The 143,176-nt window shown below is 39.9% G+C and overlaps 5 protein-coding genes across 11 annotated transcripts; 1 reads left to right on the top strand and 4 right to left on the bottom strand.

Moving 5' to 3' along the window:
* On the bottom strand, window positions 15,292–24,066 carry DUT (deoxyuridine triphosphatase). 3 transcript variants are annotated; one of them, XM_021407314.1, is made up of 7 exons: window positions 23,910–24,066; window positions 23,328–23,490; window positions 22,892–22,983; window positions 21,894–21,938; window positions 17,653–17,727; window positions 16,696–16,766; window positions 15,292–15,831 (listed from the first exon to the last, which is right to left on the bottom strand). In XM_021407314.1, exons 1-7 carry the CDS (start codon window positions 23,914–23,916, stop codon window positions 15,775–15,777), a joined length of 510 nt encoding a protein of 169 aa, XP_021262989.1. In that variant the 5' UTR covers window positions 23,917–24,066; the 3' UTR covers window positions 15,292–15,774. The 3 variants fall into 3 exon arrangements, with proteins under 3 accessions (XP_021262989.1, XP_021262988.1, XP_021262990.1); XM_021407313.1 differs by lacking the exon at window positions 23,910–24,066 and adding an exon at window positions 23,733–23,877; XM_021407315.1 differs by lacking the exon at window positions 23,910–24,066 and adding an exon at window positions 23,611–23,750.
* On the bottom strand, window positions 29,545–82,191 carry SLC12A1 (solute carrier family 12 member 1). Of its 2 annotated transcripts, none has more exons than XM_021407318.1 (26): window positions 80,808–82,191; window positions 75,258–75,392; window positions 74,974–75,049; window positions 70,411–70,506; window positions 66,629–66,768; window positions 66,112–66,222; window positions 65,061–65,172; window positions 64,444–64,571; window positions 61,258–61,342; window positions 59,425–59,576; window positions 57,807–57,914; window positions 56,947–57,070; window positions 56,060–56,161; window positions 54,054–54,209; window positions 52,319–52,418; window positions 52,124–52,235; window positions 48,349–48,489; window positions 45,992–46,098; window positions 45,034–45,116; window positions 42,365–42,508; window positions 39,900–40,031; window positions 39,577–39,688; window positions 38,036–38,122; window positions 36,071–36,206; window positions 33,430–33,497; window positions 29,545–32,406 (listed from the first exon to the last, which is right to left on the bottom strand). In XM_021407318.1, the coding sequence occupies exons 1-26, from the start codon at window positions 81,216–81,218 to the stop codon at window positions 32,271–32,273; spliced, it is 3,294 nt and encodes a 1,097-aa protein (XP_021262993.1). In that variant the 5' UTR covers window positions 81,219–82,191; the 3' UTR covers window positions 29,545–32,270. The 2 variants fall into 2 exon arrangements, with proteins under 2 accessions (XP_021262993.1, XP_021262994.1); XM_021407319.1 differs by lacking the exon at window positions 70,411–70,506 and adding an exon at window positions 69,657–69,752.
* CTXN2 (cortexin 2) lies at window positions 86,263–93,660 on the bottom strand. Its single transcript, XM_021407316.1, has 2 exons — window positions 91,901–93,660; window positions 86,263–87,251 (listed from the first exon to the last, which is right to left on the bottom strand). Exon 2 carries the CDS (start codon window positions 87,195–87,197, stop codon window positions 86,949–86,951), a length of 249 nt encoding a protein of 82 aa, XP_021262991.1. The 5' UTR covers window positions 87,198–87,251; window positions 91,901–93,660; the 3' UTR covers window positions 86,263–86,948.
* Window positions 97,752–123,163, top strand: MYEF2 (myelin expression factor 2). 4 transcript variants are annotated; one of them, XR_002441797.1, is made up of 18 exons: window positions 97,869–98,068; window positions 102,200–102,429; window positions 103,627–103,679; window positions 104,938–104,945; window positions 105,056–105,149; window positions 106,095–106,286; window positions 106,969–107,122; window positions 107,536–107,585; window positions 107,673–107,736; window positions 108,416–108,517; window positions 108,710–108,760; window positions 108,839–108,907; window positions 109,170–109,268; window positions 112,317–112,388; window positions 113,527–113,729; window positions 113,839–113,890; window positions 116,189–116,404; window positions 117,192–123,163. XR_002441797.1 is itself a non-coding variant. In XM_021407293.1 (17 exons), the coding sequence occupies exons 1-17, from the start codon at window positions 97,869–97,871 to the stop codon at window positions 116,350–116,352; spliced, it is 1,791 nt and encodes a 596-aa protein (XP_021262968.1). In that variant the 5' UTR covers window positions 97,753–97,868. The 4 variants fall into 4 exon arrangements, 3 of the variants coding, with proteins under 3 accessions (XP_021262969.1, XP_021262968.1, XP_021262967.1); XM_021407293.1 differs by lacking the exon at window positions 117,192–123,163 and having other exon boundaries at window positions 97,753–98,068; window positions 108,416–108,451; window positions 116,189–116,352; XM_021407292.1 differs by having other exon boundaries at window positions 116,189–123,163.
* SLC24A5 (solute carrier family 24 member 5) lies at window positions 117,068–125,203 on the bottom strand. The gene is made up of 9 exons (XM_021407307.1): window positions 125,046–125,203; window positions 124,778–124,954; window positions 123,439–123,522; window positions 123,246–123,349; window positions 122,822–122,922; window positions 121,771–122,054; window positions 120,873–121,079; window positions 117,934–118,035; window positions 117,068–117,390 (listed from the first exon to the last, which is right to left on the bottom strand). The coding sequence occupies exons 1-9, from the start codon at window positions 125,167–125,169 to the stop codon at window positions 117,068–117,070; spliced, it is 1,506 nt and encodes a 501-aa protein (XP_021262982.1). The 5' UTR covers window positions 125,170–125,203.

Below are 143,176 nucleotides of genomic sequence, written 5' to 3'. Positions count from 1 at the left end.
TCCACTTGCAGAAGGACAATGGAGCAGGAATCCCTTTCTCTCCCTCTTTTTAAACCCTGCCAGGGCAGTACACATGACAGGCAGCACTCAGACCACAGTCCTCTCTGCAGCTGCAGCACAGGGTCAGTGCTGGCTGCTGCAGCAGTTCCCTGCCTGTAACAGGCCAGACTCCATCCCTTTACTCGCTCTGATGCTGGCTCAGACAGCGGCTCATGCCTCCTCTGAGCCGAGGTTGCTGAAGGCCATCTTGGCTATGGTGCAAACCGGGGAAATCCGCCCTTGCTGCTGTTCCTCGAGGGACTGGCTTGCTGCAATGCAGAACCACCAGGGCCACACCTCCATGGGGTTTTGGCTTTTCCCAGAGCTGGCCGGTGTGCCAGTACAAGCCTGTCCTCCCGTGGTGGAGGTGGAAGTCAGCTCCGGAGGCTCCGGGCTCGCTGTGGAGTACTGGGTGGTAGGTTTCCCGGATAAAGAGCTTGGCCCAGGGAAGCTGGTCTCTGCAGACCTCTGCCTGAGCCAGGGGATTCATTTCTAGAAGCAAGAGTGCTAAATCTATTACTCTTCTTGCAGGAGCTGCCTGCAGGGCTGGTAAATCTATTATAACAGTCAACACTTTATGAATGAAGTCAGGCCCCACCAAAGTCAATAGCAAAACTGATTTCACTGGAATAAGGTTTTACCCCCACCCTCAAAGTGCCCGTGGGAGCTCACCCATGCTCAGCACAGCCATCCACAGTTCCAGAGGGAGAAAGGAAACAGCAGAGAAGGGTCCTGGTGCTTCCTCAGCTGAGCCTGGGTCCTGCTCAAACAGATGTGCTGAGAATACCACTTGGGCAACGCCGGCAGGGCTGGCTGTGAGATAGGTGTGCATCTGAAGTGGCTGACGGAGATACCTTGGCACAGAAGCAGAATTTCATAGGTTATTGGAGTATTGCCCTGAGCTCTCAGGGCCAGAGCATAAGTAACAAACAAATAAAATTTTCTATGCATGGAGAGATATCACACCCTCGACTCAGTGCCAGTAACCCAGCCTCTCTAGTGACTGCGTTGTGTGCATTTAACTGCACAGCTACTTGATATCATCCAGGACAGCTTATAAAATTAAATGTTATTAAACATAACAGCAGACATATAATCCTTGCCAACGCTTATTTCAGTAATGATACTACGCTTGCCACTTCACAGATCTGACCTGTCACTTGAGAACTCAGATGACCCACAGCTGAAGCTGTTTCATCCACCTATAAGCTTAGGCTGGGCCGTTAGCTGGACACGGCGCGTTATGTCCCATTGCGTCCAACTTTTTTACAGACACTGAACTGCTTCCTGCTCAGACATTTTCCCATCACTCCAGTACATATGACCCCTGGTGACAATATTTTTCCACCTGCCTGAGTAAACGAGCAAGCAAGGTCAGCACCTTATTCCAGAAAATGGAGCTAAGGAAGTTAATTGCTGTTATGTAAGCTGTGTCACTGGTTTCTTCTTGTTTTGCTGACTTTTCCATACCTCTTCATTTGCTAAGCTGACCATAACGTTTTCTCCACTTTGAATTCAGGCAGCTTTTCTTCTTTGACACTTTAGAGTTGTCCTCCCACTGATCACAGGTGAGCTCATTTCTAAACTATGCTGCGGGATTTCTGATACATGGAGCTCTTTCAACATCAATATTGGGTGGAGAGTTCAAATCCGAAATAAAAGCAGCCCGTTACTGTAAAGGCATGAGTTACATGTGGATTTTTTTATGTCTTGTAAGACCCAAAGTTCAGCTGGGTTCAGACACTGCAGAGACAGAGCATCAGTAGCAGACCTCTCCCAGTCGCTGTGGTCTAATAAGGGTGAAGCTCATGTCCCATCCTTTCACTGGGGTGGTAACTAACCTGCCTCCTGTCTGCTTTCCTAGAAGGCTATGTAAGCACAGCTGCTGCCAGACATTTACCACTTGGTTCTGCTTGGCTGAAGTTGACCAGTGGCTTTGCACTGTTACAAGGAGATGTTTAGGCACTAACACAGAGAAAGCAACACTGAGAACTGAAGTTAGCTCGTGGCTTATAATCTCCACGAAAAAGTTCAAACGTGCAGTATTTGCCACAGTTTCAATCAGTATCATAGAAGAGATTCCTTTCCACTCCTCTCTCTCTCTCTCATTATAGAGGTTAATTACAAAAGTGCTTCTTAATTTTTCTTTGAATCTGAAGTTTTGTGAACATCTTCTGTTTTGTTTTGTTTTTGGGGAGGTGGGCTGGAAATAGTCCTTATGCTGAGATGGCACAGAGGTTTTTACTTACCGCCAAATACATCTCGGGTTGGACTCTGAAAATCCTTCCATTATTTTTATTTCCCTTTTGCTCCTTGGAATGCACAGTTCCTTTCTGCTTTTCATGGTCATTTCAAAGATCATTTCCCAGTGTTTCACGGCTTCAGAATCATTGCTCAGGGAAGGGAATGGTGTTCAAAAGAACAACCAGTCTAAGACAAGAACTCCTTCACCTTTTTCAATGGAATCTATGGTTGTTTGGTCCCTTAAGGTCAGAAGAAGCAGGTGGTATAAAGCCAGATTTCTTTTTAGGAAGAATAGAAAGAGAAATATAAACAGATTTTTTTGACAGCTCTCAGTACAGCATGGTCTATATGAGCACCAAACAAGAGGCATCTGCTTCCTTTACAAAAACAGTCAGGAAAAGAACCCATGTATGCAGTTTGCTCTGGGACCCGATTTGACTTCTTTGTTCCACCTGATCTTTGGGATATTAAGACAGAAAACAGTCAGCACCTGTGGATGCCACAAAGGTGGGTGGATAACAGCTGTTCTCCCTGCACCTGGAGTCTAAGGAGTTCAAGTAACTACACAGTGTATTTTAAGCAGCTGTATAAAATAGCTCCTGCTGATAGCTCTGATGTCTAGAGGTAATTAACTGTAAGGTAGGAGACTGTGAGGGGTTTAACAGAAGGAGACATTCTATGTAGGCCATAGGAAGCACACGAAGCTCATGTAATCTGGTCATCTACGCCTGATCTGGGAAACGGAATGTGTTTGTTTGTCCATCTTGAGCAAGGGAATTCCCTTTGTCCTGTAGAGTGAAGTCCAGTAGTATCAAAAAATTGGCTTTTCCAGAAATAATTCATTTCCTTACCAATGACACTACAGCGAGTTGGAGAGCAAATAAATTCCAGAAGGAAGCGTGATAACCCTTTTCCAACAAATAAGGGAAAATAATGCAGTGAACGTAAGAGCTAACAGAAGATGTAAGAGTGCTAGGGTTAAATCCTCCATTGATTAATCTGTTAATGAAATGCTAAGGAAGACTTGCTGGTATTCCTCTTTATCCACAGAAGGATGAGCTACTCTAAAATAGCTTCCCAGCTCAGATTTTAGTTTCAGAAAACATATTGTTACAAAGATTAGTAGCCCTAGAACAGGTAAGCACACTTGTAACGAGCCTTCCCTGCAAGTTCTCATTCAAAGAGTTCAGATGATCTTTTGCTTTGCAGCAGTTTGTCTAGTCTCTTCAGTGTGATATCTAAGGGTTGTGGGTGTTTTTAAATGTTGTAATGTGAATCTGTCCTTCTTTGTACAAAAAAAAAATCTTTATATAACCTTTGGAAGTTGCATAAGCAAGAAATGGCTGCTAACAGCTGCAAATATTTATGTAGCTCTCCTGTGCTGGAGAATGCTGCCAATTAAAGGTAGGTAGCAGGAGACTGGCTGGGGGTAAACAGCTGCAGCCAATAATTATACCCTGTTCTTATACACCTACTTTCTGGACTGGTTGGTCTGCTGAACTGATCTGGTGAAGAAAGCAGTATCAATGTGTTCAGGATTTTGAGCTGTTGGAGATGGAAGTAAGTTCTGTTTTTCCAAATCTAAGCTGTTGTTATAGCTGGAACAAAATCTCTCCTTGCAGGTTGTGAACCAGTTCAGTTGCCAAGAGACTTTTAGAAACACACAATGAATGATGTGAAGGAGCACTTCAGAATGCCTTTCTAGCTTAGAAAAAGCTTTTCTGATTTTCTCTGAAGACTGAAATTCTTTCTAACACAAAGCTTTTCTTTTTGGTGAGGCATGTGGGGGATGAGAAACTGCTCTTCATGGCTGCTGCTGTCTAGTTTGTGGGCTGAAAACATGAAGGGAGAGGGAAGGATGTCCAACCTGAGAATGGTCTTCCTTGATTGCAGTAAGGCAAGCAATGCTCTGCACTACTGAGTATCAGCTGCTCTCCTCTCCTCGGCCTGTACCCGGCAACCAGAGCTGCACTGGTGGTACAAATTTTGCTGACAGGCTTCAGAAGACCCTGAATGTCTAGGTACATCACAGGTCTTGGATCCCCACTAGCGTGGATTCTCTTTTCTGTTTTGTATTGTGTCTGGTTGCCAGATAGAGATGTAGTATTAATGTGTGTGTTGATAATTAAAATGTTTATGATATTAAAGGACAAATCGCCCTCTCCTGGAAATTAAAGACTCATGCTATGATCTCCAGATCCTCGGTGAGTATTGCATTAGTCAGTTTGTGGGCAGTCCAGTAACTCAATAGCAGCAAATTATGTAGTTATGCGGGAATTCTGGTTTTTGGAACAGGCTGAGGTTCCCAAGCTAAGGCCCAACGCTGCTAGGGTGTGTCATTTGCATGAGGTACTTAGTGGAAAGAAAAAGCTGTGATGCCACAGTCCCTGGTGTTTTTTGGAGAACAAAATATAGCAGCAATATTACACCGAGGTAAAAATGAGAATGATCTACTTACCCACTAAGAACTTTTCTCTACAGTGAGGGACCAACTTGCTAAACAGGCTTCCAGCTGATAATATGTTCAGTTACCTGCTTTACTGATGACTATTTTAGGCTTAGAGGTGATGAGTCTGAGATTGCATTTGTGGTGATTGAATGTCCTGTCTGTGCCTTCAACGCATGCTTAAAAGTTTTACAGGTATCAGTATAGGTCCCTTGTGGCAGAAGCAAGTCTTACTCCTGGTGTCTGCTTATATTTGTGCTGTCTTTAATCTACAGCTGGACTGAGAGTAACAGAATTTTAGCCCAATATCCACATGTCGGTCCAACCTGAAGGAAGAAGGATGATAACAGCTGAGAGCTTAAGACTCAAAATATTTCTCTCTGTTCATTCAATTTAAAAATAGTTCTGTTGTTAAATCCCAGTCTGAATGTGACTGATTTCAGCAAAGCTGGGATTTATCCCACTGCCCTTCTGGAAAAAAAAATTACAGCTACCATCAGTACTGACATCACAACCTAGTCCTTCTTCATACTTTCTAATGCGCTTCAAATTCATTCTGCCATTAGCAGGAAGTAAGAGAGAAAAGTGGATTGTGATAAGCCAAGCAATAATCCACTGAAGTCATAAAACATTTAAAAAGATACAGCATTTAAAATGGCAACTTTTTCATTGCTAGGTGACAGATTCTGCTCTCCCTCCCACACCTGCCCAGTTTGCTCTGCTAAATATCAGAATGCTGGCCTGTGTGGACCCCCTACAGCCTGCTTTAGAGTCTGGAGAAGGCTTCTCCACACAGCTGTTCTGCAGCAGATGTAAAGGTGTAGAATCTAAGGTACCTTCCTAAATCACACAGTGGGTGCATTTGGGTGGCTGGGGAACTGCAAGAGATATAACCCCTGAACTCTAAGAGATATGCCAGTGCTGGTTTTTATAATTTTTTTTATGCTACACAATAGCATAAAAGAAACAGCTTTCATTTTATGCTTAATGATTTAAGTAAACAAATACAATATTTCAAACATTTCTTACAAAAGAACAGTATGGCTGTGTCCAAAGCTGTCATAACAAACGTATTTTGTAGCCAATAAGAACCCACCCAAAATTTACTGTATGAGGTATGAAGCAATAACGGGACACACTGATTCATCAACTGATGAAACCAGAAGTGCCCAGTGTTGCCCAACAGAAGGTTACTCAGGGTTCTAATGAAGTGTTTCTCTTGCATAAAAGGGAACAGATGTAGCCAACCTCATAAGAAACAGAGCTATGACCTGCTGTGAGCTCCCATTGGGCAAAGTTTCTTTCAGATCTGAGAAATTGTTCCAGCTGAGTCAGAATATTCCTCTGGTACCACCGTAATTCTGCAGGCTACATTTCCAGATTCAGATCTGGGTTGTGGTAGGCTGTGTTCTACCATTTTTCATCTGGTTGCTGTATTGGTAAAATACCTTTAGGCCTTGTAAGCTATTGGAAAGCTGACCGCTAGTTGAGGAGCTCTGTTCTATGGACCAACAGACACAAAGTTGTTTTGCCCTTGAGATTAGTGGTGTATTTCACACTGAGAATCAAGCCTTGTCACCTTCCCAAGTTCTTGGCAACAAGAGAGGTCACAAATCTTCCTGCTGCGCTTTGAGGTGTAACTAGTTGTGCTGGCTGCAGAATTAACTCCTGGCAATGGGGTAAATTAGAAACTCTTGTCCTTCAAGTGAAGAACAAATGTGATGAAGGGGCTTTTGTGAGCTTGTACCAGTCTTTTACATAAGAATATGTTGTAGTGAAGAAAGAGTAAGGCTTCTGTTAACTTAGATGGGTGGAGAATAGGGAAGAAATGCTGACACTGTGGCTGTCTGAGGATTTCTAGATGAATTCCTGCATCCCTTAAGTCTTCAGTTCACGCTAGATGTGCTTATAAATTCAAACACCTCGGTTAAATAGTACAGTAGGTGGTTGCATACTGCTTAACTTCTGCACTGAAGTAAGCAGAACACTGACATCCACTGCACTTACTATGTACTGACGCAAGTGTTTCAGGGTACCTTGGTCTTAGGCCCAGGATAAACCTAACTGCCATGATGGGGCATGTTCCCACTGGCGTTCTTGTTGCCTGTCACCTCATAAGTAGAGTTACTTGTTCAGTGGTGTTAGATTCCAAGTTCAAAACCAGATCTTTAATAAAGCTTCCAGGAAAGCAATAGCATTGCGGATGTCAACAGGGCCTTCAGCATCAAAGGCGCAGAATAAAATTATAGATGGAAAAGACCTGTTAGGTCATCTGCTCAGCCCGTCTGCCAATGCAGAGAACAATCCTGCAGTCTGCCTTTTCCCTTCTTTGTCTGTATCAAGCCAAAGGGGTTTCCACTGCTTCCCTTGGGAAACTATGACATAGCAGACTAGCTCTTGCCCTTAGGAGCAACTTTGAGTTTGTGAAATAACAGAGGCTTTCTAAGTCTCATTTTGATGGAGGAAAGGAACTCTGAGAGAAGGACTCTTAGTATTATGACTATACTGTATTTCAGATATAATTCTCGATTAATCATTTTTTGTGTACAGATCATATGAGGATAAGTGTCCCACCCTACAGCTGTCTCGTTCAGTAATTATTCCTTAGACAGAATTTGTCATCTTTAAGTAGTGCACAAATCCTGAACAATTCCATTTCACTTGGCAAAACTTCAGAATTTGCCATAACTAATACTGGAAGTATTCTGCCTGACTCTCACACCTTTTAATTGTGCTGAAGTTCTTTGGAAATTAGTAATCTGATGTCCCAGAAGCCCATAAAAACTAATTCCAAAATATCTTCTTGAAAAACACTCAACAGATGTTTACTGAAACCAACTACATCTATAGACAGATGACTTCTGACAGTTATTGATTTAAGACTTGCAGGGAATTTGAGTGAAAACACTTCTGCTTCCACTGTTGATAAGTCATAACTTTCTGATGTCTTTATCTCTTGCTAGGAAGTGCTTCTGGCCAAAGGTGTGAAGTCCTTTTTTACCTCAGGTATTGGGCATAAAATGACAAGAACCAACTCTTTTTCAAAGGGGAAAAAAAATACTTCTCCAGCTATTAAAACAAGTAACCCTCTGACTTTTCTTGAAAATCTATGCATTTATAAACTGTTGAAGTTAACTGTGGAGATAGTGCTGAAGGACTACTGGTACCCTTAGCATTTTGATGAGGGCTGTATTTGTTTGGCAGTCTGCAACCACCGAAAATCATATTCAGTTTGTAGGATAACATTAAAATACAGTTGTAGAGCTGTGGGAGGCTATGATTAGTATCTTTTTGTGACTGTTTGAGCTGTACTCTGCAAAATGAGCAAGGATTCAGAAAAAGCCTTTGTCTGATTGTCACTTTGGCTGTGGGGATGGGGGGGATTTGAATACACTAAATGTCTTTGTTAGCAGTTGGATATAATTTCCTTTTGTTTAGCATTTGCAGAGGGCTCTGTGTAATGCAGTAGTATAATAAGAAAGCTTTGCCAACAGTAGAATTCAGGAACATGCACAGGCCACTGAGGCTATGTAATGTACTTAATTATGGGTCAGCATTAGAACAGGCAACTATGATGCAGCTGTAACAAAGGTTTTCCCTGGGCTGTTGGCACATCATTTAAAGTATTAAACAAGAAGTTTTGCTTTTAGGTCTAATTTTTGTTTTGAGTGATTAATTTGTAAGCATTCTTTCTTTATGTTGGTTACACAGAGCTTTATCTACTGTTCTTCACTGTTCATTAGAAGTGATTTTTCGCATGAATATTTCAAGTAGCTACTAAAACATTGCTAATGCTGCTTGCTAGCTGATGGTGCACCTGGAAAATGAAAGTGCGGCAAACCAGAAAGTAAAGATCAATGACCAATGGCATGAGGGGGAAGCTATTATCCAGGGAGACCCAAAGAATCATGTCACAGCCAGGTAGTCCTAGTTTCAGTACTACACTGATCTGTGGCTCTTGTGGCACTTGATGCTGACAGTTCAAATGTAGTGGAGGTTGGTGGAATAGCCCATTTGCTGGGCAGATGTTGCTAGCATACAGCTTTATCAGTGCACATTTGTTGTGTGCCACACCAATACTGGGATAAAGGTGACAGACAACTAAGACTGTGGCTTTGCATGAATTTCTGAATGCCAGCTTCAATAGACCCTATTCCTCTTTTCATCCAGCTGTTCTACTCTTTTGGCATCTCCTCAAAATCTGGATTAATTGCAGATGAGTAATCATTTTTCATTGTATGTGATCCTGGCACCACTGATCATCTAAACACATTCTTAATGTATGTGTAGATATGCCATCAATATATGTTCTGAGCTTTTGAATGGTACCCTTTAGGAGTAAAGGGTCACAGGTGGTGTCCAGTGCATTATTATTGTTATTGATGTGGGCCAACAAATTTAAAAATCATGTTTATTAGCAGGAAATAATGATGTAAAAATAAATAGGCAGGTCCTACTGTTAAGCAGGTGCCCAGGAGCAAATAGGAATGAGGAAAAAAATCCTAATCTTCTTATAGGAGTCAAAAAAGTGCCTGAGTTGTGTTTTTCTGCTTGGTCTAGGCTGTTCTATAAAAGCTAAGCATCTCAAAGGCCGTCCAAATAAAAAACAAATGCCAACAGGGGCACCTCTCCCAAGCAGCAGACTTCCAGCCTGCTCAGAATACAATGGTGAAAGGTTGCCCAGGTTTGCTTCTTCTATTGGTCAGTCTCACTCAGCTGTCATTTGGGAAAATGGAGCTTGGAAGCTCTGTGCACGTGGCCTGGAGTGGGACACAATCTAGGTTACGCTTCCAGAAATAACAGAAACGTGAAGTCCTCTTTACAGCTTCTCTTAGCTAGGAAACGATAAAACGATGTAGAGTGCTGCACTTGGGTGAGGAACAATGTTCTGACAAAAATACTTGCTGCCTCTCCAGGGCAGCAGGTTGGCTTTTCATTTGGGAGCACTCCTCCAGGCAGTAAGTTTTACCCTCTATTACTAGTGGAATTGATATGGTTAATATTAGAACAAAGAAAACCTCACCATGGTGATGAGTGGGAGTCTTCACTCCATTTTATGCACAGCTCTGTCTTCCCCTCCATGTCAAGAGAGCCTTCAATTCCCTGTGGCTGGCTCCATGATTTCCTGGCTTTGTCACAATTCCTTTTTCAGTTTTCCCACATTGTCAATGCTTTAAAGGAAGTTGAGAAGAAAGGTAAGAATATAATTGAAATTTCGTATCTTCCCCCCCCCAAACATCTCCTTTTCTTTGACTGTTGCCAGCCTATATGTTGCTATAATGGAGAAAATAAAAGCTGTACTCTTGCAGAATGTGAATGGCCTGAATTACCTATGATGGTCCTGACGGTTTAGCTCAGAGGTAACTTCTACCTGGAAGTGAAACTATAGGAAACTAAGGTCTGCATTTTGTCCGCTACTATGAAAACCTGTCAGGGAAGTACAAGCTGGCACAAGCAGGAAGATTATGGTCAGGAGTAAGGTGTTTCAGCAAGGCAGTAGTGGGTACTACATGCTCTCTAGGCTCAGCACACACAGTCATCTTAGTTGCAAAGGAAGGGGAGAAGTTTTCTTCCAACTAGGACACGCAGTTATTTTGTCTTGGCCACTTGGAGACAACCTCTGGGACTAGCTAGGAATCTGTAAACCACAGAACACTCATGCTAAAAGAATCTGGCTACAGATACTACTTTTGTGACTGGTTTTTTTTTCCTTTTACAAAACAAACAAATTCCTTTCCAGTAATCAATAGTAATCAAAAGATAACTTTCTTCAGTTCAAGGATATCACCTTTAAATGTTAAGGCTACAAACAATATTAGTCCAAAACTCCTATTTCTGTTAAAAAAAATGTACTATCTAAATGTTTTGTAAAAAGATGATGATTAATAGTAATATTTTGTGATATAATGAAGAAAAGCAACCTCTATGGACAAACAAGGAAGTGTACATTAACAGCTCACATTTGTTTAATTGAGCATGTTTTTTCATATTAAAAGCAGTAGTTACTTTCTGGATGGTGGCTCTCAAATTATAAAATTAATTTGTCAAGTTCTCAGACCTGACAGGGCAAAGGGTTTTCTTGCTGCTTTGTAACAGAAGGGGAAAAGCATAACTTCTTTAGTAAAGAGCTAAACAACCACATAGTTAATGGAGAGCAAATGTAGGAAAATAATTATGTTAATTCACTTCAGACCTGATCCTGCAACCTTTAACCATGCAATGACAGACATTCTTTGCCCAGCAGCAGATCCAAATTTACACTTTGCAGAATAACATCCTTACTGAGCTACAGATTGCCAAGGAGCTGTTAGTGAGGGAAGTGCCCCGTGTGCCAATTCCAGAAATCAGGAAGGCAGTACAGTCTGCCCTATATTTCCAGACTTTTGGTACCTTACATAACTAGGTACAAAATACGCAGCTTTATTTCTGATTCTTTTCTTTGGAAGTGCAGTCATGTGCAATCAGGTGGAATAAGTGTGCCGATAATTTTCCTTCAGAAACTGTAATGATTAGCGATGTGGACACTTTTCTCTTTAGGCAGAAACCAAGAGGCACTGAAGCAAGCATTCACTTTTCTTGCACTTGAGGTCACAAATTTATGCAAGTCAAAAATGTTGAGCCTGCCAAAAACATCATGCTACACTCCACCAAATAAAAGGACACTGTTATTCTTACAAGGAAAGGTTTGACAGGACAGGAAATAGGCAGGGTCATAGAAGTTTACTTAATACTGAAACTTATTTAACCATCTTTAAGCCAAAATACAATATTATTTTTTTCATATATATCTATATATATAAATATATATATGGGGGGAGATAAATACTAGAAGTAACCTATTACAAGAGTAACAGCCAATACAGAAGCTAGGGAGCTGTAACAAAAATCCATGCAATTCAGGTTACTATACATCACCTGTCTTTACTGGGTTAACATGCATTAAGTAAGTTTTAACTTGTGTCCTGAAATTGCAGCAAGAGGAATCCGATTTAGAGAACCCAATGCAGTTTACCAAGCTATACGCTATTTCCATTACAATTCAATCTTTAAGTAAACTACATTCCTCCTAAAGGAATAGAGGAAGGGGGAGGAAGAACAGAATGAATATGAAAGATAGGAAAAATGTTGCTGTTCATTACAATTTTCCATTTTTGTTGAAACACAGCAGGAGAGCAAAGCCACAGGCTTCTCTACTGCTCTTGCATGCCAGGAGGGATTATGCAAACACTGCAACCACCCAAATCTTATTTAAATTATAGTCATTGTTCCCCCTTTAATGGTTATACTTTTGCCTGCTTTCACTCAAATATTGCTGCATCTTGCTTTCCGCCAACTTAGTCCCAGTGGGAGTCATCAACTCTTAATTACAGATGAACAGATCTCTGAAAAATACCTCTGGAAAAAAAAGTAGAAAAGAAAGCAAAGCTTAAGTGCCATCTAGTGGCTGATTATTAAAGCACATTAGATAAAAAAAAAAAAAAAATTCTGAACATGCCACAGAGTAATATAACTAGCTGAAATGTAGAAGCAGCACTTGAATTCACAACCAGCAAAGATCTCGTTAATAACTGGGGAACCAGGAAAAGGACTAAAGATAAATAGCATCTTTACGGTAACATTTAAGATCTTTGGCCTTAATTGGAGAACTTAAACGGTAGGAGTTTGTAGAGTGATCACCTGCTCCTCCATGACCCTTAGCAGAATCTGTGTCCTTCCCAGTCGTCACATCTATTTCAGTTAAAACCAGAAAACAGAACCTTTTCACAGCTCAGAATGGAAGCCAAATCATAGGGGTGAATCTAGACCCAGGTATCTGAATTCAAAAGTTAGCCCTCTCCACCCAAACCATTTGGAGCTGAAGGCCAGGTTTATCTCCACCCCTATTTGTAACGAGTCAAATTCATTTCTAAAAGAAGGCAGACTGTTAGCCAGTCATGCCCTTTTCCTTTCCCTGCAGTAAAGAGCCATTTTCTCCTGCAATGGGAATTCCTCCCCAAATATTTTCCAATATAAAAGCTCCACATTCCAAGGAGACAGCTGTATCATTCCTCAAATTTTAGACAACTCTTCGTGGTGATGTGTCCCTTCTACAAATAACCAGTAATAAAGGTATAAACTTAAATAGCTCTGTTTGAACCTGTTTAGTGGTAATGGAGAGCAGCCCAACAGCATATTTATTTTATATATATAAGATATATATATCTTTTGTATAGCATTAAGTTGCTTCAGAGCTTTCAGTTTTCTTCAGTCTCATACATGCAGTGAGCCTTGCGAATCACTCCTCAGTGAGATTCATTCTGGAGAAAAGAACCTGTATAGATAGATATCTTCAGTGTAAGACTTGATGCATGTTAGTTTCTACCTTCTTGTGGAATGACTTGGTCTACCATTCCATCCAGTCAATAACATAGCAAGCCAGCTTTATGCTGAATCACAAAACTAGTTCACAACTATTTAATTTAGATAGGCTAGATCTCAGATAAAGTAATGAACAACATCAAGGTATCTATGAGGCCTTTCTTCTTTCTGCTAATATAAAAATTCTTAAACATATCGAATTCTTAATTATAATGGGATCAAATGTGCTAAGTGAAGCATACAACTATAAAGAGGGGAAAAAACACCCATCTATCTTCTCTCTGCTCACAGGATGAGGGTAAGTTATATAAGAGTCAGAGGAAAAAAAAAAATCAACCAAATTCTTCTTTAGCACATACAGTTGCATGCCTCCTGTTTGCCAGATAGGAAGATGAAATACTTTCATGGTAAAAATGAAACATTAAAATAATTTGGAAGGCTTTCCATGTTGATGATAATGAAAGTCTGTGCAAGCAGCATTTGAACCAGGAAGTAGCAAATATTCTTGTAAGCATGCCTCTCTCACTGCTGATACAGGAAAAAAAAATTACAGGTTTTGATACAGGTTCTGGTCCATGATAGCAAATAACAACTTCAGAGCATTCAATATACGGCTGTGTAACTCTTGTTGCCTTCTAAGAAGTATTTATCTTCAGTAGCTTTGCTACTCATACTGGAGCAAGACTTCAACTCTACTGAAGGAATTACCAGAATTTATTAATAGTGCAGTGGTTTGATGCATACAGGGAGTTCAGTGTAGAGGTGAGCTTGAAAGCATTTCCACTATTTAGATAGGGGTGTGTGTGTGTGTTTGTTTTCCAAGACTCTTACTGGCAAGAACCTTGCACTCTTAAAACACTTCTAAATAAAAATACTTTTCAAAAAAAGCTAGACATTTGTCATAAAGATACTTATCAGCCTCTATGTTGACAAAACACAGCAAGCATAGATCAATACATCTACTGTTGTTTCTTCCTCGTGCATTCTAGCTTCTCAGCTTGGTATTTGCTAGAAAAAGCATGTTTCTCCTTATCTCAGAATCTAGAGTATCATTATTATTCAAATATGTAAATTAATTTCCTAACAGTTAGAGCAAACAACAGCAAGCATAATATCAATAAAACTAAATTTTATTCTTGTAGGTTGCTGCCTCAGGTGAGATCATCCTATATCTTTTAAGGACTTAAGCCAGTGTATCCCCTGCTTTTATACATATATATTTTTTTTGGTAGGAGAGAAGAGGAGCAGCAAAACTTGCCCTCAAACTTCAGCAAGAAGAAATGGGTTTACAGAAAAGGTTTTATTCTTGTTTTAAGACATTAAAATAGTCTTTTGATAATCAAAGATCCTTTCTGGCAGATTATACAAGGGAAGATGCTTAGTGTCAAGATTCTTCCAACAGATTTAGAACTTTATTGCTATGATGTGCTTCTTGCTTACAACAGCCTTTGGCACGGTAAGCCTGTGTATACAGACAGAACAATGCTGTGGGAAGGCCTTAAGGGAAAAGAAGCACTGCTTAGCAGGTAATGCACATAAAGGGAAAGGTTTTTGCCCTGGTCAAAAACAGAAGTACTTGCAGTTTCACCACTGCCAAGTCAAAGTAATGACTATTCTATCCTTACAGGAATCAGAATGCTGTCATACTGCTCTTTATTTTCCAGCTCTTTCGGGTAGTGGGGCAATATATATAATGTGCCAAATTTTGGAAATGGCTAGTACTAGACAAGGACAAAAAACTATAACCCAAGACTACCAAGGAGAAAGTTCTGTGAACATCTGGGTCTACAAAAACCCTTCTACTTCGCCACTGCTGAAACACTACATGAAGCATAATACTTTATACCTGTGGCCTTTCAGCTAAGAAAATTTAACAGCAAGATTCAGAAGCTGCAAGAAAAATTCCTGCTTGAGAGCCTCACGGCCTTTCCTAATTCCATTGTGTAAGGCAGTGGAATACTCAGGATTCTCTCCTTTTTGTCCTTCCTCTTGTCTGCGTGCTCTTTCATCTGAAAGCTTCCAAATCACTTAAGATTCCACAAGTTAAGGAAACAATCATGTTTGGGATTTGTCCCAGAAGAGCTTTTTGTTAACTGGTCAAAATGGAACAAGTACGCCGACTGGAGAAAAAAGGTTTGATTCTGAATCATCAAAGCAGTGTGTTCTTCCACGCACCACCTTATTCAAGAATGTTAAACAGCAGCACATTTCATAGCATTTATTTACTATATTGAAGTGACTTCCAGATGAGTTGTAATATTTACTTTACACACCATATTCCCTGCTCTTTATGTAGTGAGCTGAAAAGATGGCTATTTGAGAACCAGATAAGGATCAAAGTTAGAACATTACCTTTGAGAAGAAACAACCATTTCTGACAGGTCATAGAAGATGCAATATTGAATATCTTCACCTTATTCTGGCTTAGGGGTCACAGTAGGAAGTCATATTGATACATATATTATTGCTAACTCTGTACAAAGTAAGCTCTCAGTATAAAATACTGATACACATGAAAGACTGCTTTCAGAAGATTAACACAAACAAATATCATTAATGAGGAGAAAATATATATATTAAAAAAAAAAGCAAACTGACCAAGTCTTTCAAAATATTTCATCTAATTCAAATGGAAGTTCAGAAGTAGAACAATAAAAAAAGCAATAGAAAGCACATTCAAATCATTTTCAGTTCTTTCCAGTAGAACCAAAGCCACCTTCGCCACGTTCCGTATCATCTAGAGCCTGAAAGACATCAATTATAAAAAGCTTGTTTAGAGTTTTAACTTGCCTTTGATTCCTATATAACAGATATCATTTATCATAGAGGATAATGCATTTACAAGGGCTGCCCTGAAAGTTATGCCTGCTATTATGTTGGCTCATGACCTCAGAGGTGGATGTTGGTGGTATGGCAGTAAAGGTTGAACCTTCCCACCAATGTGCTGTTACATTCTGTTGCTGTGTGACAGATGGCAGCAGACTGGCAGCCTGACAAAGACTGGCACACTGAGGCAGTGGTGACAGCGAGTCATTCTGCTGGTACAGATTTTTATAAGTGTGGCATACAGGGTCTTATTCATCGCTGGCAAAAATGAGTAGCAAAGGGTGGTGACTGTTGAAAAATAGTGTTTTGTAGCTGAGAATTTGCTCTATCAAACAGTCTTATCGTGCTCTCTGTATCTGTTGTAGTTTCCATGGAAATAAATAGGAGGCATTACTTTCAGAGCGACCTACGTACTTGGCTTCTCACAGTAGGTCAGAACTCTCAGTAACTCAAACTAAACCAAAACATTTTAGGAGTCAGTTTTCAGTGCCTTTTGTAAAAGTTTAAACAAATCCCACACTGAGAGGCAACTATTTCTAGCATCTACTGAGGCATTTCTTATCTGCTTGTTACCTCCAAAAACTTTGAAATAATAAAAAAGATTCAGATAATGCATGCAAAGCATAAAAGGTTTTACACAAAACATAACAGAATTACTGCTTAATAGTTAAAACAGTTTTAAAGCAAAGTATTTACCTAAAGCAGAGATTTCATCTTATATATAACTATCTTAAACTACTAATTCTTGAAAACAGCAGAAATATTTCCCTCTGACAACTTACTTGGACTTCTTCTAGCTCAGGATAGAAAATGCGTTCACAGATGAGCTGGGCAATTCTATCTCCTTTCTTAACTACAAAGAACATAAATTATTATTATTTACTTAAAAAAAAAAAACAATCCATACGAAGTTTAGATAATCCCTTTACAAGAGTTTCAGAATGTAATAAATACTTATTTGAAACTTAGTTAAACAAACATTAGAAGTCCCAGAAAAATACAGGCTATGATAAACTTGTGCTCAGCCCTGTAAAAAGAAGTTCCAGCAGCAATACCAGCCCAAGGGACCTCCCCTCATTCCTGCTGCTATACTGTGGCATCCTAAGCATTGTTATGCACAAATACTGCAGAGACTTAGACAGTTGCTTGCACGATGTAGCCCCCTTGTGGATTTGATCCCAAAATTTATTTCCCTGGGGCAAAAAAAAAAAAAAAAAATTGAACTGTTAAAAGGAAAACAAAATCTCTGATTCGTACCCAATTTGATTCATAGAACTTCTCTAAGAAGCTTGTGCTGTGAAGTTGCAGAAAAGGTTGTAAAAACATTGGCAATGTTATAACTGGGTCCGGAGGCTTAAACCTGTGTCTTTGGGACGGGAGAGCACGATTAAGGGAAAATCGTTATCTTTATTATTCACATTTCTCAGAATCACAGAGAAGTTTTTATCTCAAAATTGTTTATTGTTGAGAAGGAAAGAATGCTAACACAAAGTTGCACACCAGTCAAGGTCATGAATGTAAAGGTTAGCTAAGTAGTTCTTTTCTGCACACCGCCTCATTTACTAGGAATACAAACTTTTCAGATTTCCTTAATAGGACATTGTTAAGTTGCCAAGATTTTGTTAACTGTAAAAAATGTTCTGAGATAAAATTGCCATTTCACAGATTTTTAAAGAAAAATTAAATTCTCACTCCCCATCAGATGTCTAACAACAGGCTTTGCTTAGCTGAACGCTTACCTTCAAAAGTCTCCTTGCCAAAGTTGAAGAGTACCACACCAATGTTTCCCCTGTAATCTTCATCAATAACACCAGCTGATATATGGAAGAATTAAAAGGGATATCCAATTAATAAACGTTGTCAGTATTTTAAATAATGCAGGTTTGGATTGGTAACGACTGCAGTATCTCATGCTGGTATACTTTATACTGCTCATGCACAATTAAGCAATATATATGAAAACGTCATATCTAAAACTACTAATTAGTTTTGCAAAAAGAAATGAGAAATGCCATCGTATATCAAAAAGTGTTTTTCCATTGTACTACTAATTTTAGATGCAGTACCCCGCGTGAAATCCAGACAGCTGTACCAAATTCAGGCTCCATTTGTTCTGCTAACTTCAGCTTTTTCGAGTATCACGCACAAACGTGTTCCTAACTCCAACATTTTTTTGAGAACTATGGCTCTGCACAAATCCCAATTCATACCTCAGGCAAGCTAACAGGACTAAAGCTCTAAGGAACCATGGGTTAAAAGCTGGTCCCATGGCAAAGCACAAAGCCCATGTTAATTACATGAAGATCTTGCTGCAAATGCTGAAGTGCGCTGAAGACGATTGTTGAGCATCCCTCTCCATCCTTTCATGTCCAGTATGCAGGGTTAACAGATAGGTTATATGTAAGAAGAGCATGAGCACCACTGAATCTTGCTGAATGACTTCAGTAAAACATGGCTCCTCAGGCAGTATATCTTTTCTTGCCAGCAAAGAAAGATGCAAGTAAAAGCTAGTTTTTATATTTAGCAGCAGCATCTACAAGAAGTTCTAGACCTTAGCACTGTTCTCTGAAAAAGCCGTGGCCACTTCTACTTCCTTTCATTTGAGAAATCTTGAAATTACTTTGTAAATGTCACTTAGAATTCAGGCTTCCCTCTTCGTTTCAGCAAGCTTACCACTGGGGAGGATGATCTAGCCCCCCAAAAATGAAATGACATGTAAAAAGAAAGATAGGTTAGCTCTCTAGGAATTGAAAACGATGTGATACTCAAGACGGAAAAGACTGATGAATATTTTAGTGGCTAAACTGAAGTCAGCAGCATTAAGTCACTTGTATTATTCACTGGAGGGAGAAAAACTTTCACTAAGCATTCAAATTTTGTAAGCTTAGCTATGAAGTAAACTACGCTTGTAATGAATCTACAGATTGCTTCAGACTTGTTTTCTAGTAGACGAGAACTGCACTTCCCACGCACTTCTGAGGATGAAAGCTTTCCAGAGGATAGAGAGAAAGGATAATCTTCCTCAACGGTATATCTAATATAAACAGAACTTGCAATCAGACTTGAAACTATGTATTAAGAAATAATTAAAAAAAATACTTTGTGGCCAAAACCACTAGTCTAAATGCTGTGCAGAATGGCTGAAATACTTACAAAGTTGTGATAATTTCAAATTCTGGTAGAGATTTTCTGAAATTAATTGCCTTTCAAACATTTTCTCTTTACATATATTATATTCACATGGTCTTACTGAGTTTAGCCACCACCTAGATTCTGAGTTCAAACTACAGTGTTTTTATTACAGAATACATGATCCAGGAGGACCTGACCAGAAATTCAACATATTGGGCACACTGGCAAAATGTGGTAACAGGAAGTTTTCTTTCTTGGTATTCTGTTACTCCAGAACAGCAAGTTGCAATACCTATACACACTGCTGAGCACCAAGACTCTTTTCTAAATTACGTGTACTGGGTGGAAATCATCTAAGTCATTTTTGGAAAAATTGTGCATTAGAACTGGCAATCTGACATATGGTCTTACTCTGTCAGAAGTTTGGCGTGTCATTTGTTGGGAAAGCATCCACACCTAACAGATGTGAATTCAGAATGTGCTCTTGCACGACCCTATGATCCACAGGACTTCCACAGTGTATTCTTCCTTGAATGGATAATGGCTTTCACTGTGACAGAAGTACTTGGGCAGGACAACAAAAGTCCTCTCCTGTCAGTAACAATTTTACTCATGATTTTTACGCATTTTTGTTGTTGTTGTTGTTACAAATTGAACATAAGTCATCCTGCTAAGCACTGTTTATTTCCTTCGAGTACTTCCTAGTCTAACTTTCAGATTGAAAAAATTGTTACACAGGTATAGCAGAAATGCTGAGTCACTGCTTGAACCAGTGATTGAGCACCTGGTGGGAGGGCAGGGCCAACCCAGGGGAGCTCAGGTGCATGCAGTGCAATGCACCTGAGTGACAGGATGGGGGTGGAGCCAGGATCCACCCCTTCCCAGACCTCATTTAAGGGTTGGCAGGGGATGCAAGGGTATCTTGCTAGAGATCCCTACCTACCTGAGGCCTTTTAAGGGTAAGCAGGTTTTTTTCCTTTGTTTCTGTGTCCATGGCTGCTGCATTTGTGCTTATCCTCACTTGCTGCAGCCTAGGACTTTGCTACCTTGCTATTATTGCTGTGCTTTCTATTGCATTACAAGAGAATATGTATTTTCTTCATAAAAATTAAAAAAGTTTTAGAAGTGTCACCTTTTAAGAATCACACTATAGTAGACCATGTAAGCTATAATGTTTTGGGTAAAGAACAGAGAAGTTTTGATTCCCATCTTAGTGTGTTGGTTTTTTTTTTTTGTTAACTAGGAAAATCTGAGAAAACCCTAGTGCTATAGACCTAAAATAATCAATTCTGATATAACATAAAGCCTGAATGACATAAAGCTGGTGTAGATGCTCCCCTTTAACCTCTGATATCACAAGCATATTGCAGATGCAGCCAGACTTTCTTATGCCACAAAGCAGACCCAATAAAGCACTTCTGCAGCAGCTCTAAATTTACTTGGAACTGCCTTTGCTTTATAGCTAGCTTGGCATCAGAGAGAAGGATGCCCACAGTTACCATCCCTAATATTCAGAGTCCTGCCTGTAAGCAAATACAGGCTGAATATCATTCCTGTACTAGTCTGTGCTTGTAAGTCATTCAGTACTTAGACCTGGGCTGTGTCAACCTCCCACTATCAATACAAGCTGTGTGACAGAAGTATTGAGTGCAGCCCTGCTGAAAAAGACGTGGGGGACTAGTGGAAGGCAAGCTGGATGTAAGCCAGCGATGTGTTCCCACAGCCCTAAATGCCAACTGTATCCTGGGCTGCATTGAAAGAAGTGTGTCCAGCAGGCCAAGGGAGGTGATTCTGCCCCTCTACTCCACACTGGTGAGGTCTCACCTGGAGTACTGTGTCCAGATGTGGAGTTCTCAGTACAGGAGAGATGTGCAACTGTTGGAGTCTGTCCAGAGGGCCACAAAAATGATGCAAGAAATGGAACACCTCCCCTGTGAGGACAGGTTGAGATGCATGGGGCTGTTCAGACTGGAAAAAGGAAGACTCTGGGGAGACCTGAGAGTGACCTTTCAGTATCTAAAGGGAGGCTACAAGAAAGAAGGGAACAGACTCCTTAGTGGGCTCTGCTGTGAAAGGACAAGGGGAAATGTTTTCAAACTATAAGAGGGGAGATTTAGATTGGATATAAGGAAAAAGTTACTTTACAATACGGGTGGTGAAGCACTGGAACAAGTTGCTCAGAGAGGTGGTGAATGCCTCATTGCTGGAGACACACAAGGTCAGGACTGGGCTCTGAGCAAACTGCTCTAGCTGTAGATGTCCCTGTTCATTGATGACTTTTAAAGGTGCCTTCCAACTCAAAGAGTTCTATGGTTCTATGATTCTGATTGCATATATGCATACAATAGTTGTTTTTGGAGAGAATTGTGAATTTCTAATCAAGTTTAATGAAAAGCTCAAAGTATATTAAACATCATATTCAAAACAACTGTTGCTAGTAGCAAGAAAAGAACAGACTGCTAGAAAGTGGGTTTTTAGTTTTACTTTCAGCCTTTAATGTAAAAAAAAAAAAGTTAGAGTTGGAATTCTATATGCCTTGATTTAATTAATTCATATCTTACACCAGACTGAAAAGAATCACGCATAGCTTTTTACTGAAAATTGAGAAAAACAGACTGTAAAAATCTTTAAAGGTTACTATAAGAAAATCAGTAAAAGTAATTTATAATTCATCAAGTTTTAAACTAATTGTGATTTGCTGAGTGTCTGGGGTATTAATCAATTATCTCCTTTTGCCAGACAACTAGTGAAGCTAGCATTATTACAACATGAAATTAAGGTAAATAAATAGGTGTATTTTACAATCAAGATTTTCAAAGTTATAGTAAAAATAACAAAAAAATCTTACCACCAACATCTATGAAGTGCTTTGCAGCTAAACCAGAACGTGGTGCTAGAAAGCAAGAATTTGTATTGTAAGTGCAATACTCTTAAACAATATTTACAGATGAGTGTGCTGGTACAAAGTTGTGATAGCAAGAACTGTTCCTATGGTCTATCTAAAATAAATGTGATTTTACAAGAACAGCCATAAATGTTATTGTATATACAAACAAAACCAGCTGCTAGAGCCTACAACAAAATTGGCATCTTTAGGTGATATAAATTCATCCTTGATTAGAACACCAAATGCAGAACAGGTTTCTTCAAAGAATGCTGGAGTAGGATGTTATTCCACTGTTCTGGACTAGTCTCAAAAGATTACTCTGGCAATCCATTCTAGTTATGATAGAAAACAATATTTGACAATTTACAAATGCTGCATACAGATAAATTACGCACAGGTTTTTTATATTCCTTGGCCTACTTTGATGAGATGCTTAAATGTTACTCCCTTCAGAATTCGTTTTGTTTAGGATAAAATAAATGCATAGACACTCTCTTTTTAAATGAAAAAACACAGCAAACTCTTGAGTACGTTCCTTCACTGGGGGAGAATATCTGGTACAGGTTCTCTCCATTACTGTCACTAAAAGTAGCCTATTATATGAGTTCTTCTACTTCAGGACTAATTTTTAAACAATCGGGTGCATTTTCCGTATGTCCCTTACCTATTGGTCTTTGCAGTTTTAGAATTAAAACGGTAGGGAAATAACCAACGATCACATCACCTATAAAGCTGTATGCAGGCTAAGAAATATGTACTAGCTAATCAAATTTTTAATTTGACATAGACCAAATTCCAGTATTTTTTGAAGAGTTGTCTAGTATGAGGCTTAATAAATCACGTAAGCACATGAACTTCTGTGTGTTCAGAATAATTCTGAAAGCAAAATCTAAATGTAAAAGGAATTTCAAACCTCTCTGCTATGACTTCACAGCTTCTTTTATAACCTCTTTGCTTACCTACTCGGCCATAGCATCCAGAAGGAAGCGCAATCTGAATGTCTGTTTTCACTACAGCCTTTTCCATGGGTGGAATCACGTAGTCATAGGCACTGCATTGTAGGAAGGAACGCTGGTTTATACAGAATACTTGAAAAACAATAACAAATTCTGTATCTAATGGTACAAAGTTACTCAGAATTGCTCCTGCTGGGATGTGAGAGCGTGACCTACCGCGGAGCTTATCATACGAGAAACGTTTACAGAGCGACAATACCTAATGCAGGTCCTTACAGACAAGATGTTCCCATTTTGATAGCGCTAACTTTCCGCAGCGTCGTTTGGATAGCGTAATCGTGAGATTGCTACTCCTATCTGCTTTTAATTGTTAAGAGAGATAAAGCACGCAAGTTTAACTTGCGATTAACGCGGGCGCGCGGCGCGGCTCCTCCCTCACCTGTACAAGTCGTAGCCCGCGGCCCGCGCAGAGCCCTTGGATGGAGCGCAGGCGTTCTCGGACAGCTTGGTGAAGCGGAGCCGCGCGGAGGGCTCCCCGGCCGCCGAGCCCTTCTGCTTCTTGCTGGGGGACGGCTGCAGGGCGACCTCGGAGCAGGGCATGGCTGTACCGGGGGAGAAGGCGGGAAACGAGCGCTGTGAAACCGAAAAGCGCGCGAAAAAGCGGCGCCGCCCACTGCGGGCGGCGTAGGAAGGGCCTCGCCCGACCCCTCCCCAGAGCCCACCTCCCCGAGGGGCCCTCCCGGTGTCGGTTCCCGCCCAACAGCACTGCCCGCCGCCTCAGGGCAGAGCAACGGGTGGGGCGGTGCGCGGCGCTTTCTCGCCCTCCCCACCCTCACGCCCTTACTGCGCCCGCGGGGCCGCAGCTGCTGTCCGAGGCGCCGGGCGAGCCTCGTGGTGGCCGCCATGCGCACAGCGGAACGCGTCAGGGCGGCTGTGCTACCCGCCGCCGTCCGGCGGTAACAGCCTCCCGGGGCGCAGCGTGGGTGGCCGCAGCCCCGTTGTCCCTGCGTCCGAGCTGTACCTGCCATGAGGCACGGCGCGGGCCCCGGCAGCGACACAGCGGCGCGGGGCTCCCCGGGATGAGGGACAGCAGCGCCGCGCAGGGCCGGGCGGACCCCGCGGGGCTCGCAGCGTTGCCGGGGGAAGCGATGGCGGCTGCACGGCGGGAGGAGCCAGCGAGCAGGGCCGGGGGGGGAGCGCGGCGCGGGGCTGCCTGCGCGGGGCGGGAGCGAGCTGCGGTCGAGGCCGCCTGAGCTCTGCAGGGGGGAAGCGCTGCCCTCCCTGAGGAGGCTGTAGATAGGGAAACCCGCTTGCTATCAGCACTGCGCATACGTCTCAGCCTAGGCAGTGCTCTTGTCAGGTTTAGTGCCATTTGGTTGTGATAATCACTGCACTCGTACCATCCTTTCTAAAGGACTTGCCTAAATTCACACATAGAATCAAAGAATGGCTTAGATTGGAGGGGACCCTGAAGTCCCCCCCAACCCCATCGCTGCCATGGACTGGCTGCCTCCCAGGGTGGCCCAGGGCCCACCCAGCCTGGCCTTGGGCGCCTTCAGGGATGGGGCACCCACAGTTCTGCTGCACCTCACCGCCCTCTGAGTAAAGAGCTTCTTCCTGACATTGAACCTCAGTCTCCTCTATTTTAGTTTAAAACCGTTCCCCTTTGCCCTGTTGCTATCTAGAAAAAGTTGCTTCCTTTCCTGCTTATAAGCTCCCCTCAAGTACTGGAAGGCCACAGTGAGACCTCCCCCGGAGCTTTCTTTAAACTTTCCTGATGTAGAAATGGTTCCTGCTAGATTTGTGGCTACAATACCCTTGCTTGGTCACTTTGGATGTATTCTCTCTGCATGAGATCAAGTGTATGTGATTGTTCTTGCTCTGTTACAGTTCCTAAATGCAGCCAGATGGCAGTGAGACCATTGCTACACGCTGCAGTTCGGTTGTGAAAAACCGTATTTAGAAAAACATGCCAGTGTGGGGTTTCTTCATTGCCCTTCAGCACTTTTAGTCTTTATAACATTCACCATTTGAAGGAGAATGCATGTGTGTGATAGATGTGTGTGAAAAAAGTTTAGCATGTTTGACTTCTGATATAATCAACAAATTGAAAGTTTACCAGATTTTTAATTTCTAAGAAATGAATACCTAATTATAAGTGGTTATTCATGAGAGCAAAACTTCATAATGATTACAACTGCATCCTGCGTTACAGTGAAGGCAAAACCTGGTTTTGAGTGGCTGACTCCATGGGGCAGGCTCAGTTCTGGCTGCAGCTGAGGTAGCCTGAAGCTCTGTGCATAACGTGGAGGAGGTCCTGTCGTCATCAGGAGAAAGTTCTCAACTGACCAACACTTTTCTCCTCCTGGATCTGTGCTTAAAGTATGACAAGATTGCCTTGGTACCAGGAATGTGCTGTTTGCTCTGGAGATAAGCTGTCATCTGGTCAACATTTCTGCATTCTTGACTGCTGACTTGTGCTGTTCTGTTAGGCATGTCCTACTGACTTTGAAGAGTAATACGGAGATAAAGAGAAATTATCTGCCTTATACGTAAAAGAGTGGAGGCCGCTTTCTTGTACACTGAAAGAGATGCCAGCTTCTTTTATGGATTCTAATCCCTAAAATTCCCTGCACTGAAGTTTTGGTGTTAGAATGAGCATTTTTATTAGGAGAAAAATGTGCCTTTTAAAACAGAGATTTCCTCGCAGTCTTACTTAGAACAGCTGCTTCTCTCTCAGTGATGAAGATGCGTAATTTAAAAGGCTGCCATGGGGGAGTTTATTTGCAATTAAGTTTATTTTTGATCTTGTGTTTTGCTGTACTGTGTGGAGGGCTGTAGAACTTTGTCATTGCTGTTCCAGAACAACCTTAATGCTTTGTTTTGTTTGAAACTAAATTTCCTCTGATGAAATGCCAGCAATGTTGTGGATTATTGCTTTAATTATTTGTGGAGAATGTGAGCTAAAATCTGTTGCGTTTGGTTGTTGTTGCACTGGCACAGCTCTGTATTCTGCGTTTCCCAGCAGCCGAGGTTGCATGGGGTGTTCCTGCAGCTGTGCTGGCTGCAGGCTGCCATGCACTGCACCTCTGCTACGCGGCTACACCAGGCACCTGCTGGAAGGAATGGGTGGTTAAGCAGTGCTGGGTACGTGCCGAACCACGCTGTTAAAAACCCTTGATCTTCCTCATGTGTACTTGTAGCTTGAGGGTTGAGTTATCTTCGTTTGGTTTATTGCCCCTCTGACAAAAGTTGAGGTCAGTAGCAGGGGAAGAGAGCAGGACGTGGGAATCCTAGGTCATTTTTCTGTAGTCCAAAACAGCCTGGGGACCTGCAGCAGCTCAAGTGGAGCCTCCAAGCTGAAGTGGCTGAGGACTGCTCGAGTTCTGTTCTTGCAGCTTTGCTGGTGATTGGAGATCTCAGCCAGAGGGGAGGTGACAGGCAGGTACTGGGAGTTAGAGGAGTACATGTTAGCTAAAATTGTGTAGCTGTTTGTACCATCTCTGGAATTTCAGAGTTAATTCATGCTACCTGTTGCCATGTCTGTTACTTGCAGGCTACCAAACAATTGCCAAAATTGCTTTTGCCTTAAAGGTGAATTTTTGAAGTACCATGCAGAATTGTACAAAAAGAGAGAAGGGATGAGGGAAGCCCATACTTTCTGAGAGCGAAGGATAACTGTCGTACCTTGTCTAGCCAGAAAGATAGAATGAAAATAGTGTTGTCAGTAAGAACTAACCTTTGTACAAATCTTGGTATGTGTATCCTTAGATATAGCAAATGTGTTCTTTTATCTAAGTCAGGATGACAATCCTTGAAACTGCTGAAGTGATTAAGTAGAGGAGCTCTTAATCACAATGAGATGGCTAAACTTGGCTTTGAAGGTAGGAACATCTTCAGAACATATGTAGGTAATTAGGATGTCTAGTTAGCCTGCAGGTAGGGAGATGAGCCCTATCTTTAATTGACCCATTGTAGGCTGGAGGCTGTATCAGGGTAGTGGTTGAGTAATAAGAACACATATAAGGAAATGCTGCAAAAATTCCAGGGTGTGCTGGCTTTGTGGCAGATCAGCTGGCACCCAAACTTGCACAACTTTGCAGTAAGTCAGTATCTCATCTGTGTGTGAGATTGGCTTACTGGGACCTTTTGGACAACAGTTTTCTGGAGACCCAGATGGGGCAGCTGAGAGGCCTTGCCCGTACTGACTTGTTGCAGCCAGCGCAGAGTGGGGGACTGATCAGACTTCACAGCACACAGTACACAGTAGTGTATGTAGTCTTGGATAAAAAATAATAATAATTTGGAAGTGTGGAAACTGATCTCAGAAAGATGAGCCTTTGACTGACAAGTGGAAAGGACCTCATCTGGTACTCCTAACAACAAACACTGCAGTAAAAGTAAAAGGGATTCACTCTTGGGTTCATTACAGAAGGAAATGGCAGATCCACAGGAGAAATGGGGAGCTGAGGAAATTGATTCCTGAAGCTAAAAATCAGAAAAAATAAGTAAGCTGCACTTGGAACAGTTTGAATACCTATTTAGGAGTGGACTTTACTCAGGCAAGATTAGTTTTGCTTTTATAACTCTGATTGTACTCCTTCTAAATTTTACTTATTTCTGTAGTTATGCAGTTTCATTTAAAGAAATAAATGAAGGAACTAATGGGGTAATGCTCCTCTGTTGCCTTTGGGTGATAAAGGAAACTAAGGGAAATGTATGGGAACCAGGAAACCCATGGGATCAGAAGCTGTTTCATAAAATAATCCAAAAGACCATTCAGATTGTTAATAAGACCAATTGCTGGGCTTGTGTTCATATTCCAGAACATGCTGAGCAGGGAATTTCGTTAGCTAATATATCTTGGAGAAACTTGTGGGTTGGGACAAATTTTACGGTTGGTGGTGACAAAGGAGAGGGAATCTTTTAATTGATAGGCCCTCTGCGTTCCACTCCTTTGCTCTGTGGTTTATTCCTTGGTTAGGGGTGAGTCAATTGGAAAAGGCAATCATGAATATGTCAGCCACCTTAGAAGTAATTGAAAAGAAATAATGGATGCTATACATGCATTAGAAAAAGAAATGTCTCAAGCAGGAATGATGGCCCTGTGAAATAAAATGGCCCTAGTTATGTTGTTAGCCCCAAAAGGAGGGAGTTGTACAGTAATTAACACTAATTGTTGTTGCTTATATGTAGACCAAAGAGGTAGGATTTCTACAGATTTGGACGAAGTTTGGAAGCAGGCAAAAATATTGCATGAGGTTCAAAAAGACAGAACTTAGAGGTTTGAAAAGTATTCACGTGGTTGGCTTTCTGCTTCCCTGATTTAAACGTATGGATTAAGAAAATCATAGCAGCTGCCTTTCTAGTGAAGTTAGCTTTTGTCTGTTTATATGTTGTATTGAAGTGTGTATCTTAAGTGTTGCTTGATGTTAATTAACTAAAATTCAGAGAATATGAGACTGATCTAACCTACACTGTTAGCTAAGTCTCAAAGAGAGGAACTCTTATCAGTAAGGACTAACCTTCCCACGAGTTTTTGTCTACGTATCCTTAGATACAGTAAATATGTACTTTTGTCTCCTTGAATCTGCTGAAGTGATTAAGTAGTGGAACTCTTAATCACAATTAGATGACTAAACTTGGCTTTGAAGTTAGGAACACCTTCAGAACACGTGTAGTTAATTAGCCTGTCCAGTAAGGCTGCAGGTAGGGAGATGAGCCCTATCTTTAATTGACCCATTGTAGGCTGGAGGCTGTATAAGGGTAGTGGCCAAGTGATAAGAACACATATAAAGAAATGCTGCAAAAATTCCAGGGTGTGCTGGCTTTGTGGCAGATCAGCTGGTACCCAAACTTGCACAACTTTGCAGTAAGTCAGTATCTCATCTGTGTGTGAGTTTGGCTTACTGCATACCAGGTAACAAATTTGCCTTTCAGACGGGAGTACCACAGTAGATTTCCCCATTCTTAAACTTCCGTGAGTGTTTGGAGCCATATACTTAAGCACTTTAGCTCTGGTTTAGCTGTTTGAAGTATTGGATATCCAGGCTTTTGAAGAAATTTCAAAGTATTTTTGTTTTTGCTTCACAGAAAGGTATTTTCCATCTTGCATATCTTTGAATCATAGAACGGCTTGGTTTGGGAGGGACCTCAAGGATCACTAAGCTCCAGTCCTACTGCCACAGGCAGGGCTGTCAACCTCCACATCGAATACTAGACCAGGTTGCACAGGGCCACATCCAGCCTGGCCTTCAACACCTCCAGGGACGAGGCATCCACAGCCTCTCTGGGCAACCTGTTCCAGCATCTCACCTCTCTCTTGGTAAAGAACTTCCCATTGACATCAAACCTAAATCTTCCCTCCTTCAACTTAAAACCATTTCCCTTTGTCCTGCCATTATCTACCCTTGTAAAGAGCTGACTCCCCTCCTGTTTGTAGGCTCCCTTTAGGTACTGGAGGGCTGCAGTGAGGTCACCCCGCAGCCTTCTCTTCTCCAGGCTGAACAAGCCCAGCTCCCTCAGCCTGTCTTTGTAGTGGAGGTGCTCCAGCGCTCTGCTCATCTTTGTGGCCCTCCTCTGGACCCTCTCTAACAGCTCCCTGTCTTTCTTGCATTGGGGGCCCCAGACCTGGACGCAGTACTCCAGATGGGGCCTCGTGAGAGCGCAGTAGAGAGGGACAATCACCTCCCTGTCCCTGCTGGCCACCCCTCTTCTGATGGAGCCCAGGGTGCAATTTGCTTTGGTCACCTTATCAATGCTTGCTTTTGTTGTATCTGATCAAATCAACACTAGGTTATAAAAACGTGTAGAGTTGGTAGTGTGATATATGCTCAAAATGTGCTAGACATTTTAGAGCCACTTTTTTTTCTAGAGTTGTCAAATGTGTAATTAGAATTCAGTTACTGACATGGTGATTAAAATTCAGCAGTTTTATGCATAATGTATGTAAAAAAAAAAAAAAGGAAGTATCTGTTTCAGAGTGGGAAGGGAGGCGGACTGATAAAATTTTGCAAGTTGCAATTCAAGAGTTCATAATTAGCACGCTCTCCAAATTAGTTGTGCAAATGTGTTAAAACTTATGGTGAGGGTGATGTAGTAGAGGCTCCTTGGGAACTGCTGTGTTGAAATTGTCAATTTGTGGAAATAATGCTTCACTTTAAGATGGTTAAGCGCTGTTATAGGTAGTTTGTGTTGATGGTTATAAATTCCACAGTGTTGTGGTGTGGATACATCTTTATCTCTGCAGTCTGAGCAAGGAGTTTTACCTTGACATGTGTGGTAGTACTTACTTTTTGACTGCTGCTCATTTAGAAATGAACCTCTTGGGATTCATTTTTGCATTGCCCACAGTGATAGTTGTGAAGGAGGTGCGTGCAGTGCTGAAAGCGCCATTGCTAATGCGTATTGTGCTTTTTCTCTTTTTAGATCTTCTTAGGTCCCTAGTATCGCTTTGAGGCAATGTTCTCAACTCCTGTAAATTCTCAGTCAATGGGGAATATTTAGGAAGGTATCCTCACTTGGGTACATGATTGAAGGGCTTAGTGCAGTTGCATACTTGCCCCTAGTCCTCCCCTATCTTGCGATAAGAGACTCTTGCAGAAGGTCTAATAAGAGCCCCACTAAAAACTTGTTTTTAGATTACATCTGCTTATTGTCTGCAGTGAGAGATGGAAAGGGTGGTGGCCATTACAATTCTCCAAAGGCAGAAGGACCTGACAGCATGTAACAAGCTCCTTTAGTATTGCTAACATCAGTGTGAAGATGGGAATAATTTCCATGTTTTGCAAGTGCAGAATTCAAGGTTTGGTTTGCTCAGAGCTGTGAAGAAGTCTTATTGTATCCAGGAACCTCGTATATCTGTGTCCTGCAGTTAAACTGCAAAGTGATCTTTCACCCTGGTTGTAAATGTGTAAGAAGGAGCAATGGAAGAGCGTTAGGAGAAAATATCCGTATTTCATACTATGCCTTCAGTAGATGGAGAAAATAAAACATGGATTATTGGACTGCATTACCATGTTCTGCTGAATTGCTGCTGCTAAACTTGAAAAATATGAATATCAAACACTTGGTGTTTTTGGAGATGAAGTGCTAGGTCCTCCACAAGTTATGTTCTCATAATTCAAGCAAAGATGGAATCTGAGGCCTGCTTTGTAATAAGCATTTAGTGAAAATCAGGGTCCGCTGGCTTTCTTGGGGCTTAGATTTCCGTTAATCTCTCCCAAGGAGCTGTACTCCTTAATGGCCTTTAATTTAAATAATGCTTACACATTGGATATAGCTTTCCCCATGAAAAAGAGAATCTACTTTTATTGACAGCTGAAATGATGAAGTGCTGTAATGTTGCAGAATAGAAAGTAGAAAAACGCTCAGCTTAATGGATTTATTTTATTTCAAGTTGATATGTAATGAGTATTATTTAGAAAGTCTAGGAAATATATAGCTACATAAAACTTTATATAAATAAAGAATAAGGCGTTCAACTCAGCTAATCAAGTTTATTTTGTTCTCTAATCACTTGCAAAAATCACTGTATATATTACCCAAAAGTATAATCTCAGATTATTTTAACTCATAACATTCATAGCAAAAATTGTCTGAATATTTAGTATCTCACTAATTTCTTTTTGAAATTTGCATACCACCTTTAGTTATTGCAATCATACATTCCAGTCCATGTCAGAGCTCGAAAATTCATTATCAGCTCTTGTCATATAGAATCATTATCTATGCAACTTTTTTTGTTTGCAAGTTAATTAGAAGCATTTGAATTAACATTGCATTAAATTAGCATTACAATTTAGGTAAAGGCATCTGCTCTAGGCGTAGGTTTTAATTTGGCAATATTATAATTAAACGGCATTGCGGGTATTCTGCTTGTTTTATGTCAGTGCATGGCTCTGACCTGATGGATGCCATAGTTCTTGTTTTTCCTCTCTTCCAAGTCGGTGCATTTGATTTTCATTTTCCTTTGTGTCTACTAGCAACTATGACCGTGCAATTTGAAGGAAGTATTTATTTATAGGTGTAATACTTGTTGCATTTAGCTGTTCATTTTGGTTTCTAGGATAAATGTCAAAAGCATTTTAGATACTGTATTAAATTAGTGGAGTTTCTTCCTTGTGTTTTTAAAATACTGGCTGTCTCTCGTTATACATAAGTGTATTTTTCTTTTTACCTTTGCTGGAGTGTAATGCCACCAGGCACCAGTCACATTTTCTTGTCTCGCTCTCCACTGTGTTGCCTTAAGTTTTTGAGAAATTTTCTGTTGGTAAGTGAGGCTTTAGATCTCTATTAGATAAGTGTGTCCTTACTAAAGCACTGCCATTAAAAATGTGGGTGCTGAAATCAAACACGGGGTCCTCTAGGCACTGAAGGTTTTCTAAGAATAGAAAGTCAGTACGTTCTTGTGGTTGCCTCTGACCATTAGGATTGGAGGAAGGTTCTTTGAGAGAATTTCTAGCCAAGCCATATACAGGTAATCGGACACTACTCCTTTTCTTGCCACTGGGAGACTCCTGTTCAGATAGACAGAAAATCAACATTAACGTTATTAAGAAAAAGGGAGACATGCATCTCACTAAATATTAAGCAGAAAATGTTGGCTGTTCATATGCAACTCTGAATGTTCATAATTAGTCTGCATGATTATTTTCATCTTACAAAGCACAAAGCTAACACCGGGTCTTAATCTTGCAAACTCTTGGTCACCTGGTTAATGCCATTAACATGGTTACTTGTAGTGAATATGAACTGCTTGAGAATACCTTTCTCCTGAATAGGTAAAGAAGCATTTTCAGCACCATAAAGCTCCACACACAATGAAATGGAAAAAAAAATAAAAAGGTCCAGTACATGCACATTTTTGCAGTCCATCAGTATCTCCATTTATATTTTATTATATATTATATAATATATATTATATATTACCATTTATGGTAAATATTACACGGTCACTCCTATTTTGAGACCCAGGTAAGAGGACTAAAGAGGTTTATCTCTGCATTAGAAATACTAATGTACTGACTATGTTTAGGAAACTGTCTAAACTTTCTGAGAACTGGTCTGAAAATGAGTTTTTGTATCTTTATTGGTGAGATTTTTCTTTATGCAATTCATCATCTTATTCGGTTTCACATAGCTTGAAGTCAGTCTTGGCTAACAACTCTATTGAGAAAAGAATCTTTTCTCAAACTTTGTGTTCTTAATAGCTTGAAGGAGAACAGGGGAACGGAAGCATAATGAGTATTTCCTGCAGGTGGATAAGCAGGTGTAATACTGCAACATATAGAGTGGGATGTGAAGATTACATTTTTGACACATTTTCAGAGATTTACTTTAAGCTATGAAGAAGTATGAGGAAAGATTCGTATTTAGTGTAGTCCCAGAGAACTGTCAGCCTGGATTTAAGCTCTTCAGAACATGCTTAAGTAGTAACTTTGCCCTCAAGGAGTTAATACAAGTATTTCTGTTGATCTAGTCCAGAATCCCTACTCACATCAAATTATTCTCCAAGTTAAAGATAAAATTGTGCAACTCACAGGACAATGAGGTTAGCTGCCCTCGAATGCTCTTGTAAGAGTTCATTCAAACGAACTTGGCGATAACTCTGTTTAAAACAAAACATGTGTTAAAGAAAAAGATTCAGGTAGTGATGTGCAGTCCTACCCATTGCCCACAAGGTTTTCTGTTTCTGCATTGACAGCTCTGGAAGCCAGGTCTGCTCCGTGATCTAAAGTGACAGAGATGGCAAAATATGAGCCTGTCTAGGATATTCTTCTTGATTTGTCTTGTTACCCAGGGGCGAGAGTCATTCACATCTGTTGAAGATTTCCTGGGAATGGAGGTTGTTTTTGTACTGGCACAGTACCATAGCTGGATCAGACATAGTTTTTAAGTATTTGTTTGGGAAGTGTTCAGAGACTCTTGTACTATTGTTTGATGGTGGATAATATATTGATTCTTCTATCTGTCAGTGTTGAGCTGCAAATGGATGAGGCCAGGCTCTTGTCGGTGGTGTGTAGTGAACAGGACAAGAAGAATGGCCTACAACTTGAACATAGGAAGTGCCATACAAACATGTGGAAGAACTTCTTTACAGTAAGGGTGACAGAGCACTATAACAGGCTGCCCAGGGAGGTGGTGGAGTCTCCTTCTATGGAGATATTCAACACCTGTCTGGCTGCCAACCTGTGCAACCTGCTGTAGGGAAGCTGCTCTAGCAGGGGGTGGGATTCCATGATCTCATGAGGTCCCTGCAAATTCTGTGATTCTGTAATCACATTGACACCTGCAGAAATTGTTCTCCAAAAGACCAGGAGGCTGAAGTAAGACTGTTAGCTACTTTATGCATTATGTATCTGTATGGATGTTTTTTACATTGCATAAATGGCTGTTATTCTGGGATTCAGCTAAGGTTACTTCAGTTAGGCTCAGACCCTCAAAGTTTTTAAAACGTAATGGAAGCAATAGAGAACAAGGGAGCAGAGCAGAGAGATTGCAGTGTGGGATGTACATGCACCTTAACTGATGTCATAAATTTACCTTTTTCTTTCAGTGGAGAAGGTAAAAAGACCTCTTTTTCTCCATTCAGACCTTACATTTTCCTTCTCTAAAGAAATTTAGCTCATTTTACCTGTGTTATGTAAGTAAGAATACTCATAGTTTAGTCAGCTGTTATCTGAACAGAGTAATCCTATGACATCACCCTTTATCTGTAGTGCTGCCAGGCTTTCCCTTTTTTTTTCTTTCTTGAATCTTGAATTTTAAGTGTGTTCTAATGTCCTCCATAGCATTCCCAGAACTGCCTTACTGCTGAAGATAAGAGGTGTGTCCTTCTGGGTTTGTAAGCTAAACTGTTTTTGTTGCTGTTACTTTATAGAGACATTTAGCCTTTATCGTATTGCTGACTGCTTTAAACATGGAGGTTTTTGTCTTGGTTCTTTAGTCAGTGCCCGGACGGGACCAAGTTTAACTGCTATATAAACGTGTGTGTGTTGATATTTATTTTTCCTCCTGTTGCATTGTCATTGTTTCTGCATACAAATGCTTACATCTGGGAGTCTTTTTTTTATGGAGGTGTTTTAAGGACTCAGACTCTCAGGCTTTGATTTATGCCAAGAGTGTTTTTGAAAGTTTTCCGCAGGCAGCTGGCTACCGTAACTTTATGCTGGCTATCAAATCTATGAAAAGGGTAAAACAGTGAGCAGCCAGTCTGCTTCCCAGCTGCTGCAGTCAGTAGTATGGTGTGTAATCTTACATTGCTATTGATTTCAGCTTATGTTAATATGTCAGGCTGTGACCCTTGACAGCTCTGAGCTCTGACTCACAATCCTTGCTCCACTTGAGGAAGTTACCAGCACCATAAAGTGGAGATAACTAAAGTCCAAGTGCACTCAGGTTAATCCAGCAGGAACCATAAATGAGACTGCTGGATTCCTTCTCTGAGAGTTGCAGCAGAACTTGTCTCTTAAGAATGAACACTTCTCAATAACCTGTCGGCACTGGCCTGATGAAACCAGGCAGATCACTGCTAAAAAGGTGCATTCCAACAATATTAAAGTGCATCCCAGTCACCAGTTTACCCAGTGGATCAGCCACTAAAATATATCAGCCTTAAAATATCTCCAAACTGTGGGAGAGTTCCTACTCTGTAGGCAGGTTTAAACTTAGCTCTGCCATTGAAGTCAGAATCCGTGTTAATTCTTGCCTTTTGGGCAAATTCCTGGAGCTGGTTGTAGGGTCTGGATGCAACTCTAAATTTCCCAAAGTGGTTAATGCTTGGAACTGTTCTCTTTTTAAGACATTCAAACTCTAAACAGTGGAACTGTCTGACGAACCTCTCAGCAGATCTTATTAGCTCAGGCTTAGTGCAGTTAGTGCAGGCCTCTGGTTTAGAAGTGGCTTTCATCTGGCTGGCTCTGAATGTGGGCAGAGCTTCTCACTGGCCTGGAAAATACTTTGTAAACATGCTGAGGTCTTACAGAGTGCTGAATAATGCAGTCATAACGCACCTCCAGTGTTCACAGCATAAATCCAATTTGTAAATATCAAATACAAGTTATTGCATGTCGTGTTTCTAATTCCATATCTGGTATTTCCCATTTTCTTACTAGTAACTTGTAAGATCTGGTCTAGAGCATAAGAATAGGCACAAGAGTAGGAAGGTAGGCAAGGCTTTACCTTTTCTTTGAATGCTTCCAGCTCTGCATCTGTAATTTTCCACGGAGCCTCTCGCTTTAATTTCTCAGCAGTTGTTATATCTTTGCAGCTTTCACGGAGACGAAATGGTTCAATCATCTCTTCAAAGAATTTCCAGCTGAAACAGGAGTTACAAAGGAGGCCTTGCTTCAGGATATGCACTCACTAACTTGTTTTGTAGACACCGTGTATGGCAGGCCCCTCTAAATGCAGCTTAAAAACATACAAAAACTTCAACTGTTCTTTGCTGCATTATGCCCAAGGTTTTATCTATACTGCTTCAATATGTTGAGGTAATTTGAGGATGACTAAAAGGTTATTTGAGGATAATGAAATGCTGTGTTTAGCCTGTTACAGTTGCAGAGAATTTGCTACATTTTCCTGGTTATACAGTTTTCCTGTCACAGACATAGTGAAATAGAAAAACAGATGATATAAATCTCTTGTAGCAAGGGGTTGAGGGAAATGCTGCAGGTTTTTTTTTTTTCTTTTCCTTTTTTTTTCTGTATGGAGATCAGATTTGTATTCATTTTCCACCTTTTCTACAATTTCTCTCTCTTAATTTGTTCTTGAAGCTTTTGACTTTCATTATCAGGCGAAGCTTATCATCCTGCCATACTTCCCTGCTTGTTCATTTGTTGGAAATTTTTATAATCCCACAGAGACCCCAGGAAGTTTATGTTATGCTAATGCAAATGCGTTTCTATTTTTATTAATGTAAGTGTGTTTCATATTCTGTGCTATGTGTGGGGAAAACCGGTGCCTAAAGAATTAAGAGACTAACCTTAGGTTGCACCTGAGCTTGGTGGAAGGCTTTGGGAGGAGAAGAGGAGCCCTCTGACTGTGAAGTATCTATGGACTATTAAGTAAGGGGCAGGTTGGAAGAGAGGATAGTAAGGAGAGAGCGTTTTCAGAGGTTCTTTAGGGTCAAGAGCAATATTATAAATTAGGATTCAGCTGTTCCCTCAGCAAAGTACTATATACTTCTGTATACACAAAATAGAAGAAATAGGCTATTTCTGTAGAGAGATGCTTTAGAAAGCAGGGACTCTTGAAGATCTTGGATGATCTTTAGTGCATGGAAGGAGAAATCCATATGTAACGTGAGTGAGTGAAGCACCCCTGAGCAAAAGAGAGAAGGTGCATTTACCCTTTGCACTGGGCTTTTCTACAACAGATTATGAAAGAAGGGCATCGCTATATAAAGTGCCAGAATACAAGCCTAGAAAACCAGGAGACATCTGTGAAGGTCAGATTATTATTATTATTATTTATAATTTACTGTGGAGAGCAAAATGATTAGTAATGGCATGGACCTGAAAATAAGCATAGCTAATACAGTTGGAGGTGGGGTTTCCTGAGCACTATCTTACCAACTTCCTAACTCTTACCTGAGAATATTAATTCCATAGATCAAATGCATTTTTTTAATGTTATTTAACTTCATTATATTTGAGTGATGGGGGCTTATTATAATATTATCCTCATGGGAAAAAGAAAAAGTATGCTTATTTTTGACCAGAAAATTATTAAGTTTAAGAACGCATGGTAAAACCCAGAAAAGTGAGTTAGCAGAGAAAAGAACTGTGGCTGGCTGGATAATATGATTAAGTGTATCGCAAACTAATGGATATGAAAAGCCATTATTAAAATACCTGTTAAATGTAGTGGCTCTTAAATATAGTGTCTAGTTAGTCTTCATTAAAATTGTGTCTTATCATAGCAACATGAAGAAAAAGGCTGTCTGCAGTTTTGACACTTTGGATTGTGATTGTTAAAACGTTATTCTCTTTTTTTTCCTGCTCTAGGTACTTGGGAAATTATTGCAATAAAGTGACTGTTATTTCTTCTTCTTCTTTTTTTTTTTTTTTTGAAGCTTAACGTACAAGAAACAAGCTCCTGATAAATGCCTGCTGCTAAATAATGCATTTTGGTAATGTTTCTTACCTCTCTTTGTTGGGTTTCATATTGATATCACAAATGATATTAATGTCGGCAAATTTTATTCTAAATTTGCTTAGAAGTGAAGCCATCCTGAAAACAAAAGAGATAATATTTTATCACTGTGTTTCTGGGTGCCTCGCATCAAAGAGCACTCATAAATGAGTTAAGATATCAAATGCACTTGTCTCATTATCTTTAACTATATGACAAAGTACTTTAAATGCCCTAGTTAGTGTTTCAGTTTCCAATTACAGAACTGGATTGATGTGATCGCTTTAGTATAATTTATTTAAATGATGATCTATGAAAATAACAAAAACTGAAGAGTGTTTACATTTTGGAAAAATGCATGGAGTAAGTACAATACTGGTAGTGTATGTTTTAATGAAAACGTGGTCCAGAATGTTGATGTGAAATACTTAAAATATTTTTATGTATGAGTTTATATGATCTACTTAAATGTTGCATTTACATATTTTCATAAAAGAAATTCCAGTGCTCTTCAGCACCAACTGACAGTAGGAATGGTTCACAGATTTGTGTGCTCATGCTGAGTTTAGGGAGTAGGTTAAGTCAGTTTTGCCTTTGGTGTAAGTATGGATGAGAACTCCTATACTTTTTTTTCTTATCTACAAACACGTACATATCTGTTCTACTTAATACGTTAACTTTAGGGTAGTCCTTACAACTGACAGTACCAGAGCAGTGAGGAGGAACTCTCCTCCGTAAAGTCTTCCTTTATGTGAAAGCAAAACCTGTGGCAGCTGTCTTGATGGGGCACAGTGTTGTAATCCTAGTGATGTTGGCTAAATTCGTACTCCCGTTCTTGGATCTACTTGCCTGCTTTCCATTGGAGTTTTAAATGAAGATAACTAACTAAACAGTGCTAATATTTCCTTGAGAAGCAGCATCCATCCCAGATTTTCATCCTAAATTGTTGACTTCACCTGGTAGTGAAATGGCTGTGCTACTTTTGTGTGAAGTGCTTCAGAAGGAAAGGTCCTACATACAGTGATGACTATAATAAGCTTGTATTATACCTTTCATTTGCTTGAAGGCAAATGATTATGAAATCTAGACTTTTTTAAAAAGTTAACTAACTTGGTCTTAAGTTGATTAACTTCATCTTTACCTTCCTTACATTTTGCTGTGTTTAAGTATATTCATATGGGCTATGATATTTGCATTTGAGAAGCATCATGTGCAATTTCACTCACTGTTAACTAGATAATCTCATGTAAATCCCATAAAACAAACGATAATCTCATTACAGTGTGCAGAGTGCTCTTCTTGGAGAAGGGAATATGAGCTGTTAATGGGAAGATATCTGGATGTGAGTTTTCTTTGGTAATCACCGTTTACACTGAGCCTTAAGGGCCATGCCATAAACTCAGCTCCTTTCTGTAAGGTACTTCGTTTTTCTTTTAGAACTGCCCACAGTACAGCAAACCAGTTGTTCTGAGTAATTCCAGCTTCCTGCTGTATATGCAATATATTCATCAATTCAAACTCTCTAAACAGGGAGGCAAAATACATATATTTACACCAGTTTTTCTTCTTCAATCCTATTGACTTTTCCTCCAGTGAAGATCCTTAATTTGCAATTTTTCCACTTCTTCCTGATAGTTAGAATGTAAGGAATTAGGATTGTTAGACCTAGACGAGGTAGAAAATTGCAGGAAGACAAAATTAGTGCATTGTATGGTAAAAATGCCATCCTTAACACTGCCAGCGTCGGAGATGCTTTTTGTCAGTTTAAAGTATTTCAAGATAAACTTAACTACATAATTTTAAAACAATGTTGTGGAAATTTTTGTGTGGCAACATAGAAATCTCTCTTCCTGTGGTTCTTATATTAATCCCTTACCTCCATCATCGAACAGCCACCAAATGTCAATTGTGCCTTTTCCTTGTTTCTTTTTAAACTGAGTGCTGGCTTCTAGAAGCTTCTGATTGAATTCTCCCACATGCATTGACTGTATTGTGTTAATGGTGCTCTCTGAAATGAGAAAGAGAAGATGCAGCAGGATTTCTGAGAAGTTAGGCCCTGAATAGCTGTAGGGAGCCAACAGGAATAAAAACATCAGGACATTTTTTTTGGTCATGTTCACTGTAATTCTTTCAATTCGTTTGTACAAAAATGAAGGAGAAAAAAGATTTGTGAAATTTTGTCTAACCTTGCTCTAGTTTGCCTTTTACTTAGGAACAAGTTATTTGGGTTTATGCAAACTCAAACAATCAGTTGCTTCTTAGAGAAGCATGTTTGTATGATGTTCGCCATCAGATTTTAAAGGTATTAAACTAACTAATATCTCAGATCTGTGAGTGCTTCTATATGTGTTTAAACTTACATAAGTAGAACTGGCTGTTGTCCTCATAAGGAACAAGAACTCAGCTCCTAGAAATGGGTGGTGGTTTTCTGTTGCCTGAATCAAGGTGAGGAACTAAAAAAAACCCTGTTGGCTGTCACATGGATTTGCTTTCTTTCATTAGATTGTCTTGTTAAAAATTCAACAGATGTGAAATATTTGTTTAAAGGCCTGACTTGCGTCTGCTATAATTCCTGTGCTCTAAAACTACAGAAATTGACAGCACAGGCAGAGTGGACTCCTAATATACCAGTACATGCAGGAAACAAAGCTTTTGTAATAATGTGTCACTAGATTGTAATGTCTTCAAAAGGTTTGTCTGATTATTTGTTCTCTGGATCTTGTTAGCTATCCTGGATTTCACTGGCACTTTCAAAAGCAATTAATAAATACCTGATAGATTTTGGAAATAAATGGCATTGTTTACAAGCTAATCTTTCTGTTGTAATGTCTAGAACTTCATAAAATGAACAGTAAAGACAAAGAGCTAACTGGTTATAGCAAGAACACAGGTTAGACTAAGACTGGAAGGCAGAAAATGTAGGGATGGATGGCAACTTGTTTGTGCTTGAGAGAGTTGTTATTAACTGCAAATAAACTTTGCTTCTTGCTCTTTGCTTGGCTGCTGTTACAAGGTATGGTCCTATCTATGCACTAACAGCACCTTTAATTCCATCTTTTGAAGCCTGTGGCTTTATTACTGCTTCTCTTCTGATGACTTAAAAAAAGACAATGTCAGAACAGTGTTATAAATGGAGCAGACAGACTTCTTTAGAGATTTTACTCTGCCGTGTTGCTTTGTTTTCTGTATTTCTGGAGCATGTACACAATAGTTCTAAAGAAGCTGTGGGCTTTCCTCTACAGTTGTAACATCTATGCTGGAATATGCAACAACTTTGGGGATAATGAGAGTTTAAGGAGAATGGAGACACAGGGATATTAACATCATTTATCTCAAATATAGTGCCAAAGCGCATTACGTATTTTATGCCTTTCTGAACTAAATAAACAGGGTATTTGAAGCAAGGGTGCACATTTCTTGGTATTTTTAAAATAAAAATATATTCTACTGTGCCTGCAAAATGAACTGAAGTCTGCGAAGTAAAGAATAACAACATTTTGTGTTTTCAGTCTGTAGATCTTCTTGATACCTCCGGGAGTTGCGTGCACAGCCAGATGTAATAGACTCTGCAGGTGAAAATTCTGAAAATACTTATCTGCATACAAGCATAGCTTCAGGTGGGTCATTATCATTGCAGCCTAGCAATTCTGAAATGAGACCTTTAATTTTGTCTGTACTTCTGTGTCATTTTACTATATCTAAAATGTAATTTTGATTTCATAAGCTGTACATTTATGTTGTGTTAATTAGTTATTTTACCACATGCTGTATGTGTACTTTCAGTATTTTTACCACTTTCATTTGTACATTTTTGTGAAAATATGCTTAGAATATAGAGCAGTAGTGCTGTTTTTATCTGTTTTCCAGCTGGATAGTGGGTTTTTGTGTGTGTGTGTGTTAATGTTGAATAAAGTGAGATTGCTTCATTGCTGAGTATTTTGCTTTTGTTCCTGTTTTCTTTAGTGGGGGAAGAAAGCGTCTTTGTTTAAAAACAGAAAATACCCTTTAAAATATAAGACTTGATCTGTGTTCCTCAAACATTAATCACATACTATTTTTGAGAGATGGACTTTTCAACTCAGAGCTTGTTTTGAAATCTGTGTAGCAAATGGGGCCAGGCAGGAGTTGTGTTGTACAAGGTAGAGTCTTCTGCCTCAGAAGGATGCTCTATTCTGGACTAGAGTGTGACCCCCAAGGCATGTTTGCACAGGAGAGGCCTCATTCCAGGAGCTTCTGTGTGGCTCAGGAGCTTTGGCCTCGGAGTTGAAGTCCAGTTTTTGCATATTGGTGAGACTGTGATGAATTAAGGTGTCAGGGAGAAGTTCTCGTTTTGAAACGTACCGTTTTTTGTTTCATGTTGTGTGATATTGAGCTTTCTGGCTTTTCTGAAGAATCCACAGATGCCACTTTTTTCTTCTTCAAATTCATTTTCTTTAATTGTAGCTTCCAGTGCCAATCTCTCCTGCTCCAGCTTCTCTAATTCCTCTGTATATTGGAAAACATAAGGGAACTGTGAACACACCATTTTCTATTTCAACTAAAATCAGTTATTGAAATAATAGTGATGTTGTAATTGCTGTTGTAGTTCTCAGCACACAGTGTAATGCTGCTGGGAGAGAAGCCTTTAAATACTTTGTTCTTGCATACCAATAGGGAAGAGAAGCTGAATTTACCTCTGGAATCCTTAACACAGAGTGCCCACGCCTTTTGCAGCAGTTGTGTGTACTAAAGTGCTAGTTAACTCTTCTCAGATTTCCTTCTCTGGATCAAATTCAGTATTATTGTATTTAGTTATGTTTGTGGGTTGTTTTTCTTCTTAAGAATTTGAAAACACTTCAGGAAATTTGTTTTCCTAAAGTGAGAAAGCTGATGTATTCAGTTTAAGCCCTTGGGCCTCTGGTCTAAGAACAAGGCCACATCACTTTGGACTCGAGATTCATGGAAAAATGTAAGGATACTGAATATTTGATCAGTTTCTATACTGAAATATTTCTTATTTATTTTCTTTAGTATTTGCTGCAAACAGATGAGATTTAGCTAAACAATTCTGTAAATTCAATAATGTAAAAGATCAATTCCATCTTAGTGATGTTAGACTTCTGCTGAGGAAAAAGTACCATGTGTTATTGTGGAGTATATTATGGTGAGGTGCTAATTAATATGATACAAACATTTACCTGCAGAAGGCTTTTTCAAGAGGAAAAGACTTCTGTTTGAGTTATACGTGGACTAAGAGTGAGGTAAATTTTAAGATTTTTGTTAGTTTCTAAAACAAAGAGAAAACCTCATCAGCTAGACATCATAAGTGCTGCTGGAACTCTCAATTACCAACATACATGAATATAATTTCTTTTACTTTAGAATCCATGACAACCATATGCTTCTAAATATTAGAGCTGATGATAACCACTAACTTAATGGTTATTCAAAAATAGAATTTCAGTTTCTCTCATGAACAGAATTTCATAGCAAATAGAATATAATCACTTTTTTCCATTTCAGAGACTGCATCTGCTTCAAAACACTTCTGTATATCTGAGGATTTTCTTTTTTCCTCATTGCTTCTAATTCTTTCTCATTCCTAGTGTCTTGACACTTGGTACCTGCTATAGTTTCACTGGTGTTCTAATTAATTAATGTATTTTTTTTTAATCAGTCAGTTTCTGACTTACAGCATGCAAACAGGGTAGGCAGTTCTGCTGGAGGTATCAGTGGGGTGGGGGAAGCATAGATCTATTTGGAATATTTTCTTAAGGTCTTGTTTTGTACTGCAGCTCTCCATGCACATCAGGCTGCCAGGGAGCAGGTGAATATTCGCATACCCATTTTTTACTTTTTTTTTTTTTTAGGGTGTTTCTGGAGCCTTTTAATTCTTAGGTGATTTGCTTTTGAGGGCTGCCTTATCCTAGAATCCGTCCTCTAGAGATTTAGTTTTATTTAGCTGAGTTAGGATTCTTGTGTCCTTTCCAGGTGGGAGTGCTTCTTTCAGCAGCTGGGAGCGCGGTCTGTCAGCAGCTCAGAGATGCTGTGGGGAGAAGCTGGAGGCAATCTGCAGCAGGCGGCAGCAGAGAGTCGCCATTCTCCTTTCCTATGAGCACCTCTGTTCTTGTCTGTAGATTTCATCCAAATAGTAACACAAAAACTTTCTCTGGTGAGGAGAACATGGGACGCTGGGAGTAATCTCCAGGTTTAGGTTGTATCTGTCTGCTCAAGTAGACAAACTTACAGAAACTGGGAAAGTTATCATACTGAAAACATAATTATTCTAATGGGGTGCTTAAATGGAGCATGGTGCTTTGATGGACTTCATCTGTGAAGAACCAGTAGGACTCTTATGTCCTAAAGAGCAAAACCAAGGCCACCATTGTATGTCATTCTTGAAAGCCCTTTGTTTAGATACAGCTGTCTGTATGTTTTCTCTCTACATTTTCAACCCAGATGGTATTTTTCCCTGAGCTGCGTGGAGGAAGGTTTTCCTACCTCCTGAGGTATAGGTACTGCTAATCTGAGGAAGAATGAATAAAAAAGTGAAAAGGAGAATTGGTGCTTCCTGTGATGCCAGGATTTTCATGGCTTTCTGTGTTACTCAAAGCATAGCTTCCCTATTCCCAGTAGCCCCAGATATCAGGTAGGCAGAGTGAGGAAGATGTGTCAAGAGCAGGAAGCAGCCATACTGCACAGTGACAAGTTGCTCTGGCACAGCATGATTTTACTGCTTTAGTTGTGCCTGTGCTAGAAGTGCTTTGGAAGCTGAATTCTCTGCTGAGCCAAACCCGTAACTTTGTGAGGCTTGGCCTTTTCCTGTAACTGCCAGTGGACATTGGCTTCAGCAGGGATTTTTGGCAGAATTGAAACTACAGAAGCAATGAGGAACTGTAGAGGTCACAGGTGGAGAAACTACTCTAGAAACCAGATGGTGACACTTGATGTATTCATCAGAGTCTTCCTTGTGCAGAGCCTGTAACAATTGTGCATGTGAAATATAATTCAGATGCTGAGATAACACATACCTTGAACCTGGAGGACCTGAGATATATCAAATCCTTGGCTAATTCTGACAATAATCATGCCAAGTTCAAAATCAAAGGCATCACTGCAAAAGAAGAGAATATATCCTTTTGTATCACATATGTTGGTGAGGGAAAGCTACCTTGAGCAGATGAATAAGTGTTAGTGCTCAGTGGGAGTTATTACTGCCATGTGCTGGGCTGTTCTGGGTAATGCTGCAGGAGGTATTGTCCAAGATTAAGTATCGTTCTATCAACTTTCTTCATTTAAAAAAAAAAAAGTAAGAGTACTACCATTGAGTATGAGGAAAGATAGGCTATTCCTTAAAATGGGTCTCGTATCATGCAATGCTTTTTAGGAGCTGGGTTGCCAGTAGGTAATTTTTTCTCCCTTCTCTGAGGAAATAACAAATCTGGGGTGGGTTTTGCTGCAGCTTTGCAGGTGAATTTTGAACAAGAATCTGAGAGGACTGTTTCTAAATGACTGTTTCTGGCTAAATCCCAACTCACAGAGCTGCTGAGCCTTTGGCACACAAGAGATTTGAAGCAAGGCTCTTTCTCTGTCTCCCAGGCTTAAAAGAAGAATTCCATGATGTTCTCTTATTCCCTAAGTATGCGCATTAGGGTTGTTTTTCACTGAGCTCCTGCCTACAAAAAAAAAAAAGGGGGAAAATATAGTTCTGCAAAAGCACTGCTGACAGCAGTGCAGCTTCTTTATGTAACGTTGTCAAGCCACATAATCTCTGATTGTGCCAGATGTTTGCTAAGCAGATCTCGCTAGGTGCGTGAAGCCATGGAGCTTTTAGTAATGAACAGAAACTTCTGTTTTAGAGCTAGCATTTGTGAACCCAGATCTCTAGGTGTATTCTTACATTGTTTCTACTTGTCAAATTCTGTATGGAAATGTGTATTAATCCAGACTAGAGGGAGTAAAAAAGGGTGATGCTGATCTGTTACTTACTGTATAACACCCACATAGTTTTCAACTTGTGTGACAGCCGCGTTTCTCCAGTCCTTCTTAAATCCAATCACCAAGGTATTTGGTTTCATTCTACCCAATCCTGAGGCCTATCAATATTAAAACACTTCTTGAGAACATACACACACATGCTCTTACTGTAAATGAGAAGTAATGGTGAAAGATAACTGAAGTAATGTACTGGAGAAGCTTGTGACTAGATTGCATTTCACGAATGTCCTTCATGCTCATACCCGTGTAAAAAGATTAGCTCTAAATCATTCCAACTATAAATGATTTTTAGATGTCAGAAATGTAGTTTTGCTAAATTAGCATTCATTTGCATTTCTTCTGACGTGCTCTTATTAAAATGGTTCAATAACTTGGAATCAAGAGAGAGTTCAAGTGCTGTTTGTATGCTCATTCTAATGTAATAGCATAAAGCTTTTATCAGATTTGGAATACCCAGTAGATGGCCTGTCTTCCTTTTAAACACCTCAGATATGCAGAGAAGGCATACACTCTTAATAATATATATCTTTTTTTATCTTGAGCTTAGAAACTGTTTCCATTATGTTATATTCTATCCAAAAGGTTATCTGTCCCAAACTAGCTGAGCATGCTTTATAGATGAAACTACAGTTTATAAACAAGAACAAATGGTTTGTCAAGATATTAGGTTGTCCCCAAAACTGGGTCTGGATGCTAAAACCGGAAAAAATAAGGGCTATCAGATCTATATTCAGGTGAGATAACTCTTACAGAAATCTAAATACTCAATGTATGGGGAACCTCCAGGAGGAGACCCACAAATACACCAGCTTATACAGTTACTACACTTGCCAATTTTTATTGTAAGCAAAAAGAAAATGGGTAAAAACATAGAATCTTGGAGGTTGTTTTTACGAAGGCTGCTCTGAAACTAATCCCTCCTATTTTAGTATGTTGGCCCACAAGAGGCAGATGGTGGTGGTATGGCAGTAGAGGTTGAACCTTCCTGCTGATATTTCATTACGTTTTGTTGCCGTGCAACAGATGGCAGCAGAGGGGCAGTCTGGTAAAATGGTGTTCAACATGGATGTGCAGATGAAGCAAAGGTGTGGAATTGAATTCCTCCTTGCAGAAAAAATGGCACCCATTGACATTCATAGACACTTGCTGAAAGTTTATGAAGACCAGAAAGTGGGAGCGAGCACAGTGAGGTGGTGGGTGGTGCATTTCAGCTGTGGTGACAGCAACATGAAAGACAAGCCACGTTCTAGAGGGCCATGCCCAACTGTCACACCAGGAAATGAAGAGTGTATCAATCAGCTCAACTGATGAATTGGGTAATGGTGGTGAATATGTTGAAAAATGGTGCCTTGTAGCTGAGAATTTGCTCTGTGAAACTGTGTTACTGTGCTCTTTGTATCAGTTGTGGTTTCCATGGAAATAAATAGGAGGCATTACTTTCAGAATGACTGAAAGTTTGAGTAGTGCTGTTGCATTTGCATTGCTTTAAGTGATTCACTGCTTGGCAAGCCAATACAGATGTCCTTAGGATATTCTAGTGATGATAAAGTTATCCTTTTGTCTGCTGGAAGGGAATTATTTGTGGCTTAAATAGTAGCAAAGGAAAAGTTCTGACAATGACAATTCTCAGAAGCATTAGAGGGATCTCCTACTGAGACAATACATAAACTGATGGTGAAATATCCACATCAGGTTCTGATAGAATGAATTTTCTTTATGTTTTGTTTCAGTGCCTACACGTTTAAATATTCTGATATATGAGAGAGAGAGAGAGAGGGAGGTGGTAAATATAAAAATAGTGCCTCTGTGCTACTTTTGTTGAAACCATTCTAAATGGACTTTTGGAAATGGTCTGCTGTATTCTTAGAATGGGAGAAAAATACTGCGTGCTTGTTTAGATAGCCTTCTCTGTTACAAAAAAATGCGTGTTTATTACACTAAATTTCAATGAACGCAAGAACATTCTTAAATGCTTAATCTGTTGTGTAATGCCAAGCAATCAAATTGATTTGGAGTGTATCATGTGTCAGCTGCACAGAGATTTGTGTTGTTGTGTAGATACTTACCTCTCTCTCTCTTTTTTTTTTTTTTTTTTTTTTTTTTAATAATCCCGTTTTGTTCATTTAGGAAAGAATCAGCAAGCCCGGTCTCATAATTCCATAGCCCAGGACTACATCTTGTTATGAAATAACCTGTATTATAAATACATGTACCCCCAGAATGCCCTCTCTATTTACAACATTTTCAATGTATATTTGGGACTTCTTAACAAGCAAACAGAAATGCTTTCCATAAAGGGATGCTTTGATGTATCACTCTTGTGTGTGTTCTGTAAACAAAAAGCTTACTTGAAGGAGACTTTTGACTCCATCTCTGAAGCTGTCGGCTGCCACTGCTGCATAAAAGGCTTTTCTTTTGTTCTTTGTAAGCCAGGCCTGCTTTTTTGCCATGCCACTGTTCATCTCCTTAACACACAGCTTGCGTGGTCCCTGCATGGTACAATAACATATTATTAAGAAGGCTTTGTATTATACATCATAGAGTGATTTTGAAGGTGTTACCTAGTCTGCTGTGGGACTGAATGGAGAGAGTGAAAAAAAAAAAAGTACATTTCCAAAAAAGAGTCCAAAGAGATTCAATGCTTTGAAAAGAACTGTGCTGCTAACATAATTCATATTCTGCTCAAGAAGGCTGAGGCTGTTAATACTACTTAAATACAGTGATTCTGACAGAAAGAATAACTATTCTTGGCTGTACCATCTTAGAAAAATATCTAAATTATGATGAAGAATCTAGGAGTGAATAAACTCCCTCCCTCACTTGATTATGTAAACAAAGCTCAGCAGATCTAAATGCACATTGCTATGCTACTATCTGCTAATAAAAAGACAAAGTGTTGTTGCAGTACAAATAAAGATGTAAATGCCTTTGTCGTCAGGTCCTTCCAGTGGTCATCCACTAATTTAATGAGACAAAATCCATGTCTATATCCAAGTCATGAGACCTGGTACACTGATTTAACAGTAAAGAATGTGTTGGCAGTTGGTACCCCAAAAGGTCTGGCCCGGGGAAGATGCCAAGTCTGCAAGAACTTTAGAAAGTTAGAGATGTGTGGGATTTAGAAAGATAAAGATGAGTGTGGGAGTGTGTATCTTAAATTTAGTTGATTTCAAAAATCTGTGCTCTTAAGCTTGAGGTTAAGGTTTGTGAGGCCTAGTTTATTCTCTTTCATCCTGTCTTTTAGGAAGCTGAAGCAGTAGTCTTGCTCCTCTGCAGAGAAGTACATTCAGGAGTCTCATGTACTGGCTTTGGAGTGTTACTGGTTGGACAAGTAGTCTTTGCTTTCCAAGGAAGAGTGGAAGAGTGGAACTGGAAACTCTGGAATTGTGTCCAGCAATGCCAAAGACAGAAGAAGTAATTAGACACACTGGAAGGGTGCAGTTGGCTTGGAGGCATTTAGAATCCCATCTGTGTTTCCTTGTACCTAGCATGGGTACCTAACACGGTACCTATTCGGTTCATCATAAACAGGTAGTTTAGAACTTTAGTTTGCTACAGAGTCTCATTTTATGCAGAAGTCATTCCTTTGCTTTTTTTTAATTTCTATGATCTGAGGATGTCAGCAAGCTGCCGTTTTGATTCCAAAAGAAGAGAAAAATGAAAGAAATTCTTAAAAGCTTCACACAGTATAAAACTAGAAAGGCTTTTAAATTCATGTTCAGGAGATGATATTTCAAAATTCGTATGTAAATCTTTCACATTTAAAATAAGTTAGTATATGGTAACTTTTCCTTATAAGCTAGAAAAGCTGAGGAGGAGTTAGATTTTTTTCTCTCTTTAGCAAATACTGTAGGCTCAAATTTTATTCCCATTCAAGAACGGTGTAAAACTGAAACTGCGGGACATTATCTCCAAAATGAAGTGTGTGGGAAGGATCACTTAATTCAAAATCGATTTCTAAAGGGTGATTTTTGAAAGTAACACCAAATTTCTTTGTCTCAGAACTTCTCAGCCTTGCTGAAATTCTTTTTTTGGCCTTCCTGGAAGGAAGTGGAATGCGCTATTATATAGACATAGAAATAACTGCAATACATTTGCTTTCAGCTAATTGCCATTGTCTAATAGATAAGGAGAAAAGGCCTTCAAAATGAATTTTTCAGCAAGTTCCATGAAGAAAACAGCATTGAGAAAGAAGCTGTGAAATGATCTGGCAGAGTGGCTGGGTTGATGCTCACTGATGCATTGTCCCTTTTGTAGATCTCTTGTAACTATTTGAGAAGTACCAGAGGAGGGATGTAAGAGTTCATGTGATCCTCTTCTAGAGACCATTCTCTAGAAGAGCAAATTTACTGGACAAGATACACTCCTTTGTATCAGTGTTAACGTTTGTGCCATTGTGCAGTGAATTTCAGCCTGGATGAAGACTAAACTTGCAATAACGTATGAAGGCTGGGAATAAAAGCAGAATAGCCTTTTTCTGGAAACTCACTGTTCAAACCAACGTACAGCCACTACCTTAAAGATGATTTGAAAGCTATTTTTCTCTAGGTTAAATTGCCATATTTATTTTACCTATCTCTGAACTATTCATTACCATGTTCTCTGAAAGTTTCTTGCTGCCCTTTGCGAAGACAGAATGTGAGATGTTCCCTTTAGTATAGTATCTTAAAACTTTTTGCATTGTTGGCAGTGTGTCAGCTTTGAGGCAAAATACGTTGGATATTACTTTTATGGCTAAATGGTCTTGCAATGTTTGTTATGATATATTCTGTCGTTTTCAAGATGGTGTCTGGGTTCCCTTCCCTGGGTTCTCTTTCTGGAGCCCTACAGGCTTCTGTGGCAGCAAGACATCTCACAAGCTTGTATTGTGCCAGCAAACTGCTTTTAAGTGCTCGCCATTCCCACTCCCAGGAATTTTATTATTTGCTTGTCGTCACAGTTTTGCAATTTGCGAAGGTTCACTGCATCACAATTTGATGACTAACCAAATCAAATTTAGCTTATGTTACTGGAGAAATAATAATAGTAAAAAAAATGCTTATGCTAGCAAAATAAATGTAGGTTTTTTAATAGACTACCATGAAATTTTAGTTCTACGTAGAAAGTGCTAATATTAGAGAAACGTCTAATAAATCAGGAAACTTGCTGAATCTCAGTTTTATGAAGCAGTTTAGTTTCAGGATCTTATTGGGTTTGATTCTGTACTTAGTGGATGTAGGAGAAAGGCTACAAATAATTACAGTAGAAAAGAATCAGAGCCATTCACTTTTTATAGATTCGTTCAATGTGGAAAGAGTCACATGTAGCTCTTCTATACTCTCTTTCTTCAAAGTGACAGCATCAAATGAATTATTCTTATACTCGTGGAAGAATACATTATCTTGTCTGGACTGGTTCTATTAGTTCAATTCTACAGCACGTTTTGGTGCCATGAGCCTTTTTTTTCCCCTCAAAAGGTTGTTGTAATATTTAAAATACATTTTCTCTTCTACACTATGAGCCCATCTATTTTAGTTCTGTCTTAATGAGAGTCTAGGTGATCATCTGTTAAAATTCATAATTTCCTGTCTACTTCTAGCTAGAAATAGACTTTGCTTCCAAGAAGATTTAAGAAGAGCATGTTTATCCTCAAAGATTAGCTTTGTTACAATTTTGGAGAAACCACTGCACAGAGATCTGAATTACATGCCAAATCCCAGCACTGCACATCAGTGACAAAGCTGGAAATAGACCTTAGTTCATTTGACTCTTTTGCTATATTCCTGACAGAACTCTGCCTCCCTAATTTTATTTTATTTTTTAGCCTCACTGTATCAATTCAAAAAAAACTCTTTACTTGTAATGCTTTATTTTTTCAAACCTTTATCATTTTTTGGTCCGTCTGCTATGAACTCTGAAATGCATCTCAATGAGGCATTTACCAGCAGGCTCTGTATCAGCCGATAGCTTTCTTGTCAAGGCTTATGACAAAATTCATTCCCAGTACGAATCTTTTTCACGGTCTGCACAGACGCCCATCAGCACCAGTGGGAACATTGTGTGCCAAGTGAGAGTGGAATGTGTAATGGGGATCTGCAGCACCCACTGGTGCTGAATTTTCAGATTCATGTGAGTTGACCTTACCGTATACACTTCACAACAGATGCACAGCCCATTGTTCTTTGTGAAAGTGTGTGTGATGTCTAGCAGAGCAGGCCTGATCATAGGAGCTCCTGTTAATGCTATGCACTGGGGTCTGTTAGGAGGAAAAAGGCTGTATTTAATTGGGAGAGGTACTTTTTCTGAATTAGCCATTCTATTTTTCACTGGAAATCTTACCTGAAGTTTTTCACGTGATCTTCCACGGTAGTTAATGCCAGCGCACTGTCTAAGGCGTTAATATAGCAAAGAGCCTGTGTAGAAGAGCCCCAGTTTACTTCTGCATATAATAAAGATAAACAATGCTTATTAAACCATGGGCTTTTCTCTGTTCTGTGACAAAGGTTAGCAGTCATGTTACACCTGAGCCAAAGCACAGTATATTCTCTTGTGCTTTGTAGATACAGATCTATCATTATTTGTGCTTCATGAGAATAGGTTTGGTTATGCAAACATGCAAATAAATCATCTCATTCTTTTAACATAAAGCATAAGCAGTGGTCTTCCTCTGCTCAATAAATGTTTTCTTCTCTGTTTCATAAAATTAGTACCCTTCTCCCACGTATAAAATGGACAGCCCCGAGTAATGCCTTTGGTATGTAACTTCAGGAAGTTCAAATTAATCCATTAGGAAGGATAATCACCAGCTTCACTTAGTTCTAATATATGGGTCAAAAATTGCTCTCCAAAACCAATTTTGGTGTATATATAGGGAGACAGATGTGAAACAACTTTCCATGAATGCAGATCAAGTCCAATAATGCCAAGATTCAGAGCTAAACCTCCATGTAACTAAGCGAGGGGGTGGAGGGGGGTTAAAGGCTGCCTTTTTGAGGAATGTTAGACTTTTCTGAACCACTCAGTTGTTGGTAGGTAAGCGCTGAATAGAAGTTATTTTCCTTGGGGAGCTGGAAACTTTTGTACAGTGTCTTCAGTGACTTTAACCAGACTTTTAGCTGCTACTTTGCAGCAAGGACATTGCAATATGCTAGGAAAAGGATAACAATCTTCAGATGCCTTTCTGACACACTTGTCTTTTCGCAGGTGCATTCCCTACAGCTGATGATGTTTACAGGAAGAGATCCACATACCATCTCAATAGGTGTGAGAGCAAGCAGAAATAGAGAAAACAGAGAAAAGGAAAACTTAGGCACGGACCAGGTGCTGTTATCCCAAGATGGGCAATGAAAGTACATCTTATGTTGGGAAACTCATCTTTTTTTCTTTGAATTATTTATTCTACTGAACAAGTAAATCAGATGGTTAGCACTGAGATCTGAACATGGGTTAATTTAGTCTTCGAAATTAATAAACAGACTAAGTGGTCTCATACTGATGCTGTACTACATTAGTGCACAGATTTCTAAGCACCGCTACTGTGATTTCCTGTGCTACTAAGTAATCTTTTTCAACAGTAAAGTGTTCCTATCTTTCTCAATTTAGTGAGGAATTATAGGAAGGCACTGGAAAAAGATCAGTTCACAAATAATGCAGCCTGTATTTTTGTCATATTATGGGCAGCAAATTTCCCTTTAGAGTGAGGGTCCCAGATGAGACTGCTAAGAGCACAGCAAAATTCAAGCAAGTTTTTGTGGAGGGATGAAGAAAAGTTACAAGTGATACTCAAGCAAAAGCCCAAATTAACTCTTATTAAAGATGTGGGAGTAAACTGCTGCACTGGAATGTTTATACAAAGCCCTGAACCATCTTTGAAGTGAGTGTTTAACAGTCAAAAGTTCACTAGGATATTGTCTTACTCTATATTATGTAAAGTGGGATTTAATAGGGTAGTCCAGGCTTTCCTCTAAATAATGGTGTTGAAGAAAAAAGAATGTCTGTTTTTGTAAGCAGAATTAATTCTGATAAAGTTCAGTGAGGCTGCTTAACGTACACAAAATAAGTCTTGTGGCCTTACCTGGTTTCTTATATGTTACATAAATATATAGAAAGAGTTCAATGGCATAAGTGATGAGAGCTGCCCACCAGTTGATGACAAACATAACAGCACAGCACAACAGGGCTCCAAAAAGTGATATCCACATATTATAATATCTGAATGCAGGTCTCCAACCTGTTTAAAGAGAATTGAAGATTTGGAAGAAGAGAAAATATATTGAGCAAATGGCGATCCACTGACTTTGCACATAGAGACCCACATGCAGATTCTTTCAGGTTCTGTCAGAAGAGGTGGGAGAGATGCATGCAAATTCTCAGGCAGCATATCAACGGGTACTTCCAGGTATTGACTGATGTAGATTTCTATCTGCACTGAGCACTGGGGCTTGCAAGCCTTTCACTATAATTTGTTTTCTCCTATGTCCAGCTTGGCTTTGAATGGCTGTTCTTTTTATACATATTTTTGCCAAATTAAAGTTCGCTGGTTCGGAACTGAAAACAGGTTTTACTATAACTCTAAGTAATAGGTTATTATGTCCTTTTGATGCATATGTATAGAACTTATTAATGGGAGCTAAATGCTTGCTGAGAGGAGAGCATATACTAATATTCCAAGTACGTGTGTGTATTTTGAACTTGGAAATCATCTGGCCTTGATGCATAAAAATAAAATAATTTGCAATTGACTTTAAAGAGATATTATTCCTGCTGCTTTTCAGCTGCAGTATTGAATCCTTCCCCTGCTAGCAATTAAAATGAGACAAGCAGTGAGCCTCTGTGGTCTGTTGGCCTCTGCCAGGTGTTCTGCAGAGCAGACCCTTTTGGAGAGAGGAAAAAAAACTGAAGATACAAGAAGAGGCTGAGCAACCCTGTCTTGGATCATCTTTGTAATGAGGGAATGGGAAGGTCCTGCTGTGAGGAAATTTGCTGTCCTGCAGCCTTGCAATTATAATAATCTATCACTGTGAATTGGCAGAAATTAACTGAAGGAAATGAGAAAAGAAAAAAAATGGCTGCAGTTTTGTCAGAAAATGTTAAGTAGTGGCAGAGTTGAATCAGATGCACGTACACGAAGTCTGTAAAAGTAATTTTTACTCAGCTCTAAGGCCATGTAGAGCCGATCTGCATTTGTTCAGCTGTGCAGGTAATTAGCAGAAGTGCTCATCTTGTCTGCCCTCTGAACAAATGGCACCATGCAGATCTGTAGGAAGGAAGTTGATGTAGGCATTTATGCTACCACTGCAGGTTTCTTCACACTGGAAATCAAAAATGTATTCCTTGTTCTAGAATTGAATAATTGATTCATAGTAGCAGGAAATTGTCTTTCCTTTTTGCCCAAAATCGTGCTGCTCAGCTGATTGACTTTAGTCCTTAATGATGATGTTGAAGCAGATTATTCTGCTGTGTTGATGCTTATGCCTGTAAGCCTGTATTTTCCCTTGCTGTACAAATGTAGAGAGTGGCTCTCAAGATATCCTTGTCCAGGACCTCGTTGTACTCTAGCCTATGATTCTGCTACTAGCCGCTGCAGAGCTATCTTGATGTTGGTTTTGGGACCTGTTCTTGTTCTGTGTGTTTTCTTCAAGGCTGCATCACTTCCAGCACAATTACTGTTCTTACAAACTTTCTGCAAATGTCACTGCAGTTTTGGCAAAGGAGGGCGTAAAGACTTCCCACTACACCTTACTTACTTTATGTGGTCAGAGATAGTATAGGTTTTTTATCCATCTATGTCGACTGATAGTGAGGGGAAAAACACCCTAAGGAGGAGCTTTCTTGCTCCAGTGGGATCCACCAAAGCCTTTTTCATCTTACACAACTGCAGGGAACGTAAGGACTAGAGCCATTATTTTTGTCGTTTGGAGATAAATAAAATGTCATCGTATTCAGTGGGAGCAGTAAAACCTCAGATCACGTAGCTTAGATGTTTTACAGGTACTGCTGCTTTCTCTGACACACAGTCAAAAACTCGTAGAGATGAGTTTGTGAAGCCCATGCTTAAATCACTGGTGAATGCCAACTCACCTGGAGATTTTGCGTATGAGGCATGAAAGCAGGAGAAATTAATCAAAGCATATGAAGCCAGGAAGAAATTGGAGATGATGGGAGCAATGGTGTTCAGTTCAGCTGCAAGACACAATTCAGACATAGGTACTGGTTTCCTAAGTTGTCTGTAGCTTTTTCCTGATAATACATTAAATCTGTATACTGTCTGGATTTGTTGTCCAGAGAGAGTTCTGGTATTTTTCTGTGGAGCTAATTCAAGGTCACCTTGATATACCTCATTTCATACCAATGTGCCTGTTCATTTATATAATATATATGCTATGCAAGGTTATACTTGATGCTCTGATTCTACAGATTGCCTCTTAATGATGTGGAGCTGGTATAAGTTTCAGAACTTTAAATACATAATTTAGAGGACAGACGTGTTTCTCAAAAAGCTACTTTTAATTTGTAGTTGAAATGTATTGTTTTCCTTTTTAAATGGCAATCTGAATTCTCTCAACTACACTTTCCATTTATTGACAATGTCACACAGTTTGAAATTGAGGTCCTGGAAAAACTAATTTTAAAATTTCAACTCCTCCAAATGTACTGGTAATAGTGACAGCACACTCAATACAGTAGCTAGGATTTTCTGATGCCAATGCTGGTAATTTAAGCTGTGTTTTTGAGCAAATTGTGGAGAAGGCTTGGCAGAGCAGCCCTCCAAATTATGTCAAAATTATTTCACATCTGTATGCAGTATCAACTAGAAACATATTTTCTAAGTTTGCCGTATTTGATATGGTATGAGCGTGCTAACTTGGTTGGAATCTTTTCTAACTATAGCTAATCATTGTATTAAAATATCAGTTTACAGAATTTCAAAACATCAGATTATTGCATTTATGTAAGTATATACAAACCAATCAAAATGAATGCCATAGCAATCACAAAAGTGAGTACATATCCTCTGATTGGCTCGTTGTTTTTTCCGTATCCTTTGGCAAAGAAGTGGAGTCCTTTGTAGACGTTGTCCTTGCAAAGAGCCTGGTGGACAAATCAGAACTTAGTTCTGCTAAGCAGTGCATTCTTGCGTCAGAAGAAACTCTCTGTGAGTGACAGCTTACTAGACTTTTGCTAAACAAAAATTTAATCTATCTCAGTAGTTAAAGTACATCTACTGCTATGGCATGTAAACATTCAAAGAAGGTGATAAGCCAATATCCTGCTGAATTATAGCATCGAAACAAAATCACAGACATTTAATGCCTATTCAGTGCTTTAAAGAGAGATTAATAGAATATCTCCATAGAGTTTAAACTGATGGAAACTGAAGCAGAAATCAGTGGCTTGGTATAAGCTGTGCTTATATAAGTTATCTTTCTGTCTCATGCCCTCCGTTGACGTTCTGTCCACATTGCTGCTTCCCAGCAGCTTATGGACGGCATCTCTCAGCACACCTGCCAGCACAGGAATGAAGGTTTCTGCAAATTCCTGGCATTCCTGAGGTACAGGCTGGCTTTCTGTCGGGAGATAGTAGTGGTCCTGAAAGTAGCCTTGAAGCTAACAAAACAAACACATGTGCATCCCCCTCTCCTGCCACCAAGCTGAGCTCTGACCGAAGGAACCCTGCAATCCTAAATGCCTGCGGCTGTAGGAAGGTGATAAGACCTGCCTATTTCTGTAGAAATATATATGTCAGCGTTATTTGAATATCTATCACATTTGGCACATAGAGCTCAACTAAATTGTTCATTTTTGAAGTGGATACTTGGATTTTTACCTGAAAAACTTTGGGTGCGCTGACGAGAGATGCCAGAGCTGATGACAAAGTAGCAGAAAAAATGCCAGCTGTGATGAGAGGACCAAAGCCAGACACCATACTCATCACCTGTAGAAAAAAAAAAGAAGGGAAAAAAAATAGCCAGGCTTGCATTTGAATACATTTTTTGATCACATATCTGTTTAAGTGTGCGTGTCTCAGCTTTTTGTAGTCCTAAATTCAATATACTACAAAGCTGCTCTGAGGTATGTGAATACTACTATTCATTTTTTAGTGGAAAGCAACTGAGCCACAGCCCAATCTGTATACAAACCTGCAGCTGTGTGCAGGGGCACATGAGTACCCTAAGAGATTTTCTTACATCCTTCACTAACTTATTGCCCTAAGTAACGGCCTCTGCTTGACAGGTAAACACTTGTAGCAAGAAGGGAAAGTGGAAACAGTAGGAAAGAGCCCTGAAGTACTTAATGTGATTGAAGGGGTTTGGGTTTTAATATCATTCAACACAGCTGAAAAAGGGAGAGAATGTGCATCTGTGCTGGCACAACAGCAGTTCTGCAAACAGCAGCGGTGAGCACCACCAGGCCTCCCTTTCCTGGGGCCTTTCCTGGCCTTCACCACCATTAAACCAAAAGGGCTATTGAGTTCAGAAGCACCAGAGAAGGAAGTAAAAAGATGAAGTGGATGGATGTGATTGCCCGATGCTTCTGGTATGTAGGAAGCACTCCAGGAAAGAGAATGATTTATTCTAGAGATTTGGCAGCTGAAAACTTAGTTTTTCTGATTTCAGTCTGGCAAGGATAAATGCAAGAAATGAAATTCTGTTCATGCCTTTAGTGAGGTCCCTTTTGGAAGGGTTCCCCTGAGTTTGAGCAGCTGAACTCAGGTGGGAATGAGGATGGAAGGAAAGCAGTCTGCAATACAGGTAGCACATCCCTTTAAAGGTTGTTACCCAGCCCTGTCATTTAGCGGAAGCAGCTGGGAAAAAAAGCAAGTGACTTTCAAAGCTCCAAATGGCTAGTTGAAAAGCAAGTGCAGGTAGGCGGTGAGCTCCTCTGGTGGCTGTGAAGCAGAGGGGCTGTACAGACTTCTGGGAGCCATGGCCATGGTCCTGTGGAACTGCTTTACTTTGATCCTTTGCCTAAGCTTTGTTTTGAAGAGTAAAAATGGCACTGTCTGTCTGGCCTAGGAGAAAGGTCTCATTACTTTTCACCTGATTTTTCACTAGACTATTTCTGATATTTTTTTAGAAGAAGCCTGAACTTTGGCTTTTGTATTATGGTATAAGCCTTTAAGAGCTGCCACAGCACCCCTGAGGTGAAACCACATCCATGTGTTAAGAGAAGTGAGATGAACTGCTCCAGAGTTCCAGATGTCTCTGTTAAGTCTAGGCTTCGAGTTCGTAGGTGTTGGAGCATATACTCCTGCCTGGTACTTGTTGAAAGAAATTGTTGAAACTAACATGAAATGCGCAGACTTTTCACTTTATTCCTACGTTTTTTGACTTTTTTAGGTAAAAGTGAATTTCCTGTTGCTGTCAGTTGTCAGTAAATAGTATCTTTGAGTGTTTGTACTAAAGTATTTGTGTATTGCTTATGGTTATATATGGCATTAAAACCTGAAAATTATTCATCAGCCCGTAATCACATGGCTGATATCTGCATCTGGAAAAATCATAGCCTAGGTTGCAGGCAGATGATCCATTGCAACTCATCCCAGGTATAACTGTATCATTGATGTTCCCAGTAGCATCTCGTACAACGCAGGAGGCTGTGGAAATAACAATATATTATTACTTTCCTTCCTCATGACAACTGAACAGTGTTCTTGCCATCCTGTGATTGTTAGTCTACATACATTTTGTACAATCTCTACTTCAGTATCATTCCAAAAAGTAATGTTTTGTGTTAGGCCCAATTTACTTCTCTGTATTATAGTTTTTCATGTTATTTGTAGGCAAGCATTTACTTCTGTTACTCTTAAAATAATAATCCAGTTGACAAAGAAGACAAGCATTTTTCTAAGAGCAGAGAACCAGACACTCTGGAGATTAACAATAAAGTAACTAAGATGTATATTATCAGTCTGTGGCCACTTTTCCAGGTCTCAGTATTCAGACATGCAATTGCAGTGGGGATCTTAGCGCTAGACATATTTCTTTTGGTTTATCAGGGACACACAATTACTTTAGAGCCCCAGATCCTTAGCTGTTTAAATTGTCGCAGCCCTGCAGATACTAATACAGTAAGAAAAACTTTTAACAGGAGTAATTGTCTATGTCCTTTGTGTTTAACGGGGCTTTTTAGTTTTTAGTTGTCTTTTTGAGTCTGCTACCAGAAATAGAAAAAAAAAAATATATGAAGTTAGAATGCTGATAACTACGTCTTTAGCAGCCAAAATGCGAGTTTGTGGTATTTTCAAATATGTCCAATGTTGAGAATCCCAAAATAAACATTATCTCCTTCGAAAATTGGTATGCAAATAGGAAAAAAAATGTATTGCACTGAAAAGTAGACAGCTCTGAAGCTATTGCTTGTCAGAAGAGAACAATGCGCTAACACAGGTTTATAACAGAAAGTGAAGAATTACTTTCAGCTGTAGTTGCAGGTGAAATTTAGGTCTAAATAATGCAACATCTGAGCAGAAACTTGACTCAGGTATACTGCTTTTTTGCATAAAGTATGAAAAGGAGAGTACCCTGCAGGGCTTTCATACAGTGCTGAGGTATTTGCTCATAAGGAAGAGCATCATTTACAGCACTCTTTATTACAGTACTGTTAAAGTAGAAGAAAAATCTTTATTTCTTGAACAGAGATTCATTGTACCCTTGCAATGAGAATGTAATTGTATATTCTTCCAACACCATTCATGGCTGCAGTACAGGCCTCATTTTTATGCCCGCGTGCTTTTTTGTTACTTTGCGTTGTGGAGCAATTGGTGACATAGTGGATCTTCTTGAAGAGATGCAATTGATTTATTTTGACACGCAACAGATAAAATAAGCGTGTTGCCATGTCACTCATGAGTGCTCAGTAAGACTAAGGAGAGCAAGTAGAAGCCATGTGAAACCTCAATATGAAGGAAAAGCAAAGATGAGCGGATTGATCTGAGGTTCCTTGAATCCTTACTGCTCTCATGGATGCTATCAGGTAGTTGTCTTTGATGCTGAATCAAATGCAAAAGCAACCAAATTACATGAAAATCCGTCTTCCATTCATATGTGAATTCAAACAGGACAAATGCCACTGGCAGCGGAAACAGAGACTTTTGTTTCTGCTGATTATTTCTTTTTATTCACTGTTTTTACATGCAATAAAATCAAAGCAACTGCCTCTACATAATAAATCCACAGGATGACAAACTGCTGAGGTTAATCACTCCTTTGCATACCAGGCTTTCAGATTTTCTTGGCTGTATAAATTAAGACATGAAACAGAGGTTCTGTGCTTACCTGCACAAACTGCAACGCCAATGTAAGCCACTGTTGTTATCAGAATGGCCAGCATTGTTCCTTTGGGTATTGCACCCTGCGGATCCTTAAAATAAAGCAGTGATCCAGAAAACACTGAGTTCACTTACTGTACTCTGTATTGGCATACTAGCGAGTCCTACCACACTGTAATATGTAGAAGGTAGATTTTTGTCACTTCAAACTGCACCCACATTTCCTGTCCTGCGCGTACATAGCCATGAAACTGTCTGTGGTGCAATGCTCCTACCCTCGGCATAGAGTAGGATGTGGGCTAATGCTGCATTTCTGGATACTCTGAACTCCCCCTACATTGCAGTGGGCTTTATTTTAATGTCTTAATGGTAAAATGGTAAATAGTTACTGAACTAACCATCTTGTTGCTTGACTCGGTACAGTGAATCCAGAGGATGTTCGCTACCAGGCCACAAGACTACTCCATTCAACACGATGCCTTTTTCTCTGGCAGCAGGTAATAGTTGTGCAGGCAGCCACTTTAGGACCTGATTACAGCTCATGTTCCTGTAATAGCTTGGCACTAAACCTTCTGCGGCTTCATAAAGATCAGGCTTTTGGTGTAAGCAATTGCTTAAGCAAGAGTAATGCAATTCTGCATAAATGCAGTTTAAGAAGTTGCTGTGACACTTGTGTGGATGAGAAGACAAGACTATTTTTGGTTAATCAGCACAGCAGCTGCATGTAAGTCACACAGAGTAGCACACAGTACCTCTGTGATTAGCAGCTAGTAAGTGTTGGTACTTATGCCTTGACTGCAAACCGCTACTTTTCACTGTTCTGACTTTTAATTTAGATGTTTTAATAAGGTGGCAATATGATGTTTATAAACTTGTTCACAAGAATATCAACTTCATTCCTGCAGTTGTGAGTCCAATGATCTGCATTATAGTTTAGTGTCTGTTTGTTTCTGCTAGGAAGCACTTGGTGAACTGTCTTCTTAAGTTTCTTTAGGTTTTTTTAGTCATAGATGCCTGGAATACAATTTAAGCCACATGTTGTTGAGCTATTGTAACAACTATGCTCATTGAATGGAAAAAAATATATAAATTTGGTGAGCTGTGTGAAAGAGGGATGAATGACTTAACTGCGTTAATAATTAACATTTTTTTTTAATGAGGTAAGGATTTATTGAACTGAAAAATAACTTCAAAGTCATTTCAACGCCATGAGACCTTTAGCCCTTTAAATCATGGTAGCTTTAATATATACAGTTTTGGTGTGTGTCTCATGGGTCACTGTTTTTGCAGGGTCTTATGTTGCAGTCTTAAATACCATAACCTTAAATCTTAGGGTTTAAGCTTCTTACTGCTATACAACTTTTAAATTATATAAACAATTAAACATATTTAATATGCTGCTACCATTTTAAGTCCTGCTTCCAAACCCTCTGTGGTCACTAGGAAGATGAATTCTTTCTGTGAGTAGCTTTGAACTAGCTCTCCACTTTAATGTGTAGTGAGTACAGAAGCCTGTACGTAGCTGTTTACAAGAAATTCTAAAGAAAGTTTGGTTTAACAATTTTACATTTAAAATAATTCTTGGCTTGTCCTTTAGATTTCTGGAGAGGGTGGTTATTTTAATTAGGCCTGTCTAATGCATCTAAATGCGCTCAGTGAGGAATCTACAGCCTGGAGGAGCTGGTCGTAGACCTCTACCTATTGCCAGATTGAAGGAACTGCAGGGAGCCAACAGAACTGGTTCCTTTGGTCTGTTCAAACTCATTCGAATAGCTTATGAAAGAAGTGCTGCTGCTTTCGGAGTTTACCATAGATAGAGAGCACCATATATGGCAAAATAATTATTTTTGTTTGCTAAAAGGATGGAAACTGTGAGGCTGATTCGGTCTCAGTGGGCAGAAGTACAATGATGTGGGGCTTTTTAAATTAAAAATGGAATCTCATAAACATCATTATTAGTGGCTCCATTTCTACCTATTTCTCTCTGTGCTTGGCTTCAAAAGCAGACCTCTGGAATCTAAGGAGATGAGGTGTGCAATCGGTGTAAGGGAGGGAAACAAAACTGTCTGTCAGGGATGGTAGGATCCTGGTGAACTTGTGACTTCTATGCCAATACAGAAATAACAGACCCTTGGTTGAATCCTTAAGGTATCAGGGACCATGGGTCTATATGATAAAGCCCAAAGCCATCACTGGACATGCTAGAGGAAGCTAGGTTAGACTTGTGTCCTTCTGGTGACTTTTTAGTGTTTTGGTTTGCTTGCTTGTTTGTTTATGGTGGTTTTTTTGCATTTGTTTGTTTTTTTTAAGCACTAGATTCCAAAACTTGAGTCGTAGATATCCCACTACTCACCCTGGTGCATTTCTAATTTCTTGTAATGCTACAAAGTATTGCAAATTTACAAAATGCTTTCCTGAGCTTTGAATTAGTTCATCTTTGTATTTAGCTATAAACACTCTGCATTATACTCACTGTGCAGTCATTAAACCTAGAGAACACTCAAAGTTATAACTAATTTCTTGTCTCTAACTTACCAGTTTGTTTAGATACTGGAAGTACCATCTTATACAACTGCTGTATTGCAAGAGGAGAGGGAGAACTTGACAGAGCAGCCACAGCAAGACATTTAAGTGCCCTTGGACCTCCTTTCCTCAGACTCCTTTCTTCTGTCACAGTTGCAAACCTGCATCTTTTCCTTTGAGCAGCCATAGTGACAAGGTATTGGGACATATTTGCTTTCAATAAATGCTCTGTTTACTCTGCTATGACCCTGAATAGAAAAAGCTGGTCTCTACTGATTCTTGTGAGTACAAACACAAGCTTTACAGGTGTGTTTTTTGGGATGATGTTATAGAAGATTTTGCAGAAGTGCAGCAGGCGATACACACATTCTCTATGTAATGTTCTGCAAATGGTCAATTAATACTACATTACTGCAGCTTATTGAAATATGCTTTTAAATTATATAGAAACCCAAATCTGAATGCAACAATTTATGTAAATACTCTTAATGTATTAGGAAAGAAAATGTGAACTGGTATTTTTAAATAACACAGCAGATATTTAAAAGTGAGAGTTTTGCTCTCTAAAATCAGGCGTGATTTAAAACTGAATACAGTGCTGATTCATAATTAGTTTTCTTGTTCTTTTCTCAGCCCACAGCTAGTCTTATGAAATTAATGAAATACATACTTTCAGATCTCCTGAGATGTTGGCTCCCGCGAGGATGCCAGTGGCAGCTGGGAAAAAGATGGCAAACACTGAGAAAAATCCTTCTCCACTTCTGAAATCTGGTCCAAAGTTTTCTGCAAATATTGATGCTGCAAATACAGGTGAGAATGAAACAAGCTGATGGGATTTGATTCTAAAGTTACTTAATGAAGAGGATGAATAATCTAGTCTTTCACGTCTGTACATTTGGGTTTGAATCTGTCTCATATCATAGCAAAGCGAATTTGATTTCCTCAGTCTGATCCCCAGTAGGATGTGCTTGTCTGCATCTCAGAGCTACAGCTCCGTATTGAAGTGACAGCAGTGTCACTATAGGACTTGCACTTAGCTCTGTGTAAAGGTTTGTCTGTGCTCTGCTGATATATATGTGACTCAAACTGCAGCTAACTATGCTGTCAGCTTCAGCAGCAGAGAGACAGACTAAAAATTAAAGATGAAATGAATTCCCTTGGTTTGCAGGCCTATTTAAACTTGAGCCAAAGATCCTGATCTTGTGACCTTTTTCTGGAGAATCCTCAACTCAGTATGCAGCTTCAAAGAATGCAGTTACTGTTCTATGATAGACAAGCAGTACTTGCCTTGGTAATTGAAAAAGCCTCTTGCCTTCTTTTCGTTGTTGGTAGGAATGACTGTCCCAATAAAGAAGTTTGCAATGGCAATAAGGAGAACAATTAGCAGAATGACTTGAGCCTGTAAATAGAAACATTAATTTACATTGACTGTGGAAATGGCTAAATAGTAAGTGATTAAGTGATGTTTGTGTTCCCTATGACAGATTACAAATTTTTATAGACCTAGAAAACACCAGGAATCGAGACAGCTGAAGAAAACAAACTGCTATTAGCTAATTACAACAGCAGATAGTTTTTACTAACAGTGTTTATAAAGTAGGTAGTTATAATTTAATTTTACACTTTTTCTTTACGGAAAAAAAGAAAATGAAACAGTTAATGCATAAATATCATGTATGAGACATTTTTATATTGTTATATAAATTGTTTAGTTGGAGTGAGTTGTCACTTCAAGAGTAATACTATCTAATTGGTTTTCTGATCTCTTTTACAAGCAGTTCTAAGCTTTTGTCACAGCAGAATATGAGAAGAAGAGTCCTGTTCTAGACCTGATTCCTACACTCTGAGGTATTTCCATTTGTAATTCCATTTTTTATTTTTTTATTTTAAGATAAAGGAATAGCAGAAATCATCAGAGATTATGGAATGGACAGAAAATAGAGCTCTCCTGCTAAGCAGAGCTTGAGAGAGTACAATGACAAAACCATACTGTTTTAACTACTACTTATTCTGTCAAGCTGCATCAAAAATAAGGGCAAAGGGGGCACTTACTCAAGGCTTTAAATGATGCCATGGATTATGAAAATCAATATAATTAAGCTGTCTGTGGAATATAAACTTCCTTTTTCCCTCTTAGATGAATGTTCAAGGAAGAGCATAGAGTAGTGGTGTTTTCACTGAATGTAATGATTAAACTGTTATAGCTTTTAGAAAGGTTAGGTGTAAACTGAAGCTGAATGCTTTTGAAAATCCCACCTGTTGTACAGCATTCCTCACACATTAACCCTGCACACTATTCTAATATATTCTTTGCTTGTATTTTCTTTTAAAGCTTTACCTTTGCTTCCCATTCCATGCCAGCAACAGAGATGCCAAGAAGACAGACAACAGTTATGGTACCTATTATTCTGATGTCATTGGTCCCATCTACCATTATTGTGTCACTCTCCTGAAAAGAATAAGAAATGTTGTTAAAACCAGTCTTTCTCTAACCAGCTGGGGGTATTAGGTAACAAGGTGAAATAAAAGGGAATGAGTTGTCATAGTTTAATGAGTTTCAACATTTTGTGAGACAGAGTGTTCGTATTTCATGCTCCAGCTTGCACTTAGCTGGGGTTATTTGGCTGTCTAGTTTGATATCTATCTCCTTTCCTGATTTTTGAGGCTCTTGTTGAGAAATGATTAACATTTGTAAGACAGAAATAATGGAGAAGTAGTCTGTCACAGTTAGACAGACCAGCATCTTTCCTGCTAAAGACATTGCTTAAAGCATAGCTAAAAAGTATCACAATTTAAACAAATTAAAAAAAAAAAAAGCCCCAACTTAACAATAAACATGAAAAGTCTACATTTACCTTAAGAAGCTCTACGACTGTTTCAGCAAATCCAACCACATACATAGCAACTGCCACAGCATTTGCAAAAGCAAAGATAAGTCCTATAGATCCACCAAACTCTGGGCCTAGACTTCTTGAGATAAGGTAGTATGCTCCACCTGCAGGCAGAAAATATTGTTACTTCAGCACAACTAAATGTTCAGTGTTTGCTTATTTTTCTCACATAATACCACAGGAATCTCTACTTTAAACTGAACAAACATAATAAAGATTAATAGAGGACTTCACTGTGGTCAGGCTTCCCATGTCTGTCAGGACCCTGAACTTCTAGTTGTGGGGAGCAGATTCCATCCCACTGTAACAGTGGAACAAGTCCAAGACCTCCTCATGCAATTGAATGTATATAAGTCTCTTGGGCCAGATGATATCCATCCCAGGGTTCTGAGAAAGATGGCTGATGTGGTTGCCGAGCCACTCTCCATCATACTTGAAAAATCATGGCTGTCCAGTGAAATTCCCAGTGACTTGAAAAAGGGATACATTACTCCCATTTTTAAGAAAGGGAGAAAGGATGACCCAGGGAACTACAGGCCGGTAAGCCTCAGCTCTGTGCCTGGGAAGATCAAGGAGCAGATCTTCCTGGTTACCATGTTAAGGCACATACAAGACGAAGAAGTGATCCAAGTCAGCCAGCGTGTCTTCACCAAGGGCAGATCTTGCCTGACCAACCTGGTGGCCTTCTGTGATGGAGTGATGGCGTCAGTGGATGGGGGAAGGGCGACGGATGTCATCTACCTGGACTTCTGCAAAACCTTTGATGTGGTCCCTCACCGCATCCTTCTCTCTAAATTGGATAGGTGAGGATTTGAAAGATGGACTGTTTGGTGGATTAAGAATTGGTTGGCTGTTCACAGACAGAGGATTGTGATCAATGGTTCTATGTCTCGGTGGAGGCCAGTCACAAGTGGTGTCCCTCAGGGGTCGGTCTTGGGACCGGTGCTCTTCAACATCATTATCAATGACATAGGCGATGGAATTGAGTGCACTCTCAGCAATTTTGCAGACAACACCAACCTGAGTGGTGCACTTGATACACTGGAGGGAAGGGAAGCCATCCAGAGGGACCTGGACAGGCTGGAGAAGTGAGCCCATGTGAACCTAATGAGGTTCAAGAAGGCCAAGTGCAAGGTGCTGCACTTGGGCTGGGGCAATCCCAGATATTTATACAGACTGGGGGAAGAACTCCTTGAGAGCAGCCCTGCGGAGAAGGACTTGGGGGTCCTGGTGGAGGAGAAGCTGGACATGGGCCAGCAGTGTGCGCTGGCAGCCCGGAAGGCTAACTATGTTCTGGGCTGCATTAGAAGAGGAGTGGAGCAGGGAGAGGGAGGTGATTGTCCTCCTCTACTTGGCTCTTGTGAGGCCCCATCTGGAGTACTGCGTCCAGGCCTGGGGCCACCAGCACAAGAAAGACGCAAAGCTCTTGGAACGAGTTCAGAGGAGGGCCACTAAGATGATCAGAGGGCTGGAGCACCTCTCCTGTGAGGAAAGGTTGAGGGAACTGGGCTTGTTTAGCTTGGAGGAGAGAAGGCTCCGGGGAGACCTCGTTGTGGCCTTCCAGTATTTGAAGGGAGCGTATAAACAAGAGGGGGAACAATTGTTCACAAGGGTGGACAGCGATAGGACAAGGGGGAATGGTTTTAAACTGAAACTGGAGGTTTAGGTTAGATATTAGGAGGAAGTTTTTCACACAGAGGGTGGTGACGCACTGGAACAGGTTGCCCAAGGAGGTAGTGGATGCCCCATCCCTGGAGACATTCAAGGCCAGGCTGGATGTGTCTCTGGGCAGCCTGGTCTAGTGGCTGGTGATCCTGCCCAAGGCAGGGGGGTTGAAACTAGATGATGTTTGAGGTCCTTTTCAACCCAGGCCATTCTATGATATGATAGGACACAGAAAACAAGGAATGTGCTTTGTACCAGCTCTGCCTTCAGACTATTCTGAATGCCCTTCCACTGCAGAAATCCTTTAGGACGTACTAATTTGCAAAACTGGATCTTCAAACAATTTTTTGTGATACATAATATACGTAGGGTGCTCTGGAAGTGATGCCTCTTATTTATTTCCATTTATTTATTTCCGTGGAGACTACAAAAAATGCAAAGAGCAAAATAACACTATTTGATAGAGCAAATTGTCAGCTACAAAACAGTATATGCATTTTCACCAGTGATGAACAAAGTGCATGCTGAGCTTGTAACAATTGCACTAGGAGAGGTGACCCACTGTTTCACAGATGCTATGATAGAATCGTAGCTGAAATGTACCACCCACCACCTCACTGTGCTCAGTTCCAGTGTTTGGTCTCAATAAATGTTCAGCAAGCACTGATGAATTTCAATGGATGCATTTTTTTTCCACATGGAGGAATTCAATTCCATACCTTTCCTTCATACACACTTCCATGTCAGGCACCATTCTGTCAGGCTGCCCCTCCGCTGCCATCTATTGCACAGCAGCAAAATGTAACAGTATTGGTGGGAAGGTTCAACCTCTACTGTCATACCACCAACATCCATCTCTGACATTGTGGGCCAATATAATAAAATAGGAGGCATTACTTTTGGAGCAGCCCTTGTAGTAATACAGCGCAGAGGAAACTTCACCTCAGGATAAGTTCTACCTTACTTAGATCCATCCCAATTTAGCATGTTTAATCTTGTACTGTGATACATTTTTAAAGCTCCCACAGAGTTCTGCAATGAGTCATTAATCCTTTTTTTGCATATCACCGTAAATGGAGCAATTACTTTCTCAGTTAATTATTTCATCCCATCTCACTTTATATTTTTTTGCCAAGAAATGTTTAAGACTATAAATGTTTTAAATTACTGTTGTTCCGATGAGAGAAATCATCCCAAATATATTTATTCATCCCAAATATATTTATTTATTCTTATTTTGCTTATAACATACTTATCTTAATTCCCACTTTTTTTCTAATTCAAATCTGTAGAATTTTGTATTTTTCATGAAATGGTATTCACTTACCTCCTCTTACTACTCCATTAGTGCAAATGGCAGACATGGAGATACCTGTTAAAGTTGTTACTACTACGCTCAGAGCAATAACTATGATTCCAAGACCTGAAAGATTTGAAAAAGAGAGTATATTCAAGTGTATTCAAATACCTGTTCTGCTTAAATGATGTAGTAAGAACTTGCCGCTTTCCACAGAGGTTAGCACAGACCGGTTATAACTTTAAGGCTCTGAAATGTACTGAAATATTTTTTGATAAAATATCTGACATGCACTTTACTTTTCCAGTGAAAATATTTACTCATCTTCGAAGAAGTAGCTGAAATGTAAGGGGTATTATAAAGAATTATAGTGGAAGGAATTAAATTGAAGATATCCACCGATCTGCATCAGACTTAAAAATATGAAGAGTGCCTCGTGCTTGTTTTGTCCAAGGATCTCCAACCTGAAGGGCTCTGAATAAGACCTGAAGAAGACCTGCTGAAAGGTAAGAATGAAAAAACTGAAAAGCCAGATGCCACTCCTCACTCTGCATTTGGCAGGAATATCTGAAATGTACTTCAGAGGCTGAACTGAAATGTGGAATTTATGAAAAGTGACAACTCAAACGTGCCATTAATTGTGATTAGAGCTGTCTAGAATTGTTACCTCCGGGTCCTGTAGATCCATCGTTTGGTTTATCATCCCTCTGGTTTGCATCATATGGAAAATTATACATAAAGATCTTTTGGAGCTTGAAAGCATTAGTAACCCTAAAGATTTTACCTCCACGGACAAACCCATTAGTTGCTATTGCAGAAGTTGACAACCCAGTAATTGAGGTTACCATCGTGGCGAGGAGAATTATGATTACTCCAAGACCTGTCAGTAATAAGAAGATGAAATATTTTACTCATGTTCCATGATTCCTACAAATCATTTTCTCTTTAAATGGAATTTTCAGGGTAGAATCAGAGCAATAAACTGAAAGATGGTTTGTTGACCATTTGGAGTTTGCAGAACATTTCCGAGGAGTCTGTGTGCCAGTAGTAAATTATTCCCATCAGTCTCCAAGCAGTGATGATTCCTGATAGGATTACCCTAGCCAGAAGCCCTCTCATGATTTTCAAATTTTTCTTCAATAGCTGAGTGAAATGAGCAAGCAAGTATTCCTTGGTCTGAATGCTTCTATGTGCCTTTAGTATATATCCTGGCTGTTCAGGAGAAGAGATTAACCAGATTTCTTTTAAGAATGTTTCTGTCTTTCATCAGCTAGTTAAATATTGAATTGGAGAGAGACTGGCTGTGTAGTTTCACAGTGAGCCAGGACAAGGAATCTATCAGGTAGAGAAACAAGACCTGAGTATGGTCCTTGAACATCCTTATTTGCTAGGCTGTCAAGTGCTGTGCTAAACCACTCTCTCCTCATCTTCTTTCCCCACAAAAAGCAATTTTACTGTAACACAAGATCAACATTCAAAGGTGGAAATGTTGCTTTCTAGATGTCATTTGCTTTAACAAGTAGCCTGTAATGGATAATCTTAGAGAATTTAGCATCACTTTTTAGCTGATATCAGAAAATTATATCATTAAAAGGAAACAATCAAACATCTGAAGATCAATATTACTGACAAGTGAACTCAATTTCAGTAAGACTGAAATCTTACTGAAGATCTTCAGCTATATGGTCAATTTTCTGTTAACTTTGTGAAACTGTGCTAGGTGTCTAGTTTGATTTATATTCCTAGAGACATTGGTTGGAAGTGATGTCTGAAGGTGTGGAGTTCAGCCTCTCAGCCAGAGCTGAACTATCACCAGCACAGGATTAAATCAGTAATAGCTTTGGACAGTTGGATCCCAAAAACCTCCATGGATAAAGATCCCCCAGCCTCTTTGGGGTTACGTGTTGGAGTGCTAGACAACCCACCCAATGAGAAAATATGTCTTTGTGTCCTGCCTGGACCTCCTGAACTATAATTGTGGCCACTGCTTCTGCTACATTTTCTGGAACTATGGAGAAAAGTTTGGCTCTGTATTTGAAAAATACTTTCTTCTTTCAAGTCTGGTGAAGAAATAAGATACTTTCTCTCAAATTTATAGCTTATATTTCCATTTCTATCTATGAGAATTGAATTGATAATTGAAACAGTTATCATCTGGTGCAAAACATTGAATCAGTTCTTAGTTTTATCTGAACTTGGCAACACGCAGTAGCTCTCTTGTTTCTGTATAGTACAGAGGTCTTCTGTGTGGGACTGAAGATAATGTATGGCCTATAGCAATGCTTATTGACCAGGCTCCTCCAGATTGAAACTTGGATCCTACAACTGACATCCAGCTGGAACTACAAATGTACTGATTTATCTGCTAGATTTCTAGATCAGATTCCTAACTTCAGTTCATACTGTATGGTTATAGACATCCAGCCTGTGAATGAATGTTCTTTGCTGCTTAAATTACAGACTTATTATCACAATCCTTTAAAAGCAACGTAACATAGGGATATAAATGATTTATAGCACAACATAGGGTATATAAAGTCATTTGAGCCTCTAATAAATCACTTTTACCCTATTGATTTCTGAACCATCTTATAACAAGTCGTACACTTATTTTGTATGTAGTCCACATTAAAAAAAAAAAAAAAACCCAAATGAATGGACATTTCTTTTGGTTAGCTACCACCACATGCTGCATAGAAGGATCTTGTTGAACTGTGTACATTTTGTGCTCAAGAAGTGGCAGAATATGACTGTTAATCAGCTGTTAAATGTTAAATGGAACATCAGACACATTATTCTTAAAGTTGTACCAAAATTACTTGGCAAGTACACCTTCATCCTGAGGAGTATTTTTCTGGAATTTTCTATTAGATTTCACAAGTCATTTTGTGAATGTATATGTTGATTAGGGGCACATATTTTGCTAATCTGATGAGTAATATCTGCTTGGGAAGGCCTTAATGTTAATTTAAAAAATAGATTTTTTTACATTTAAGAAGAAAAATGCATAAAATAAATCAAGTGACACAACCAAGAAGTTACTGTAATATAACCTAGTGTAACATAATTGTAATATTTGGGCCAGATTTTCAGTTAACATAAACTTGGTGTCTTTGGTTAACCATTCTATGTAGAGGTACAAATACAGACTGGAGAGTCCCCAGATGTTACATGAAAATACCAGACTGGTTGTGGACCTTGATCCTTATCAGAACCAGCCTGTGGCTTTTGTCCTACCTGGTGATAAACCCAGGGCCCTGTTTTTTCCCTTGTTAGAGCTTTTGCCCAAGACAGCCTATCATGATATGGAAAGAATGGGGTTTTCTCTCTTAGGCCCTCTAACGATGGGAATATAAATGGTGCCTAGGTGATGGGTTGACATTTAATTTTCACGTTAGTAGTAGTACTATGTGAAATCCCCAAGTCAACATGATGATGAGCTTCTATCACTGTTCTCTTTAAGTCTTGGCTACACATTTAAACTCACTGTTTACAAGACATTCAGAAAAAGTATTGAGAGTTTATGCAAATAGAATTTGATGTCCCATTTTCAGAAGTAAGACTAACATCCTTAAATAAGACATGCAATTTTAAAAAGCAATAGCAGGGCAATAAACCATAAGAAAAGAGTGTCTGCTTATCAATGAATTAAAATGGTAAAATTAAACATGAAAGCAGAAAGCTGCTACTGATGTTGGTGCAAATTAACGCTAAAATCTGATTAAAGTTTAGATTGAAACCTATGCGTATGGCTGCTAAGTAAGTTGTTCTAAAATGAATTACTCTTGCCTATGGCTATTCTCACACCTCAAAACAAAGTAATACTTCTTGATGATCTCAATAAGTTACTAAACTGCCCTTAAAAACTAATTTTGCATGAAACCCCAGAGCAAAGTCTTGGCAATATTAAGATGCAGAATTTTCATGGCAAGGCATATACTTATGAGTGCCCTGGGCTGTATGCTCTCATTTGGTATGCATCATAAAGTCAGCAAGCACCCTTTTGTCAGGCACAGTGCTGGAGCCATGCATGGAGCACTGCAAAAGTAGGTAAAGTTCTTCCGTTTAGTTCTGGAAATTTTATTGTGTTGTTTTTTTTTCCTACTTCTGCCTAGAGGTTTGCGGCTGGATTTTTTTTTTTTTCTTAATGAGCATTTCATTTGTGTCTGTTTTTTTAAAGCTCAGTCTTCCTCAAACAAAACTTCCGTAAAGTTACTGTGTTTTGCTGGAAGTTAGACCTCAGTCATGCAAAATTCTGGAGATGTTTCTGTTCAGTGTTTTGTTTCACCCAATAATATGGCAATCAATGATGATCACATTCAGCCTGAATTTGAGCACCAAGTTTTGTCCAAGATGTGAAGAGTTGAGGCCCAGATGTGAAAGTTTACACTCCAGCTCATGTCTACTCAGTATTTCCATTCTGTGAGAATACAAACTGAAGTACTTGCCATCGGCCCTTTAGATTGGTGCTTTTTGTGATGTCTAGGTGTTAGTCAAAAATTAGGGCCCCATTTTAATTTTAAACAGGTAACACAGTGACACTGCTGTCATGGTTCATGTTTGTGTTTCCTCACAACAGCAGCTATAAAAGGGAAGTTGTGCCACACAAGAGTTACTGATACCTTCCTGGGGAGCTTCTAGTTGCAGGAGGTTCTTGCTGTGTTGTGGGCCCTTTTTCACTGAATGCTCAACATATTGAATGGAGCCCCTGGGGCCCAGTCTCCCAGGGATGCGAACTGGGAATTGGGTTAATTAAAATTCAGCGAAGAAGCAAAGATACATCACACTGTGAAGTGTACTTTGTTAATAAAAGTGGTAACAAAGTTTTAATAAGTGTTTCATAGTACACTAGTATCTAGTGCTCTACTATAGTTAAAAATAGAACCCTGATGAGACCTCCTTCCAATTCTGTTTTCATCTTTGCAGAGAAGTGTGAAGAGGTGGTGTTTTTAATATGCAGATGACAAAGTTTGGGATTCACAGATAAGCAAAGTGTGAACTCTTACAGGTTAATTCTGTACACACGTATTAGAAATTGGCCTGAGTCCCAACGTTTACATCTGTTACAGGATCTAAATACAAATTTCACCAAAGCTCAGAAATATTCAAATGTGATGATCATATGCATAGTTAACAGATCTATGCCTCTAAGCAGTAATTTGGCTGGTATTCTGGAAAATTCCAATAGTTTGGAGGATTAACATATTTTACCCTGGCAAGCATTTGAGAACGTTATTTATTTCAACATGCAAATGCACATCTCAGATTATATATTAATCACAGTCGTGTATAGTTTATCCTCTTTATCCCTTTCACTGTTGAAAATGGTATTAAATAAGATACATACCAATTCCTGCTTGACCTACAATCCAGGAAAGTCGAATAAAAAGCATCACACCCCAGATATTGAGCATGCATCTTACCTAGGTTTTAAACAAACAATATTGCATTAGCATAACACTGAAAGTTGTGTTAATCAGAAGCACGATGGTGTGCAGTGAAGGCTATTAAAGACCACCCCAGACATCCTTCATGTACACCTCCCTCTCTTCTTAAAAGAGCTTGGTACTGTAGAACTACTCCTAAATTTTATTTTATTTTATGTTTTGGAAATGCAGATAAGTTTCTCACCAGCACACCCTTCACCCATCCGAACTTGACAAATCCTGTTTTCTTTTCTTCTTCCTTGCTGGCTGCTGTCTCATCTCCAGCAGTGCTTTCTCCATTAGCCACCCTCTCCACGGAGCCGGTGCTCACGGCTATGTTCTGAAGGATCACACAGAAAAAAAACACATGTTTGTGCCAAGCAGAGGAAACCTGTTTGTGTTAGAAAGATGTGGAATAAGGGAGTTCCAAAGAAAATTAGACTTTACAGTCTCAGGAATAGAGTGCAGTTCTCTGGTGACACCAGGCATCAACAGGTGGGCTTGCTAACTGAGAAAAGACGAAAGAATCACTTAAGCAGAGTAAATGCATCATTACCTGATACTAAATTGGTTTTATTATAAACTCTGTTCAGTGTATATTATGTTGTGTTGATATGCTAGTAGAGCACCTAATGTAAAGAGGGTCTCATGGCTGGCCTTCATGCGGTGCCGCAACAATTTATGAATGTTAATAAGTATAGACAGAGGGATAATAGCTGACTGGTGAAATGAGATCTACCTGCATGTCAAATAAGTTATGAGATGAACTTTGGTATTTTCCATTGGATAAAATACAAAAATAATTCCAGCAGCAAATATTTTCTCGAAACAGCAACATATTCTCGAAAACAGTCAGAAATACTGGTGAAATGTGTTCATTAATAATGCAGTAAATAAATAACTCTTTCTGTGTTTTATTCAGCTCTAGTTGAACTGTCCTAGGTAGAATTAAAAATTGGCATATTTGCCATGTAACTAGAATAAATAGCCCAGAATTTTGGATCATTCACATTCAGTTAGAGACTTAAATCTGCACTTCATCTCTTCAGTTCTGTTTAGCACCATGATATGTTTCTTGTGGCTTGAATAGGAATTAGTCACAGTGCTGAGGTTTATACTTTCTGTCATTGCTGTTTTCTTTCTTGTAAAAATTTTTATACAAAGTTCTGACTGGTTTTGCACTGAATCACAATTAGATTAACTGTTGCTAAATATTATCTGGGTCCCGTGCAAAGACCTTCAGGAAGGACTGTGTGCATTGTCACTGCCTGGCAGAGGGTCAGGAGCGTGCATCACTTCTGGAGAGGAATCGAGGTGTTTTTAGGGTTTGGAGGGGGATGAAGATGTTTCCAGATTAACTAAACAAGTCAAGGAGGGGAACCATCTGTGATTCTGGGAAACAGAAGAGGTTTTTAGATCTTGCTTAAGCTTTAAGGCTCTTTCTGTGTTTGTTCATAGGCTTAAAAAATAAAATACAGTACAGGCATAAAGAACGATGATATTTATGCTCATGTTTGGACTCCTCATGGATGGGTCTCTAGCCACTACACTGGAAAATTTTAGAATGCCTTTGACACAATAAATTTAGGCTAGTGCTCACAAATGAGAAATAAGTGACTGGATAATGCATTTGGACATATAGTCAAGTTGGGGAATACAGCCATTTTGACTCTAAGTGAAATGGGAATACAAGATCTATTGAAAACATATGACTTTGAGATCCTGAAATATTTATTTTTGACAATTCTCACCCTAAAATAATAATGCAGTGTTTGCTCTAAATAGGGTAAATAATTAAAATGAGTTACAGAGAATGATCAGAATAATGTTAGGTTGTTTGTTTTTTGGCTTATTTATATATAATATGGTGGTTAGAATTTCAACGACAAAAACAATGGAAGAGTTCAGTGCTTGTACTTGAAACAAGTTGTTTCATTCACACTTTGAATTAATTTGTGCTCTCACATGCCATTATCATAAATTATGGCCTTAAACCTTCCATAAATGCAATTTAAATTGGTGTGCTTTAGTCAATGATTGGTTATTTACCAAGTAGATGTACCCATGCTCCTCATGCATTAAGGATGTGGAATAAAAGTGGAAGGGTAATTTGAAAATCTACTAAAATCAGAAGCTAACTGTTCTGTTTTATTTTTAATTAAAAAAAAAAACACAGAAAAAAAAACCTAAACACAACATTTTCCTTTGCATGTTTCAGAACAGTGTGGCCTTCATCTCTCCTGGGGATAAAGATGATGAACTCATCAAGTCTTCGTAACAAGTGTGGAGAGTAGCCAAGATGAAGAAAGGTTAGATAATTTCTTATGTAGGGGAAATATTAAGCCCAAGTAATTATCACCAGCCATCAGCTGTGGAATAGCACTCAGATGATTACTTCTTAGGGATTTAATTGGTGTTTTCTGGCTTAATATGTGCAAAAACTGACACATCTTGCTAAAAGAGGACACACATTTGATTCCAGCAGTGTGGGAACTAGATATTTGAAGTTCCTTTCAGCCTGCCTTAGATTCTGACATTTAAAAAATTACATATTAAAATGTATTAAATATTAACATTTATCTTCTGAAGTTAAGCCAGCATCAAAGCACAATGGGAATGGTTATGTGATGTTTAGAAATCTGAAGTCAAACATATGCAATTTCTTATCAAAATTTGGCAATGGGTTTTGACAAGACAGCTGTCTTCAACAATTTGAGTTTCAAAAAAGCTGGGGAGAGAGGGGATTGCCTTGGGTATAGGGTGGTAAATCCAGACTTCGGCGTAAAGAAAAAAGGATTAAAGCATCTCTAGATGTGCATCCTGGGATATTAGTCTAACCCCCACCACACACCGTGGCATTTCATCCTCTCCTTAGGGATTGCTAGAGAGCCTGCTACATGCAGGTTCAGCTGCACATACTGCTCTCGCCTGCTAAGAGGAGCTCAGCTTGTTCATACCATCATAATGCTCATCTCTACTGATCTGCTATTTGGTGATCTCAGATTTATTTATTCTACAGAATGCCTAAATTACCTCTGATTGCATCTTTCTGTGGTGCTTTTCAGGGGGAAATCTCGAAACACTCAGCAAAAAACATTAGAAAACTAGATTTTATGGAATCTCTCTGGAAATTTAAGGCAGGACCGCATGAATAAGCACTCTGGTATACACAAACGAGTGGTACTTCTGGTAGTGCCTACCACCTTCTGCACTGTTTCCAGAAACAGAGCTGATATTGTAATAGCCCTGTACTTTTTAACCTGGCAGCTGCTGAATTTAACTTAGGAACTGTCTTGTTCAACACTAACTTGAAAACCCCACAAAGTTCTGTCACTTGAAGATCATAAAGTGAGTCTGTGGGACAGCCAGGAATGGACTCCAGCCGTGATGGTGATGGGTTGTTTGTTCCAGTGCTGTGGCCATTGGTTCTCAAACCAGGGCCTAACTGCATATATGGGCACAGTAGATTGCTAGCACAACAAAAATCTCGTTACCTCTGACATTCACCTTTGTATTTTGAGAAGCATAAGATTATTCTTCTGTAAGCTGGATAATAGAAAAAGTGTGGGAACAAGCGAGCTAGATGGTGCTCTTTTCTCTTCCCTAGCAGTCCCAACCTGTGAAGCAATTTTCCATTCATTTAATTCTAGAATGGAAGCTGCCTTCTTTTTAACCTTCTCTAGGTGAAAGTCGTAACAAACCCCAAGCAATTTGTCTAAGTTTGTTTAAAACAAACAAATCAATCTGCTAGCCCAAATGAGATACGCTACAGCAAAAAAACTGAATTTTCTGGTAATGGTCAAAACTGAAAATCCCTTAATATGCTGATGTTCAGTACAAGTTCATTTAGCATTGTGTTCAGAGCCAAAATATACTATTTTCCCCTCTACCTGACTACCACCAACGTAAATTGTTTCTGTAACAGGAAGTTTCTTTTGAGCATGGAAACGTGCTTAGTTCCCTGAGTAACGGCTTACTCATCTGCACATCTGAATGTGGTAGAGCAGAATTCATATTCACCCCTATTCACTTCCACTTTGCATTCATTTATGGAAATATAAATGATTACTCAGGTAACCTGTTTCTCCTTTCTATGTAAACCATTTTATGCAGGTCTGTGGAGACCTTAAATAAGCTGGACTCAAGCTAGGAAGCTGTTCTAACTGGATACTAAAGAATCAGACCCTAATTTTCCTAATGACTATTTTTTTTTGCTTGATTTCATTTCTTTTTATTGATCCTCCTTAGGACAGGTGAATCTCCAAAGAAATTGAGTTTGAGTAAGATCTGGACCAAAAAACAGATGCTTATCTGAATTATTCAGACCTCAGGGGTATGTAAAACAGGGTGGACAGGCAATGAGAGCATGTTTTTTCTGGAGATCTCGCAGTTCAGTATTGCCTGACACAGAAGAAGAATGGGTGGTGGTTTTTCTGTGTTGTTTTTTTTTTTTTTTGTCTGCCTATTGACACTTTTAGTGTGAGTTTGAATGTAGAGGTGATCTCTTTCCAGCCCTGTCCTGACAAGTGCATGAAAGAAACTCAAGACAGGTTTGATTTTAATTCTTTAAATAGGAGTATCCTTGCATCTCTCCTCTACTTTTTTATGAAAAACTTATTATTATGGCTTGAGGGGAAAGAATCTAATTTCATCAAAGTCAGTTGAGTGTCGTAATTATTCCAGTAATGCTTAGTAGCAGGTTTTTGAATAGTTTAATTGTTTCAAAGTGCTTAATCTAGTTGTTCTTATCTTCCAAAAGTTCTCATTACAGTTTTCCACACTATTTTGCATGGAGATGATTCTTCCGCACATGGATTTCGAGCCTTAAAAGCTCTATTGATAGGTGAATTTTGCTGAGGCAGGATCACACAAGGCATTGAAATTCTGAAATTTAATATCTTATGTTGCTAGCTTGCCAAGTTATTTGCAGTAGAAATTTTGAATCTGCAAACCCCAAAGATTATACCTGACCATTGCATTTTCTTCTGGTAAGAATCTATAGAGGGTGACAAACCAAAAAGCTGAAGAGCTCTTCTGCATGATGGGTTAGAAGGAATTCAGCCAGATTATTCTTCCATAAATACTTTATATGTGGTCATTCAAGAGACTCTTCAGATTCTTCCCAAAACTGTTGGTATAATGACTGTGAAGGACTAAATTCATTCACTGAATCAGTACCTGAAAATTGTTGTCTATTTTTCTCTCTTCAGAGTTAAACACTTTCTACCTCAGCATATTTATTTTCAGTTCCTTCTTGCTGTGTGAATGGTTTGTTACTGCACTAAACAAGTAGTGCTTTGATTTCTGATTAGTTGAAATTGCTTTTATTGCACGTAATTCTGTTTATAATAGCTATAGCTATATATTTTAATGAATACATCAGGAGTTCATGAAACTTTGTTATGCGCTGATGTTAAATTTAAATTTGGAATAAATGTGAATTGTGTAATTTGTTTAAATTATGAGTTGATATTCATCGTCTGCCATCTTAAATGAAACAAGAAGAAGAAATATTGTAGTTTTATACTTTTAGAGAAGATTAAGCTATGACTTTCTGCTAATCAAGTTCATTAATATCAGCTTTTAATAAAAATCTTTCCTTTAAGCAGGTTACAGGGCAGAAAACATTAGTACATTAGTTGTACTTTTGTCTTGGGCAAGATCCACAAATTTAAGGTCTTTTTCATATTAATAAACAGAATTAACAGCCTGGAAATGGAACAGAGAAAAAAAATTATGTTTCCTTTTCACTTACCTTTGCCAGTTGTTCATGAATTTCTAATAAGCTTGGTCTGTTGAGCTTATTCCCGCTGACGCTGCCAGTGTTTCTATAATAATCAATTTTAGGAACTGGATCCATGGTGTTATGGCCAAAAGTTTGTAGATAATACATTTTATTGTGAGTATCACAGGGATGTAAACTAGCTTCTGTTTTCTCCCCATTTTGAAGGAAATTGTCATATAATTCTCTTTTTCCCGGTCTGTAACTGATTCTCAGTCTGTTGTGTGCTTCCTCAGTAAAAGATGTTTCCTCATAATGTGGTGGGTCAGAGCCCACGTCCTGTTGAGATGCTTCATTGCTGTCGTGGCTTTCATTAATTATGTTAACTTGAAACCGATTTGCATTTGGATCCAGGAATACATTTGGAGAATTGTTCATTGACATCTTCGGGAATGAGACAGACGTAGGTCACTGAGTCTTCTGCTCTTCTGTGGCTGCAGTTAGTGCTCTTCTATCTGCAACAAAGGGTCTAGCGCTGTTGCATTTGAAGTCTTTGTTCTTAAAGTAATAAGCTTCCTAAGCAATCTTCCTAAATTTGTCCTCTGTGGTTCTGCCATTAAAATATATATATGAGTAAAGCATTTCTATTAACTTGCACAGTTAGGGAAATTTTCCACCTGAAGCTCCCTCCTCCATGAGACTGTCATCCTTTGGCATGTCAAATAATCAGTAGTTATGTCAAAGACTAAATTTGTGGGGATTTTTCTATCTAAATAAAATGGGCTATCGATCAGATTTTAAGTGCTTAAAATTGTATTTCAGATATAGTACTTTTCTTAATAATGCAAATTTTGAACTGAAGCCAGTGCAAGTGTAGGCAGTACGAGAGATTACACAAGACTCCATGAAGTTCATCTACTGTTTATGTTCCACTTATGTACGACATTGTAATACTTACTTCTCTTATAGTCTAGGAGTAAATTGGCCTGAAAAGCTTGAATCAAACATGTTTTTGAAATTAGTTACAAAAGTTAGACTTCAAATTTCAACCATTCCAGGATGGTGACAATTTATGAGCAGACAAACAATATACTGCAGTTCATTTGTTTTTTATGTAAATAAAATTAATGACATATGAAAGAATAAATCAACGGCTGAAACATATCCAAAAATAGCACTGGGTTTGCCAAACTAAATAGATGAAATATAAGTCTATGGTAAAATATTAATTATTGAGAAATATTAACAGCAGGCTTAGGCATTGAAAGGTTCACAGAATTGTACTCTGCTTCCCACTTCTACGCTCAAGGCACTCTTTAAGACAGTTTGACAGAAACTGTAGAAAGTCATAGAATTCCACAGATTGGGAGTTTAGGAGTTTACTTGGTCCAACCTCCTGCTCAAAGCAGATTGAATATAAATCAGGTCTCTCAGGGCTGTCATCAGTCACGTCTCTCAATCCTGTCCTGCAAGGATAAATTCTAGAACCTATCATGGCAGGTATTTTAATAATTGTCCTGTAGAGATTAGAACCTTCTGTGCATTACTTTATGACTCTCCTATCTCACCCTCCTGCTGTGTACTTCAGGGAAGAGCCTGGGTCTGCTTTGTCAGTAACCTCCCCATAAGTACTGGGGGCTGTGCAGGTTCCCCTAATACGTTTTCTTCTTCTGGCTAAACAAGTCCAGTTTCTTTATGCTCCTGCCCCTGACTACACTAGTGGCTCCCCAGGTTATCTCTTACATGGGGAGATGCGGAGGACAGATAGACAAACTTAGAAACTGAATTTCAGGTGCAGTTTGATGAGTGTGTAAAAGAGGGGAATGATCACTTTGCTTGGTCTACCAGCTATGGTCCTGTTAACACAGCCCAGGACACAGTTTGCTTTCATTGCTCCCAGGGCATGTTGCTGACTCTCTGCAGGCTCACCAGGTCCCTGCCTGGAAAGCTGCTGCCTGCCAGTGAGGCCTCAACCCCTACAGGGCAGGAGATTTTCTGTCCCAGGTGGAGGATTTGCATTTGTCCTTGTTGAACGTCAGGAGATTCCTGTTGGCTCATTTGTCTAGCCTGTCTAGGCCCCTCTGAATGGCAGCCTGTAAGATATGATACCCATACTATCTGCTTCCCACTTCTACTTTTCCACATAGACCCCTCAAAAACAAGCAAACAAATAAACAAAACCCCCAAGAATGGAAAGGGTACTAGTATTTAAGGCCTTTGGTGGGTTAGGTATCACTGCAGCAACTTTTGGGATGGCCTACACGGCCCTGGAGTGCCATGCATCGCCTGTTATTTCTGTGATACTGAAATTATATAAGAAGCAACAGCAATGCATATATTTTGAAAAAAATTTCTACAGGAGTGTGACTGTATAGAGCTGTATAATTCAATAGGAGTCTGGGTCTACTCAAACTGACTAAAACTGACTAAAAGCATATTTAGACATAGCAAATTTGCAAGATTACATAATAGCAGAAAGTTCTGTAAACACAATATGTCTATAAAAAAGAATATGTGAATGAAAATCTGGATAAACAAGTCCATTAGAATAATTTTCTTAGAATTTTGTACTTTCAGCAAGAGGTTGGACTACACGCCCTCAAGATATTCCTTCCAATTTAAAATTTTCTATGATTTTGTGAAATGCATTTGCTCTGGCACCGCAAGATAAAACACTACATCGATATTTAGACCTTGGCAGTGTATATTTCGTCTAAAATCATATATCAAAACTATAATTTGAAGAGCAGATAATCAGATGTCCTCCAACTTGAGTGTGAGATACAGCTAAGGCATATTTCCTCCTTTCTTCCATCAGCTATAAATGATACTCTACTGTAGCCTCTCTGAAATGATACCACTTTACAACCCTCTCATATTTCTGTTGGTTTTCCTGCTTAATGTTTTGTAAGCTTCACAGCAACTTGTTACATTTATTTAAATTCTTTCACTTCTGCTGGTTTTTGATGGTCTATGTTATTATTATTATTACCATTATTACACATTTCTCATCATAGTATTCTGCTTCCTTCAACCTTTTAAAATTGTAAGAAAGTGTTTCATCTTCAGGCATGAAAGAGTGAAAACAAATCTTTTGTCACTAAGGTCAGTGAAATTAAGTTTATTTCAGTCCTCGTGACTCAAGGAAATCATGATTCTTTGATGGCAATGAGACTTTTTCTACCAAGCAAAATAATTCTGTAATATCACTGTCTTATTTCCATAATGTTACTGTTTGGCTAGGAAAATAAAACTCTCTTACCTTTCTGCTGTTCTTGAAAATAACACTTGATTTTTTCACGGTGTATTTCCAGGAGACTCTCAACTGTTACTTGCTATTAATTTTGCATTTAATATTCTATCCTTATGCATAAATTATCAAATTTACCTTATTCAGGATAATTTAACTTGCCACTCAACCTTGTGTTTTTAGGGAAGGACAATCTGCCTCTTTTATTCATGCGTATAGCTTGTCCCTCACTTTGAAGTATTTCAGACTCTGCCTTATTGGCCAGATTTTTCTCCTGCTTAATATATTGAATAAACTGTCCAATCCCTCACTTTCAAAACATTTCTAGATGGTGATTTAGAGAAGCATTCTGCCTTGTTAACTATTAACCAGCAAATGTACCTATCTATTACAATTACAGGCTTTATGGTATTGCAAAATTTCCATGGGGGCCCCAAAATACTTCTGTTATCTCCATTTCCCTCCTAACTATGTCTGATTCTGCGCACAGATCATACTCTTATTTTTCAGTCGTGCATATGTTGTGGTACAGATAACAAGAATTTATAAAATGCACACAGTGCACTTATGCAGAAGAGATTGCAGTGAAGTCAGTGGGATCGCTTGTGTGCTCTTTAAGACCCATTGGTGGGTTTCCCTGTCCCATGTGTGGTTTTGAACTAATTGCTCCTAACCCTGTTCAAAGTTTTACTCAGTATATTTAAGGAAAACCTTTGAAAAATTAGGTTTTGTGCATTTCTTCTGAGAACGTTGACTCTGTTGTATTTGAGGGGTACAGGAAAGGCAAGAAAGAAATGATGGAGCATTTTAATCATAAGGGAGTTTGGTAATTGCTTTCAGCAATAGGTTAGGGTCAAAAGCAGAAGAAGTCAGTAAGTAGTGGGGTTCTTTGGCTATGTTTGCTGTATTTGCCATGTAGTTTAGAGATAACTATATTTATCCCAGATAACTTAAGTACCTTCAGCATGTTAACCTGACAGCACAGGGCTCAGCTTTGCTGATTAAGAGTACGTAAAAAGAATGCTCTGCAGTGGATGATCCTATCCAGCAAGAACAGATCACATGAATTGCCATATCAATATCTGCCTTTGATTTTGTGGTTAAATTAACTAGGATAAATGCAATATACTGCATCTCTGAGAGTCTGGCACTTTTTTCTTTGGCAGACTCTGAAACAGTTTAAAAGCTCTTACATTCATACAGTTATTTATAATTTAGATAAGCCAGTGCAGATGAGTGTTGTCTGTAGTTCTCTCATTCTTCAGACAGGAGATCATGTCCTTCCCTGTGCAATCTGATATTTCATGTTCCGAACGGCGTTTGAGGTTCACTGTTTTACTGGCTGCCTCTGCCTAATACATACAGCAAAAGGAACAACATGTATTTTGCATGTGTTTTACGTGCAAAAGAAACCAACTTCTGTAATTGGTCTCTGTCTTTGCTGCTTGTTGCACAGAGTTGTTTAGCAAAAGTGGCAGTGCTTAAAATTCTGATGACAACTTTCTTCAAAGTGAAATTGAATTTCTGTCAAGTACTATCATACTTGCTAAACAGCTGTGGATATGAGGGTGACCTTGTGGTTTTAGTCTCCATTTTCACTGTCAGTTCTTCTGTCTTGATAAGATCTCCTGTGACCAGTTTTCCCATTTGACACTCAAATCATGCACTGTGCACAGATGTAGGAACACAATGAGAAGAAACAGCTGAGGAGAGGAGCTGGAGGGTACAAAGAGTTCCAGTTAGCTTTTGGACCCCCTGCCCTCTGGGAGCTGGACACAAATGAGTATGTGCAGTGTGAGTGTCTCTCTATTGGCCTTGACAAGTTGGTCTAATTACTGCTGGGAGCTGTTAACCAGACAGAACAGATTGCAGCTAATAGCACAACAGGTGAAGTTCCAGTTTAAACCAACTCATCTTCTGTACCCAAGGGGAGTAAAAATTGACATGCCTTGACCAGTTCAGCAGGATTATGAGGTTAGTTGCATAATGTTTACTTGGTCTCTTTCACCTTAAGGTTTTGACTTCCTGACATTGGTGGTGTGGAACTGTAGTTATCTTGATTCCTACTGGACTTTTGAGTAGGTAATATATTTTGAATTACTGAATTTGTAGAATACAAAATATCCTTAATGATGTTTGTTTCCTTTCCACGAGTTCTCTTTGTTTTTCCACTGCTGCAGAATAGAATTTTGAAACGAAAAACCTTTTCTATCAAGACATACAATCAGGTGAGCGGGAAGAAATAGAAGTATGCATTGTTTGCAGAAGATCACTTAAATGTTTCATGCAGGAGTAGCAAAGTACAGTTTCCTTACAAACAGTCACTAGTACAGCACATTCTCTTCTTGAGAGGCAAGAATTGAGTTAGCAGTTGATGTTCCTCTCATCTCAGCAACATGGACACACACAAATGGGCTGCTTTTTGCAAGCACCTCTTTGAGCCACAACGATCTGTTGTCCTCCTCTTCTGTATTCTCAGTATACAAGCACAATCTGAGTTTCAGAAAATTGTGTAAGAGAAGGAGGGAATGACCACTTATGCATTCACTATACAGGGACCTGCCTTTAATCCATTGCCTTTCTATCCAGCTTATCATAAGACAGTAGAAATGAGATCCTCCTCTGAAAAGCCAGATAACATTTGATTGTTAAAATACTTTTTTACTGTGTTGACTTTCTAGTGAATTGTTCAATGCAGTATTTCTTTGCTGTTAACCATTTAATATCCTCCTTTCCACTGTTCCTCAAAGAAAAGCAATGTGAAATGCCTTCTGAGTTTGCAACAAACATTTATTTAACAAAATGAATGCCACAGATACCAACACATCTCCAAAATGTATGTATGCGTGTGTAACAAATGTACTAACAGTTGGTTTCCAAAATGAAATCAACATCAAATTTAAGGCAGGATATCATGTGAGTTTTCATGCAAGAGCATATTCAAATGTCCCTTTATCCAACCCCTCAACTTCATCTTCCCACGTAGAAGAAGGCATACTGCTGTAGGGGTCTAGCAAGATTTTGAAGCATCTGATAATTAGAAGTCCTAAGAAAACACACAAAATCCCCACAAAGGCAAAACCAGTTTTTTGCTCCAAAGTCAGAGGGAAGGCAGACATTTCATTGACACTCATGCTGGCTGAAGTGTTGCCGCAGTAATTACTGCTCATCATTGGACATCACATCTTGGTGACTCTGTGGGATTTTCACCTCTGTTGCTTCTTTGCCTGCATAGAAAAGTGAAATCAGTTTGGTTAGAACTAAATGGGGTATGTATGCCTGAGCTCTGTAGTATATGAACAGTTTGAAATGAAAAGCAGCTTGGATTTTTGTAGTGTCCTGTTATTTTGTTTTTTCCACGTTTAAGTTAATGTGATAAAATTGAAACCTCTAGCCCTTACATACCATCCGCTTACTGGCAGCAAATGCACAATTTTCTGGCGTTCTATCTCCTCAAAACAGTAATCTCACACATGGCTGTTGCAAACAGCATTTTGTCGGACTGGGCATAAGCCTGCAGATTTTAATTAGACAATACTCACAAGGTGTCCACCTGGATAAACAAATACATTTTCTGGAATGGCTTTACCTCAGTCCTTAAACTAGTTAAACTCATATTGATCTCAAAGGGAATTTCAGCCAAGCAATATGGATTTTGGTCATGTAATTTAACTTAGAAATCTAAATAAATAGATCCAACTTGCAAAATAAAATGGTGTGTGCAATTCCACCCTTAGGCTCTATTTTGAGCTGTGCAAGAATTGGAAGTGAATATTTTGGCCAAACTGCTCCTTTACCTTCCTCTACACATGTCCATGAAGTGGGTGTCACTCAGTATGTGAAATCCAAGCGTGCCTAGGAGCATGCACAGTTGAAACGTATATTTGAATTGACCAGTTGAGCCTCTGCAGTGATGTTGCAGCCCATGGTATAAAGTCTTATATATGGGCACACGGTATATTTGTCTTCATGTAACAGGAAAAAAAAGGAAATCAGAATATACTCTTGTGTATGAGGAAAGATTAGTGGGAGAAGAAATGACGCAAATTCCCTTCCCCCGAGTCTTACTCTTATTTCTTCTCCTTAGTCTCAACATTTTCACAGGCATTTCAAGCATCAGCTCCGAATGTGCAGAGCTCAGGGGACTGACCCACCCACCCTGCCATCACCACCAGGAGAATTTTGTGTATTTCCAGACATGAAAGACTTTTATTTTTGTAGTTTTAAGTTGATCTTATGTATAGACTTAAGTTGAGGGTGGGAGTTGTTTTGCTTTATTTTAGGTTTTCTGTCAGATTCTGAAATCCCCTCTCTCTTATGTCTCAGAAGGCAGCAGGAAGATTGGAAGGACTGGGACCTCAGATCTACCAAAGGACAAAGGCATTTTTATTCTAAGGTTGGAGCTTGGGGTTTTTTGGCTCTTGTTAACACCTATTTAACTAACACGCCTCAGGGGAAAACTCTTTTTGTTAACAATTCAACCACCTCTTTCCCCCACAGGGATTTCCAGGCATCCACTTATTTATTGGCAGAGTAATTAGGTCACTCAGAGCTCTGCCCTGCCATGACTAGGCTGATACAGGTACCTGCCCTAGCCAGTTCAGAGAGCTCCAGTATCTCTACTTGGTGCTACACTCTAGCCATAGATCGACTAAGTCTAGAATTAATAACAGAAGTAAAAATAAGATTTAGTATTCCTGAAAATATAGAAGCAGGCAAAACTTTTATGTTGTCTGTGTCTCCTTTCTTACTTTAAAAATCGGTGGGATTTTTGTATGTCATCCTAAAGAATGAAAATTTTAAAACAAAGATTAAAAAGATGGGACACAACTCTTCCTTCTTTTCTTTTTGCAGTAACCCTCAACATAGTAGGTATTAAATAGTATGATTTTGTATTGCTTTCTTTACGCACTTGCTAGAGCATAACAACCAACAGTCTATTCAATAGAGCTGTATGGGATCCTTCTTTATTTTGAATGATGTTCTGCCCTTTGGGTCAATACTGTTTTAATTCCTGTTAAGTTGCAGAAGAGATCTGGATATAGCCTACAAGAAAAGTAATGTCAGCAGTAATCAATATTTACTTTCTGGAAATATGTCACAGATAATACCACATGCTGCACAGGTTTTCATTGTGCATCCTTCCAGTTTTTCTGTGAGCCTGACCTTGTGTTGAAAAAATATCACAAATTGGTGTCAGAAGTCAGTTGATTTGAACAAGAGCCAGTCAAGAAAAGGTATCCTTCCAGAAATCCTAGGACATTGGGTTATAAAAACTAAATGAAAGGCTTCTATGGGAAAATGAAATGTAGATGCTACCTGGGAAAAGATAGAGTATGCAGTATCCACACCTCCCCCCAGAACAAATAACCCAAAACAACACCGCAACCAAAAACAAACAAACAAAATCCACTAGAGCATTGCTACCTTGAAAGATGTGTAGAAAAGGTTTCAGGGATGGCCATGGGGAGCCCTACATAGGAGCTGAGTCCTGGGAAATATCTAGTTTTGCAGGTTATGCACTGAAATAAGTTGGATGTGTTTGTCATCAGACGTTTTGGGACAAATCTCTCTGCAAGGTTTGACTGACACTGAAACATGGAGTGGTAAGAAATGGTTATCTTAGTCTTATTTGGCAAGAGTTTGTCTGAAATGGCTGCATGAGAAAACAGTGGGTATTTTCTTCCCGGGGAAATGAGATCTGGGAAACTCTAATACACATCTTTGTGTGCTTCTTTCCCCTGTCCTGAATTTCATAACTTGTAATTGAAGCTTTAAAGTTCACAGAACATTCTGCTCTAATTACATATCCCCAAAACTGTGGTACCAAATTGACCTTGAGTGCACTTGCATTGTTTTCACACTTTAGTGCAGCTTACAGGTTAGATGTCCTCTCCCAGTTAGTCAGATATCCTTTCAGTTGCTGCAGAGTATGTGTCAAATCGTGAGTCAGAAGACCGTGCATGCTAACTAACATGGCCTGCATCCAAAAATTCTTGAAGATAACCTCTAGGGCAATGTGATGGGGACAGGCATTAAATCAGTTAGAATCTGCACAGTCATTTTGTAGGGGCTGGCTTCAGACTGATGTCTCTTGACTTTTTTTTATAGGTGAAGACTACTCATCCTTTGATTCATTGCCCATATAAACACACTGGCATAAAGAAGGGCTCCTTAACATCTTGCTGTGAGTGGAAAGGCCATTTGGAGGCCTTTGTGAGACTGGAACAGTGAGTCCAAGAGAAAATAGCAAGGAGGAAAATAGCTCGGCACAGAGACGACTAAGGTAAGGAGAATGGAGGTGTGAGCTGGGGATGGATGCTGGCTGTACCTGTGCAGGATGAACAGGAGTACCATGGCATTAAGCACTGAGAGTCAGCTGGAAGAAAACTGTTGAAACTCTTACTATTCTGGTGGATCACCAGACCAACTCTGCCAGTGTTTGGTGTGGATTGAGGATCCCAGTCTCAGATCTTTGGTCATCTTTTTTAGATCCTCATGTTTTGAGAGACATTGAAAAGATTAAATAATTCTGGAGTATCCTGAGAAAGGTGGGAATTTCCCTTACATTTTGAGTTTCAGCCTTTCTCCCACAGAACCCCCTTGGGGTTCTGGATTGGTTGGTGGGTTTTTTTTTGTTTCGGTTTGGTTTTGTAATGGCTCAGTAGTGGAAATGAGTACCTTTAACAGCTGCTCAAACTGGAAGCATTCACCCCCTTGGCAGGATTAAGCCTCAGGTCCTGAAAACTCAGTTCATAAACTAGAGCATGTTACAGAATTCACTAAATCAGTTGCCATCTGTTCTCCCTTTGGATGTGCTGCAGGTCCAGCTTCTGGCTCTGGTCATTCTAAAGGTACTTCAAATAGTTTCAGTCCAAGGTTTGTTTCTGAGTGAGAGCAAACCTAACTTGAAAAGGTGTTTGTGTGCTTAGGGATAGAAATCGGCATCTTCTAGGAGTTTCAGAAGCATCATATTTGCACTCAACTATTTGGTCAAAGAAACTGAACTTTGGGAATGCTGTCACAGGAATTGGGCATAGGAAGTGGTAAGGTAAGAAGATAATCAACAAAGAAGACCAAATGAAATAGAAATCAGCACGAATCTGGAATTCTCCAAAGCTGAGTTAACAACACATGGCCAGAAATGCTGCAAAAACAGCTCTGAGCACGCAGCCATCCTGCCATGTTCATGTGCACGCTGCATGCCTGCGTTCCATAAGTTGCTGGGGAGAAAACTGCCTGCTCAGGGTAAGGTTTCTAAGGCAGCAGACAGGTAGGTGTAAGGTGGGAAGGCCAAGGCACGCATGCCCAGCAAATGGAGCATATTTAACTGTTGTGTGAGTGTAGCAAAGCACCCCCCGACATGCAGTGCTTTTGCAGCATGTAATTCAGGGTAGAAACGACACTTTTCCACATAAACTGCGTTCCCCTGCAGAGAAGCAGCAGCTGGGCAGTGACACTTGCAGCCTCCAGGCAAGCAATGAATTGCAGAAATGAGATTTTACCCGTAGTAGATAGACAAGCCTGGAGTCTCCAAGGAACAAGAGACCCTGCGCTATGCATCGTGCTGTGAATTCATGTACGTGGTCAAGGTCCGGATAACAGAGGCAAGAAAATAAAACGTTCACTGGTGCCACCCTTAACTTGTGAATGTGGAAAACCGCTACCTGTTTCCCTGGGGCATGCAGACTACGAGAACTGCAGGACACCGAGCATCCGCCAAGCAATTGCTGCCACACCGCAGCATGCGCAGCCCTTACTTTCTCCGGCTCCGCGTTCCCCCCGGGGCACTGCCCGCAGCCCGGGGCTCGCGGCCCTCAGCACAGCACGGCCCCGCCGCCCCGCCCGGCCCCGCCGAACCGCCCGCGCTACCGACCCGTCTCCTCCGCGTTGCCCATGGTGGCGGACGGCGGAGCTCCCCGCGGCTCCTGGGCCGGCTGGCCGAAGCCCAGGCGGGAGCCCCGACGGCTGGCGCGGCTCCGGCCCCTGGGGCTGCGCGGGGTCCCGGGCGGCGGGGGCGGCTCGGCCGCGTTTCCCCTCGCCGCCCGGCGCTGCGACCCCGGCGGGAGCTGCTCAAGCCGCCCTCATTAAAAAATTAAACGCGGCCGCTGCCGCCGCCTCCTCCTCGTCGCCGCCCGCCCCCTTCCATCGCTGCTCAGCCGCGCTCCCCTCCAACCCCCCTCGCGCGGATTAAACTGGGGAGCGTGGAAACTTCCTGCAAAGCACTACGTGCGGCGCATCGGTAAGCGGGGCCCTGCGAGGGCGGCCCCCCCGCGCTCAGGCTGCGGTGCCGCAGCAGCCGGGAGCCCCGCGACCTGTGGAGCCGCGGCGGGGCCGCTCGCCCTCCGGCCCCGGGCGGTCGGCGAGCGGCGCTGCCGAGTCTTGGGGCGTGTGGGCTCAACGCCTCTTCCATCCGCCGCAGCCGCATCCTGCGGCGAGGGCTCGGTCCCTCCCTGCAGCTTCAGCGGTAATAACGATTAAAGTGCGGAACATGTGGCGACATATGGCTGGGGCCGCAGCCTGGCCCTCGCTTTATAGCCTTTCATTAGCTGTGTTTAGCTGATGCTGATTGTATATTAAAGAGGCTTCCGTTTGCCACAGCAGCAGGTGTTTAAGGTGGATAAGGAAAGAGGATTTCTTTTCCCAAAGCTGGATCTGTGTATTGCACTAATAAACAGCAAATCTGTTTTTAAATGATAGTGATGCGGTGTTTGTATGCCGCCGTGGTGAATACAGCCCTGGAAGGGTGCACGTGGGCTGGAGAAACAGTGCTGCATTTAGCACCAGGCACGAAGAGATTTGTTGAAGGTTGCTCTAGAGCTGCTGGAAGAATTTGTTCTGCAGAAAATAACTTGAAAACCCCACATATTTCTTAATACATGCAACAACACGATGAAAGGTTAAGTCTCTTTTATCGTAATACAAGCTGGGGAAGAAGTTTTGCATTGCCAGGCATTTTAATGCTTGATTCCTCTGCTGTGACTGCAGTGGGCTGCCGAGCACTGGGTAGTCTCAAACCACGCTGTGTCCCTCTGGTAGAACCAATGGTTAAACGGATGGTTAACTATGCACTCACTAATGATTGCTAGTTTGATCATCTAATGGTGCAGTGTCAGTAATTTGGTAAACAATATCTGTTGCTGAAATTACAAGCCAAGCTAATTTTTGAAGTGCCTCTCATATTTAAAGATCCATGAAAAGCTTATAAATAGACTGTTTCAAATACTATGACTGTGCTTTCAGAATATGTATATAAGGAGCCTCTTCTGTTCCTAATGAGCTCTAGATTTCTTTTTTAGCCCTGTCCTTGATTAACTTGGGGCCCATGAAGGTCTCCTGCTAAAGAGGAACGGCTATGGTTTGAGATTTGGGAATTGACAAAGACACAAGGACCCAGTCCATGCCATCCCAACTTACCAGAACTGGTTTGGGAGAGTGGAACATACCCACTTTTTTTTCTGATAATCATTGAGCATTGCTATATTTGGAGAACTTTCCTGTAAGCAGGTCTTTTTTCCTGGAAAAGGTTTAGTTTTGGTATCTTCCTCCCCGTAAATGTCTTATACTTTTCTGTCGTTATTCCTATAGGAATGAATTTAAGAATTTTTTTGTTTGTTTTTTTTTGTTTCTCTTTTTTTAAAGGTAATCGCTTCTCTTCTACTATTACATGGCAGAGGTTGTTGAAATCTTGTGATTATTTTTAGGAATCTGATACTCACTGTTCAGTTGGAAAGAGCTGACAGATGTTTTTGCGCTGGAGATCCACTTTTCATGGAGATGAAACTGGAACAGAAGCTGGCAGCCAAAAACAGAATGAGGCTCCTTCAGCCACCAGTTGTCATCAGACAAATAACACTTTGCTGTTGCTGTTGCTGTTGTTCATTTGTTTTTCTGTTCAAGCTGATATATTTTAAAATGGAAAAACAATGGAATAACTTAATTTATTCCTGTATTTTATTCTTTCTTTCACTTAAGGATCATAGCTTTTTCTCATTAGGAACGAGACAAAAAGCAAATGAGATAGCAGTGGATGTGTCCGTGGAACATTCCAAGACAAATGGAGCATTCACTACTTTTCACTCCCTGTTTCTTTATCAGGCCCATCTGTGTGTTCAATAGAATAAGAACTGTTACCAATGACTTCAGGCATATTTCCCATTGATTTGATCCTCATGTTAGGGAGTGTCAAGTGTGTCTTCAGTGGAGAGCCCTCAATCAGAGATGTTATCATCATCTAGTGATTTGGTACAATGCCCCTGCAAATTGGCCTAACTTTAGGCTGGGCACTTAAAGCCAAGTGGGTGCCAAGATGAGGAAAAGGCAATAGGAAACTCTTAGAGCTCTTATCTGTTAAGATTTTTTAATGTTAAAGGATCCTTTGAGCGGTGTGTCAATGAAATGTAACTGTTTTGAAGGATAACTAACTCCACTGTAGCACACTTTTCCCTGTAGCTTCAGAGAGCTTTCTGAGTGTTCCTTCACAAACAAACAAATCCCCCCTTTAGTGGCTAGAAATTTAAAATGGGCTCACGGGGGTAGAGTCATTGAACATTGTGCAGAAGAGCATCCTTAGAAACACATCAATTCAGAACTCTCCTCATAAGCAAATTTAAGCAAGTGTAAACAAGCTCATGAGAGCATTTATCAGCAGAAGACAATAATATATGAGGGAGATAAAAGCAGGAATAGAGTTGGGGAGGGCATTGAAAAATGAAGGATTATGTATAAATGTACACATTGAACAGAATTGCAAATGGAAAATATTTTACATAATTTATACCAGAGTTCGTAATGTTTCAAAAACGATAAACACCTTTGTTCTACCATGGTGGCTTTTTTGCTTGTTTGTTTGTTTCATCCAAAAGCTGCGCTTTTACCAGATACTGACTACATCTGCTGCTTAAATGTTCAGTCTGCAGTCCTGGGGATACGTAGGGTATTGCCAAGATCGAGGCAGAAAAGCAAGTTCTACACAGCTATCTCCCTGTGTAAAATATCTGAATAGGCTCATAGCTCCGGTAGGAAGGTGGTAGGGATTCGGAAACTGAGGCAGGTTGACAGTGTTAGTATTGGGGAGGGTGGAAGGGTGCATGCATGCAGTGAAAAGCAACAGTGCCACCTGGTGTGAGTGGACCAGGAGTGGGGCAGGTGTCTGTAGGTGTGTCCCCCCTCCGCCGAGCTCAGGGAAGGCCCCTGGCCATCAAGGAGAAGGCAAAGACTTCTAAAGCCTTAGGTGGGATGGGTTCCCTTTAGACGTGGAGGAGGTGGGTATTTTCTGCCTCGCTGTGAAAAGGTGACAGGTATATTAGGAGCACTCAGCCCCTCGTTGGAGACTACAAGTTGTGGAAGGATCAGTTTTGTTTTCTTCAGAAACTTCAGTGGCAAAAGTACTGATCTGGGAGGAAAGGGGATGATGTGAATTCTTTCAATATAGGACCACTGAATGTGCTATCAAGGGTCTGATGATGTTATGCAGCCTTCTAAAAAAAAAGTGATTAAATTTAGGCTCCTAAGTTGTGGTTAAGGGTTGTGTAACATTGGGAAAAAATGATGACTAGGGAGATACAAGCCTCTGTTGGGGGAAAAAGTGGTTATATCCCTGCAGATCAAGTAGAGCAGGTCTCCCGTGTCACCGATCCCACATCCTGGGCATAGGATGCCGCGCTGTTCTTCTGGTTATGAATATACAACACACTGAACTAAAGCCTCAGCATGCAGTTTCATTCCTGTATCAGGCATCTGTATGCGCTTTTATCTGGGGGGCCTCAGTCAGTAAGTGCTGTTGATTTATTCTGTTCGGGAGAGGAAGAAAGTCAGAGAAGGCAAACTTCTCTGCGAGAGGGAGCCAGAGCAGGAGCAGTTAGCAATGCAGCTGCAGGTGTGAAGGTCTGTGCAGTAGGTGGGCTCTGGCTGTGCAATAGCTGGGCTCTGCTCTGCGTCTCTGGAAGAGGCCTGCTGGCACACAGGCTGTTGCATTTGATAGTTTGCCCTTTTGAAGTGTAAAATATTTTCTTTTCCAGAGTTTTAAAAAAAAACACCACCACATTTCCCAGACTAGGAAGATAATATTTAATTGCAAAAGAAAGCATTTAGGGAAAATATTTATTTTACTTCAGATACATTACGCCTCTGTAAAAGAGGGTTGCAGTTGCAGAGTAGTTATTTATTTATTTTTTGAGCACAGAGTAAAGCAGTGTATGTTGGGTGCAGCCTTAGGCAAGGCAAACTGGTTGGGAAATACTCGTGGCTTTGCAGAAAGGAATCTTTAAATGAACTGCAAATGACAGCTGGCTTACGAAGCAAATTTGTTGCTAAAAGCAGTTCTAAGGGTTTTCTAGAGAAGGGACAGTGTTTAGAAAATGCTAAGCAGTTTGGGTGCCATAGCAAATAAAACAAGAAAAAATATGTGCAATATATATTATTACCATGCAGGCATTAGATAGGTGGGAACAAGAACTGAAAATAATCTTCCATAGAAAACACTCTCTAGATGTCAATGTGTGCATCTGAGGAGTCTCATTCTCTCATATTACATACAAACTGACTTTCAGGAAGAACTTTTTTGCAAGTGCCATCTGATGAAATTGTTGCACAATTGAGCAGAGGTCTCAGTAATGGAGCGCAGTAACTTGGGCATGTGAATTACTTCCTTTCATCCTGTGGAAATGAGAGCTGTAAAACGTAATGACAGCAATTTAAAGTAAATATTAACTATTTCAGTTATTATTATTGTCACAAATACCAAGTTATTTATCTAATTAATGTGTGAACACAAACCATCACGCCTCTCATCTGGACTTTTTAACATGCCTTTTTTAACCTTCATTGGGTTATGAGGGAGGGGGTTTCACAGCATTTTAGAACTCCGTAAAAAATCTCAGGTGTTACTGACACCTGATGTGACAGTCTGGTGTGAGGACTGAGGGACAAAAAAAGAGTCCTGGAAGCTCATAAAGAATTTACTTCCAAAACTCATGTTTGCCCAAGTCCGCCACCAAATGACAGAGAAATGGGGACTGTAGAAGGCAAGGCAAGCTGAGGAGAACACGTTTCAGGTTCTAAGTAAATTATTGCCTTGACAGAGAATCCAAAATGATTACTTGTTTGTGTGCGTGTCGCATGGGCCTATGCAGTTTTGTATTTCTGTAGAAGAGCTGGTGATATGGGGATTGAATGTGAGATCTCCATAATTTTGGAGGTACATACATCAGCAGGAGAGGTACTTTACTTCTGACTGCACCAACAAATGAAGGAATGAATAGACTATGAACATATGGAAAATGCGAGGCAAACTGTAAGATATTGTGACTGCAATTCATTGGGTATTTCTAACATAAAATTTGTATAATACAAGTGAGTCTATTTTTGGAAGTAGAGGAGAAGGAACGACCATGCTGGCTGGCTTTGGAACACAGGTGGTGCCTGAACAACGGAGCGATGCACTTCCATTACATTAAGGGTCAGGCAGCCACGTGCTGGGGTGGGCAGCAGTAGTAGAAACGGAGAGATGAAGAGCTGAAACTGTGCAATAGGAGTTATTGTTGGCACCGTGCAGACGTCCCTAGGCTCACAGTTGTGCCCGTGGGCCCACGGGAGGAGCACTGAGGCTCACGCCGAGCTCCCGTCGCACACCCCACCTTCCTGCAGCGGAAATCACGGCCGGGCCTCGCGGGGCGGGGCGGGCCTGGCTGCCGTCGCCGTGGCAACCCCGTAAGCCGCCTGTGCGTTGCCTCCCCCGTCGCAAACCCCGTTCTCGCGAGACTTGGCCGGGCCGGCGCGGCGAGGCCGAGGCGCTCCGGGCCGTTTTCAAACCAACCGTAGCGGGGCCGCGGCCCGGCCACGAAATGGCGGAGAACGACAAGCCGGAGGCTGCGGCTGCCGTGCTGCAGCGGGGGGCCGAGGAGGCCGCCATCGCCGGCCAGCCGCCGTCGCTACAACAGCAGCAACCGCTACCACAACAGCCTCCGCAACAACAGCCGCCGCAACGTGAGGAGGCCGCGGCAGCGACCGAGAGCGGCGGGGGCAGCGCAAATGGCGTCAAAATGTGTGTGCCGGGCCGGGCGGAGGGGCAGCGCGGCCGGGGGGTGCGGGGTGCGGCGGGCCCGCCTAGGCCGCGGAGGCGGGAGCGGGATCGGGGCCGGCAGGCGGCAGGGCCTCTCCTCCCCACGCCCCGCCGGGCTCCTCCTCCGCCGCGGGCCGCGCCGTTACCTGAGCGCGGAGCCCCGGGGGGCGGCGGGGGACCCGGGGACGGGGCTGGGAGGACGCAGCCCCTGCGAGGCGGCCGGGTTTTTGGTGATCTCGCGGCCGCTGGGGGCTGGGTGCCGGCCCGGGGAGCTCCGGTGTGCGCGGCCCTCGGGGAGTGGTGTGGGGCCGGGGGCTGAGCGGTGGGCCGGGCCTCCAGCGTGCTGTGTGCTGCTGTGGGCCGGCGGGAGCCATGTCCAGAAGTGTGCTGGGCCGTTTCTATTTTTGTTTATCTTTCCAGTCTTGTTACAGTGAGTTTTGTAAAGCCTTTGGGCTTCTCTCTCTCTTTTTTTTTTTTTCCTTTTTCTTTTTGTGAGAGTGCTAAGAAAGCCCTCTGGTAATTTATTTTACAAAACATGCAAAAAAACCCAAAAACAAACAAAAAAAAGAACAACCCACAGACTTTTCCTGTAAATAACAAAATGATCATATACAAAATATGTAAGCCATCCCTTATGTAACAAGTCCAGAAGGAACGTAGTGCAGGGGAGCCAGAAACACCAGGTCTCTAGAAGAATACAGAGAATGGCCTTGTATGGGTTTGCTTGCTTTTGATGTCAGGCTTCAAGGGTTGTCATTCTTTAAATGAAGTAGGTTTTGGCCTCTTATTATTGAAGTTTTCGCTCCTCTTACAACCTCACTGGCATATTACAGGCAAAATATATATTTTAGGAGGCCTTGTGCTAGAATACATCAAGGCTGTTGAGGTCTGTGATCTTTTAGTATGCTTTATGCAGCCCGGGCATGCTCAATGCCTTTTCTTGACTTTCTGGCACATTCACAGAGTTTACAAGTTATGCATCTCAGTAAAACAGCGTTTCTTTTGCTTGTTTTCTTCCCCTGAACCTGACCCTCGGCATTCAGAGTACCTTAATTATTCTGTCTTGACCAGGAGATTGTGACCTTTTTTGCATTCTTTGAGGCATGAAGTATTTTATTGCCTGTTGTCATTGCTACTGTTAAAATCAATTTTTCTGTATCCCTTCTCCATTCAGCAGTTTCATTATTTTCCCTCCAAAACTAATTGCATGCAAATGAAAAATCCCTGTCAGTTTGCAACATAGCAATCAACAAGGTAGAGTCTGAAAATAACATCTTAGGGTTTTGTGTACAGTTTCCAGTCTTTCCTGAAACAAGTGTATAAAGGATTAAGGTGTCACTATGGAGTTGAAATGTGCTGCCTCAAAGAGTATTTCAGTGGTGAGGTTTGCTTAGTGCTCAGATTGAATTGAAGAGGAATCCTGCTTTCAGCTTCCACACCTCCAAGTTTACTGCATTGAGCAGAGGAACAGTTGAGTGCAACAAACTTCAACTGATGCACGTGTATTAGAATTGCATGTTCTCTTGTGGACTCTGCATTTCCTTCTCTGCTGAGCTTGTTATCTGTATGGGTATGCAGATGCTTATAAGCGGAGGAATAAAGTAAACATATAAAATGTTTAATTAATACAAAACATGAATAGTAGAATTTACTACTGTTTTTTTTTCTTTAAGAAAATGGCAGTTTGTAGTTTTCAAGCCTGTCTTTTATGTGGCCTGTAGATAACGAAGGGGACATTGTTTTGAATGCATTCTTTTATTGAAAGTACTTTTCGTGTGAGAGCTGCATCCACAAAACAAGCTCTACCTCCAGACTGTTCACCTGCCCATTGATTTTTGCAGATGAATTTTGTAAGGATTGATTTTTTTTTAATTAATTCTCTATTTTCAGGAGACTGGTTGTGATTCCTAGACTAAATGAAGTGTCTTCTGTTTCCCAGATTTAAGAGTTTATGCAAGGCATGTATCCTCTCTGCTCTCCTACTGGCTCATACGGGCAGATGTCGTAGAGCCAGTGGATTCTCTAATTGGAGACCTGGCGCTTCCTGTGTACCACATTGAACATGCTGGGGCTGTTTCATAATCCTTTAAGCAGGAAAGAGCTTAAAAGGCTAAAGAGAATCTGTTGGTCTAATCCTGAAACCTAAGGAAGAACTCTGATTTTACTGAGGGTATCACAGTACACCAGATTTGTCTCCACAAGTGGAACTGGATTGGAAGGAACAGGCATGACTGGAAAGCTGAAACAAGGCTCTTTCCCTCTTCAGTCCCCCTTGCTCCTACCAGTTCCCTGCATTGTTCTACCCATTTCACTTCATTACACATCCACACAAGAATTATATTGCCATAGCAGGCAGGATGGTGTGGAGGAGTGATGGTGCACTGGAAGCTGGAGAATGCTTGAACTAGATAATGTGTTGTTGACTTGAATGTTTTAAATTTTACAAATACTTAACCCGAGCAGCGTCCTTGCATTTCTCAGTTGCTAATCCTCTTTTAATCCACTCGTAAACACAAGGACTGGGAAGTTAATATCAGGCGAGTACTTCAAAATTTGAGAAAAAGCCATGGGAGAAAAATGTGCATGTTTGAAGTTATTCTTCCCTGAAAAGTGTCCAAGTCTGAGTAGATAATACATTTAACTTAATGAAAGGCTATTTGCGCATGCTCTGAGCGCAGAACTGTCTGCTAATAATTCAGCAAAAAGAGCTGAAAACAATAATTTCAATACATAAAAAGTTGGCAATCTTGCCATGTGCTATGGTTGTAAAACTGAAATGCTTGTTTTGTTTGGCTCATTTTACACTAGAAACAACTTGTAGTCAAAATGAAATCAAAGCTAAGCCTTCTGAAATGCAGGAGGAATTGTAAAGGTAGTGCTGTTATTTAAGAAACAGGGTTCACTGTCCGTCTCTTTGATAGTCTTCTGTGCGACGCTGCCACGTTCTTGTTCTAATTTGAGTTGCCAGCGATGGCTCTTTAATATAAAAGGTCGTCTTACACATGCCTTTAAGCTTATTGTTAACTGCAGTGAGATTTGAACGAGTCATACATAGCATCTGTTTAGTGAATCGTATTTGTTTGGCTTCGTTACTGGAGGCTTTCAGTGCAGTGGTTTGGGCACCTTGATCCTCTGTCAGTGTGCTAAGCCACCTCACCGTGATAACACTGCCACAAGTGTGAAAAGGTTTGGATTTTGGTTTGGATGTTTTATCTAATTCTGTACGTAGTGTATAGTTCTACTGAAGTTGCCAAATGTGCTACATAAGAAGAGAGGAAGCATGTTGTCCTGGGGGTTTTCATCTAAAAGCATGAAACATTTTTAAAAGGAAGGCAGCTGTTGTTGCTAGACTTTTGGAAGACTGAGGGCAAGAAGTCTTTGTTGTTGTTTTTAATGGGTGATTCCTGTTGACTTAATTAGTCTTAGAGGCAAAGCATGTCTTAATAAGCCTATTTCCTATGCATTTAGAATGTTTTCAAATTGTGCTAAGCAGTGCAAATAAAAAGAGCATTTGTTCTGAATTAAATTTTAATTTATCTCTAAAAGCAATCAGACACAATTTGTGAATAAAAAGTATTTATGTGTAAAACCAAAGGTAATTTGTCTACCGGAGTCGATTGTATGTATTTATGAATACACTGAATGAAGTTTACCAAGCTGTTCATAAATTGGATCGTTTCAACTCTTCTGTGGCGAATACCGTGCAACTTACCAAGTCTGAACTGAAATTCATTGAAGTACCAAAGTGTGGATACTGTTGGTTATTTTTTCAGCTGATTTCTTGTATTTTGATCTTTGTAGTAATTTCATAGCACCATGTTCCTTAATATTGACAGGTGTAATGAAAGAGGGGTGTAATGGAAGTAGGAAGATGTGATTTCTGAAGTTTTAATAGTGCCTAGATCTCTTGTAACATTCAATTTTGTTATTGATAACGCAACGTATTTTGAAACTAAACTGATAGAATTAACATATTTTTTTTATTATTAAAAGGAGGGCAACATCCTGGTAGTTCTGATAGCAAGGAGTTATAGAGCTGGATATATTGGTGGTATAGTAGTTTATAATCCAAGGTGAGACTAACAATTAATTGTTTGTTTCTTTGGAATATAGGGATAATGATGAGACGGCAAAAGAAGAGAAGGCTCCAGTGAAAGAGAAGCATGCTGCTAAACCGAAGGCGATCCCTTCTCTTGGAAACAAGAATAGATTCCACCCCTATTCAAAGGAGAAGAATGCAGGCAGTGCAGAGAAGAAGGCTATTAATCGTAATAGAGTTTTCATTAGCAACATCCCATATGACATGAAATGGCAAGCTATTAAAGATCTTATGAGAGAGAAAGGTAACTTATTCCTTATAATGCACTCCATGTACAAAGGGACGAAATACAATGTATATGTCCTTTGAGCCACACAGATTTGATTTGACTTTTTTTTTTGGCCTTTACTTGGTACATCTATCTTCCTCCCCCCTCTTTCATCCGAGACAATTGCATTGCAGAGTAGGATTGGTAAACAAAGTACTCACAATCTTCTGCCATTCTAGTGTGACAGTAGAGAGTATATGCATGACCTCATGTCTTCTTAAAGAGATTGTTTCATCTAGTTGTAGTCTCGTAGATTTTTTTAAGGGCTACTGCATCTAAGCAACACATTTAGTGTGTTAACATATGAATAATAAAGGATGTCTTTCAAAAGTTGTTTTGTATTTCTTTGGTGGAATCTGGCTGTGGCATTAACTTTGTCTGCATTGTCACTACTGCCACAACTGTTTGTCTGGAGATTTATATTAAAAGCTTGTTATTATTGTTGCAGTTCTGATAGAGTAATCTTAATACCCCAAACTTTTTATTGCAAGTTTTGGGGGATCTACTGCTAATATTTGACTTCTGTAAAAAGCTAGTTCTGTCTTCTTTCTTGAAAAAATAGATTCTTCAAAAGTAATGCAAAGCACACTTGGCTTTTAGGCTGTGAAGAATGCCAAAAAACCCCTTCTGTAACTGCTGGTGTATCTGTTGTAAGGTGACGTGACTATTTGATTGGTTTACTTACTGAAACTTCCTACTTTAGAAAGTGAGTGGCTTGCTGTGAAATATTTGATGTGTAAATTTGGTTATTATTGAAGGCAAACTTATGATCGAAGATATTCAGGTAGAAAGTCACCTTAAAACAGGTGTTGTGAGTAGGATGACAAATGTTACACTTTTCAGTGAACGTTGACGTTTCATTTGTTAGGTTAAGGGACTGTGTATATCTGAATTTGTTCACCAACTATATCATACTGGCCAAAATATGATCTGTAGTATGAATTAGGTTAAATATAGTTGTTTGTTTTTAGATTTTGAGAATGTGGCTGCTGCATATTTCTGAAAATTAGCTAAATTATATAGCCTTTGACAGGAGGTATGTTGGTCTGGTTTTGATTGTTGGTGAATAATAGGTGTTTCTCTGTAGAGTTGTGCACAGGGGCACAGAAAAGAAAGATACTGGTGTTTAAATGCATTGTCTCTTGGTATTTTCCCTTTGTATGTCTTATGTAGTTGGTGAGGTTACATACGTGGAGCTGTTTAAGGATGCTGAAGGAAAATCAAGGGTAAGTGCCGTGGGCAACAATCTGCTAGAGGTTTAAATGTTCCTCAGCAGTTTTATTTTTGTATAATACCTGTACCAGTTATTGGAAAGTAAGTTTCATTTTCACACTGATTTTCATTAAGATAGCTTTGAGGTTTCCGTATTAGAAATAGTCTGACGCATTCACGCAACTCAAACTAGCTGGCTGTAAAGGACAAAACACTTCTGTAAATGTTAACAAATGGCATTTACTTACCTCTTCTTTTTAGTCAACATCTTTGTTTTGGTGCAAATCCCTTTTAGTTAAAGGATGCTCAACAAATCACTGAGTATATTTAAATTCTGTTAGTGTAGCATTCTCTTCCTGGGGACAAGAAGTATAAAATATTAGCTAAGAATATACTGCTTGAAGTGCCTGATATGACAGCTTTGTACGGTTGGTACTCTAAACACTGGGTTAATGTATTTGCTTTTTTAAAAACTAAATGGATGGTGATGGTTGGTAGCCAACGGAGTACCAGCAGCAATGAGGTACTAAGAGTGAAGATTGTTAAAGCTCCTCTGTCTTAAAACTAGTCAAAAGTTTGGCCAATAGTAGATCCGAACCTGCAGTGAGAACATGAGAAATGCAGGTTTGAGTCTTAACTGCAGTTGTAACAGTAGTTGTAAATGACTTTCTTCAACGCTTGCTAAAACTAAATCATGCTTTCAGCTTTGCTTCACTTAAAGCAATCCTAAACTCTGTGTTTTATTAGAAGGATTCTGGTGCAGTCATAAATGTTATTTTCTTACAAAGTAATCTCTCAAATATGCTAGTAATACTGAAGAGGTATGCAGACACCTTGTTCATTGTACTTACTATATTTGATGTATGTGGATTTGAATTTTGTAGTCAGTGGGCAGCTTTTAATGGCACAGTGAGTGTCTTGATTGGTTTTTGGTTATGTTCTGGGTTTTTTTCCTTCCACCCCTTCCCTCCCTCCCCCCAGTTTTCCTTACACGGATCTGTGTGGCATTTTTCTATAGTCCAATTCTGGTTTGGCTCAAAGAGAACAAAATATAGTATAATGCATTTGAATAGTATGTATGTTGAGAAAGTAGAAGAAATTCAGCTTGGCTACCAGTAAAGAGCATTTATTATGAATTTTGAAGCTGAAAATAACTTGATGAATAGTTATTTAACAGGATCTGTTGTCTAAAATACACTAACATATGTGCTGACTGACTTTTTCCTTTTTTTTTCCCTCTTTACGTATAATTACAAATCATCGTGGCTGTAGGGTTGCGGGTAAGTTTCTCTTTCTATGTGCATATAAATGCACTATTAACCAAGCATTCTGTCAGTTTTAATATTTTAAACTTCATTTTAATACTCCAAATGTTTTTGTTCCCTCTAAGCGTGGTTGAATTCAAAGATGAAGAATTTGTTAAGAAAGCGTTAGAAACTATGAACAAATATGATCTTAGTGGAAGACCACTGAATATTAAAGAGGTATGATTATTGCTGTTGCTTTTAATACAAAATTGTGAAGATAGTCTTCTGTTCTAGTGGTGTGAGTGTCTTAGCTGTGTAACTTTCAATTTCATTTTTTTATGACACTTCCTTAATGGGCTGAAGTGCTCGCTAGCTTGGAGAAGGCCTTGATACAATGCCAAGTGAACTGACAAGAAGTGTGTCCTAGAGCCAGAATTATCTAATGCTATTCTCCTTTTAAACAACCTTATCTTTAACTTCTTATTCTTACCTGTGTTGTCATCCGCTGCGATGTTCATATTCCGTACGTGCTTCACAATAGGAGTTGGAGAACAAGCTGGCTGTCAGACTGCTATGTACTTGTAAAGATGGGATTGAAAGTAGAGAACTTACGCTGATTTGGAAAGTGAAATTAATGACAGCGTTTTTACTGTAGTGTTGTAGCACGTGACAGTGTCTGGTGCAGTTCTTTGTCCTGTTGCAGCTTTAATAATGGTATCAACAAATCAAAAAAGCTATTTAAATTTATTCAGTTCTTAGAAAAAGGTGCTAGACTGACGGTCCTTTAGATTGAAATCTTTTCTACTTGTCCATAGGCTAGGTACAGCATGTGAAGTGGCAGTGCACGCTTCTTCAACAAGTGCTTTGCCAATATGACTCAACCCTCATCTGAAAGGACCCACCTCTAGAGGTGAGGGAATTAGGTCTCCATGCTACTACAGTTCTTGACCGTGGCTCTGGGCAGCCTGGTCTAGTGGCTGGCGACCCTGCACTCAGCAGGGGGGTTGAAACTCGATGATCTTTGAGGTCCTTTTCAACCCAGGCCATTCTATGATTCTGTGATACGGACAAGGATATTAGTTGATAATTTTGATGGGTTTATGTAGAATTTCAGTTAGTACATTTTTGTTCCCAGTCTTGTTATTCATTCTTAAGTTGGCTTAATTCTTGCACATGTTGCAGGATCCTGAAGGTGAACATGCTCGCAGGGCGTTACAGCGCGGAGGAGGACAATTTACGGGAGGACATGGACCTGATATTGCACCTGGATTGATGAATTTACCACCTTCTATTGTCAATAATCCAAACATTCCTCCTGAGGTTATCAGTAACTTGCAGGCAGGCAGGCTTGGGTCCACTATTTTTGTTGCTAATGTAAGTTTAAAAATGTATTTTAAAACTGTAATACTTGATCTTTGTAAAAATGTCTTTTATTCACGTGAATCCAGTTTTAATATTAAGAGGAAATGAGAAATGTTAGTTCGGAGTCAGTATATTCAACTAAAAATGAAAAATATTATCCAGATTTCGGACATGAAAGATGCATTCCAATCTTTTTAATTATCGCACAGTCATATATGTCAATTTAAAAATATTTTTATACATATTTTCAATATCTACAAATGGATTTCTTCATAATTTTTTAAAATTCAATATACAGTTTACTTTTTCCTGCTAGTTACTTTAGACAAACTTAAGCCGTTATGTTTATTGGGGATGCTTACTTCATCAGCTCTTTATTTGCACAAATGTAAGAGGGCAGCTGTGCTGTGTCTACAAGGGGGCATACAGGTGTACAGCTGCTCTTTGCAATAACCCATCCGTTTCTCAGTGTTAGTATGGTGATCAGAACAGTGAAATAGGTATATATAGTATAAGTTGTAGCTTTTAGTTAACATTGTTGTTACTTTGCAGCATGTGTATGTTAAAAAATCCTTGTTGTTTACTTCAAGCATTTTGAGAATCTGAAGATTTCCTACAATGTAGGAAATATTCCACATTTAATCATAGAACAGGAGTGTGCAGTGAAATCACTTAACGTATTTCTGTGTGTAAGCTTGACTTTAAAGTTGGTTGGAAGAAACTAAAAGAGGTATTCAGCATTGCTGGAACTGTAAAGCGTGCAGACATCAAAGAAGATAAAGATGGCAAGAGTCGAGGAATGGGAACAGTTACCTTTGAACAAGCAATTGAAGCTGTTCAAGCAATATGTATCCTTGGTTTTGGGGGAAACAAAAAGGACCAAATATGGATTAGTTTTTATTTAAGGCTCCTTATGGCACAGTTTTGCAAATTGTGCTTACTTGCTTTGTAGCTACTGCAAGGGGCTAGAGTTCACACTATGCAGATCAATTTTTATAATAGTGACTGAATTTACTTAGGGATTGTTCAACATCATCACAAACATCTTTTTACAAGCTTAAAATACGTGTGAACTTGACACCTGTGAAATCAGTTTTGTATTCCTAACAGCTTTTGTATTGGCCTTGGAAATTGGCATTCTGAAGATCAGATGAGGAAGAGGAGACCCCTAAAAGTGATGCAGACATAATTTTTTACAGTGGTTCTTTTGAAATAGTTAACTGTCTCATGTGGTTAGGTTCCTTGACTTGCGTTTCGTAAGCTATGTTCAACGGGCAGTTCCTGTTTGACAGACCCATGCATGTAAAAATGGTAAGTTGCTTACATTTCTTTTTACCTTCTGTCTCTCTGCCACAGCATTGAAAGAATCATAGCATAGCATCCTTGTTTTTTTATCAGGATGACAAATCAGTCCCGCACGAAGATTTCCGTGTTGTGGACAGCAAAGCTCCTCAATTACCTCGTGAGTACACTGTGTTTTCACTCTTTGCACTTGTGTATGTTTCTCCAAAAGTACTGCCTCCTATTTATTTCCATGGAAACTGCGAAAGATACAAAAGAGCACAATAACGCTATTTGATAGAGCAGATTCTCAACTACAACACACTTATATTTTTTTGACGTAGTTGCCATCATTAGCTGTGCGTTTTTGTGTTTTTAAAAATCTGCATGGCCATCCAGAATGTGGCTTACCTTTCATATTGCTATCACCAGTGCTGGAACACACCACCGGTGCCTCGCTTTGCTGACATGTGCTGTTTGGCCTCTGTAAACATCCAGCTGGTGTCAGTGAATGTCAGGGGGTGCTATTTTTTCCGCATGGGGGAATTCAGTGGCACACCTTTCCTTCGTGTACGCTTCCATGTCAGACACCCTTTTGTCAGATTGCCCCTCTGCTGCCATCTGTTGCATGGCAACACAATGTAAGGGAACGTTGGTGGGAAGGTTCAACCTTTACTGCTATACCACCAACATCTGCCTCTGACATCATGGGCCAGTGTGATAAAATAGGAGACATTACTTTGAGAGCAGCTCACGTAATGTATGTTGATATGGTCTTGGAACAGTTTAGTAGTTGTTCTCCTTATGCTGGAAATTGTTCTTATGTTGATAGTTTCTATTTTTCTTTTTTTTTTTTGAAGGTGGTCTTGGTGGCATTGGTATGGGACTTGGACCAGGTGGGCAGCCCATTAGTGCAACACAATTGAGCATGGGTGGTGGAATGGGGAACATGGGTCCAGGAGGTAAAGCCATGTTCTTCATCTTTAAGTATCAGAGCTTTAAGTTTATAATTGTCATTTCAGTGTTTGGAAGAATGACATGCTCTTGTCAAAGCCATCCTTGCACAGTGTGTTTTTGAGACACTGTTTTTGCTTTTTGAAATACATTAGGATGTTACCTGTGTTCTAAATGGTGCTTGTTTCTTTGATTTAAAGGTATGGGAATCGATGGTCCTGGTTTTGGTGGAATGAATAGAATGGGAGGCGGTACGTGCAGTGAATATCTTTGTACTATGTATTTTTTTTTTAATATTGGATAGAAAAACATTCTTCCTTTTTTGACAGGGCTTCCTGGATTTCGCGGAATGGAAGGAATGCCTAATATGGGAGGATTTGGAGTCAGCCGGATGGGAGGTAGGTGAACGCTACTAGTTTGCCAATCTGTGAGCTTTATTAAAAGCTCTTTCTTCAGATGGAGATGAGTAACATAGATGAATTCAAAGGAAATGTGGGCAGTGGAATGAATGAAAGCAAAGGAACTGATACGAAAGGTGCCTCTGACTGGTGGATTGAACCTGTTTCTATCTAAACAAGCAGCTGTGAAACAAGTGTTGTATGAACATCAACTTAGATGAATATGACAGAATATTTTTGGTTTGTGCATTATTCTCTACAGAAATGTTCCGTGGTGGAATGGGAGGAAACATGGACAGAGATTTTGCTCGTAGTGAGATGGCATTGAACCGTGGTTTTGGAGATTCTTTTGGAAGGATGGGTATGGTAACTGTTAAAGTCCCTGTGCCAAATTTCAATAGTATTGGAAGAGTTTTACTAGGGGGGAAAAAATAAGAGGTGTGGTTTCACTTGGTTATCTTCCTCTGTCTCACTGGTTGTTATTATAAGGATGTTTATTAATTTAAGAGTATTTATATGTGTTTATTATGGTCATCTCTGAAGATGGAAGTTAAAATGTTTAATCTGTAAAATAGAAGTAGTGATTTGAGGAAAGTATTTAGCTTCATACTGTTAACTGCCAGACATTATATCATCTGGGTATTAAAACATCCATTCTTGGCAATCCCAAACAAGCTGTTCATTCACCTTCGTAACTTCCAGGAGCCTTCTTTTGCAAAGACATGATGGAAAATTGTTCTTACTGCAAATCATGCAGCGTTGGAGAGGAATAGTGGATTTTGGTTTCCTCAGTTTTCTTCCAACCTTTTCTCATGCAGCTCAGAGCAAGGTCTACTGGCCTCTTCTGAAACTCAGCCAGCTTTGTGTTTTTTTTTTTTTTAATAAATGAAGTCTTGTTGACTGAGTTCATTTCTGCTACTTTTTGCTTCCTTCAAATGAGATGCTCTTCTATGTGTATAGAGGTCGAGAGGCCTGCAAGTGATTAACAATGGAACTTTCTTCACTTTGTTTCTACATTCTTACCTGGGCAAATACATTATAGGAGCCAGGCTTTCTTTTCTTCCCTGCCAACCTCCCATCCCCCTCCACACCTCAGTTCACTTCTGTGAAAGTGAAGGTGTGTTAAGACTGTAAGATTCATGGGCTCTAGGAGAAATTCAACTCTTAGGCTTGTGGGGGAGAAAGAGGGTTGTTAATTTGGACAAAGTCTCAATGAAGGGTAACTGTTTTGTGCTTCTCTGCAACTTCTGGTAATTGTGTAGCAAGTAGTAGGTATGTAGTAAGGTTGTCAGTTGAGTTAGTCTTAATGTCTTGGAATTAAGGTTGGTTACTTGTAATACACACTGAACTTGAAATATGTAAACATAGCCACTGTGGACAAACTAGTGTGGGAGTCAGTCATTCAGTAGATCTTCAACTTCCAACCTTTCAGCTGTCTTACTGTTTAAATACTGTTCTGTTTTGAGATAGTGTTCTCCTGGGGCCATGCACCTTTAAAACTGGGGGACTGCAGAGATCAACAGACATTTCCCAACTTATCTTTAAATAATAGTATTGGAAATAGTATTATTATAGAGTCCATGTTTAGTCAGGGAAGTCCCTAGTATACTTTTGTTACAGTATTTAGGTTAATAATATATTAAAATAAAATACTGTGGATGCGTTCAGCTTTAGTACCGTGCCAGGAGGTCAAAATAAGACAGACTTTGATTGGACTGGGGCAACAGTTAATGAAAACGAGGATGTCTGATTTGCAGCAATTTAAATGACTAAAATTTTGAAGTATCAAAAAAACCCCAAGTAATTGATGAAAAGCCAATGGGGGGAAAAATACAGGGAAAGGATCTAAGACTGAAAACAGCTGAGTGCTTGCTCACTAAGATTATTTGTTATTGTGGGATTTTTTTAATGTATGTTTTTGTTTAAGTGCTTATTAGACTGCTAGGGGACTTTCCCCTTTAAAACAGAGTGAATGTAACTGGGATACACAAACTATTAAAATTTCTAGCTCTGAAAAAGTGAGGATTTTTTTCCTCAATTCTAAGGGCTTTGTTTTTTCCTTGGAAGATCTTCTTTGGCCTAATGAAGAAGTACTAAGGGCTTCCTCATATGCAGACTACTGGAAGTAGTCCTGCTGGTGTTGAACAACCATAGTATCTTGAGCAGATCGGTCCATGTTTCTTTGAAGTTTTGGCATGTATGGCTCTGACAGCATGTTTTCTGCGAGGAGGAAACTGTTTCTCCCAGGAGACTGACAGGGAACCACTGCTGCTGTTTTGAACTATATGCAGAAAACGAAGCCGGTGGAAGATGAGATGCTTATGTGGAGAATATCAGCAGTTACCTTTCTTAAATAGTGAAACAGTGGTGCCCAGCCCAAATTAGCCAGCCATTGATTGGTTTTATCACAAGTAGAAAACAGAGCTATTTCTTTTAGGAAGAAAATCAAGCAAGAAAAGTGCAGTACCTGATGGTTCCAGAATTATCTGCAGGTTCCCGCTTCCTTGTGTAGAGGTTAAAAACTGAAATGATGATGCTACCTGTATCCAGAAATATTGCCTATTTCACTGGAAGCTCTTTTGTCAGTCCAGTACCATTGTTAGACCTGTGGTCTCCAGAATGCTCTTTTTGTAGAAACAAGGTTTGTTGGAATGAATTTTGTCAGGTTTGCTCTCTAGAAGAAATGAAGTGGTTGTTACGAAATGTGCACAGCCTCTTGCTCTTGTTTAGCATTGTTCTTGTTTTTTAGCATTTGTTCTTTGAGTTTTTACAATTCTAGAAGCTCCTTCAGGATTACTTTACTGAATCATTGCACTTCAATGAAAACTCGGTGATTTATTTTTTTCATTAAACGCCACTTTCTAGAATCAGTTTCTTGCACTGTTCTGGATGTTTCATGGTTTTACCGGGCACTTTTTAATTAGTATTGCTTCCTTTCTTTTTCCTGCTAAATTCTATCAACTCTGTATTCATATACAGTAAAGACAGACCTTGGGAGAGACAGTTCTAGCTTTTGCGTGAGTTTCTTTGAAGTGGGAGAAACTAGGGCATTTCTACACAGTAGGGTTCAAATAGGATGAACCCTTCAGCCTTGACAGTGAGGCTGTTATTCTCAGTGTGGGAAATGGCTCATTTAGTTTAAGGTGTTTGCACTGCTATTGGTGGAGAAAAACTGTACCTAGAAAGAAAATCATAGGAGCTTACATCCTGTAATAGGGAGGGAAGAGGTAAAGTTACTTACTGGGTATTTCCTACTTAGTTTATGTAACAAAGGCACAGGCTAAAGTGTTCTGTAGAAAAGAACTGCTGGGAAACACTGAGATCAGTGCACTTCATCATTGTGTGCTTTGCTGTTGTCACTATCTGGCAGTTTCAGTGTATGTCACTTCATTATTTTTTATCTGTTTAGGTGGTGCAATGATTGGTGTCTTTGCCGGAGGAATGGGAGCACCTAGAATGGGCCCAGTAGGATCTGGAATGAGTAGGTTTACTTGTTTCCATAAAATGTAAATGCACAGGCAATGTAACGATGTGGTTGTTGTACATGTAGTTGTTTCAGTGGATTTGCACTGCAGTGTTTGGTCAGCGTCAGAACTCTGTTGCTTGTGTCTGCAACAGTTGTAAAAGCTGTTTTGTTAAGGTGAAAATTCATTTGGCAAGTTTTCCTCTGTAGTCTTTTTCCTTAAACATACAGTTTTGAAATGGTTTGAACTTCTGGTGTGGAGGGAGAAGTGATTGAAGTACACTTGTGTTCAAAAAAAAAAAAAAGATGAATGGGCAAAATTAATTGTGTGAACTTCTTGAAGCTGAGCTTAGTTACTTCAGTGATCTCTTGAGTTGCAGATTATCACTTAGTTCAATTCTGTGCAAAGCTCAAATACTAAGTTTATACTAGGGCAAATATCTCAGTTCCTCAAGCTAGAGCAGATGAGAAACATAAATCTTGCTAATGGCAATCTCAAGAGGCGTAATACTTAGAAGGTCCCTCATGATCTTGATAAGCTTGTTTTACATTAATTTTTAATTATGAATCCAGAAAAACTAGTGTATCAGATATTTGAATGCCATTGATCTTGGTTCTTTATGTAATGTGCTTTAATATATTCCATTGCATCTATTGTGGGAAAATCCATGCTCTTCACAGGACTTGCAGTCACGTCTGCTCTTCTCATAATGTGCTTTGTCTCTAAGACTGTCACTGAGCGTGGTCTGGCTGCATTAAGTAAAGTGAATGTTGATTTTTCTTCAATTGACAGTAGCGTGTATATGGTCAAATTACCTCTATCTCAGCATTTCCACCATTATTTACTTAATGTCTTTTTGATACGGGATATCATTTTCTTATTTAAAGTAGACAGTCTTTAAATCTTAACTGTTTTACTTGTGCTGTTAAATTTTTTTGTCAGGTGGCGTGTGACAGCTCCATGTCGTTCAGGTTTTACTTTTAGAACTCATTGCTTCTTCTAATGCTCTGACTTAATTATTTAGCAATGTTATTAGATGAATGACTGTGCATATACAAACTCTTCTGTGTCAGAAGAAAATAATGTAGGTTTTCTTTTTTATAATATGCATTACTAACAAAATACATTATTATTATCCTCTTTCTTTTTCTGTAGGTGGTGGAATGGGTGGTATGAACAGTATGCCTGGAGGAATGGGAATGGATCGGATGAGTTCTGGCTTTGATCGAATGGGACCGGCTATGGGTGGAGGCCTGGACAGGAACATTGATATAGACCGAGGATTTGTGCCTGGCCCGATGGGAGGTGCCATGAAAGAGAGACTGGGCTCTAAAGGCAACCAGATATTTGTGAGAAATGTAAGTGTTTGCATACAGGGAAACTGTGAGCTTATTTTGTGTGCATGTTTCACTACATGCTCTTTCTCTTTGTAATCTCTTGCTAGTAATTAATGTTTTTATATTCTAGCTCCCTTTTGACTTGACCTGGCAGAAGCTCAAGGAGAAATTCAGTCAGTGTGGTATGTATGCAACTCTTACCTCTACTCAGCTCCACTGACTTCACATTTTGTATGATGTTCTTTAGATAATGGCAGCTATTCATATAACTTTTAGGTTTGACAACACGTGAGACTAAGGTACAATGTGGGCTATGCAGACTGGGAGTGCTGATATGCTATAAACTTTAACCCATTCCATTAATTAAATTACCCTTTGAGCTTTTTTTTTTTTTTAAGTAGGAATTAGGTTTCTTCTGGTATATAATGAAATGTTTATTTTGAGACAAATGCTTGTAGGGGTGTCGGCCTGTCCAGGCCATGCATTATTCCCAGTAATGGTGCTGCATCAAATCAGAGTTAATAACTTTCCTAAAGCAGCAGATCTTCTTAGTGCAAGTAGATGATCCTGATAAGGACATTTGCAGGCTGTAATGTCATGCCTTCTGTTAAGAAGTAAAAGCCCTTCTTTTTTGTAAGAGATAGGAATACTGTGAATATCCAATAATTCTTTCTCTAATCAAACTTGTATGTAGAAATATGAGGGTGGGTTGTTTTTTTCTTTTTTTTTTTTTGAAATCTCACTTTCAGATTAGTATAACTTGATGTAACTGAATATAACGTTTTGGAATCCAACAACTGTATTGTGGCTGGCTTCACTTACTTTGGGAGACAGGAAAGAAAGAATTGAAAATGTTCTGCTGATATCTAAGGGAGTATTCCTTACCACTATTTGTGGAGTAGATGTATTTTAGACCTTGCAGTTTTACTGTGAAAAGACTTAGTGTTCAAATGTATTCAGTAGTTACAGGAACTTAGTGTGCTTATGTTCCAGGGCTAAAAGTTCTCCTTCCTGAATTACAGCCAGATCTAGTGCACCAGCTTGTTAGAGGGAAGTTCTCTGTTTTTCCCCCTCTTGTCAGGACTATATGCTGCTTTTAAAATTCTGGGAGCTGGAAGTCACTATCCTCCTATTATGCGGGGGTACCACTCTGATAAAGGACTGCATAAACCTTCTCCTCTTTTAAGAACGAAACATGCAGCAGAGTTAATTCACGTTCAGTATTAAACTTAGGCAGTTATGTAAACTCGATTAGCAAGTTAATCTGAAACCAACAAGGTGTTGTTCACTTTCTATTTTGCTTCAGAAATTTTTCAGGGATTATCTTGTGTGTTCTCTTTTCTTGCCATCCAACTCCTGCCTTCATTTGGATGGATATGTGAAATAAGTTCTTGTGCAAATGCATTAAACTGTTCTCTACTAAAATACATACAAGTAATTAAGAAGAATTCTTGAAGTACAACTTCTTGTGCAGATACAACTGTAGCACCAGTGATGTATGATGGGAACATCTGTGTTTTGATACAGTTACTTATACTCTGCTGTCATCAATGTAGTAATATACTTGCATTTATGCTAAGGAATTAGGATTGTTTTCTGAGAAATTGATACAGATAAACAGCTTCTCTCTTTTTGTCATAATTACCGAGGCAACTTTCAGAGTTGTGGAATTTTTTTGTTCTTTCTGGCTACAGTCAGTGCAGTGATTGTGTTGAATGTTTTTTTTAAGACTGATAAACACAAATAGAAACAACAAATTGAAAATATAGAGTCCCTGTCTCCATATTTCCTTATGATGCTGGAATGAAAGCAACTTCTTCCAGTGAAAGGCCTGTCTTCTATTATGACATTTAAATATAAAAAGCCACGTATTTTATGGGAGGATTTCTTGTTCCAACTGGCAAATGAAGGCTCAGGAGTGGCGTGCTACCCTGGTATCTACATAGAAATGTTGCCTCCAGGGTTGAGCATCCAAACTCGAGCAAACACTAAAAGAATTGGAAAGTGCATGCTGGTTTTTTTTGCTCTGCAACTTTGCAAAACTACAAGATTGTTGTGGTTAGCTGATAATGTTACTGTGATTATCATACTAGAGTGAACGTGGTGGACTGGATTGAACTATTATTCAGTCAAAATACAACAATTAGTCACTATTCTGGCAATATGGCTCCGTGAATGAAACGCGGAAATTTCCCTTAGATTTGTAGGGCGCTTTGTTTCCAACTTGATGTCAAATTAAGGCATACTGCTTCTTAGTTAAGTCTGGAGCAAAGATTTGAAACGATGGGTCATAATTTGAATTCTTCACTGCTGTTCTGGTTTGTCTTACTCCCTGAATGAGTGAATATACTGTAAGTCTAAAAATGCTATTATTGTATGTTCCCCTAAATTATATTTAATCTGCTCTTCTATCTCTTCTAATTAGTTCTTTATAGCGCACTGAAGGCTTAAAATAACTGCTGTTTAACTTGTTTATTCAGGTCATGTAATGTTTGCAGAAATAAAAATGGAGAATGGAAAATCAAAGGGCTGTGGAACAGTCAGATTTGACTCGCCAGAATCTGCAGAAAAGGCCTGTAGGATAATGAACGGCATAAAAATCAGTGGCAGAGAAATTGATGTACGCTTGGACCGCAATGCATAATTTAAAACTGTGTTCAGGAACATTCCTATGTCTGTTTAGCTTCTCTATCCTAGTAAGTCATTTTTAGTAACATTGTCTGCTTACAAAAGCTGTAAAAAGGAACTTTTAAATCCCACCAGCCTTTAACAGTATAGTGTTTAATATACTGTGATACTTGTTAACTGAATCTTACTATGTTTGGTTTTTAAAGACAATTAGCCTGATTTTTGTTGTTTTTCTAAGAGGCACTGAGCACCTGTAGGTTCCATTAGACTATGGGAACTTTGGATGCTTGGCGCCTTCGGAAAATTAGGCCAAGTGTCTCTCTAGTCATTCAGTTTAAATGAATGGTTATACTGTTTTTAATAAAATAAGCCATTTTCTCTGTTAAGATTGCATAGTGGGATTTGTTTAGTGTTTTCCTGATTTTTATTTTTCTTCCCAAGCTCTTGTATCAACATTGTAATGTAAAAACTAGGTGTTTTTTTTCCTTCCGGAATTCTGGTTTTATGTGCTTGTTGTTGTCATACTGTAATTCCTGACTCTAAAGGAAAGGGCTCCAATTAGGCTGTGATGTTTTTGTTCTACTTAATATTACTTCAATGCCATGACTTAGTTCTGTAAATAAGATTTAGAGTCCAATGGAAGTCTTGGATTTTTTTTTTATTTGACTAAATGAAGAAACTGATCTTTCTCTCTGGCTTTTATTTTTCATCAGTATAATCACTGATTAAAACTAGTTACCACAGACCCTTGTAGGATTGTTCCCTATGATGCCAAGTTCGTATAAAATTGATAAGACAGTAAATGCTAAGTAGAGTATAAGACAAACTGCTCCCAATTTTTTATCTATTTTCCAGCCATTCAGGTGAATTGCCAGAAAAATAAAAACAACTGAACAGATGAGAGAAGTGGCTGTGTATGTCAAACCAGTGCTGTTCACTTCTATGGGTCCGGATGTATTTATGAAGGCAGTTTTTATAAACCAGGGTATTCCCAAACAAAGCATATCAAATACGTTGGATCCCACAATGTTAGACATGGCCATATCTCCATTTCCTGTAAAACAAGAAGTACAAATAAGGCTGCTTTGTTGTGTTATACGAAATTGCCAAACTGTTTTGGAGGAATAGGCTGTCAGTCTTCAGCTTTTTGTGAAGCACCCTTTTCAGACTTTTTGCTTGCACAAACTGTAAGTATGATTCCATAGACTATGGTTTTGGTACCACAAGCATAAAAAATGTCTCTAAATCACTAGCACCTGCGAAGTTGCACTTAAAATAAGCTGAACTGGATATTATAAAATCCACAGTCGTGTTTAAAATACCAAGACAAGTTGTGTTTTGCAGTAAAGCTGTGATGTGATCAACAGCAAATCATACCAATCTAGAACTCTTATCTGAGATACTGGGAGATTTTTAAGTGTCTGAACCGCAGCTTTTTTTTAGGTAAGCTATCTTATTTATTAGTGGTAAACTCTAGAAACTGGAGCAAGTTTTGAAGTTACTCCTTGAATTTCTGGAAATGTTAACTAGAATTCTTTTTTTCATAGTACTTTTCAAATGCATCAGTTGGAATGAGCCTGAACACCAAAGTCTTTACCTTTTCGAGCCACCAGCACACTTGCAACTGTATCTGGTACGCTTGTTCCTGCTGCTAGTAATGTGAGACCCATTACTGACTCTGGAATTCCCAGTGTTTCACCTGTAGTTGATAAATAACGGTAGAAAATGAGTAAGGTTTTTAGGTTGTTTCATCCAAAGAAATTGCTTCAGGCTTCCTTTGCTGGAAGAAGGATTATTAATAACAGTAATTCTAAAATCTGTGGGATCTGTCCGCCAATTTAACTTGACTAAACGTGCAGTGACTGAACTATGAAGTAGTTAAAAACAAGAACAATAACAACAACAAAATGTTATATTGCTCTTGTTCCTCAGTCAAGGAACTATAGGATAGTAACCATCTTATTTACAGCTTTTTCAAAGACCTGAGTGGATGGAAGGTTTCCTGTGTTCAAAATGATACTAGTTATGGATTGTTCTTCCAGATGCAGTTGAAGTTTAAATACCTATTTATTCCCTTTTCTCAACTCGTGAAAGATGTAATTGTTTTCTTTGGTTCAAGACATCTCATCATTAGCACTCCAAAGTGTTATGGAGCAATAATTCTTACAAACACACACTCTTCAAAGCGGGAGGGGAAAAAAAAAAAGTGTGACTTTGTTAGGAAATAAGGACATTAAGGGTATCACTACAATATTGTCTCAACTACATGGCTCTAACGCTTCACTCCAATTAGCTCAGTTTTTCAGTCTATTGGATTTGGAAGAAGCAAAATGACTTTTAAGAACAAGTAATTCTTTAGAAGCATGAGTTTCTTTAGATAAACACTGATTTAAACTTAAAAAAAAAAAAAAAGATTATCAAAACAGAAGCTTCCTGCCTACCCGTATTTTTAGCCCTGTATGTCCTGAAAGAGTACTAATTTCTTAAAAAAGGGATTCAGATCATCTTCAAAATCATTGTAGCAGCCTTTACTTTTTTGTACCATTCCCGAGCATCAATATGTTGAAGTACTTGATATTTCTGTTCAGACTGCTAAGTAATTAAAGCTTGTCTTACATTTTAGTGAACCAGAGAAGTTTAATTTTTTTGTTGTTAAAGCCTGAATTTTTGCTTGGAGTATTTTGGCACTACTAACCAGTCTTCTTAAAATAAGAGGCAGTATGCTGTAACTTGGGTCAGCAGTGATTACCTAGTATGTAACAGCTTAGTCTAGGTCAACCCAATAAATTTGTTTGAAATCTTTCCTGTTCAAAGGGACTAATGTCATCCTCCTGTAAAATTTGCAGTGGTATTTATTTTTCCATTGCTTCTAATGTAAGAGATTGGTAGGATGGAGGGACCAATATGATCAGCTTTTATAAGCTAAGCAAACCAAGGTGAAATATGAATGAAACAGTGTTCTGCACCCAATAGTAGTTTCTAGCCCTCTGAAGTTTATAAGATAGAATCTAAACTCAGGTGAAGCTAATTTTTCTTTCTTTATTAGATAGATTCATCTTCTAGTTGAAGTGTAGGTTTTTTTTCTGGCAATTGACCATAAAGAGAGAATGGTCTTATTTTTCTAGCCTTCAGTTCATTTTGTGTATCAGTAGCAATATCTTGCTATAGTAATGAAAATTTCCTTGCTAGTAAAAAAAAAAAAAAAAAAAAGTGTACTAAATTAGGTTTGCTCTTGACCATCAAAACGTAGCCCCCTGCGATGAAACTTTTGGCACGTTTGATAGGCCATTTTTATGCAACAATAGAATATTTTTGGGTCAACTTTCATCAAAGAACCTAGACTTGAATATATATATACAAATACGTGTAATTTTTAGAGTTTTAATGTGTAAATAGAACATATTTGACCTTGAAGTAGTGGGACAAAGACCCCAGTGCTGCTTGTAATGACTCTTCAGAGTGGACTAACACTAAGATGCTATTTGAAACTCCACTGTACCTACTTTCATATGTATTAGTGTTTCGTCTAGTAGATGGGCAATAATTTTCATCTGGATCCTGTTTCAGAGGCTTCTAGCATTCACATGGTAAACCTTTGATTTTTAGATACAGATAGAAAATTGTTTGACTAAGGAGTGAAGCTGATGGGTGTTATATCCAGCAATCTCTTAGTAACTTCTCACAAGTCTACCTTTGTGTAGGTCTGTGTCTGCACTTAACAAGGAGTTATTCACTGAATTTAATTTGAAAACAAGTTTAGGATGCTGAACTAGCAGAATACTGGAAGTAGGATTAGTGAGCTATAATGTGGAAATGGCAAGTTTGTGCTATTTCTCATTTAGAGATCTGTTTTCTGCTTGTTCTTAAAACCTGTTTTTTTTTCTTAAGCTGACTGGAGAAACAGTGAAATGGGAGAACCTTCAATACTTTAAGATACTTTAGAATTGTTTTTACACTCATTCACATCCTATCTCTTGCTTAAATTCAGTGCTTTTCCAGCTTTACTTTGTGATGCAGATTTTTAAGAGAGATACACATGCATAAGGAAGTCTAATAGACATATGACGCTATAGTTGGAACAAAGTAATACACAAGTTTAGGCATCTTTTTTTGCCAATTTGGATGTAAAAATAATGGATCTTTTCCAAAAATCGGAACCCTTAATTTCAGTCTTGGTGGATTTCATGTTTGCCAGACTTCAGCTTGATGAGTTTCTTCCTGTTTACTTGTTTCACTTCATCAAGCAATTTAGTGAAACTGTCTTTTTAAAGATAGGCTGTTTTTTGTAGCTTTGTAAACCAGTTCTCTTTCACGTGTTGCTAAGCAGTCAAAAATAGCTAAATTCTACAGAGGTTTTCATTAGATGGAAGGAGGCAAATGAAGCAGTCACACATAAGGGATTTTGTTTGTCTGTTTCAAGCAAAACACGTGTTGCTATGCTGACTGTTAATTGTGAAAAAGGAAAATCTTCACAGGGAGAAAACTTTCTCAGCGATTGTTGATCGGTTGCTTCGGTGCAGCAGTTTAGGTACCTACCTGCTATTGTTATCATCCACACAAGAACGTAAGTTATTGCAGAAATCCATGCTGCTGACATGAAAAATGTTACCATGAACCAATTCCTCCAAAACCGCCTCCTGCAATCTGGTGTAGTCAAGTAGAGTAGTGTAATAATAGGAAGGGATAACACCCACAAAATTCTCTTCATATCTTCTTCGGGCATGGTGAAGACGCTTGGATGATCTGTTGAAGAAGTAACTATTTTAAACTGTAGCATTCAGTTTGAATCCTTAGCATTAAGTCATACTATTTGCTTCTACTTGTGAGAATACTGGAAAAAGGTTTTTAAAAAAAATGGTGATGTTGTAACTGTCATCTTACTAGTGCCTACATCACACTGGACTGAACTCTGAAATCAAATGTTCTTTATTACTGTGTCACTAGGAGACAACCAAGGTGGATGAAAAATGAACTTGTCTATAAGTTTTATGCAAAATGTTTACAAGATTTAGCCCCAACTGATGATTTGTCTAAGTGAAGAGGAAGCATGGTCCGTGGCTCTGTATTCCTTCTGCAATAACGTGTATATGGGGTTATGAACTGGCCATTGGCATGACAAAACAGTATGTATTAGTACAGTAGCAGTGTGTCTTTCAGCTGATACTGCGTTTTACTGAGTTGCTGGGAAGTTTCAAATGTGCACAGCATCAACTGATGGAAGTTCTGTTACTGTCCTAGCATTCCTCTAGCAACTAACTTCATATAAAAATCACAACCACAATTTTACTTAATGTTATATTCCAGCAAAGAATAACGATGTACTTAAATACTATGATATTTTCTGAACAAAATAGTATCTGAAAACCTGGTCTTTGTTAGAACTAATGTAAACAGGCATAGAGATTGCTAGAGACAACTGTAATAATACTTATACCTTCAGAGATTTCATCAAGCTCATGTAAACTTGTTGAAAGATGAGAATAGTCCAGCTCATCTTGAAAAATTCCACTGTCAGTTCTTGACTGTTGACGAATTAGAGGCCCGCTCTCTTCCCTCCATCCAGCTAATGGCTGCTGCTCACCACTCTGTTCCATAGCTTTTGTACAACACCAACAGCAGGGACTGAGCTTTTTCATGAGGCACCGGTTGATTTTAATGTCAAAACATAGCACCAGAATATAACACCCATATATTAATAATAAGGAAGCACTTTCATACCTAGAATTAAAAAAAAAAATTACATAACATGTAATATAGATTAATATATAATTAATAATTAAAGTGACTGACATGAGAAGACAAAAAAAATTGCATGAGTAGTGAAAGGAAAAAACAAAAGCATCTTTTTGCACTTGTATGGGCAATGTCATGGAAGTTTGTACGTTTCTTCATGTCTTTCAGCAGTTTGATTAATTCCCCTCCCCTGCCGAATCTTGTCTGTGTATTGTATAGCTGCATGTTTTCCAGGGGAACTTACTGAACAACTGATTATTTGCAAAACTGAGTCTTATGTGATGGTTAAAGAGAGGGACAGAATGTGTTATTTTGAGTGAGAAACTTCAGAGAGAGAGCACCAGACCTGACTGGTTTGGGACAACAGGAGTTTCAGGAGTGAAGGAAGAGAGTTAACATCAGGAAGTCATGATCTACTTTGACAGACAAATGTTTTCTTAATGGTAACACTATTAAGGAAAGCTCTAAAAGAAGTAAACTATGAAGACTAATTGCTATGCCAAAACAGGTCAGATAGAAATTGTGAAGTTTGTACAAAGAAACCTATGCAGATCAGGCTTTATAAATATGCAGGGTTTGAACGGTGAGGTAGCAGTCTTTACAAGCATTGTGACTTCTTACGGTTTTAAAGCCAACGGGATGTATATTTCTGTTAGTGAATGGCAGCTCAGGCTACTTGAAGTTTGTTTGGTTTTTAACACTGTTTCACTAATCTCCAGTCAACGTTAATTCAACACTACTTGTGCTCTTACCAGTAAATTCTGCTGTCAGATATCATCGCAAGGACCGCCGCTGCACTAATTGTATATGCCAGGCAGTCTCTAAACAGCGGCCAACAGGATAGCCTCGAAACCTGCAGATCACAGAATCATTTACATTTTTAAAAAATGTGTCTGTAATACTTTCACTAAGTGCTGTAAATGCTGCATCGGTATGTTGTTTCTATATTATGTAAAAATTTAAGATTCTTAGGAATGACTCAATATGATATTTAACAACTTAGTGTTTTTAAAAACTTTCATAGCAACTTATCTTAAAACTGATTACATGCTGGTTTTGCTACGAAATAATAAACTTGACGGTTGTCATAGTAAGTCTCTCTTGGCTTTTGTTGGCAAAACAGAAAGGATAACCCTTTGGCTCTCAGGTGCGGAACTGTCTTAAGTCGATCCTTACCACGCTAGAAAGCAGCCCGCAAGCTGCACAGATCCCAAGAAGATTATAGATGGCCGATCCAAGGATGGTGCTGACGCCAATGTCTCCTTTTGTCACGAAGACTCCTACAGGGAAAATGACGCTGGTATGTTCCTCTTTGACGTGCAAGGTAAAGAATTCTAGGTTCCAAGGAGTCAAAGCGTGCGTCTCTTACCTAGAAAAGCAGTGACAAGCTCTGGAGCAGAGCTTCCAGCAGCCATAAAAGTTGCTCCAGCAACATCCTGAGAGAGGCCAAGGCCTGAGGATAGAGTGAAAGAATTCCTTTAAAAATATTAAAAAAACAAATTCTTCAGTAGTCTCACGTTAGTAATGTAATGTTAGGAGCTACTACAATTTATTGGAATGAACTTTGCTCGCTTTCATACAGTTAATGCAATTATTTGAAATGTCTAAAATGTTGAAAAGGTAGCCTCATTAATTGAGCTAACTTGTTCCCAACTTCATTACGGAAATTAAATACTAGAAAAGAAGCAGTGGCAACAGAAGGCATTATGATATGATCTTTAAAGATAAAATAGATGTGTTTATGTAGGCCTTAATGCTCTTTTGTAAGGATAAGAGTGGTGGAGGGGTTCCTTAGACTAGTGTGGTAACTCTTCATGATGATTCAAGTCAGTTTATTTTGAGGGAAATCCATGCTCCTGTGTCTTACCAAACCAAAAATAGTAGATTTAAACCAGTGCCACAATGAGCCTCTTCCCTGAACGCAATAAGATATTTGTCCTAGTAAACTGACAGTTTCTGAAACGTTGATCACTTTTTGGATTGAGGTCTGCACTAAGAAGAGGAAAGTATGGCTTACTATTGAACAACAGTCTAACATTTACTGTCAATTTAAAAAAAGTATTAGCTCTACAGCAACGTTTAAACTTACATTTCCTCTAAGTGTTCTGATCTGGAGAACGTTTTCCAGTGATCAGGGACGAGTTTCCCTGGGGGTTCTGTTTTAATTCCTTGCAGTGAAGAGCTGAACTCAGCCAGGACCATCTTTTCATTCAGTGGTCTGCTGAAGCCAGGGCAGTTACTGCAGGATGATGAGATTTCACAGGACTGTTCTATTGGTGTTCCTTCCTGTGACATACCTACTGTGTGTGTGGCGGCAGCTCGCGCTCATACTCATTCACTACTTTGAGAGAAACAGTGAAACTTCAGCAAGGAAATTAATCCCTGTGATTTCATACAGGAGAGGTTGGGGTTTGTTCTATGGCTCACTCCAAAGCCGTACTGTCATTTTAGGTAATACTGAAAAAAGAAGTTTTTCTTCCAGGCATAAGGAAAGCAAATTTTAAATAAATGCCTACGAGGACCGTAACCAGTTTGCTTTTCAGTGCAGTACCGGTGCGTTGCATCGAACGAAGTGTTGGTAAAGTCTGTCTGTGCGAGGAGCCGTGAGCTGCCTATGGCTGCCCCCGCAGCGCCCCAACTCCGAGCCCTTCCAAAGGGAAGGGCCCGCACCGAGCCCAGCGCTACAGGGAAAGGGAGAACGCACTTACATTCTGTGATGATCTCTAGAGACGGTAGGAAGTAATCATCGCACACGATGGACGCGGCCAAAAACATGTAAAGTATTATTAGGAAATAGATAACGATTCCTCCATCCTTTCTCTCCTGCGGTGTAAAAAAACCCTCAGGAAACTCAGACGAAGGGGGAACGCAATCCGTCCTGTTGTCTGAAAATCGAGGGCAGATCCGTTACACCGCCCGGCCGGGCCGCTGACGGCTTCGCGCGGGCGGAGCGCGGCTCGCGCCCCCCGGCCCTACCTGTGTCCGCCGCCGGGCGCTGCGCTCGCGCTCCCCGCGGCTGCCAGCCCCACAGCGCCAGCAGCAGCAGCGGCAGCGCCCGCGCCGCCCGCCGCCTCCAGCGCCCGCCCGCCCTCGCCTGCATCTCGGCGGCCCCGGAGCGGCTCTGAGGGCGGGGAGGGAGGAGGCAGCCGGGCTTAGGGCCGGGAGGCCCACGTGACCCCGGGTGACACGAGCCCCCCGCTTGGGCGTTCGTGCTCCTGAGGTAAAACTGTTTGGCGAGAGCAAGGCTGAGCGCAGCCGCGCAACCCCTCCCTTCAGCCCGGTTGACTAAAATTCTTTGTCTGGTGACCTTTCTGCAACGAAGTCATGTGTATAATTGAGGATTAAATGGTAAAATGCAGTCTTTTTGCAGGATGGCTTTTGTAAGGCCATTCCCCCCTCCCATAGCGGTTACACAGAAGGAGTTTGTTTCCCCTCTCAGACCTCTCTCCACAAACATCTTTGATCCCATTATGCACAGTGATGTTCGGAGGTGCCCACATTCTGCCCATCGCTCATTAGGCGTCAGGCTAACGCTTACATCGGGGAGAAACAAGTGCAAACTGGAGACCGGCGTTGTGCTTTGCTGCATCTAATCCTTCCATGCGCTCGTTCCCTGCACCCATGTTGCTTGCTCAGTGTGTGACCCATCTCTAGCACGCAGGAGATGAGGTCAGGTGATGAGATGGCTCCTCTTCTTCCCTGGTAAAATGGATCAAGTAAAAAAAAAAAAAAAAAAAGAACCGTAAAGCTGCCTACCATTACAATATGAACATACGTTCCTGGAGAGAATGTTCTGGAACAGCAAATTTTGCAGCAATTGCTTTTGCCTTTTTCTGACCTCGCTGTGGCCTGAAATGCTTTTTGCTGCAGTAAAAATGACTTCCATCACCCAAGTTCTTGGAGGTGACGGGTACCTTCCAGAGGACGTGTTTCCCAGGCTGTCTGAAAAGCAGAGAGAAGCGGAGCTGTGGCAGCTGCTGCTCCGCTTTGCAGGAGGAGACAAATCATTGTGGTTTTGAAAGGTTTATGAATAGGATTTTCTTCTAAATCCCACTTTTCCATCATAATGAAGCAGTACAAATTTTCCTGTCTAAATTACTGCTGTTTCCCTACGTGGCTCAACAGAAAGAGCTTCGTTATGGAGGTAAGAACCTTCCTTGCCATTATGTGCCTTTCTTCCCCCTGAGCTGATCGTTTACCTGCTCTTAGAACCTCTGTACAGTTTCTAATGTCTGCTGTTTCAATGTAGGCATTTTTTGAGTGTGTGCTCTTTTTTTTTTTCATTGCTTTAATTACTCATGAGAGTGCCGTTCTGATGGGAGCGAGCTCTCCGGCACCGCGCACTGCTGGCTATGGAATTAGGAAAGCTCAGTCATGTGATTCCAGGATTCTGAGGTTTCACTGTGGTCTATTTTTGCCACGCATTCGAGCTCTAATTCCCTTCTACAGGCAGCCCCTCTCCTGCACAGCGGAAGCAAATCAGACCTTTGGTTTTAGTGAAGACTGAAGCCTGCTTATTTCACCATGAAGTTGAGTGGGGGGGTTGCTGTGCTCATGCTCTTTTTGCAAAGCTCTCCCCTGCAGAGAGCAAAACCCCCAAAGTCTCACAGCAGGAGGACCCACGCGCTGTGTATCTGCGTGTTTGACCCAGTGCGAAAGTGCTGCCAGGCAGACTGTGCTTTGGCCTCAGATGGCCGGCTGCCTGGCCTGGGCTTTTTCAGTCTATAGGAGCATTCTGCAAAGTCAGGTGAGTCAACTAGTAGAGCAGATTTACGCTTGCTGCTGCATTTTTGGCTGCTGTTAAGATAAAGCACTTAGTAGTAAAAATAATACGTAAATACATTTTTCAGAGCTTCCAAAGTAGGGAGAAGGGCAGAGATTTTCAGGTTGCTGGCACTAACAACCTGCCACCCCTTGGGCTGCCCAAGCACAAACCTCTTACAGGGTGACTGCCACAGCCGTAGTTCTTTCCCATTGTCTGTATTCTGGTGTAACCAAACTATCGTGTGTCCAGATGTCCCTGTTCAACTCAGGACTGTTTTATTTTACTGCCACTTTAAGCAAAAGGAGGTTGGGCTGCCTAGAGGTCTGACTCCACCTGTATGCAATTAGGGTGCAGAGTTTGAAGGACAGGCTGATGGGGCAGGTGGGAGGAAATGTACATTGGGAGCAGCTGCTCTGTCTCCAGGCAGCAGGTGCTCATTTTCATCAGAGTGAGGTAGGATGTTAGTATTTATGTGTGATGCTGAGAAGGAGTTTTTCTATAAGCAGTGAATTTTCTTAGTGTTTTTTGAATTTTTTTTTTCTTCCCCACTTTCTTCATAATGTCAGCAGGCACAACGTGGATACTGGGAGTAAAAAGCAGGTGAGTTTATCAGGACTGAAGGGTAATGCTGAGTCCTTGGTGGTGGGATCTGATCTTCAGATGAAAGAGATACAATGAGGTGAGGCTATCTCAGCTCATTTAGCAGTCAGAAAGTTGTTCAGAGAGGGATTTTTGTTGTTTGTTCCTTTTTTTCTTTCTTTCTTTCTTTCTTTTGTTTCTTGGAGAGTAGTCTGTATAAAATTATCCCAGTCTGGGGTTGAGTAAGTGCACTTGGACAGTCCAAGAGCTGACAACAGGAGTGCATCTTGCTGTTATCTGTACCCTAATGCTATGGCTTCTGTCCCAGTATGTGACCCAGGGCACAGCTATGCATTCCTTGAGTGATGCTCTGTGTAAGTATGTGTTAGTTATACTCCAGGTCATGAGGCCTACTGTGTTGGGAAGCAAATCAAGTGAAAATGTCTTCATCCTCAACAAAACCCCTAACATTCTTGTGACAATCTGGCATTATCTCTATCTGGCAGAAAAGAAACAGAGGATGAAAAGAGAGCTGACTACTCTGGCTGCTGCTGTGATGAGACCATCCTAGAGCTTTTCATAAGGTTGGTTTCCACGCTGCTGTTCTGATTGTGCTGCTCGTGTGGTTCCTTTGGAGACTGCAGTAACTATCTGTGTAAAATGGTGGTCTCTAAAAGAGCTGATAAAATAAATTTTCCTACCCTGGGGTGTTCAAATATCACCATAAGATGACTGGATTGATACTTCACTGTTGCAGAGTTAAAATATGTCTCTTCAGTGTAACTCCATTATTCTTCATTTAAAAGATAAATATACCTTCATTGTCAGGCCAGATATTCCCCTTTGTCAGCATTTCATGGCTCGCTTCCTGGATCCAGATAGATTGATGATAGCTGTTTAATATTCTTTCCTCTACAGCCAGTGATTTGAGAGTTGCCAGCTCTCATGATGGTTGCTGTTTTTCTTTAAGTATCAGCTTCCTGAGGTATGTTCACTGCACCAGAGTCCTGGCTTGCTTTCTCTTTCTCTCAAATAAGGAGTCGCAGAGAATGGATTGGAAACTGAGATTCACATTTTCAAGCTCAGGCAAATAAATACATGAGATTATCTTGGAAATTATATTTTCTCGTGACTTGAGGAGGGAGTGGTGGGTTATTTCATAGTTTTAGACCAGAGAAAAGGGGAAGGATTTGATTGCTGACCCTCAGCTCCGTGAAGTACATGAAGAGTGAAATTTTCTGCTGTGAATTCTTCAGGAGATCACTGGAAGATGCAACTAAACTGCAGTCACTGGTGACAACCAGGAAACCTACTGAGCTTTGAAGGAATGGTTTGTGATGGCCTATGCAAACCAGCTCTTCATGCTCTGCCTTGCGCATGTGATGAATGTTTCTTTATTGGCTCTAGGCTGTGAAGTTGTGAACAGTGTATATGTTTAGATGGTTCATAATTAGACTTCAATGCTAATATGTCTGAACTAAGCGTGGGGAGCTACCAGGCTTACAGTTGTACTGTCTGGCTGCCTCCAGCTGTATTGTGGTCACCAAGAGTGAGTGGTGAGGTTATTCTTGACAGGCAGACCATAAAGGCATTCAAGCTACGTAGTTGGAGGGACGCAGGTGTGGGTGGGGAGACTGCTGCCTTCTCTTGGGATTACAGCTGCTTCAGCTGTGGAATATTTTTAATGTAAGCTGTGCAGTGAAGTCATTCCAGGTGGGTAGTGTGGGTCCTCTTTGCTTTGGAGCCTTGCTCATGTTCAAGCCTGACAAAGGCATAGGTTGACATAGGCTACCCACGGTGTTGAAAAGGAAAGGAGCTCCTCAGTAGACATTTTGTTTGCTTGTTCTCCAATGAGTGCCTAATGAAGGAAGCACATGGTACTGTTAGCTGGAGAAGTTTGAATCTGTTCATTCTGGTGCCTGGGAGTATCTGTTTTTCCACTGATGCAACTGTAGAAATTTGTGCCTCCTATCCTTGAGCCCCCAAATGTATTTGTGTCAATTAATCTGTTCTCTTTAGTGAAACTGTAGTTCTGATGGTATTAGCTTGCTCACTGGGTGGTTCTATCAGGACATCAAAGGGATCTCTGAAACTGAAAATGCAACTTTCCAGATCATTATTTTTTTAAGACTTAAGTCAGAAAGGACTTGTCTGGTAGTATTTGAAATGCACCTCTGTGTTAACTGCTTTTTTATTTTTTTTATTGGAAGTCCTTGTTAAGACAATTAAGATGTATTAGAATGACAGTGCTTTTGGTATCACAGAAGTGAATGTCTCGTGCTGGTTGACTGCCTAAACAGATCACATGAGAAATCCCAGTCTCTGAGGTAAGGTTAAGTCTATTGGTACTGCAGTCCTCTTTCAGAAGCAAAACAGCTACCAGGAGAGCGTGGCTGGTACTAGCTGGTAATAAGTCTTATCAGATGTTTTGGTTTTTGCCTTCTCCTGCTGGTTTTGTGCACCAAGCAGTTCTGGTACCTCTCAGGGTGACTTTTGCTTCCCCTTCTGTGTTTTGTATATTACTGTATTACTTAAATATTTTTTGGGGTGGTGCTTGTTGTTCTTCCTGTTGACGCAGCCACTTTAACAAAGCCTCATGCTAGTATTTACACTAGGGGTATGTGCTTTACCTTCCTCTCCTTTTCAAGTCTATTTTCTATGACTTTTTCACTTTTGGCAGTCTTGAGGCTTGGCTTCATCCATGGCATGCCATTGTGTTGGTGTGCTGCTCTGGTCCCATTTTGGGGGTGGAGCTGTGTGATGGCTGCGCTGCAGCCTCTGTGGTTTTAGTGAGTCTCCAGGGTTTGTTAAAATTTTGTTGTTAGATTTTTTTGTCTTTTTTTCATTGCATTGCTAATGAAACAGTGTCGTTTCTGTGGCAAGTTTCAGCTGACCTTGAGTTGTAAGTACTTAGAAATTTACATTCTACATAAATAAAATGGAAATTATTATTCTTATGATTATGATGTTATTCTTATACAGAACTTGCAGGCAATAACCATATCTCAGGAGATGAAACAAACTCTCAGTACATAAGTGTATGTATACAAACAACATCAAATCATGTTTTCTGTAATGCGATTGCTTCTTTTCATGTATTCCTATAACTGAACAAGCGTTTGAAAAATAATTGTTATTGACATACTAGAGAAGTGACACATATAATTCCATTTTACAGGCTACCAAGTTGTTCTACCAGATAGCATCAGTGTGTACTAGCATTATTTACAATGTAATGGGTGTTCATTTGAGGATGTTTCTCCTTTTCAGAAACGGATCAGTAAAAGACAATGTGTTGCAAAACATACTGCTTGGGTATGATGGGTTATGTTGTACATCAGCTTAGAGGAGAGCCCTTCCATTTTAAAGTGCCTTCAGTTTTTGGGGCAGTATCTGTGACACTCACATCTTGTTACTTTTATTGTGCGTGTTGTGATGCGTTCCTTGAAATTCTCACATCCTCCCATCAGCCCTGTGCAGCTCCAGGGGTGAGGGCAGTGAGGAGGAGGCAGTTTGGCTGCTCTGTTGGGTGCCTTTTTCTCTAGGAGTGGAGAGGAGCAGAGTAGAGAATGCTGCTTCTTTTTTCTTTCTCCCACCCCGCTGGGGCAGGGCCCTCTATGGCAGTCGGGCTGCACAGGGAAGCATCAGCCTGCTGCCTCTTCTGCAATGAAGAGGGAGGGCAACAAATTGAAGAGGAGAAACTTCTGGTAAAATATAATGGAGTGGCTGTATGCCAGATAGATGGTCTGGATAGATAGCTCTGTGAACCTGGAGTTTAAAGAATCTGGCTTAAATTCAGCTGGAACTCCTTGACAAATTGGTTCTGCCGGTTTATGCTTTGGGTAGAGCTCATGTAAATTATATCCAGCCTAATACACAAGTTCTGTATACAGACGCCTGTCTTCCTCTGGAAGCGCTGTGAGCTCCACGTGAGGATGAAGGAAGAAAATCAATTCTGCACTTCTGTCGAGGAGATGACAGAACTATTACTGTTCAAACTGAGCAGCGCAGACAACTGAAGCATAAAATTCTTGCAGACTCTGAGAATGTGTCTCTTTAGAGAGCGTTGGTGCAGTCCCCCACTGCTTCCTCATGAGAGATCTCATCGCCATAAATGCTGTTTGTGTTTTTATATGAGGACTTAGCTTCTCCCAAGCTCTCATAAACTGATGACGAGTCACTACTAATTATTCCTTCACAATGCTAACATTAAAAAGCTCTGCTGTGAAGTGAAGGTTATTTAAAACCTTACACATTTTATAGGAATTCTGTCACTGCTATATATGCACATGTAACACTTCTAATTTTCTAAGGCAAATCTTGAGGTTTTATTAGGTCTTAAATAATAAGCGTGTTGATAGCTTAATTGCTAGTGTAGAACATATAGATAATGCTGTATTTTTAGCAAGAATTGTGTTGTGGCTACAATGGGACTTGATGTGACAGGGCTGAAACTTTCTCCCTCAGCACAGAACAGTTGTTTTGTCTTTGTCACTAAAATCCCTTCCTCGTGTTCTCAGATACCATGAATTCTGTATGACCTAGGGTTTTCTCATCCATTTTAAAAGCTTCCAGCTTATGCATCTGTTCCCTGACTACTAGAAGCATTGTTTCTTTGTTCATCAGCAATAACTGACCACGTAATAGGCAGTGAGGGAGATGATGTGTGTAGTATGCGCAAGTTCACAAGACTTGTTCCATGAACCATTCTTGTAAGCAGGGTACTGAAATGGCAGCCAGGTCTCCAGCTGCTGTCCTGTTCCTGCCTTAAAAGAAGGCTGTTTCACTGCTGACTGGTTTACTGACAAGCATTTGTACAGACGATTTCCAGCTTACCTTTTTCTGGACCATATTTGAGAGTTCCCAAAGACTTTTCGGCTAGAGCAAGTTATTGGTTTGCCTCTGCTAGAGGAGACGATGCCGTCTGGTGGGGTGGAAAAAATGGTGATGATTTTCCCTCTCTGCCCCTTCCCTTCCACTGCTGATGCTATTTGTGCCTACCAGGCAAAGCCAACAAAGCTGATTTGGAGCAAGATGTGAGATCACTTTCTTCTGTGGCCAAAGTACTTGGTGGAGCTGAAGAGCTGGATGGCAGTCAGCCTTGTGCAGCAGCTGGTGTGGTATGGGAGGCTGCGCACAGACTCTCATCTCAGAATCTTGTGTCCCCTTAGATATTTTTGCAGACGCTTATTAAGATGAGAACAGACTTAGTGGATCATGTCATAGCCCAGATCGGTCTGGTCCTGTTTCTGGTAGCAGTAATAGTGAATTTCTAACAGTGTAAGTGGGTGGCAAGCGTGTGTGGGTACTTCAACAGTCTGCTCTCAATACTCAGCTGCAGCCCAGGATTCGTATATTTGTGTTTAGTAGGCTATTTTGATAGGCTTTTTTTTTTTAACTTACATCAACTTGTGTATTCACTTCTGAAAACATGAACATGCTTACTCTCTGTGGTACCCTGAGACAGCAAGTTCCACAGGCTGCCTACAAGCAGCATGAAGCAACACCTTTCTCTGTTAGTTTTCAGCCTGCCCTTTCACCATCTCAGCTGTTGTCCTTGTTCTCCCTGTATTACAGTAGGCACCAAAGAGTTGTTCCTTGCTATCCTTCTCCACAATGTGCAACTTCTGTAATATTTCCCCCTCAGCCATCAGTTTTCTGGAGTGCATGTAATTGAGCATTGTGTAGAAGTCACTCTATTCCTTTAGCTATCATTATTGGCCTCGGTCCCTTTTCTAAGTCTATCGTACCCTTTGTGAAAGGAAGCTCAGAGTTGAACGTGGCATTCTAGATGCAGGTATTCTGTTGAATAATGGAATAGCATAAAGATAACTTCCTTTTCTAGTCATTTCTAGTATTTTGTTCATTTCCCCCCTTCCACTGCTACTGGGCGTTCTTTTCACTGAATTACCTTTGTATCTTCAGTATCTCTTCCTCAAGTGACAACTGGTGCTTCAGAGGTCACTGTAAATATAATATGGTGACTTTCCTATCTCAGGTGTGTTGTGGCTGAATTTCATACACATTGAGAAATGCATAGCTGAATGGACAGACTTTTTTTCAACAACATTTTCTGTCTTCTTGAAGTGAAGGAGGGACGATGGCTTCAGCTTTGTGATCTGCCTTCACGCTTTCCCAAGTTATATGAGTTCATTATCTGGAAATACATTTTTATTTTTTAAATGTTTAAGTGCTTGGACTATTGGGCTATGACTGTATGCAGCCTCTCATCATGATGTTCTGGTGGCTTTGCTCACTGAAGCCAGGACAAAATCACTGAGAGTAAGGAGTGGCTTTAGGTAAGTTCTTGTGTTTTCTTGTGGAACTGTTCAGAGATCAAACAGTCTTGTGGTCAATGTGAAGGAGGAAACAGGGCCTCCTAGAGAAGAGTTGAATGTGTGCATTTGTGCTCCCTTGGATTTTAGCTGACCTGACCTTTGCTTATTGATCAAGCATAGAAGAATATTTGGCAAAATTCAGCTATCCCAGGACTTGCTGTTTTTCAGGTAGTGGAAAACTTGATCCTTTTTTCTTTACCTCCTTGGCTTGTTTTGATTCCAGGGGCATGTGGTGCATTCACATGCACATGTAAACAAAAGGTATTGTTTTTTGTTTCCCCTTTACTCTTGATGTGACCTTTGAGTGTGCCCACTGATTCTTCTTCTCAGTTGTACAGCTCCTAGTTTTGAAGACTCCTCTAATTCAAGGTGAGGGAGGCTGTTTTCACAGCGTGTACTGCATGTTCTTCAGCTCTTTCCTGGCCTCTGCTTAAAGCTGTCTCCTTCTGAAGGACTTCCTTGAACTCTTGTTCTCTTTTTATCTGCTGTCTGTTCAGTGAGTTGCTGCTGCTGGTAAGCAAACTTGCACAAATTTCTAACCTTCAAGACAGGACGAACAATTGGATGCAGAAGACTCCAGGCTTTTCAGAGCCCTGCTTGGAAATGCTTTTTCTTGTGTGTTTTTTCTGATTTGAATATTTCTTTCTATTTTACAGAAGCAGTGAAGAAAATTATGCGAACTTCAGCAGACTTTAAAAATGTTCAATTTATTGTCTTTGTTGAATACTGGATCTGCTTAATGGGATACCTTCTTTGCGGGAGTTTGAATGGGTTAGGTTCCAATTCACTTTTCTATAACTGGAGGTTTTGACCTTTGGATACCTGAGGCTCCCCTGCCTGCTTTCCATCTGCTGCTCTGGAGCTGATCTGGCTGTGTCTGCTAGTCTTATACAAATGTCCTGGGTAGCCTATGGACCCAGTACCAATCTAAGTAATGAGTGTCTGTGCATCTGAGTTGAGTACTCGAGTTCTTGCCATATTTGTTTATCTTTTTAAAAAAAATAAAATCTGCTTCTACTATCCTCCCTGTTCTGAACAACAAAACATTACTATGCATAGGATCTTGTTTGCAGAAAAAAACTGTCCCTGGGAACTGCTGTCTTCTGTTGGAGCCGTAAACCCATTTCTGTGCAAATCAGCTTATTGCTGCTGTGCCAGCTCTGACCAAACAACAAAAGATTACTAAATGTTAGAAGAAGTTGTAGTGAATTCCTGTATCCCTCTTTGCCATGCTCCCAGCTTTCCTAGTTCTAAGCATTAAGAGCCAGCTGCAGGTCCAGTAGCTCTAACCTTCTTTGATTATTGTTTTGTAGAAGATGGGAGCAGTAAAGCTTAAGGAAGAGAAAGAGAATTGTTATGGACTTGCACAAACAAGAATGTTTTTGCTTTTGACTTCCAACGTGACTTAGAACACTATTTATTTCTCCTTCTCCCTACCATTGTTAAATTCTGTATTTCTGAATATTACATTTTTCTGGAAATAGAAGTACGCCTGTGCCTGCAGTCAAATCTGGGGCCAAGGAGTCTGTGACTCTTAGCTGATTGAAATTTAAATCCTGGCATCTGGAAAATGGAGATCTACGTAGAGCCCTACAGACCTATTGGTGCAGGATTCATAGCACGTGAGTGCTGTAGGAGAGAGGAGAAAGATCGTTGTTGATTGACAATGGTAAAGGTAGAAATGCTGTAGTAATAATTTTACAAAAAGTTCAAATAATACTTTTAATAAAATATTTGCTGAAGCTATGGTGAAACAAAATAGTTCAAAGCTTTGTCTTCCAGCACTCTTATGCTGGCAGGGCAGTAAAGACAGCAAAGTAAATCCATCTGCTTAGTACTTGTAATGAGCAAGCAGGGGTAAAATAGATGGGGTGACCACTCACTGACTTGCTATCATGTGTGCTTTGATTTTCAATAAGAGCCACGGCTGCCTCTTAATATCTTTGTTGCATACTGAGAGGATCCTTCAGTATGTTTCTGTTTGCGTAACCTCCTGTGAAAGACATTACCTCTGTCCGTGTGCTGGCAGTATGTACTATGTGTATTTCAGTCCTGTGGTTATGTACTGCTATGCTTGGGCAGTATATTTAGCAAATTGTGTAGTCAAATGATTATGTTAGAATGAATGGTTGATGTCTAGTACACAAATAATTATGACACTAAACTTACTATGTATGAGCTGGAGCCATAGCTGATTTTAGTGACAGATGGAAAACTCCACTGAACCTTTTATTGGCCATATGCCATTTCTGACTGTTGGCCAACAACAAGATTTGTTGCTAATATATAATGATTTAAACAGTAAAAAGAGCAGCTGCACTTTGATTTTTGGTGCCTTTACTACAGGTTTTCCTGGTGCTTTTGAATATCTACTGCTGCTTTCTAATGCAAAGCTGTCACTTCTGGTCTGTGAGAAGAGACTTTATCTTCCCAGCGCTATCTGGGGTAGAATTTTATATTTTGATACTTATAACTAAAGCTCTCCTCTGCCTTTTATTGCATTATTAAGTTGACAGAATAAAAATCTCCCTGTAACATGGGGATAGGAATGGTTTGTAAGAAGCTGACTCTGTGCAGTACCACAACGGAGTTGTGGTGTGTGTGTGGTTTTTTTTTTCCCCTTTGCTGTCAGTAGTCTTTTATTTTTATGGCCTGCCTGAGGACTGGGAACCAGCATTCCTCCAGCTGTTCAGAGAAGACAACTTCCAAAACAGTTCATTGAGAGGAACTGCATGTGTTGTTCATCATAGTGCCAGGATGGTATTTGGAAATGTATGTGAATATACACTGCAATCATTATCTATGCAGAACGTGTCACTGTAGCTGCTGCTGGCAGAGCAGAAAAGTTGCTGCCACATGATGCTTTGACCTTCATCCCTCCTGAAGAGGGTTTCACTGCTGTCCTTTGTTGATCTGCTCACTCCAGTATTCATCCAGAAAAAAATGTGATTGGAATATGGAGTGCAGAACTATTCTGGCCTCAGGCCCAAATGAAAAGAGCATGATAGGGGAGGTGCACAAGGGAGCACATTTTGATGAAACTTATTTTTCTTCCCTATATATATATGAACACTTCATATTATTACAAAAAAAAAGAGTATTATGCAAGCTTGCATACAGATAAAAACTGGCCAAGCATTTGACTGTCCTGGGCAGCATCAGTTTGCACTACATTAAGAAGCACTCTAGGATGTGTTTGACTGACACTGTTGATCGAGCAATAACTATCATGTTGCTTCTGTGCCAGGGGAGGTGTGAAGTGGTCCCTGCATAAAGTGTTTTTCATTGCAGAAGGCAAGCATATAGGAGAGGGAACAGTTAATGCCCGTATCCTTGTACCTCCTTGAAAATGGGTAAGAAATTGCGTGGATGCTGCTCTCCCCTTTCTGTGCCAGATGGTGTGGAGAGATGCAAGGAGTCAACTGGGAGCCTAGAACCACAATTTGGTTCCTGACTAGCTCATGGGACATCCTATGGGCTGCACTGGCTTGCGCAGTGCAGCTTTGGTGCAAAGGCAGTATTTCTAAGCCATGTTATCTGGCTCTGGCTAACGCCTCTCTGCTTCATTGGACTGCTGCTGGGTCTCAAGCATGCTTGTTAATACTCTGTTATGAAGCTGTCTGTACTGCTGATATGCTCATGCATTGTGTCAGAGACCACCTTTCCCATCTGCCCAGGTGCATTGCTCCAGCAGTTGCTCTCACTTGGGGAAGACAAGTGATTAATCCGTGGAAAACTGAAAGCATTCATTTATTTCTTGACCCCAAAAATAAACTGCACATAAAGTAACCAAAGGTTCTCTGTGGCTTCACTGCATCTTTCACTGTTCTGTGTGGTTGTGTGCCAGTTGACTCCAGCTCTTAGGGTTGGATTGGCTGCTAAATGCAGCATGATCTGAAAATGCGAACGTGTTGGCCCTGCTCGTCCTTTCCTGTAATAGATCAGTGTTTTGTTATGTTTATTCGTCTCATGCCTCTTCCTTTAGCTTTGGAAAAACAGCCGTGCAACTTCTCTGGCTGCAGGCAGGTTGTTTCTTCACAGCCAGGAACCTGTCTGTTGTAGTTTGAATGTTTGCTGGGATGCTCCTTATCTAGGTCATAGCTTTTCTTTCCTGTCACATTCCTTCTACGCCCCTCTTTGATCTTACCTGCAGCAAGCTATCTGTCTCAGACAATCAAACAGAACTATGCAAAGTATTTGTAAAGTGATAAAGGTATTTCTCACTTCATTACACCTTGCAGAACATCTTAGTCTGTATTTGTATTGGAGCTGAGAAATAAAAGATCTAATTGAGACGTTTATAGCTGACTGTGTCAATCTGTAGTAGTACTGAGTAGTATCCAGTGACAATTTTCCCTGTGATGTGGATGTTCTAAATGTATTGTCTGAGCTGCAAGCTCTTTCAAGATATCCTATACTTGTTTTAAGTTTCCGAACTAGAGCATGGTACCTTGTGCATTTGTGCAGCACGGGTCACCTGCCTTCTTTCTTTTCTGTTTTTACACATCTTTAATGCCACGTTTCTCTGCATCTTGTGATAAGTCAAGCAGAGTCTAATGCACGTGTAGAACAGCTGCTCTGTTCTTTGCTGTTTATTTTTTTTTTGGTGTTTTTTCCTTCTTTCTCTCAGGATTCAAAGGCTCTCATCCAGGTGCTGGTGGTTAAGTACAAACTGTTGATTGCAGAGCACTTGTGCTTTCCTTATGTTGTACAATTCCCTAAAGCCCATGAATGTCACCGACGACAGCATCATCCGCCCTTAGCAATGCTTGCTGGCATTAAAGTATGTTGGTCTGAAAACTAGTTTAATGAGGTAGTATCCTTTCTTAGAAGGAAATGCATAGCAGCTCACTTTTTCAGTGTATAAAGGTTACAACTATTTTTAAGTAAGTTATGTCCATATAGAACACCCAGAACCAAGTTGAAAAAAGGGATGCTTTAAAAGCTGTTGGACAGCACTTTCTCCACCCCACCACCCCAAGTCATTGTTGTGTACTCCTCGCTGATGTTTATGAACAGTGGTGTATGCAGTCATAAGAAAGAATGAGATAATAGAAGATGATTAAGGAAGTATTTATGTTCTAGTTTTCTTTTTTTCCCCTCAGTTTGTTCTTGTTTCATGGGAGAGGGGGGGGAGGGGATTGTAATTAACTTTGTCTGACAGGTACATGGTGGATAATGTCCAGCTGTGGCTTGCAATATCTACTCATGATGTTCCATAACAAGACCAGTGACTTGCAAGTTCATGGTAAGGCGTCGATGAGCGTTGTTTTTGCAGTATGAGCAATTGAAAACGTGACAATAGGGATAGTGATGACTCTTGAGATAATATATCAAAAAATCAGAGTCCTTTGACACTGACTAATTCTGCTTTCTAGCAACTGGTGATTAGTATTTGTTTTCTTAAAGGCCCGGGGTTATTCTGATGTTATCTTTTTCAGCCTAGCAAGGCCTCAGTGCAATGGGCATTACCGATGTTTGGCTGAATACTGTAGCTGCGATTTGTTTTGCTGGTGTTCACGCAGACTGTGCATGTTCAGATTTTCAGCTAGATGCCATGTATGTCTTTAAAATCCAGTGCTGAGAGTAGAGACTTGTGACAGGTAAAGCAACAGCGTATGGTTAATGTTTGTGTGACTGTAATTAGTGCAGTTTGACTTTTATAAGAAGGAAAGAGCTTCCTATACTGAAAACTTGTGATGACTCTGAGGAGGGCAAAAAGGTGATTTCTAAGTTTTGTGCTATTAGCATCCTTCACTTGGTAGTTAGCTGTGGGAAGTGAGTCTCTCAAACTGCACTGTCTTGGATTTCTGCTCCAACCACGTGTATTGTGTCTTAACTTGTTTGTTCCTGAACTGATCTACTTTCTCCTTGCTTTTTGGCAGCTCATCCCTCTGTTTTCTTACGTGTTTTTGTTATGCAACTGTTACACAGACATGCTATGTGAGCCTGTGTGTGTGCAGATGGAGTCTTCACAGCTACCTGGAGACAGGGCCACACAAAGCACCGACAGCAGTATGACACCATGGCTGGATGGGACTCAGGAGAGTAGTTAGCTGGCTCTGGTCATGCCACTCTGGAAGTGCTTAGTGATTCCTTCCCATATTTGTGACCTTTAAAACGGAGATGCTGTTACCTTTCTCTGAGGAGGCTAAAAGATAAATGAAGATAGTAAGGTCTAAAGATAGGTGTTACTTAAGAAGTGATGCTCTTGATTAGTCTGTACAAGGCAACCAAAGCAGGAACAAATGATCAAGCATTTTCCGATGGCTTTGACAGAAGATGGTATCTGTTAAAGTCCAGGTGGATTTATTAGTGGATTAAATCTGGCTCAGTAGAGCATGCTGCCCCATTCTGTGCTCCCTACTGGAGCATATACAAGTGTAGTGGGTAACTGACGTATTTTGTAACTAATAGTTTTAAGGAAAAATAGTTCTTATTTCTATACAAATATTGATAATGGATGTACATGCATGTAGGTTTTTATATAGATATAATGTATACAGTTAATCAAGAAGATTATCAGGGGATTGGATTCATATACTTAAGTACCTTACTTAGGTTTACTTCTACAACGAGTTTGATATACTATATGATTAAAACATTCAATGAGAGAATTTTACCATCCAAATCCTGTCAATGTTTCGTTTCTAATCTCAGAGCTGCCACTTTAGATCCAGATGCCAGATCCAGCTGCAGACAAATCTCAGGTGCAGAGTGTTCATTAATTAGCAGCTGTGCTTATGAATGTTTGTAGATATTCAATTTTTTTCTGTAGTACAAAAACTAGTATTTAACCACACTGGTTTAATGCAGATAGGGGTTGGATATAGATTTTCTTTTTTTGGGGGGAGGGGGGTGAGAAGAGGAGGGTTTTGGTGGTGTTTAGATAATAACATGATCCACAAGCTGACTGCTGTGGGAGGACTGCTGTGGGAGTACTGCTATCATCTGTTGCACGGAATCTTACACCACTTATGTACATCAGACCGACATTAGGAGAGCATCTAGCTTTACCCAAAGTGATGGGTCCTGTGCGTTTGCAGCAGAAAGAACTGCTTTCTTTCATCAAGTTCCAGGGGGACATAATCTTCTCTGTTAATAAAATGCTTGAGTTTCTTGGTCAATGTGCATCTAGCCATCTTCGTGTGTATAAATAATGCTTATTGCCATAATACTTTTTGAAAGTAAAGTAATCACAGCCAGATACTCTTAAATACTTTGCTCTCTTGTTATCAGTTTGTATGAATAGACAGTAAAATTGTACATGTAGAATACCTGATGTTCTTCTGGGATTTGTTTGCTTGAGGTGCATCTCTACCAATGTGTACCTGAGTATTTAATGAGGATATTGGGGAATCTGAGCAAATGACACACAACTAATGTTCACCTGCTGCTGCTAATAATACCCTGGGACACCAAAGTGAATGGCAGAAGTGAAAACAAAACAGCATTTATTTGACCAACATTGTTGAGCATCAGCGTGAAACAAATTAGAACTAGTATGTGCTTAAGACTTCCTATGTATGTTTGTTTTGCACTTTTTTTTCCCCAAAACTTTCCTCTGCTGTCCTCGAAAGCACTGGTTATTTATTAGAGTAATATGGCTATATACCTTGCAATAATTTGGCTAAAAACTACTAGAGTATTCAGGCAGCTGTCAATATCTTAAGAGAAACTGTATTAAGCAAAAACAAGCTGTAGCTGTTTAAACAGTATCTAAACACAGATAGCTACCTGGGTAGATGACACTCTGTCTGTCTTAATTTGTTGGCTATAGAAATGAATTATTAGCAAAATTCAGCTTGGTGACAGCTTACACACAGTGAGCCACAGACTCTTCTTGGTCCACATGTGCAGCTTGTATTATAGCCAAATTAGATGCATTTATAATTCATTATCTCCCTCTCCTCTTTCTCTCTCTCTCTCATTCTCACTTGGTATTCTGTACAATCTGCATTTGTACGTTAGATGGACTAACACCAGTGCTTCATTAACTACATGTCTGGGAGAGCGTTGCTCGCTATCACAATGTGGATTCCTTACAAATGTAAGTGGCTAAGGACTGACTGAATACACATGGCAGAAATAGCAACAACAGTACTGTTGCCTAAAACATGACTGTAGTTTGTTTAAATGGTGGAGCTTTACTTTTGGAAGAAAGACGTTCAGTTTTGATGTGGTTGACTACGTGTTGTAAATTCCTGGTTGGTCGAGGCAGTGGATGCGTGCTAGCATGTGTCCAATACCCTTCCTGGTTCCTAAAGATCATTCATTTTTAAGGCAGAAGCAGTCAGTAGAATTGGTGAGTAGTACTTCTATTTGCATTTTTTTTCCCCTGTAATATAAATTGTGATAGTTGAGTGGCTGTTAATATCTTTAAATCCATCTAAAACACTGTGTTCAGTCTTGCTTTGAAAATGTGTGCAGCCTTGGTGAGTTACACATTACAGGGTTATGTTTCTCAGTTTCTGTTGTCTGCATAATGTGCATCTTATCTAAGTATTTACATTAGATATATGGACAGCGTCTTTTGTAAAGTTGAACTAAAGGGCAAAGTGACAGTAGTCCACACTTAAATGGTAATTGTGTGTATTTGGGGAAAGTCTCACTCGGTTGCAGGGTCTTGCCTGAATTTAAAAATGCTCTGTGGCCATGCAGACTTGAGTACCTGTGCAGGGGAAAGCAGCTCTAAAGTTTTTGTGCTGTGTTTTTCCATTATTATTATTATTATTATTATTTTAACTTCAGAACCTGTGCATGCTTGGTGTTGAGCTTAGTAACTAGCAATATAAATGCCAGTCTGTTTTCACTTGCATGTTTGAAATTGTCCCTCTGAAATGCTACAATACTGAGTGCCATAAAGGCGTGATAATTTACTTAGAAACACTGACAGTATTCTGTTGTTCAGAAATGCCATCTGGATCTGCAATGTTTCATAAACATCATATTTTTTGCAAATAATCTCTAATGTTCTACTAAAAAAATATTTATGGTACAAAGTAATTTAGAACTGGATGGAAAACTATCTAGTGTTCCTTGTAGCAGTAGAGCATAAACATCCTTTTTCTGTCGGGCAACGTTTTCTTTTCAAGTTCTTGATGTACTACCAATCTCATGCCTCTCTCAAATCTGAATGGGCTTCAGGGGACACAAATGAATTGAGAGAATGAAGGTGGGGGGAGGAGGGAAGAGAAGACATTGGCTATCAGTGGCTAAGCAGTGTGTGGAACTATTTGTTGTTACTGCTCAGTGTCTGTTTCTGAAACCAGCTAATATGGCGTTAGCCCCTACAAACAATGCTGCTGGAGTTGGATTCAAACTATGAATGTGAGTTCAGATATTAACGGTGAAATTACAGTCCTAAGAGCTTGGGGTGATACAGCTCATATCTGAATGAGTAGCTGTGCCTTATCTTTTTATCT

The sequence above is a fragment of the Numida meleagris genome, chromosome 9 (assembly GCF_002078875.1).
Source record: "Numida meleagris isolate 19003 breed g44 Domestic line chromosome 9, NumMel1.0, whole genome shotgun sequence".
NCBI classification, from domain to species: domain Eukaryota; kingdom Metazoa; phylum Chordata; class Aves; order Galliformes; family Numididae; genus Numida; species Numida meleagris.
The sequence above is the reverse complement of the archived record's forward strand: the minus strand, read 5'-3'. Positions and strand labels throughout refer to the sequence as shown.

Coding starts and splice junctions, on each gene's coding strand:
- CTXN2 (XM_021407316.1), bottom strand. CDS start 87,197: ATGATGAGCAGTAATTACTGCGGCAACACTTCAGCCAGCATGAGTGTC.
- SLC24A5 (XM_021407307.1), bottom strand. CDS start 125,169: ATGCAGGCGAGGGCGGGCGGGCGCTGGAGGCGGCGGGCGGCGCGGGCG. Junction 123,523..124,777: donor TCTAGAGATCATCACAGAAT/GTAAGTGCGTTC, acceptor CTCTATCCTCAG/GCCTTGGCCTCTCTCAGGAT. Junction 118,036..120,872: donor GTGGATGATAACAATAGCAG/GTAGGTACCTAA, acceptor TATCAACTACAG/GTGAAACACTGGGAATTCCA.
- SLC12A1 (XM_021407318.1), bottom strand. CDS start 81,218: ATGTCAATGAACAATTCTCCAAATGTATTCCTGGATCCAAATGCAAAT. Junction 42,509..45,033: donor TCAGGTCCTCCAGGTTCAAG/GTATGTGTTATC, acceptor TCCAATATACAG/AGGAATTAGAGAAGCTGGAG. Junction 32,407..33,429: donor GCAGCTAACCTCATTGTCCT/GTGAGTTGCACA, acceptor CTATCTGAACAG/GAGTCTCCCAGTGGCAAGAA.
- DUT (XM_021407313.1), bottom strand. CDS start 23,793: ATGGCGGCCACCACGAGGCTCGCCCGGCGCCTCGGACAGCAGCTGCGG. Junction 23,491..23,732: donor GCTGCGGCCCCGCGGGCGCA/GTAAGGGCGTGA, acceptor CCCCCGGTACAG/CCATGCCCTGCTCCGAGGTC. Junction 21,939..22,891: donor TGGATGCTATGGCCGAGTAG/GTAAGCAAAGAG, acceptor CTTGCTTTCTAG/CACCACGTTCTGGTTTAGCT.
- MYEF2 (XM_021407292.1), top strand. CDS start 97,869: ATGGCGGAGAACGACAAGCCGGAGGCTGCGGCTGCCGTGCTGCAGCGG. Junction 98,069..102,199: donor AGCGCAAATGGCGTCAAAAT/GTGTGTGCCGGG, acceptor TTTGGAATATAG/GGATAATGATGAGACGGCAA. Junction 108,761..108,838: donor AATGAATAGAATGGGAGGCG/GTACGTGCAGTG, acceptor CTTTTTTGACAG/GGCTTCCTGGATTTCGCGGA.